Source organism: Eptesicus fuscus, chromosome 22 (genome assembly GCF_027574615.1).
Source record: "Eptesicus fuscus isolate TK198812 chromosome 22, DD_ASM_mEF_20220401, whole genome shotgun sequence".
Taxonomy (NCBI): Eukaryota; Metazoa; Chordata; class Mammalia; order Chiroptera; family Vespertilionidae; genus Eptesicus; species Eptesicus fuscus.
Genome location: NC_072494.1, coordinates 20180742 through 20324920, shown reverse-complemented (window position 1 = coordinate 20324920; position 144179 = coordinate 20180742). Strand labels below are relative to the sequence as shown.

Sequence of the window (144179 nt, the reverse complement as noted above, 5' to 3'; positions counted from 1 at the left end):
CAGCAGGGCCTCCAGGGCTGCACTCTGGGATGCTCAGATCCATGGATCCTGCCTGGGCCGGGCCATCAGGGGCAGGGACCCCATGTGAAAAAGTCCAAGCCCAGCCTTTTGGGGTCCTGAACACTCAAGCAGTAGAAGAGGGATCAACATTGGATGAGGAAAGAAAATATGCTCATTTTGGGGACACATTTCGTAGGGAAACTTTTTTCCCCAGTGATGAGCTATTACAAGTTGACCCCAGAAAATGGAATGAAAACGAGGTTGGGCACTTAGCAGGGAAGTGCAGATGAGTGAGTGGGTAGAGAGAATGGGCAGAGAGAGCTTGTCAGTTTGCTGAGGTTGCCAGGGAGCCAAGTCAACATGCTCCTTAATCCTGTGTATGTGCGTACATCTCTTGTGGTTCCATGTCCCCTCTCCCTCCTTCCACCCCCGGAAGTGTGCAGGTTAAAAGGATTTGGGAGCATGCGTTCTGCATTTGATATTTATCTCTGCTGCTGATTCTGGAACTTGGTGCCCACACTTGCATACTTGCCCACACTGTGACACAGCCGCATCAATTTTTGTTATAATAATTCTTCTCCTTGTCACCGTTTATATGAAAATCTACTCCAAGAAAAGGCCTTTGTGTGGTATCTGTTCAGGGCTGTGTGGCTCAGGTGCAATGGATCTGTTAGTGAGGTGCCGCAGGTTGCATCACAAGGACCAGCATGTGAGGTGCATGACCTCAGGAAGCTCGGCACACACTTGCTCGAATTCAATGTGGCCATTGTGCAGCCCACAGTTTGAATCCTGATTTTTAAAGCTGATGAAATGGAAAAGCACCCAGGACTGGAACACAGGAGCCCTGCACTCCAGCTCTAATTCTCTAAATGACTGTGTTTGGTGCATGCTTCCCTCGGTGACTTCATCCTGTTATGGCTGCCACTCCCTCATCCCTCTCCCTCGTGGGCAGGGCTCCTTGAGGGCGGAGGCTGAGTCTTCTTGTATGCCCAGTGCCTGGTGCAGGCCTGTGCACTCAGAAGGCTCTTAATAAATGGTTGCTCCCAATGACCAAAAACCTGATTGCACTACTCATACACACATATGTATGCATGTGATTGTATGAGCGTGAGGGAAAGTACAAAAGTCTCCATTCTTTGCTGTCCACATGGCGGGGAGGGTGATGTGGACAGGGAAGGAGGGAGAGGAGGTGGAGAGAGGCAAGCAACAGAGAAGAAAATATGGAGACTGCACTAAAAAAGGCTGGATGCATAATTTGGTCTTTGTTTAAATAAAGTATGGGTATGTATGCATAAATAAATTAGGGGGAAATGATGATGTACATATGTTAAGTCAAAACAAGTTACAGAGTATTTCAGTTAAAAACTATAAATAAAACACCCCGTATATCTTTATATCTATGCATAATTAGGTTTAAATGAGCAGAAGGGAGGGTGGATGTGCTGGGTGCTGTGGGGCACCCCCTAACTGAGACTATCAACCCACAGCTACTGGGAGTGTTGGCCTCTGTCAGCTCACAGCCAAGTTCCTGTTCAAGAGTTGCTCTCGGCCAAAGGGAGCTACTTTGCAGGAGGTTGTGCCTGGCCCCTCTTCTGGGGGTTGCTCAGACCCAAAGACTGGTGGGGGGTCAAAGGCCTTTCCCTTTTCAATGCAGAACAGCTCCTGAGCTCTTCTGGTCAGTTCCACTCCATGTACCCGCCTCCCTCCCCCAGGAGAGGAAGTAGTGGGTGGAAGTAAACCTTTCATGCACATACACTGTGCCGGTCTCTTTCTTGGGAACTTGACTTATGACTGTGGCAGGATATGTACTTGTCTATGAATACGTTACCTCAAGGGCTGAGATTGGAAAGAAAGGATTAACTTTTCCTCTATCCATCTACATATGAATTCACTTATTACAATGAGCACTTATTGCTTTTATAATTTTAAGAACATCATAGAAAGAAATTTAAAGTGCAGTAATATATGCGACTTGAATGAATGAATGGCCATGCTTATATGTAGTTGGAGAAATAAGGATAAAATAGCGCGTCAAAGGTATCAATGTTTGATGAACAAAAATAAAGGGGATTTTGCCAACGCTTTTGATGACTTTTGACTTAGTTGTTTCAAAAGAGATAGGACCAGCTTTCTAAGAGTGAGGGTACCACCTCACAGATAAAATGAGAGGAAAAGGGATCAGTGGCTAGAAGCAATAAAGGAGAAAGAGGTGTAATTTCATGGGAAAAGAGACTTTGTAATATCAGAGCTATCTGCCCGAAAAAAGAGGCTGCAAATGACACTGTCCAAAGGACCTGTAACTCTTCCATTTCACGAGCAGCCAGATTAGAATTGGAGAAGGAAAATACCTGGCATTTTCCTGCAGCACCTCCCTGCTCTGGGCCTGGCACACCATTGATGGCCAGTCTCCCTCCTGGCAGCGATGCGGCCTTGGGATCTCACCCAGCCCCACTCTTGAGGCAGCCACTGCGGATGTGCTGGAGCATTCACCAGCGATAAAATCTATTCACCCCTCCAGAACTAAGTGATTTTTCCGCTTCCTCTAATTCCAAGGTTCCATCAGGTCCTCTGGGGAAGATTGATTTATTCAGGAATAACTTAGATCAGCAAGCCTATACCTTAGCCAAAGGCTTACGCCTTCAACCATTCAGTGCTACTTGATTTTTTGCAAATACATCCTCTTTAGGCACTTCTAAATGAGATTCCTGAGGCTCATTGTGTTCTTTGGAGAGGGCTCAGAGGATTTGTGGGAAGCATGCCCTCGGCAGCAGAACCATTCTGCTGGGGACGGTGTCGATGGTCCCTGGGAATCGTGTAGGGGTACCTGGTCCACGTTCTGCATAGGAGCCCTGCTTAAAGAGACGAACAAGTTGCTGGCATGGAAACTACCCCCTACAATCAATGTCACTGCTTCCTTGAGCTGTTGTGTGCTGGCACTGTGCTTGGGACAAGAGCTAAGAAGCAGCGAGCAGGACAGAGAGTCTGCCCTGAGGGGTTAAGAGTCCAGAGTGAGAACAGCTCCAATGAAGAGCTGTAAAGTAAGTGGTGACTTTCTTAACATAGGAAGCTTCGGAGGTTAAGGACTTAAGAGGGCCCCAGGTTTAGCTTCCAGGGACGAGTGGCTTCCCAGAGGAAGTATCAAGCATTGGTCATAATCAGATCATCTAAGCAGGTGACTACAGCCACCTTCAAAGATCTCAGAATCGATTTGCTACATACAACACATTTCTGGATTTAGAATCATTCTGCAGAATTTTTGTCTTAAATATTTACCACTTTATTGCAAAGCTGTTAGGATTCATAAAAGAAGATAATTGAAACAAATAGAACTCTCTGGAGAGGGTAAAGTAACTTAATAAATAATGGTTTGCTTTGCTTTAGAAATCCGCATGCTGTACCTCCCAGTGTATTGAAAAGAAGACGTGGCACTGGGATGGGAAGGGAAACCGAGGTTCCTTGTTTTGAAACCATAATATATTTCTTCCTATTCCTGTTTCAGGTGGCCGTGTCATCACAGCTGCACAGAGGCAGGCTCTCCAGGTGTTAGGGTTAAAGACCTGCGGGAAGAGAGAGCATCGAAGACACCATCACTAAAGGTACCCTTTCCTGTGACTCTTTTACTACCCATCATTGCAATAGCCAGTGTGAGGCTTTCACTAGGGCCCGCACATTCCCAGGGATCTGGGACTGTGTCTGCAACAATAGCCTGGGGACAGTCCCCTGCAAGGAGGGGGTCAGGAGCATTAGCTCCCCCGGCTTGAGGCCATCGTGGAAAAAGCTAGAGAAAACCACCATTTGGGCTTCTCATAAAATATTTCTGAAATGTGTTTCATGATGTGGTTGGTAATAAAAGTGTGTTACTGTGCTCACCCCCACCAGGAGGCTAAACTTGATTCCCACCCAACCGCGCCCGCCTGGGCTGCATGAATCAGTCACTAAATTATTCACCAGCCTGACTTGAACATTTCTGGAGTTCCAAACCTCTTATAAACCATTATGAAAAAATATCCATCCCGTTATCTCTATCCATAACTATTTATATGGCTAGGGGAAAAACCTGTCGTTTTATTTCTCTTAATTTAAAGGCTTTCCTAATTCCTTTTTCACACCACATATATATGTCTAAAGAATTTTTAGGTTGAAATAATAACCTCTAAAAAATGGTCTGTGGGAGAAGGCTCTCAGATTCACAGAGCTGACAGGCATGGTGAATATTTTGCTCCCTTAATAACTCTCCCTGGCACTCAAACTTGATATGCTGAATTGGGAACTTTTCAAACTGGCGAGGCACTTTTTTTATTGTACAGAACAATGATAATATACCCACAGCCTTCTCTCTCAATTTGTTGATATGGTTGCTAAAGTTTGTTCTGGAAAAAACACATTTCCTTTCTCAGATGTACCATGAGCTCATTATCCATCCCTGTATAGCGATAAGAAATCCCATGTTAAAATCAACACAGAGTATCCTAGTGATATCCTGCCTCACTTGGGGACACTTGACTACAGAGGACCCCAGGCCATTTAAAACACCTTTGAATGTACAAACTCACCAGAGATATCATTGCATTAAGCTGACTATCAGTCATTCACACTTGAGAGCGAATTACTTATTTTGGTGCTTCTAGGCTATGAGCTGGTTGAGATTAAGTTCTCTGCAACCAAACAGAGTTGACATGGGGTGGACCCCATGACAACTAGCGGTGGTTGTCACAAGAGCATCATTGGAAATGCATTAAGATGGAGACCTTGTTACTTATTAGCCCTCTGCTCAGACAAAGTACTTGTGTAGGTAAAATAATATTTGACAAACCACTTGCATTGAAAGATTAAGGTCCTCTCCCCTCCAAGAGAAAGTTGGTCAAGTGAAAATAGTGCTTTCTAACCTGACTTCCAAATAAGGTGGGTTCAGTGGGAGTACGAGATATAGGGTGCTGTCATCCTCCTCTACATCAATGTTGAATAAATATTTCAAGAATTTTGGTGTAAAGGTGAGACAAGTTATTAGCTTGGAGCACCCACATATTTTCATCCAGCCCTGGTATCTGAAGGTTTGGATGGAGGGGTTGGAAGGATAAAGGAGGGAGCCCGGACCCCACCAGGGGATCTGAGAAGCCGGTGTGCAGGGGGCAGGCAGTAGGAAGAGAACCACTGTGTCCTTTCTGGAGCGAGCCTTACCTGCCCAGTCCTTCCCAGGGCACCAATCCGCAGGCTGGATCAGAGAATGTTCTCGAAAGGCAAGGATGAGTCTGATGTTTAAAGAAGGGCCTATGACATTGTGATGTATAATAAGAAATATATATTTGTCTTCATCCCATTTCTGGCACAGAGCTCCTAAAACCTTGGCATTTCCTAAGTGTGATAAGAAAGATAAAGGTGTCTTGATATTTCAGCACTTTTCACTATCAGCGGTGGGGAACCTTTTTTCTCCCAAGGGTCATTTGGATATTTATAACATCATTCGTGGGCCATACAAAATTATAACTTAAAAATTAGCCTGCTATACTTGGTCAAACATTTAATTAACTCACTCCTTAATGCCTTGGCAGGGCCAGACCAAATGATTTCACAAGCCTTATATGGCCCTCAGGCCCCACATTCCCCACCCCTGCCTTATGTTAATGAGATGATTTTTAGAAATCCCCTAAAGATGGGGGCTGGTTGCCAAGGGACCCAAACATGCAATTGAAGGATTGACATTTTCACTTCCACCCCTGATCTATGGGGAGGGGAGAGGGGCTGGAGATTGAGTTCAATCACCAATGGCCAATGATTTAATCAATCATGCCTATGCAATAAAGCCTTCATAAAAACCGAAAGGTTGGGGTCCAAAGAGCTCCCATGAGAACAGAGAGGCTCCTTTGATTGGGACCTCACCTTATGGGCCTCTTCATCTGGCTGTTGATTTGTATCCTTTAATATCCTTTGTAATAAACCAGTAATCTAGTGAGCAAATGGGTTTCCTGAATTCTTTGAGCTGCTCTAGCTAATTAATGGAAACCAGGGAGGGAGTTGTGGGAACCTCCAATCTGTATCCAGTCGGTCAGAAGCAGAGGTGACAACCTGGACTTGTGATTGGCATCTACAGTGGAGGACAGTCTGGTGGGTCTGAGCCCTCGACCTGTGGAATCTGATGTTCTCTCTGGGTAGATGGTATCGGAATTGAGTGTTGCAGAGAATTGTTTAGTGTTGGGGGGTGAGGGGAACCCACCTCAGAATTGGTGTCAGAATCAGAGTGGTCATCCCAAAGCACATAAGAGCCATAAATACCCCAGAGTTAAGTTCCATTTCAGTTTAGGACTAACAGTAGTCTTGTCAGACCCACGCTAGATGTGCGAGGCTTCCCTTGAAGCCAATTAACAACTGCCAATGGATCCGGGCAGGGGTGGTGGGTCCTGCTGCCTCCTGAGGGCGGGACTTCACAGAAATCTACAGGATGCAGTGTTAGAGGTCATCCCCACACTAAGCAATTCTCTACAACACTCAACAGCTGCTCTGTTGATGAAATCTCAAAGCCACCTCCTGGCATGGAGGTCAGTCATCTTTCTCTGCTAACCCTTGTTACATGTGTACACTGGACATTACAGGAGAGCATGGATTGTCCAGAGGAGCCCTCTCCCCCTGTACTCACAGATGGCTGTTCACCAGCTTGGTCTGGTGTTGGAATAGCAGAGGTCACCCAGTAAGAAAGTGTTGGTTGCTTGCCGACTCTTTAACAATTCAAACCAAGATGCACTTCCCAGGCTGCCTCCCTCAGCCTACTGCTCCCCTACCTTCACTCCCCATGCATTTGAAAGCAGCTTACTTTAAAAGCTGATTAGATGAGCCCTTAATAACATTAGAATTTAAATGGCCCCAGATAGGCTTTTAGCTTCTTGCCAAATTGAGATAAATGTGATATTTGGGGAGCTGAGCTCCCAGCTTCAAGGCTGCTCTGGACCGCAGATGGGTTTTGAAGCAGTGTGTGTTACGTGCCCTTGAGTCAGCTCTGACTCCTGGTGACCCTACGAATGAGTGATGTCCATAATGTCCCATGCTCAACAGCCCTGCTTACCTCCTGTAGATTCATGCCTATGGTTTCTTTTATGGAGTCAATCTATCTCATATTTGGTCTTCCTCTTTTGTTGCTGCCTTCTGTTTTTCCCAGCATTATTGTCTTTTCCAAAGAACCCTGCCTTCTCATGATGTGCCCAAAGTAGGACAGCTTCAGTTCTGTCATTTTTTGCCTCCAGCGATGTTTCAAGCTTAATTTCCTCTAGAACCCCTTGTTTGTCTTTCTGGCGGTCCAGGGCAGTGGTCGGCAAACTGTGGCTCATGAGCCACATGCGGCTCGCGAGCCGCGGTTTGCTGCTCTATTGACTAATGAGTTTGCCGACCACTGGTCCAGGGAATCCATCGAGCTCTTCTCCAACACCATATTTTAGATGAATCAAGTTTTTTCCTTATCAACCTTCTTCACTGTCTAACTTTCACATCTGTACATAGTAGCTGGGAATACGAGGATATGAATGATCTTAGCCCTGGTTTCTGTTGACACATCTTTGCCATTGGGGATCGTTCCTAATTCTTCAATTGCTGCCCTTCTGAATCTCAGCCTTCTCTTGATTTTTGGCTGCAAGTCTTTATTTGAATTGATGATTGAACTGAAAGTAAGCAAAATCTTAACGATTTCATTGTCTTTGTGCTAAAGTTGTATATTTCATTTGTAGTCATAATTTTGTCTTCTTGCTGTTCAAATTCAGTCCTGCTTTGGCACTTCTTTCACTTTCATGAGAAGTCATTTCAAATCATGACTACTCTCTGTCAGTAAGATGGGGTCATCTGCATATCTTAAGTTGTTGATGTTTCTTCCAACAGTTTTCAGTACTCCTTCCTCTGTGTGTAGCCCAGTTTCTATATGCTACAGTCTGCATACAGACTGAACAACCAGGAAGATAAAATGAACTCTTGTCTGACCCTGTTGTCTGTAGGAAACTACCTTCTCCCATGTTGTTCTGTAGCCTGAAATGGAGGGTGTATGCATCTACAAAGTGTCTTTCATCTCTAAGGATCTGGGATTCTGTGTGTAGATGTGTCTTCATGATCGAAATTTTCAAGAAAAGGTAAGTTGAGGCCAAGGGACACAGGCCAGCATTAAAATCTGGGGGACAATCTATGGGAAAACTTCTCTCTGTACTCCCACACTCTCTGATAACTTTTAGTTCCAGGCAATAAGCCTTTACGGAGCAACTACTGTTTAGGCATTGAATTTAATATTAATGTTGTGATTACCTGACTGTGGCTGAGAATAATACAGAATGATCAGAAGGATGAGTGTTTCATCTTGGTGAATATGCTCAGTCCCTCTGTAACTCTTACAGGTAGGTTCAGTGCTGGGAGGGGAAACCCACTCATCAAGCCATTGAGCTATGACCGCCTTCCAAGTTAATACTCTTCTGGAAGTTTTAGTAAATGTGAAAAAACAGAATGGAAAGAGGTACCGTGGGAAAGGGACCAAAAGTGAACATGAATGGATTGTTAAATGCTGAGGTGAATGGATTCTTCAAAATAAGTAAACAAAAACCCAGTTGTCTTTTCTTTCCCACCATTTCCCAACCAAACCAAATAACTGGTGTTTTTAGATTTAAATCTTGAGGTTCTTAAAAACATGGTTTGCCCTTTTGATGGGTTGGTCATTGCAGAAATGCCCCTGAATTTAAGCTTCCTTTTAGAAGGTTCACCAAATAATCACCGCTCTTAGGGCCTTTCAGAAGCAGCCAACCTTGAGCTTCAACCTTGCATTTGCATTCTGGTGAGAAAAGCCCATCTGCCATGTTTCCCTGAAGTAACACTGAGTTCTTTTTTTTTTTTTTTCTCTTCCTTTTTTATTAAACTCATTGGGATGACATTGGTTAATAAGGTCATATAAGTTTCAAGTATACAGTTCTACAGTACATCATCTGTATATTGCATTGTGTGCCCACCACCCACAGTCAAATAGTCTTTCGTCACCATAGATTTAGCCCCATTTACCCTTTACTATCCTCCCACCCCCTTCCCTCTGGTAACCACCATACTGTTGTCTGTGTCTATGAGTTTCAGTTTTATATCCCACGTATGAGTGAAATCATATGGTTCTTAGGTCTTTCTGACTGACTTATTTCACTTAGCATAATATCCTCAAGGTCCACCCATGTTGTTGCAAATGGCAATGTTTCATCTTTTCTTATGGCTGAGTGTATTTCATCTTTCCTTAGGGCTAAGAATTGTGCCACACAGGAGAGGAGGGAGGAACCTGGGCCTGGGTTAACCTGTTCCTCCTGCTCTGGTCCTAAGAGTCCAAAACTTACTAGCCTTCAGGGACCCTTGAGGAGGAAAATACTTGTATCCATTTAGACTGTGGCTCCAGTGGATTCAAACAGAAACTGTAGTTTGAATGTGAATGGCCATGAGAAAGGTTGTCTCATGAAAAGGGTTCAGGAAGATCAGAGAAGTAGGGCTCCCAAAGCTCTGACCAGCCTTGGAGGGGCAGAGCTTACTTGGGTCCAGTGCCGCTCTTCAGAGAGGGCAGAAGGCAGTGTTGTGGCGTCTCTGCAGAGCTCCCATGCTCTGTCTTCCTTAGCAGAGGAAGCACCCATTCAATGGTGATAAACTTTTGCCAAAGGCATCGCATTTAAGAGGCTGTTGCTCTGAAAGTTAAAGTACTTTCTGAATATCCACTTGTATTTTCTCTCAACATCTGGCACTTTTGTGGGAAAAATGTACGGGTGTTGGGTGTGTGGGATGGCAGGTTACAGGTAGGGTCATCGCTCCCTTTGCTCAGCATGGGGCCACGCAGAAACGGATCTGCTTAGTCCTGCTCCTCTCCTCACGATGCCTCTGCACGCTGCTGCTTCTGACTGGCTTTGTCCTGTCGGTCTAAGGACAATGTGTCCCTGCTTCTTGCAAGGCAAACTCTCCCACTGAGTTAATTCTCAGCCTCTTTCCTGCCACCTGCTGTGGAGCCTTCCTCCATTCAGTGGTTCCACTCATATCCTCTCACTTCCTATACGTTCTTCCCTTGGTCGGCAGTCAAACAGCTTTTGCATGATTGTGTGACTCTCTAATGCCTTCTTTTACCCAAATTCTATGAAAGAATATTCTACACTCATTTCCCATCATGTATATTTAACCCTTAATCCCGTGGAAAATGGTGTATCTACCTACCCACACAACCAATTGGATTTAATTTGGCAACAGGCGGAGATCACCTGTTCTGTGCCGTGCCCAGTCTGGGTTCTGACCACAAGGAGGACACACTGTAATAAGGTAGCCGAGCATGCCAACCCCCCGCCCCAAATTATAAGGTATGGGGGAAGTGGGATGAGGGGGTCGTGTACTATAAAGAGGCAGGGACAATCAGCCCTGTCTTGGGGCAGAGGACCGTAAGCAACATGCCCTAGGAGCTCTCCAGACAAATGGGAAACCCAGGAAGGGAGAAAAGGAGAGAAGGAGATGGCCAGTCCAGGTAGAAGGAGCAGCGTGGGCAAGGTCATTGAAGCCACTTAGGCAGCAAGACATGTAGCGGGCACTGTGTACACGGTGGGGAGAGAAGGATGTTAAGACGTCATCGTCAGAGGATGACAGACTGTTCCTCTTCAAGTGTGAGAGCCTGAGAGACTTGAACGCTTTCTTGCAGACATTGGGGACAGTGGAGGTTCAAAGCTGAGCCGGGACACAACCAGATTGCCTTTTAAGAAAATGGCTCAGGAAGTAGCGCTTAGAGGGGGAAATCAGGTAGGAAGCTGCTCTAATCATCCAGATAAGAGGTGATGGGGCCTGAACCAAGAGTGGATCCAGAGCTGGGAAAGAGGGTCTCCTCCATCTTCCATGAATCCCCTTTGGACCCGGCCAATCAGATGTTTGCTCTTCCTGCACTATTGCCTCTATTGTGCTCTTCTTATTGTACTTACTCAGCTGGTATTACAGTCATTTGTGTATTTCTCTGATTTCCTTTAGCAGATTGTATCTTTGTCTTCCTTTCCTCAAATTACAATACTTTGCTCATAACAAGGGCTGAAGAAAAGGTTATTTAGTTGAATTGAATTTTCAGGCACTTCACACCATGAATAATTGAGGAATCGGCCATGTGTAAGTGCTCATCATTTACATAATTGTGTGAACAAGCTGATAAATTTATTTTTAATTTTTCCTGTTATTTTCATGATCCCAGGATGCCTTGCTCTCTTCTCAGTGCTCCAGATTTTAGGGGACTAGGAACCAGTGGCAGAGGCTCTGTGTGGCTCTCACCTCCCCCTACGAGGGAGGCGGTTGGAAGGAGGGAACAGATGATTGCGTTGATTGAATATGAAAGCCATGTGCAAATATTGAGAAATATGCTGTCTGAAGAGACAGCATCGCGGAACGCATTGCATGCTGGGACCCGTGCAGAGTCCCGAAGGTCAGTGTGCAGATACAGATTGATTAAGCTAAGTACTTACTGAAATTGCTTTACAACATACTGATGAGAATTGATCACAAGCAGGACCCGTATTTGTTGTGAACATGCTTATGTAAACACGCCCTTTGGTATGCTGTCAGAGCAAATTAAACCATCTAGACTTTCCCCCAAATAAACGTAGCTACGGTACCTCTAACAAATAGGTGGTAGGAAGTTAACCAGCACTTAGGTTTTGTGATTGGCTTTTTCTACCCGTGGACCCAATTCACCCAGAACAGCTTTTATTGTGGCACCTTGTCATAACCCTGAGGTTAGCTCCTCTCTCTTTCCAGTGCCAAGCCAAGGGATTCTAATTGGCCAGAAGTCACTCCTGTTCAGGGCGACACTCAGCTTTCTCTTAAGCCCCATCCCTAGCTCCTAGGAAACTAGGAGCCAGCATTCTCCTCACCCTGGACTACATCCAACAGGCTGAAGCAGGGGCTGTGAGTGCACCAGCCTGGGCACTTCAGCAGAGAAGACAAAGGCAAGTGGAATGGGGCAGATAAAAGGCAGGGCGGGGCAGATAAAGATAAAAGGGTTTAGTCCCAGGCAATTCTAAACCCAGAGAACAAATAAAATACTAACGCACAACAATATAATGAAGTACTGCACCCTGGCACTGGCTGTGTCTATTGCCGCAATAGAATTGAAGTGAAATGAGTGTCACAGGGCTCAGGGGAGTGGAGATGACCATGGAAGACCTCATGGGAGAGGGCATGGGCATGGAGCTGAGCCTTGGACAGAGAGGTGGCACAAAGCCAGGAAGGCAAAAGGACACCTCAGAGGAGGGAAGAGGAAGACTTAAGAGAGAGGAAGAAAGAGAAAAGGAAAAGGAAAAAGTTGCCCATGACGGTGATGGTCGAGCAGCCCCCACAGCTGCCTCACACCCTCAGGTTCCTGTGCCAACCCTTAGATTGCCTTGGCCAGAGACCAGCAATCTAGAGGCAGAAAATATGTCTGTGGTCTCTTTGGTCTCTGCAGAGTTGGCCTAGTGCCAGCCAATTTCTGTTGTCTGTAATCACAAAGTGAAGCATCTTTTTCTCGTGTTTGCTTGAGTAGAATGCTGTTTACAGGGAAAGTCTCACACACTTCAGACTGCTCTTTGACAACCGAGTTCTCATATTAGTAACAATGGGGTGTGGAGAACTCACAGAAACTTCACACAGATGAGGCAGCTGAGACGGCTTCATTAGCTGACGGCCCCATAGCCTCTGAGCAATGGAGAGTCTGGTAAATTAAGGATAATTTATTAGGTGTACTTCAAGTGGGTTTTATACAGAAAGCAGGACATTGCCTGCAAAGTATACTTTGGTTGGCATTGTGAAATCTGCCTGCCCTGAAGATTATTACCCCACCCCACCCTCACCTCCTCTCAAATGTTAATAAAATAAAACACTTGGTTCTGCCATTTTCTCAAATCCTACCATTTGAGAGACATTCTTGGGAAGGCCTGGCCCCTCCCAGATGTCCCTTCTGAAAGGCAGGTATTCCCAGAGAGACCTACTTATCCAACCTAGAATGCTCATTATTTTATTAGATAATTTTTTATTTATTTTTTTGTCTAAAGGCCACTGGAGGAGGAGAATGAAGAGAAGGGGATGAGAAATGATGGAGGGAGAAGAGGGGAAAATGATTTCAGAACATGGGCTCTGGTAGGAAAGGCAGTCTTGAAGAGGGTGTCCAGTGAAGTGGTCTGGATAGCTAATGAGCAGGAGGGAGGGAAGGAGGGAAGGAGGGAGGGAGGGAGGGAAGGAGGGAGGGAGGGAGGGAGGGAGGGAAGGAGGGATGGAGGGAGGGAGGGAGGGAGGGAGGGAGGGAGGGAGGGAGGGAGGGAGGGAGGGAGGGAGAGGAGAGAGAGAGAGAGAGAGCGTGCCACATGATGAAACAAGGCTAGAATCAAACCCTGTCTCCTTTGAAGTGTGTCTGGAGCAGCACTGACTGATTGGATAGCTCCCACATCAAAGTTGGGCATGTCCTGGTCCCACCTGAGAACTGTCAGCATTGCTTAAGGGAACAAAAAGGTGGAGGAACAGGACAGGCCTAGCAGGAGAGGGCCACTTGTCAGCCCCACACTTTGCCAGTGCAGGCTGAATGGGCGTGTACACAGCTAAGTCAAGTTCAAACACAGCAAAACCACCCGAGTCTTTCCTTAGGCGCAGAGAAGAAAATGCCCAGCGATCACACCCAGGGCAGCACAGTCATGACCATGGGCCAGCAGATTCCCAGCTGAGCCCACAGGGTACAGCGAAGCTGGGAAATGATTTAAGAACTACGATGATGAAACTTGGTGAGAACTCTGATAATCCACTACCAGAAACACAGACCCAGTGAATGTTTAATCTAAGATGAGAGATTATTCATGTCCAACCCTCATCTTCTAGCTAAAGGGAAATGGAGCCCTGGGAGAGTTAAGACTTGTTGAGTGCTTTCTATCTGCTAAGTGCTATTTTGATCACTTTCTTTGTATTAACCCATTCACTCCTCCAAGTAACCAATAATAATAGGTATTATTATTATTGTACAGAAAGGCTAAATAATTTACCCAAGATCAAACTCAGTCAGTGGCAGAGCGCGGATTTGAACTGAGATAGTTCGAGTCCAGAGCTCCTCCACATAAGCCCACCCTGAAAGATCCATTTGAGATCACGCAGCCAGACACCAGGAAGGAAAAGCCGCCTTAGTCATTTGGACCCTGGCACGTGCAGGTTAGCCTGTAACCGTCACTCGTGCAATGACGAATGCCTGTTGGGGAGAGGCCACAACAGGTCTGGTAATTCCTCACGGGTCTGAAAGGGAAGCTGAGCGTCGTGGTGGAATCACCCATCCCTCCACACTCAAGGGAAGGTGATGGGGGTGTCATGGAGCCACCGCCATCAAAGCCATGAGAATTATTGAGAGAGTGGTCCAGAAATGAAAGAGGAGATAGATCTCTTGGTAAAGAGGAGGAGCTTGGGGTAACACAGTCATAAAGACTACATTGATGAGGTTTTGATAGTGACCGATGCCACAGCAATGGAGGCAGAGTGTGAGGACAAAGAGGGCGAGGCATTGAGTCACTCAGCGAACCACACTTTCTGGATGCTCACTTTGTCCAGCTGCTCAGTGTTCTGGAAAGGAAACGAGGTTGGTCTGGTCCACCATGAGCTTACGACCTGATGGATCCAACAGGGCAGTGCGGAACACTTTTCTCCCTGTGCACACACTGGAGTATCAAACATGCAGGGGTGCATCCCCATTATGTTAGCATGGACTGCCTTGAAGAAGAAATTGGTAGCTGGGATTCGTGGGGTCAGAGAGGCAACCATAACAGAGGGCTGGCAGATGGGATGCTGGTGTTTTTAGATGAGGGTTACCATGATTTGGCTGCGAAATGAGAAATGAGCAGTGAGCTGTAAATCAGAATGACAATGGCAATAGTGAAATTGCCATTGACAGTGGCGGATCTTTTGTGGTTAACCTTGTCGTGGCTGATTCAATGAAGGAAAAGAAGGGGCTTCTAACATTAATGGGGAGTGTGGAGCACCTGTCTAGTGTGTAATAGGGACTCCTGTAGCTTTATCAAAGGGGTCCAGGGTCTGGTATTGTAGAGGGGTGGATAGACATTGAAACTGTTATGGGAACAATTATGATTGTAACCGAGGTAATAATAAAGATAATGGAGCTGTAATTGAAAAGCTGGTGGCTGGAAAGAAGAAGGTGAGGGCAGCCGAAATGGAGAGGGGGCGATAAGGGAGGTAATGGTGGTGTCGGGAATGTAATGGAGTTCTAATGTGGTGATGACTGCAAGGGGGGGAGATGATCATCTTAATGGAAGCAGGAGGGACTGTGATGCAGGTGAGAACTGTATGCAGAGCATCCATCGTAACAGCCACGTTATGAACAGCGACACCCAAAGTTCTCATTACGGCGGGAGTCCTAATGGACCCTGGACAAAGATAATGCCATTAATGGAAAAGATAATGACTGCCATGAAAGTCAGGAGCCCACTGATGGTATTTAGAACCAGCTATGGGGTGCGGGGGTGGAGAGCTGAGGAGAGGAATGGCTGTGGCACTGAGGGGGACCGGTGTGGACATACCTGTAGGTTCTAGGACTGAGGTTCCTGAGCACTGTCACTAGGCCCGTCCCTGGGAGTTACTGGACTCTGATGCAGCTGCTCCTGCTTGTACAAGGCATTCATGGTATGTGAGGGAGACGGGATGAACAGACGTGGCTGCAGCAACAATTTGAGCTTACAGTCTACATTTTGGTTTTAAATTAGGCCTGATGACACCCTAGCTCAGAGATATTATTTCTGTGAGCAGATGTGTAAACAAAATGTCTGGGCAATACACAACTTTGCAGCAGAAGTGACTGTGTACCGAGGATGATTTGTTTTTGATATATTAATTGAACCACGAGAGAGAAGTGGGAACCATCCTCCTGTGCTCCCTTTTAACTTCGGAGGCTTGAGCCAGGGAGAGGCGGTGGCGGCTGGTGCTGGTGGTCTGGCTGGAGGCTCTGATGTGGGCTCTGCAAAGGCACCTGGGGAATGGCCTCCACAAGCCCCCAGTGCTGCTGGGATTTCTGCATCGAGCAGCCTAGAGATGTACACAGAGTGGAGGCCGTCTGCCTGAACACAAACAGATGGTCCCAGACCCACACCAGGCATCCAGGAGATGTGGGCAAGATGGAGAGCCTGTGCGGGGAGCAGAGACAGCACGTCGGCTCGTCAGTTGCACAAGGAGGTTTGCAGGGAGCACAGGTGTCCTCTGCCTCTGCTCCCTAAATGCCACCTCTCAGACCACCTGCTCCCAAAGCACCCGAAACCTTGTACAAAGGACAGATTCCCGGGTCCCACCTCATGGAGAGGCTGATTCTGTTGGTGGGGGTAGGGCCTGTGAATCCGTATTTTACAAACTCCCCTGGAAATATTCCCATGTAGTCTAGTGCGCGAGCCACTGTCTAAGCGTTTGCCTGGGGCCCTTGTAGGGAGAACGTTGGGCAAGAAGTAATGGGAGCAGATTTCGCAAGTGACAGCCAAACCCACCTTTAGAGTAGATTTACCCTAATAATGGGATTTAAGCAGCACTCAGGAGCCTCTGCTACTCAACCTGCCTGCCCCTGCCCCTGTGCCTGGGGCAGACTTTTCCCTCAATGAAGAGCCACACAATTGACATAAGCAGGTTGCCAGTCGGGACTCCTAGAATGGCTGGGAAAGAGGCAGCGTGGGGCTGCTGGGCCTATTTCAGCTAGAATAGAAGGGAGGAAGCCATACAAGGACTGCAGCATGTGGGGAGACAAGGAAATGTCCAGAAAAGATGTTTCAAGGACCCCCCGATTGGGGGAATGACTATGGGTATAAAGATGAGGGAGGCACCACCATGCTGTCCTTGAAAGGTTTCTCCCACCCACTCTCAGACGTATTATTTTGTTCGTCAGGATTCTCAGAGATTAACAGGGGTCAATATCATAAAAGTATTCAACTTACGATTTGGGAAGTACAAATTATTTCTGTCCTTACATGGCATATACATTGTGTGCCTGTACATAAGTCTACACCTAAATCAACAAAATGAGGAAACGGGTATAATAACTAAACAATGCATTACAAAGAAAATGTGTTCTTTTTCAATTGCTGAACAAAATGATAGAATGTTTCTCCATAGCCTGAGTCCCACTTTTCCCTGTTCCCTTCGATGTGAACTTTTTTAGAGACCAGGAAATTACTGGAAGAGTCCAGTACAAAGCCACCATCACTTCAGATGGGAAACGCAGTTCCTGTTGGGACCACTTGCCCAGACCTGTCCCAGAGAAACAGGAACTCAGAGTATTATTCCAGGATCCCTTGCCGGGTAGTGGGGCTCACCCCTGCTTCATCTGCTTGGAAATGATTCAGGCGATCAGATGGAGGCCATGGTGGAGAGCAAGTTCACAAGCACAGTGTGGGCCAGCTCCTCAGCAGGTCTCTCCTCTCTCTCGCTGGTCACCACGCTTATCAGGACGCGGACTAGAACAGTGCGTCACTGTCCCTGGGATGGTGACCCACCTCTGAGAAGTGCCGCCTTCCTCCAGAGCCATGTTGTCATTTGTCAGCTGCTAATCGTTCGTTAACCTCCCAGGCACCCTGTGGAAGCCAGGGCCTCGCCTTCACTTATGGAGGTAGTTCACTGGGGTCCCCCTTGAATAAAATGACAACTTCAGGAAACAAATCATTTAGATCAAATACAACCCGGTGGCTTCCTCGTACAGTAATCATTTCGGGCAGGTGCTATTAGGTAATTCAATCACCGGGTTACAGAAATCCGCCACGGAATTAATGAGGAATGAACTCAAATTCTGAATATGAGAGTTTCGGAATAAATGGCTCTGAATGAAAAACCAGGAGCCAAGCCTGTAATCACAGCAGATGACAACAATGCACAATGGCATATTAAGCACAGTCCTCGCTTCCGTCTATTCTCAGTCCACAGCCTCATGTGCAACCACGTTGTGCCTTCCACATCTCTGTTTCCTAACATTGCCTTCACTCTTTCTCGGGTGAACTGAATAAATTCTGAAGCTCTCATTCAGTTTTAGAACAAGCCTTTGTTAATCCCCAAGGCTTTTTTTTTTTTTTCTCCTTAAAAGAGCACCTCTGGGCATAGCCCATTCAGGCTCATTCCAGTCCACCTGCATCCAACCTCCCTCCCCTCCAGGATACTTGCCTCACGGTGACCAGGGTGATCTTCCCAAAACTCACATCACACACACCGCAGCCCTGCTAACACCTCCATTCCTTGCCTCTGTCATCATCATCTGAGCATCCAGCCCCTGCTTGTCTTCCCAGCCTCTCCCCTCTTGGTCCCCCTACTACAGGCACGAGTCCTGAACTCCAGCCACATCCGGTTCTCAACTTTTCTGAATGTTCTGTGCTCTTTCATAGCACCACGCTGTTTCTCCCACTAGAGTGCCTGTTCCAACCTTATTCTCATCTTTAAAAATTCACCTTGAACAGTGCCTCTTCCTCCAACCCTCTCTGATCCCCTTCTTACCTCCATTCCTAGCCTGTGATGGATGCCCTTCCTCCATGCCCCTGGAGGCAGAGCTCGGCTATTGAACATAGTGCCCAACACTGTCCTGGTTGGAGCAGTCTTTCTCTGCACCTCGACTGGCATCTCCGCGAGAGAAATACTGCATAGCGCTTAGCCCTGTCTCTCCAGTGCTGGGCCTCTGGTTGATACATAACAAATATTTGATGAGTGAATGAACCAGTGATAGAATAAATGGAATCATGGTTGCAGAAACGGATGAACCCAACAGCATAAGTTATGCCAATTCTAGCAGCCACGCTTCCATTCCCAACACTGTGGAGAAGCATTTGAAAAGATTACTTTTGTAATCTGAAATTCAGTCCATGAGGACCTGGCCCAGAATGAGAGCATTTCCCTGCAGCTGGTGATGTCATCGCGACATCATCTTCCTCCCACTCTGTAGCAAATACCTGAGAAACCAGGCTCTGCGGCAGGGGGAGGATGCTTCCCTGGGACAGGAAACCGGTTAGTCCGAACCACGTGGGGACCCGCGTTGCCTTCTCTGGGCTCAGGCGGCCAGCCCTGCAGGAAGTCTCCCTACGCTGTGCACAGGTGCTGGTTTCCACAGAGCCTGGTCGCCTGGCGTGTTTCATGCTGTGCTCCATCAGGGAGTTAATCAGGCCTGAGTTTTTAACACCGTATTTGTCATGCTCACTTACCTTAAAATCAAGTCTGTTCAGGCATTAGTGGGTTCTGCTTACTCTGTCTGGTAATTTTGGTGTTTAAAATTTTAGGATTTTTCTTAGAGGAACACTAGACGTATTCTACCAAACATGCCTTATGCATAAACCTCTCAGGCTGCTTCCCAGGGTGAACTACTCCAGCCTCAGAGATTGAGCTGCTATGAAGGAAGTGTCTATGTATTCATTTTCTAGTGATGCCACAAAAAGTACCACAAACTTAGAAGCTAAGAACAACCTACATTTATTAATTCACAGTTCTGTAGGCCAGAACAACCCACATTTATTTATTTATGGTTCTGTAAGTCTGGCATGCATCTCACTGGGCTAAAATCAAGGTGTCTAAAGGGTGTTTCTTTCCAAAGGCATTGGGGGAGAACCCATTTTCTTGCCTTTCCCACCATAGAGGGTGCCCACATTCCCTGGTTTGTCCCCTTCCTCCATCTTCAGAGCCAGTGATGGCTGGTGGGGTCCTGCCCATATCACATCACTCCAGCCTCCTCTTCTGCCTCCCTCTTTCAGTATGAAGGACCCTTGTGATGACTTTGGGCCCAGCTCGTTAATCCGCAATAATCTCCCAATTTTAAGGTCAGCTGATTAGCAGCCTTAATTATATCTGCTACCTTGATTTTCCTTTGACACATGAAGTGACATAATCACAGGCTCCGGGGATTAAGACATGGCCATCTTTGGGAAGGCCATTTGACCACACCTGCGTGGCTCTGGACCTCTGGAAGGTGTCCTTTGTATAACCTTGTGGGTGCAGTGTAGACTGCCCACCAATAGCGTGGTGTCACCTGCAAGCTCATTAGAAATGCAGACTCGCAGGCCCCACCCCAGACATTGAGAATTGAGCTCTACATTTTCATCCACTGCCAGGGCATTTGGTGTGTGCATAGTGAGTTTGAGAAGCACCACTCCAGAGGTTCCCCGAGGGGCAGCCGAGGACGTTAAACTTGGCATCGGCCAGAGAATGGTCTTATCTGGAAATGTATCTGTAATAATAAGAGGGTCTTGAGGAACCTAATCAAGGGCCTCCCTCCTCCCTGTCAGAACAATCAGAGATATAAGACAAGGAAGTGGGCCAGGTAGAACCAAGGTCTCCCCTTTGCAAGCTGAGATCTGGTAATGCAGCCTTACCTGCGGGTATAACCCTGAACCTCACCATGAGAACTTGCCACACTGTCACACTGCACTGGACTGGGGAGGGTCTCCCCGACCACAGCCCTGCCAGCAGAGGTGGGGCCTGGGTAGGAGGATCTCCAGCAGGAGTGGTGGGTCTGAGAGCACACGCTCTCTGCAGGCAGACCAGCTCCCAAGAGGGAGGAAGAGGCTGGGCTACATGTCTGGTTTCGCCTTCCAAACTCAGCAACCAGACAGATGACTGATGAGTGAGGGGACAAAGACAGAGTGTTACAGCTAGCAGAGCTGCTTCTGTATGGAAGGAAACATCTGGAGGGAGATCCGAATTTCCCCTGATAAGTGACGTCTCCATCACAGGGTCACTGTGAGGAGAGTGACAGAGTATGTATGCCAGCCCTTGGTCCATCATAGTTCAATTACAAGGATTATGGCATTATCCAGCAGTTCTAAAACCTGCAACCCCACAGGAATATCCTAATGACTAGTTACAAAACGTGGGTCGCCGCCCCCCCCCCTCCCCCCACGCGGAGGAATCAAATTCATATGGTTAAAGGCAGGGCTTGGGAAACATCTGATGTCATGGGCCCTTCATCCATTTAGGCAGGACTTTACCTAAACCAGACAGGCAGAGTATTAGACAAGACTCTTTTGGTTACAAGTTACAGAAGCCAACTTGAGCTGACTTACCCAAAGAGGGAATGTGTGCCGGACCTATGGGTGTCCTACAGAACACGGGCAAAGAGTCCATGTTGGGCCGGGACTGGCCCAGGAACTAGACGCTTTCTGGAATCCAGTGTTACTCTCTCTCCATCTTCATTTCTGCTTCTCTCTGTGGCCAGTGCCATGTTCTCTGAATTTTCATGTATGTGGTGAGCAGAAGACGAACTCCACACAGCTCCCGGAGGTGCATTGTCCCTGGACATTCTAGACAGATTAGCCTCTTTTAGTCCCAATTCTCAGTTCGCAGGCCAGAGAACTGATGGTCAGGTCAGCTGTGCCCCCAGGTTCAGGAACTTGGGGTTCTAGGACCTGTTCCTCCATCTTTGTGAGGAGACATTGGATGAGGGCAATTTTCAGAGAAAAGTCTTTTTTCAAGTTTGATGGATACCCAAAAGAAGCTACCAAAAGCTTGTATCTATCCGATGTTTATATTTTTAAAAATTGCTTTCCCTCAGTAGCCAAAAAAGAAAGAAAAAAAAAAGGAAAACCTGTGACTTAGGATGTCTAATAAAAAAAACCTTAAAACATTTCCAATTTATACTTAGAATCCGCCTCATGGAAATATCAGATCGAGCGAAACCACCAAGGTTGTGCCTCCCCTGCAGACTCGGAATGTCAGAGATTTCATCTCCTTTGGAGAGGAGGCTTCTATTTCTATTTGGAAGTGAGTTCATTTCCCCGGGTAATTCGGGGCCTTCCCGCATGCTTTCTTCCGGTAGGAAGAGGGTTCTTTTTCAAGGAGACATTTTCTCGGTGTGGCTTCCAAATCCACTTCTGTCGTAATTAGTTTTTACAAATGTGCCCACCTACCAGACCCCACGTTCTTCCAGAGTACAGGTTCTGGCTCACTCCCCGTATGCCTGCAGCACCCGTGATGGTGCCTGGCTCAGAGCGGCTACTCCGAGCGTGTTTTTCACCCTGTGAATGAGTGAGAGTCATTGTTCCTCAAAAGTGACACAATACTGTGCTTAGTGAGACATCAATGTATGAGGAAAGAGGGCCAGGTTTGCTGTGCCTTTCTGGGAGGCGAGGCCATGGTCACCTGGCCGGGGGGTCTGTGTGAGGAAAGGGGAACTCTCAGAGACCTGCTGAGAGAGAAAAAGGCACAGGGTCAGGCACGGTGGCCCCACAACTCACACATTAAATTCTTCTCCAGGCCTCCCTTTTCCCTTGGGAACAGGGAAAGCACCCGTTTCCCCCCCAAAGACACACAGCCTCTACGTCAATCTGCTCAAATCCCTACACCTCTCTGAGGGAGGTGCGAGAGTTGTGAGAACCAGGATGTTACTGCTCACAGGTGCCAACTGGCAGCTGTCATAGGGTCCTCCTAGGGAGAGGGGGTGGAGAGACCCTTTACGAATATTTAATTGCAATAAAAAAAAACATTTAGACTTTATAATCCATCATTCCCCTACAAAATCAATGTGATGGGGCTCAAATATCTTTATTATAACAGTCGTTTATTTTAAAAATGTATTTTCTTCTAAAAATGTGCATTCTAACTTCTAAAGTAAAAAAAAAAAAATAGCTTTGGCATGATAGCTGCCTGACATAAATGAAAACACAATTTAATGAAATGGCATTTTAGGAATTTAAACTGAAGCAAATATTTGACATGCTTTATTTAAATCAATTTGCTGTGCCTGCTGTGCTGTTTCGGCCGCAGGCGCGTTGATGTGTCCCACGTGTGATGCTCTGGGCTCTGAGACTCGCTGGGGAAGAAGCAGAGGATGGGGTGTCCAAAGGGGCCAATTCTGTGGGTCCCACAGGCCCAGGCTCTGGTTCCATTGCCAGTAAAAATTGGCTGGATTTTCAGGAAGTTGTTTAAAAACAACTACCTCTACTCTTGCTAAGCAAGAGGGAAGTATTCAGCTCCATGTTGGTGGCTTTTTTGCCATATAAACATTAAGTTGCTTTTAGGAATCTTAAACCAGTCCTAATGTGTAGCCTACATAAGTTCTAAGCTAAACAGTGTGTGTGTGCGTGTGTGTGTGTGTGTGTGTGTGTGTGTGTGTGCGCGCGCGCACGCGCATGTGTGCATTGTAAATACCATCTCTTTCTACACTCTCTAGAAAGACAATCCGCAGGTCCAGGATGCTAATACTATCACTCCAGTGGGAACACTGGGGCACAGATATGCTCATTCAGTGACCATATGGCCCTTTAAGAAAAAGTGTGCCATCCATAGAGTAAACTTGATTTGGAACAACCGAGTAATGCTGGTTTGGATTTGGAATCCCAGATATTAACCTAATTCCCTCTTTGTGCAGCTTCCTGGATCAATAATTTGTAGATTTGATTTAAGAGGTTCCCAATAGTGTATAATTATAGGAACTGTATTTGACTACAGTTATTGTTTGCTTTCCATGACCACTCACTTGGCATAATGGCCTCTATCCGAGAAGGGGGTTCTGAAATCACATTGATGGTGCAGGTGTCCACAATCATCACAGGATAGAGTTGTGAGCTGGCAATGGGTCATGGTCTAAAATAATATGTAACGTTCACACATATGGGTGGGAACTTGTGGTGTCATGTTTGCTTTTGGGCAAAGGTCTTTCAGCTCTTGGGATCAAATATACTTTGAAGACGAGGATATAACTTATAGACCAAATAAAAAACCTGGATGCGGGGGTATCTCAATACCCTTTAAAGGGAGATTACACACACACACACACACACACACACACACACACACACACCATAGAGCTTATCTCCACCATTCGTGAAACTTCATTTCTAGTTACAGAAAAGGAAGAAATTTTTTTAAATGCAGGGTCAGATGGCCCCATATCCAGAGACCTCTGCATTTCACAAAGTGTCTGTGCCTCCTTAGTTAGAAGGTGTTTAGACAGCCCTTTGAAGCCAACATCTGACGGGATAAATTCTGAGCTCTGCAGGATCACTGTTAGACCGTCATTGGATTGATGGAAAGGATCCCTTTCTGAAAGCCTGTACTCTGTGCCCACACTGTCTCTCTCCCAGAGTCAGTCACCAGAGGTGAGCCAGCTTGGAGGTGCCATGAGCAAACCCTTGCAACCGGAGTTAAGAGGGAAGAAGTTCCTTAGTGTGCAGGCAACTGTGAAATAATGAAATGGAGATAAGAGCCAGCAGAAGCAAGAGGCAGGAGAAAACTGGAAGCCAAAGAATACAGTGGGTTATATTTTTCTCAAAGATAACCTGGGAACAGGCTCTATCCCCCCAAGACAATGTTATCTCCAATCTAGAAATTAAAATAAAAAGGATGAAAAAGATCAGTTTTATAGTGAAGTTCAGCTTAAGTAACCTTACCAGGTAATTGAAAAAAACCTTTCAGGTATTTGGTTCTTTTTTTTTTTGTTTGTTTTTTTTTTTTACTGTTATAACCCGCATTAGTCAGCTGGGGCTAGTGGAACACAACACCGTGGGCTGGGTGACAGAAACAACAGGGATTTATGTTCTCATCGTTCTGGACATCTGAGATCAAGATGTCAGCAGGGTGATTTCTTTGAGGCCTATGGAGGGAGGGTCTGGTCCAGGCCTCTTTCCTTGGTTTACAGATGGGCATCTTCTCCCTTCATTTCTCCACATGGTCTTCCCTCTGCGTGTGTCTGTGACCTAATCTCCATTCTTATAAGGACACCCTGCACACCGGGGCCTTCCCAGTGACCTCATTTAATTTCAACACCTCTTAAAGGACCTTAACTCCCAGTACAATCATGTTCTGAGGTGCTGGGGTTTAAGCTTCAACACATGATCCCACATCTCTGAAGCCTGAAAAACTTTCCTGACAAAACCTCCTTTCTCAGGGCAGGGGCCCCATTGCTTGGCATGGGAACAGCACAGCTCACTGCCCCCGGTGTGAGGAGGAGGGACTGACCCCTCAGGGCCTGGGGTGTCAGCTATTGGGGCAGGATGTACATTCCAGACATTGAACAGAGAGGAGCCCAGCAGCCCAGGCAGATCCCCTGCTCAGACTCCAGAATGAGGGTGACTGAGAAGCTGGGTCATGGCAGAGGCAGGTCAGCAGGACAGAGGATGCCTGGTAGTGGCCGCCACACAAAGTGCCAATTCCCAGGGCTGTTTCCACTGCTGACCTGCCTCCACCCTTGGGTGGTCGAGTTATCCACCTTCTTGAAGCCTCAGTGTCTACGTCTATAAAACAGATGGTAATAGTACCTCCCTTGTAGAAGCGTGAGGATAGAGAGGTAATGCATATAAAATGCCTAGCACCAGGCTTGTAAAAGGCAGCCATCCTTCAACGCTGGTTGAACAAAAAGTGACAACCATAATCACAACAGCATGAAATATTAAAGACGCCAGCTGAACCACCCAACCCAAGGGAGATTTTTCACCCTGGGAAATGAAACTCCCTTCAAAAACCAGTTTCCTCTGAGACCAGCTTCACCAGGGCTGAAGCAAGTGTGAATGTTTGAAGAGTTGCTGGGCATCAACCCTCTGAGCATGCCCCACCATCTAGCCCATCCCAGCATCTACTTTTAGGGCTACACCCGGGATTTGCTACATGAGACAAGAATTCTTGTCAGCACGGAACCCTGGCATCTCATCCAGAAAGCCATTCCGCATGGGCACTTCTGCCTCGTTTTGATGCCCAGACTAAAGATTTCTAACCACTAAATACTTCTGCCTGCCTCCTTCTCCTTCTCTGTCCTCGTCTCCTCCCACCTCTCAAGATCTGTTACAGGATTTTATCCCCCTAATTTACTCTGCAAATTGATCAGCTTGATTGCTGTTGTTCCATGGCTCCGTGAATGGAGGCCGTGAGGTTTCAGCCCACTCGATCGGCATGCGGAGCTCTGTCTACTGGGAGAGCAAAATGGAAGCAGGACCCGCCTCCCCCGGGCCTAAGGTACCGTGGGAAGTGCCTAATCACACAGCTTCTCATTTGTACAGGGATTTATAGTCTCCAGGACACAGTCTTCCCCATCGGCTCATTTACATAAAGACCGTAAAAGACATAATACCTTTCATCTGTACAGCTCTTTCGCCATTTCCCAAGTACTCTCATATATTTAACCTAATTTAAAGATAATATACAATCACATGATACTCCAAAAATATGTTTATTCCTTCCATATGAATAGGGCTATTACAATCCATTACTGGAAAAGAACACGGGTCGGCCAGTTCCCTGGACGCTGAGTGCAGAGACGTAAGTCCTGAGCTTGGTTGCGATCCATCCTCAAGGCTTATACTGTCGAAACACAGCCTTTCAGATGCCTCCTGCACTGCGCCTTCTTAGAGAGACTTCCACTCCTTCAGCCATGGGCCCAGCATTCTTTCCAGGGCCTGGGTCTCCCATTCATCCTGAGTAATGCCACTGAGCCTGCTCATAAGGACCTGTGTCCACTCATGCACAGCTGTGCTGGGGCACCCTGCTCCCCCTAACTCTCCCATGTGGCCACCTGGGGGAGCTGGAGTGGGATGCCCATATGCTGGCTATATTTCAAGAGTCTGTGACTGGTGTTAAAGCCATGGTCTAATATTTAGGGAATATTTGTAGAACTCTTCAAAAACCTCAAGTATATCTTTGATTCATCCAGGAGGTCCCACCCATCCTGTAGCCATGGTCATCTTTAAAGGGCATATTTGATCATGTCTCCGATGCCCATCTTTTACTCTGTGCCATTCTGAAGGCAGTGTCTTCACCAGAACTTGCTGTCTCTTGTCTGTGTGATAAGCTGGCATCTCATTGTGGCTTTGATTTGCGTTTCCCTGATCATTAGTGATGATGAGCGCCTCTCTTGCTAACTCAGGTTTATCGCTTTAGACTGGATTTCCTAGAAACAGACTCTGAGCCACAGTTGCATGCAGAGTGTTTCCTGGGGGGACTCTTAGGAGATAGATCTGGAAGGAGGTGAGGAAGGCAGGACTGAGCAGAGGGAGGAGGTGACTCACAATGTGGTTTTAACTGAGGCCTCAGTCCACCCTGCAGCAGCTCTAGAGCTGAGAAGAGCCATCAGAGTTGTCCCAAATTGAGGCAAGGGGCCAGGCCTTTGTATCCCTGCAACAGCCTGGGAAAGGGAACCTTGAATGGGGAGGGTCCCTGTGTCCCAGGGCAATGCTCAGTGAGGGACACAGCTGTGAGCCTTCAGCCGCCAGTATTCCCAGCAAGGGGCGTCAATGTGTCTGCCCAAAGAGGGGATCGGAACAGAGCACCCCCAGCATTCACTATACCAGTAGTTCCCAAACTTCGCTGCGCCAGGCCAGGAATGTTGGAGGCCCTCTTGGAACTCTACCTAGCACTGGAACACAAGCCTGTTGCCATTCTGCCCGGCCCTGCTTTTCTTCCTCACCCTTCAGCACTGGGGGACTGTATCTTTGCCAGGACCTCATTTAGGTGGAAGCACAGTTGCTAGAAGAGAAAAGTCAGGCAAAGGCTTTGCCAGCCTTCTGCTCCAGCCCTGCCCATCCAGCCCCTTTGACCAGGGTCTGGGCCATGGTCTCAATCCGGCTTTTCTAGGGCGTGCTGCATTCCTTGCCCTGCTGCCTCCCTGCATGGGGCCCTCCTTTTCTAATTTATTTTCAGCCCTGAAGCTGATCTCAGAGGCAGCATCTGGTTGTGCTTCTAAAACGAAGCTCTGGCTGACTCCGGCTGAGAAGCACAGAAGTCAGAGGCATTCTTGTCCCCAAGGTCGCCTAGAAACAACACAGCCTCATCCTTCCCTGCCAGCACCGCCTCCTCCCAGCATCCTTTGTTGTCAATACACAACTTCTATTCACCTGGGCCCATCACAGACAGGGTCCTGGGTTACAGAGTCTGCAGCTAGGTTGGAGCACCAGGCTTCGGAGCCCTCCCAAACCCACATCCACTCAGAAATTCCACATCCATACAAGTCAAGGAGAAAATGAGGGAAATGCAACTTGTGAGACCCAAGTTCCACACTTTAGCTTTTCCTGTAGCAGATGTAGAGCCCACCTGCCACTCTCTGGGCTCCACATTCAGTATTCAGAAACCCAGGTGACAGGTGTGTCACAGAAGCTAACTTAGCCCTGAAATCCTACTTCCAGACAAGGAGAAGGCAGCCTTTGAGCTCCACCAGGGCTGTGGCTCTGACTTTGCTCCTGTTCCCATTTTGGTTCGAGTCTCAGTAAGGTTGAGGCTCTCATGGAACCCGCATCCTCACCCTGTTGGGGGCGGGAGGGATACGCACAAGTCATCTGTGCAATTGAAACTCTCTTTAGAGGGGGTATGTTGGCATATGCATGCTGACCGTAACCATAGCTATGCATTTTCTGGGGTGCTTTTACTTCCAACTACTCTGTCGTATGGCACCATAATTTGTGTTTGTCAAACCAGCTCAAACTTAGTTCTAAAAATATGGTCATAGTAGCTATGTAGCCAATTAACTGGGAGTAGAGGAGGGGGAAAGTAAGAGGTGGGCAGGCTGAGATGACAGGTATACTTCCTGCTAAGAGACACCATAATAAATGTAGGTTCTTCCTTTAACTCAAGCCCGCATCTATCTGACCCCATCCAAAAGGACTTGGAGAGCACATTGACCAGGACACTGGGGGCATCTGATGGCTGTAAGGGAGAGCCCTTGATTAACTAATGATGGGAGGTAATTTATTTGGTTAGCTCACTTCCCCCCAGCAAAGAGGAAGACCCTGAGAGCGTGGGCACAGGGATGTGAATGAAGACTGTCTTGCTGCTGGGACTATGGCATTGAGCACAGAGTCCGGGGGCTCCCAGAAAAGAGGGTGTGAAGGCAGAAGAACACAGGCAGCAAATAAAAATCATTCCCAAGTCTGAACTTCAGCTGAGGGTCCAGGGGAAACAAGGACGTCAGGCCAAGGATCAGGGAGAAGTTAGGTCGGCGTTACCCCCCAGCTCTGGCTCCCTGCGGGGAGAGCCTGGCTCTACCTCTTGACCACTGTAGCACTTGGAGTTATGCCAGCCCCATATTAAATACTCCAAAATGTCAGTTATTGTTCCCATAATTATTATTAGTCATGAAGCAGCCTTTCCCTTGTTATTTTTAATTGGGGGGTGGGAGGGAGGATAGTGCCATTCCTAACTTCTACTCTGACGAAATACTAGTATTTTTCTGCCTCTTCTGTAAATATTTGAAAGGGAAAACAACCAGCACAAACCCAGAAACTAAACATGTGACTGGAGGGATCCTGTATAGCTTCAACCTCAAAGGAGCCAGAATCTGAGGTGCAGTGCCTGGTAGAATGGTGGCTTTTGTAGGTTTTGCTTCTGGTTTACATTTCCTCTGTTGTTGTTTTTCTTTTTAATTATGATCAATGTCCTTGTTACACAAAGTGTGGCTCGATATGAGCAGCAGGAGGTTGATCAACAGAGTTTAATGCTGTCATCAGATGTGACCTATGACCATGTTCTTAAGCACCTGTTATTGATAGATGATGGTACTATAGTCCTCTGTGCAGCATGGCAGTCGGCCACACCAGGTAGGCAGTCCTCTGCAGTGCCCACGGGAGTACGGCGGCTTTTCTCTCGTCTCCTCCCCACGCTCTGCCAGCTCGCCAGCACCTGTACTCACCCTCTGACACCACTTCCCGTCTCTGCTTAGAGTCAGGCAAGGGCTTGGAGCTTCCCTGCCTTGAGAAAAACACAAGAATGGAAGGATTGAAGAGCTGGGGTGATGCGAGGTGCTGAAACAAGTAGACATCCCCAACAGAAGCCTATCTCGTGCACTCATAGCTGCCCAGTGCGGGGTGTTACTCATCAGCCCCACAGTTTTTCTCCTCTTGGTGACTGACTGAGGGTCTCCAGCTCCCCCATCTGTGGCTCCCCCACCCCTGGTTCTTGTAGTCCTCTGCACCCAAGTGGCAGATGGAGACGAGAGGAGGGAAGACACACCTCCATCCCATCCTGGGCCTGGAAGTGACACCCATCACTCAGGCTCATATTCCATCGGCGACAACTTGCCCCAGACACAAGGGGAATGGAAAATGTGGCCCCATTGAGGCAGACATTCCTCAGTTGCATAGCATGGCTGGGGTAGCTCAAGTTTCGGTGGGTGGTCAGCCATCTCTGCCATAGGCATTTTGTAGTACCTGTCTAGTTTAAATACTAGTGATTGTCACCTAACAAGCCCCGAGGATTCCCAGGGACCGGTTAATGGTACTGTTGAAGGGCTAGGGCAGAGAACATGTGTGAGCCACAGGAGTGCAGTAGCGTGGATTCCTACCCAAGCAGAATCCTGTTTCTCCCACAGGACCCCCGCCAGCAGCTGCCTCAGGCATCAGGATCCAGGCTGGGAACTCTGAGATACACAGATGTCTGTGTGATCACCCTTTACAGCCAAACCTTGTTAAGCAGATATTGGCTTATCCAAAGGAAGCGATTGTTGTTCCCCAGCTAACTGGATACCTCGTCATGCTCCAGTAAAAATATCAGATTGTCTGAACTGGTTAATTCAAAATCCATTCTTCCTGGTCCCTTGCCTTTCAAATTAATGATAGTTGCTGACAGTGGCACTGAGAGAGAGGGTGAGGGGGCCGGCAGAGCAGCACGTGAGTCGTGGGAGTTAGTGCCTTCCGCTCCCACGGGCCTAAAACCGAAGCCAAGTGGAGGCAAGAAGGGGGTGGTGGCTGCAAAGTGTGTGTACTGTACATTAGATTTAAAATACTATTTTCCCCTGAAGGACTCTTAAAAGGAACCACGAAGGAAGAGAAGAATGCCTAGGCAGCTGTACAATTAGGGTCACAAGAAGTTTAGAGAAGGGCGGGAGGGGGCGCCTTCTAATGGGCTTTGTTCTTTTGGCATTGCCCCCTAAAACCCTTGTCCTGGGTGAGCAGGACTGGAAGTCCAGGGGCTCTGACAGGCGGCACAGGACTGTGGCTCCACCACCCACCAGCTGAGTAACTGCACAAGTTATGTAACTCCTCTGTGCCTCAGTTTCCTTACCTCAGACTGTACCTACCTTGAAGTGTGGCTGTAAGGATTAATTGTGTTAATATTTGTAAATGTGTAGAGTGGCACCGAGACCACAGTCAAACCTATACAGACGTGCATAAAATTGTAAAAGCCAGTTTAAAACTCCCATTTCCCCTTAATCCAGCTCATTTAAACTCTGAGCCTCAGTTTCTTGTTTGTAAAATGAGGCTCACAGGTGGTGAGATTAGCTGAGCCTTGAACATGGATGTGCTTGCCCGGTGCCTGGCACAGAACTGGAAGTTAATAAATGCTAAGTGCTACCTCGAGCCGAATATTTAAAGTATTCCCAGATCCCAGCAAGACAGAAAATGAGAGACGTCGGTAGACGGTGCCAGGGAAGCTTCTGCGTATGGCAGCCCCAGTCGCCGCGCAGAGGATGCGCCAGCTCGCTCTTGAGTTTTTACGGTTTTCACAGAACGAGCAGCCATGTGTGTGCGGCGCTCCCACCCAGGTTATTAGAGAGACATATGGAGCACATCCACACAGATTGGCGGGGTGGGAAACAAGGAGGAGTTGGGGAATACCTGCTGAAAGGTAAATAAGCGAGATGGATTTGGCTCCCGCAGCCTTTGGTGGCGTGTATGCTGGAGTATGAAAATAGCACGGAGATACAAGCATCCCTGTGAATCGGGCGCTCAAAAAATAAGAGCGGTGAGCCTTCCTATTTTAATAACAGGAAACCATATGAGGACACGAACTTCTCTGTATAGGTGGACAATGCAAAGACTTCCTGAAGTCAGTTCCAAAATGCCTTGAGGGAAGGTGGGTGGTCAGCATCGGCCAACAGGGATCAGCCCCATGAAGAATAATCCAGTGTCTCTGTGGCACAGTGACAGGATACAGAGAATGACAAAAGGTAACGCTCAGGGACTGAAGCAAGATGTCTTAATTCTCTTCTTCCTGGATGAGTTAAAAAAAAAAAAAAGGCCCAGTTTGGTTATGTGAGGATTAATGTGACTGCTTGTGTCCCCAACAGCATCAATGGCACCTATGATGTCATGATTATCGTGTGGTCCCTGTATATGACTTCTGTCAGCTATCAGTGATCTTAACAATATTTTGTTCCCCAATACATTCAAGCTCCTGGAGGGCAAGATCATCTTTTATATCTTTGTGTCCTGAGAACACCTTCATTCATTCACTCAGTAAACATTCAATCAGCACTTACTCCGTATGACCAGGCAGAGGGCATGCACTAGAGTTAAAGACAGAGGTGCAACAGGATCCTTGCCTTTGAGGAGCTCCTCGTCTAGCCAGAGAGGCAGATGATAAACATTTAGTAATGTTTTGTGGGTGCTGAGACATTTCTGATGGGGTGCAGTGGGGGAGGGTATATGGAAGCTCAGACAACCTCAGCAAGGAGGTTACCTTGACTTGCATAAAAAATGATGAGTGGATGTTTGCCTGTATGATTGTTTACTTAAAATTAAATATGTTTACATGTGTGAGAAAGAGGAAGAGAGGGAAAGAGAGAGAAAGGAGGAGGAGGAGGAAGAGGAGGAGGAGGAGGAGGGGCGGAGAGACTGGATAAGTAGGGAAGTCTCAGGTCATTTAGGAGCTTGCTTGCCTTTGCTTCATCAATCTAGAGCTTTTCTTCAACTGAGGAGGCAGGTAATGGGCCTGGGTCCTCTAGGGATGTTATGGATAAATGTTTGTTTCCCCCCCAAATTCATATGTTGAAGCCCTCACCCCCAATGTAATGGTTTGAGGCAGGGTCTTTGGTAGTAATTAGGGTTAGATGAGGTCATGAGGGTGGGGTCCTCATGGTGAGATTAATCCCCTTATAAGAAGAGATAGCAGAGATGACTCATCTGCCCCCTGGCCTGGCCCATTGTGAGTCATGACCAGGCAATTTATAAATGGTCATTGAATAAATGAATGAGCATGTGCAAGGATGAGGAAGGGAGGAATGAATGTTTGCTGTGTTTGCAGAAGTGAATGCTGAAAACAGTGTGTGAGCTAAGGGGTCAAGGAGATTTCACCTAAGGCACCATGTTTGACTGGTTTTCAGCTCCTCTGAAGTGTGAGGGGTTCGATTCACTATATGCAAGAACCTCCTGATGCCTTAAATGTTTTAGACTCTGAGATCAGTGTGTCTCCTTCCTCCATCCATCCTTAGAAAGAAGCTAGACGTTGCTCTGTCTGATATCATGGAGGCTCTGTCCAGGCTCCATCAGGATTCCTAGGTACCAGTAGCAAAGATGCAACAGATACATGGCATGTAATCCTTAACAACAGAGAGCAAATGGATCACCGGTGGGGCTTTAAAGAGCCACAGGACTTTTTAGTATTCAGTACATAGCCAAACGCCTAAGTACAAAGGTGATAAACAGGCTGCCGGGAGTCCAGCATCAGATACCTGCTTGTTCTACAGGTCAGCCCAGGCCCAGCAGCCAGCAGATGCCCTACATAAACCATCCTCCTGGGCAGACAGGTAGTCTCTGTGCCCGGAAAGCTCCACGTGTCTTCCGCCACAAAGCAAATGCGAAATCAATGCTTTTCCACTCAGGCCGACCTTTCCTGGCCACTCTTCTACAGAAGTTACAGCGGCACTGTCTCCGCCAGGGCTGGGGGATCAGCTCCCACCCAGATCAGCATTCAGGCAGAGGCCCTGGTGATGAATCTTTCAATATCATGTTTAGTGTTTACCCACACGAATGGAGAGAACTTGCATCTGCCAGTGCCACCTGTGCCCATAGAACTACAGCCCAGATAGCGGCATCCCCAGAGAGCCCAGCTGTGCACAGGAGCCTGGAGAGGAGGGGTTGGGGGAGGCCCGGGAGAAATTGGGGAGGGCAGGTGTAGACCCAGATGTGGGAAGGGACACAAGACAGAATGGGAATAAGGGAGGAAGAAGCAGGGAGAGCAGCTGATAACAATGCAAAACTGAGGTTAGCAGGGCGAGCCTCGGAGAAGAGATTATAGGGCCCCTCCACTAGGAGTGCCTTTGACTCCAGCACACACAGCTGGGTTCAGGGCATGTCCTTCAAGTTGGTGTGGCTCTTTGTGGCCACACAGCCATATGGACTCCCTGGAGGACAGTGAGTGCACCCACCTCCTGCCCAGGCACTGGCTCCCTTGGCCTGACTCAGTGCGACCACCTGCACTAAGGCTTCAACCCCAAGCATATCTTCTCGAACAGGAAAGGAGGTGGGGAGCCGTGGGACTGACTGGGAGCTGGGAATGGAAAGGCTCATTCACAAGCTTAGTTCAGAGTCTTCATGGTTTTAGAAGGGTCCAGGAGGGGGCCTGGCAGAGGCTGGCCTGGCTGGAAGGTTGACATCACTTCTCCCATTAAGGCTGTAAAAATGCGGTGATGGTCTTTGCCTGGTGTGTGAAGGCACAGCCAGCTGCTCCTGGGGGTCATCTGCCAGAGAGGGCCAGGCCTCTTCTGATGGCCTGAGTCACCAGGCTCACCTCTTCTGGGCACCTGCCAACTCTGTGAGCATGTCGGCGGCCCAGGGAAGTCTCTCCCCTGAAGGATGCATCTTCTGAAATAGCCTTGGTTTTGTGTTTGCTTTGCCCCCTTTCCCTTCCCTTTCCTCTTGCTCTCTTTCTTGGGTTACACCTTAGATTAGGGTTGATCTCTGACAGGATGTGGTTTTCATGAACACTTGATTTCTCCCAGCTCCTTCTCTGGTCGGTTCTTTAGGCTGCATGGGAGGAACCCCAAGGTGCGTTCCTTGGAGAGATTGCTAAGTGTTTTGGGGGGAGGAGGAGGAGAAAGGGGCACCTGCTTTCTCATGGATATGGCAGAAAATCTTGTGTCAAAGGCACTGTGCCAAGTCCATTCTCTTTCCCTTCCCTTTTCCTTCTCTCACCCTTGAGCTGTAGGGTGGCCATCACTGTCAGCCATTCCTGCCTCGACAGCCATCCACTACCCAGAATCAATAACAGGTTTAATAATATTCATTGTACTTCTGGGAGCCCATATGTAGGAACAGATTTTGTTTTTAACTTTTTATAACAGAAAACAATTTTAATTCATAAAAATAGAGCTGAGTTGTCAATGAACGCCATGTACCAACCACTTGGCTATAAAAGTCATCAGCCCCGCACCTCTCTTGTTCCATCCATCACCCGCATTCCCCACACCCCCTATGGGTGGGGAAATGCCCACATGGAGTGCTAACCCTCCCCACTATCTCAAGCCCCAGAAGCAAGCTCAGGCCTTGGCACACGCCTGCCTTGGGGGATGGAAATGCATTGACCCCTCATTGTTTGAGCCTGTGCATCTCATCATCTTGCCCAAACTGTCCATCTCAGAAACCCATTGTTAGAAAAAATCAGTGCCCCAGCTCATGAACCACTTTACCGAGGGCCTTAGGCTATTTCTCCTCTTTGTCCCCAAAAGAAATCATTCTGTGAGCAGTTGGCCTGCCACGATTCCCACCTGCATGCCAGATGTGCACAGCTGTATGCACATCTGCCTATCCATCTGCAGAGCTGTCTCAACAAGGGAGACATGTAGCTCAATGGTCAGATGACTCCTGTAACTGATGGCAGTCCATGCAGTATTCCAAAGCGGCAGACCAAACAAACTTGGGCTTTCTCCCAAGAGATAAACCGAGAAATAAATGCTCTTCTCACTCCCAAATTTGATGAAATCTGTTCATTGACCAGCGAAACAAATTTGTTCTAGGAGGCCTGAGTTTGGGCCCCTCCTCTGATTGCTATCAATGGCCCTTGGCCATAATGAGTGACCTTCCTTTATGCAACTTTTAAATAATTAAAGGAACTATCAAAAAGTTTATAGCTTAAAAATCTGGGCCAGAGTTATGCTGGTGCTTGTGTTATGATAGAAAGTACACTATTTAAACTCAGGAGGTTGGGAGCATGTGCTAACTTCTGAGATACTGAGGCAGTTACTTCACTGCTCTGGGATTCTGTTTTCTCATCTGAGAAAGGGTTAAATCACCATAGTTTCGTCTCCCTTGCTAGAAAGTTGATAAAGAAGTCAGGAGATGAAATGCTCTAAGGATTCTGTGAAAAGAATCTACCTAATAAAAGAGTAACATGCTAATTGACTGTACCTTTGCGACGCCTACCAGCCTATCAGGAATGAATATGCAAATTAAACCAACAAAGATGGCAGGTTAATTTGCATATGCAGGTGTTGGGAGGCTGAGGACTGGACACAGGCATTCCGCACCACCCCAGCCACTTGGGGCCTCTGGGCAGCATGAGAAGGCAGAAAGGCGGCTCTGGGCTGGAGCAGAAAGGCTGCTCTGGCCAGAGTGAAGGCAGTGCCCGCAGCCAGGGGAACAAAGGTCCATTCTTGCACGAATCTTCATTCGTGCATCGGGCCACTAGTATGAAATAATATTTGAATTCATTATGTTTGTGAGAAACCCACATATTATGGTTGAAAATGTATAGTTCTTTTGGTTGACAATAGAAAAAAAAGTATATATACCATTTCAACTTTTTGAAAACCACAAGTGACAATAGAAAGTTCTTAGAAAAATATTAGTCTGAATGGCGAATGTTATTAAAAATTAAACATGTTAAGCACAAAGGGCACTCAGCCAATATTAGCAGTTTCTTATGAATGTTCACAAAAATCAAATAATAAGTGTTCCTTGAGCTTCTGTGATTCGGGTGTTCTAGGGTGATGAGCCTATAGGGAGTGAGGTCACAGGGTCTCCAGATAGGACACCATGGTCCTATTAACCCTGAAATCCCATTGTTTCCATATTCCTGTTCCTTTACCCCAATTTTCCCATCTTTTTTGGACTTTCCTCAAATGCAGGCAGCTTTCCTTCCCACATCCCCATGATCCTTGTCCTATCAACCCTTTGGGGGACTGGCAAACATGTTCCCTTTTCATTCTCCATCCCTCATGTAACCTGCCAGCTGTTTGTGGTGGCAAGGGATTCTGGGAATTTGATCTTCTTGCATTTTTTTGAGTGACATGTGCACTGGCCCATGCTAGAACTTTTGTGGTGGCTGGGGATCAATAATCAGGGCCCTGACCCAAGTGACTTTCTCAGAGAGAGATACCTGGCAAACATTTGAAGCTACCCAACTTGCCACCAAGGACCGTGCAGAGTCTCTGAGGACCCTCTGCCCAGCTCCCCCTAAATCAATTTCCCAGCCCAGCAGAGAAACTGGGCAGGGTTGTATTGAATCTATTCCCCTTCATTGCCCCTCACTGCATTCCCAAATCACATCTGGCTTCTAGCGCTTTCTTCCAGCCAGCATTTAATCCTCAGTGGCGATCCTCTTAAGAAATTTAATTTCATTTTCCTCCCTTCTTTCCCCACCCATAAAAAAATTCTGACATCATCTGAAAACTTCTTTGTTCTACAAAGTACTTATTCTCAATGCCTAATGCATTGCCCAGCACCAGTCACAGTGATGCACTGCGTGTTACCGAGGTTTATAGATCTCTCATTTGCTGGCTGCTTCTTACAACAGCCAGGAAGTTCAGCCTTAGAGAAGCTTTGGTGAGTTTGGCTCCTATAATCGATCATCTTACTTTTCATCAGCATTATTCCAAGCCAGTTCATTCCTTCATATGTTCAACGAAAAAGTAAAAAGCACTCACCTTCTTCGTGTGTCCTCCTGGTATAGATTTGTTTTGTTATGCCTTCAGGTACAGAGTTCTACTGTTCTTTTCTGAGTAAACTTTAATCAGCCTTTTCCTCATTAGCCTATGGTAGCATATCAGCTTATGGTTCATGCAATTCATTCTATCTTTTTAAATTTAATAAGACATGAGTTGGATGGTCATTAAGGGTCTCCTGTTATGCGTGAAGAACCGAAAATAAACACGGATGAAATTAACTCTGGTTCATTATGTTCAGCAAGAAAAGTTTTATTCCTTCCAGTCATCATAGCAAGGGCCACAGAGGCAGCCAGGGAAGAGCTGTTGCCACTTCCTCTGATTTCCTGAATCCATGGGACATAAGTAACACAACATTTAAATAGTAGGTCCAGTTAGTTTGGTCATCTTGTAGCTGATTGAATCATCCCAGTGCAGTCTAGAGGGCTTTAACCACTCATTTCATCTAAAAATGAGAGAAAAGGAAAACTGTCTCTGCCCTTGAAGAATTGCTAGTGACATACCCAGAAAATGGCACACTGAGCACTTAATGTTGGCACGTAATGTGACACCTGGGGCAGAGCGTAGCTGGGGAGTCACAGTGTATCAAGGAGGCCTCACAGAGGAGGTGTCCGGCCCCTAGACACTATTCAGGTAGTTCTGTTACAGAGGAATGCCAACCAAAACAGATAGCACCCACACCCCCAACAGGACACATTGAGACAGTGCTTTGTGGGCCAGAGATTCCTGTCTGGGTCACCAGAGTAAAGGGTGGAACTGTGGCAATATCTGGAATACTGCCTTCTGGTAGTGCTCAGATAAAATAAAATAAAAACACCAAAAAGTAGAAGTCAACCTCAGCCACCACCCTCTTCCCCAGAGCAGCCCTCAGGGGCAGTGTTTGATAGGGCAGGTTTTGGCTCTGATAATTCTGTGGGGGCTGTGCCTCAGGTGGATGCCCCAACTGGCCATCCTAGACCTGCAGAGGGGTCCTGCCTTCTCTCCAAGCAGCAGAGAGAACAACTCCTTGTCTGTACCTGACCAGCCTCCCCCATGAAGAGCTCAGTGCAGGAAGGGAGCAAGTTGAAATTGATCTCAGAAACTTATCCCCAGAATCAACCTTTAGGATAACAGAATTCCCATGCCCTAGGCTCTCCCTTCACCGATTAGCTCCAGCATAGATGTTGAAAAATGTTAACAGTGGCCTCTACTGTCCAGACAGAGTATTACTATGTACTTAAATCTTGTCTAGATATTTTCATATTCATGCGTTTGTTTGTTCACGCATTCATTCAGTCATTTTTCATTAAACGTTTATTGGGCATTTTCTATATGTCAAGCTAGGAAGATAATGTGATTCAAAGGGAACACAGATGAAAGCCTCACTGCCCTTTCTCTAACCTAAAATTCTCTCTCTCTCTGTCTGGACATAAAACCTGAGATTTACAAATTTCTTTATCCTTAAGGCATAGTAGTCCACTGTGACAATGTAGAGAGTTTTCAGTTCAAAACAACATATTACTTCTTGGTAGTCATTAACACTTTAGCAGAAATTAGTTTATTCTATCAGAAAGCAGCCTTAGGGTGAATAAATAGAGAGCCAGGTAAGTGTGGATTAATAAAAGGATTAGAAGTGATCCATGATATGCCCCTAGAAAGGGTAGTGCAATGAGACTGTAAGGGCTAGAAAAGAGAATTGAGGACATTAGGCACCTGGGGAAAACAGAAAGATTAGAGAAAAGACAATAGAACTCGTGGCTTTGGAGAATGTACTCTGTTCAAATTTGGCCTCTTATATACTAGCCTTTGATTCTACACCTCCCTCCAAATTCCTCATATAGCACTGTGGGAATGAAGTTATATAATGTTGTGTGAAGTACTCAGCACAGTGCCAAGCATGGTGTAAGCACTGAGTCAGTACGAGTCATTAGACTAGAGGGGAGGAGAAGGAGGCTGTGGAGCAGTGGGGATAACCTGCTCACAGTGTGACCCAGTCCAGCCTTTCCCCTGCTCATCACCTCCTCTGGGCCAGCGGCCAGTGCCACTTTCTCAGTGTTAGGCAGATCTCCTTGAATGAGCACAGCCTTGGGCCCCCACCAAGCTCCTGGAAAATGAAGCCCAGGAGCAGTCCTGGGGTCACTATCAACCTGGGGCTGCTCTGAGGAGGCTGAGGGAAGGCCTTCAGGGAGACTCCACCAGAATTTCACACCTGTGTGCAGACGGGCCCTTGTGGCTATTCCTGGCCTTGCCTCCCTCTGCTCCTGCTTGGCTAGTGTCACCATCTGTCCTTGATCCTTTTGAGGAGCATGAAGACAGAAGCTACTTCCTGAGGCTCTAAAATGCCTTCGTATTTATCTAGAATCTCACTTGAATCCTATTCCTGGAGATTTGAAGTAGATTTGTCAATGGTTATATGTCTTCCAAAATTAGCATGCCTCATTAGCTTGGAAAATGTAGCTCCCTGTAGCAGCTGGGAGGGTTTTCAAAGGAGCCATGCAGCCACAAAGCATCTCAGAGGGAAGCTCTGAGCTCCTTAGAACCGCTCCTCTCAGTCCAGGCCCAGAGCTCAGGGAGTCGGTCATCAGTGTGTAGCCACGCTGTACTGCTATTTTAGCTTGGCAGTGAGAAGGCTACTTGGGCTGCCAAGTTGAGCCAGGAGACTCATGTGAGTGGAGCTGACAGGCCCCTGGAGAGCTGAGTTTGAGGTACCAGGTCACCAGGATTACAATTCTTAGGAAGAAGGAGAAGATAAAGACTGGTGTAGCCACTTTGAGGGTCCCCATGTGAGGAGCCTAATGGACTTAACATAGAAGAGGTTGAAGCAAGATGGCTCCACCTCAGATACTGACTTGGGGGGGACTTTTTCAAGGGGTGTCCCTGGGAGAGGCTTCTAACTGTAGTCCAATCCAGTGCTAGAAAAATAGTCATCCCAAATTCTTCAAGGAAACTGAAGAGCTATACCATTAGCAGAGAGAACGTTATTTCTCCAGCAAAGAGGGGCAGTTGGCAGCCTCTCGGGAAATCAGGGTATCAACCTGGGGTGAAATCTTGCCAGTGGTTGAGAACAAACTGTCTAGAGTTTGAGTCTCAGCTCTACTTTGTACACAATCTTATTTTCTTTTGTATGTAATCTTGAACAAGTGTTTTAACTCTTCTAAACCTTAATATTCTCCTTAATGTCAAATGGAGATAATAGTGTCAAGCTAATGAAATAATGTGCATAAAGGACTTGGCACAAAATAAATGCTCCAAGGACACAGGCTAATACAACCCATGTGTCCCAAGATTGACTAGCCGGCAATCCTATCTAATAAAGAGGGAATATGCTAATTGGCCCTCACACTATTGCAAAGATGGTGGTGCCCACAGCCAATAAGGAGGGAATATGCTAATTGACTGTCACGCCCACAGCCAATAAGGAGGGAATATGCTAATTGATGTCACACCCTTAAAGATGGCGGTGCCCACAGCCACAAGATGGCAGTGCCTAGGCCCCTCAGCCCTGCCGGGGTGGCAGGCACATGGCAAGGCCGGGCCCTCCCCCAGGCAGGCCCGGGCGCTCTGCATGCCTGCCTCCAGAGTCCCCCAGTCTTCTCAGCCCCCCAACCACCCATGGCTGCCCGAGGCTCAGGTAACCAGGGCTGGCCGAGGCTTGCGCTGCTGGCAGTGGCAGCAGCAGAGTTGTGATAGGGCATCGCTTTCCCCTGATCGCCGAGTCGCCTCCCACCCCTGAGGGCTCCTGGACTGTGAGAGGGGGCAGGTCTGGCTGAGGGACCCCCCCCTCCAGTGCATGAAATTTCATGCTCCAGGCCTCTAGTCATAATATAAAATCCTGCTTCCTTTTAATGTCCACATTTGTACAGTATGCACCCCAGTGGCCCGATGGTTAATGTTCATAAGTGGAATTTAACAAGAGCATGCTGATGGCTTGATCCCAAGTTCTGGAGAAACAAGAGCAGGGCCTACAAGGGAAGCAGACACATAGCCTTGTACCATCAAGGACCTTGCTGATTCTGCTCTGTGCCCCTTCTTTCTCTTCCCTTCCACTCAGACTACTGTCCCTCTGTGTGGACAATGTATGCACACGTATTAAAAGTTGGTACAAGTTTTCTCACCCGCATTTGTGCAGGGCTGTGTATAAATTAAATGGGGACTTTCCAATTATCCACTCAGAAGAGAATTGCCAGTGAAGTAAAAAATTGAAGAGAGCAATTGCACATAACCCTGAATGGTTTATTTTTAACGTGAGACTGGAATAGGTGCCTCCGTTGGCAGCACACTTAATTTCTCTATTATGCCTGCGATCACTAATACTCGAGTGAATTTGCATTCTTTGAGCATCCAGCAAGTGACAGCTTAGGCAGCCAGCCCCCCCAGAAGCATACTGGGTGGCAGAGGAAGCCACTGGAGATGAAACAGGAGCTCTGCAAAGATCGCATTTGAATGCCGCATCCTCCCATTGAAGAGGATCAAGGCTGGGGGACATTGTAGGAGGAGGGAGAGGAGCACTTGGGCAGATGGAGGGAACAGATAACTTCTAAAGGGTCCTTACAACCCTGTGTTTGCATAAGAACTGACAGGCATCACCTAATTTTCCTCCAAACACTTCCTTCTCTTTCCTCAGATCCTCTGTGTGCTGACTGGCCTTCCCCGATTCCCACGCCAGCAGCATCTTTCTGGGTCTGGTATTTGTATGGTTTCCGGAGTGCAGGCTTGTCTTATTTTCATTCGCTGGTGCTCTCCATGGACAGGGAGCCGCGTCCCCGTTAACCGGCCGAGCGCTGTGTATGTCCAGCGTTGTATAAACAATACAGACAAGAAATTGGCTAACGCCTGAGATAAGCAGTTGACACAGAGAGCCACATGTAGATGCCATTGCAATGAGAGGTAAAAGCACAGCCCTCCAGGTGGGGTTACAGGAAGCAGGCTATTCAAAGAAATAACAGTTACAACCCAGAAAATCTCACCCACAAAAATATTCCAAGCAGGTTCCTCGGAGTATGTGTGGAACATGCGAAAACAGCATATCTCCTTTCACACCGCAGCTAGAAGAGAAAATGTTATTAGTGGGAATGACATATGTGAGCTTCGCTGTGAATAAATACACAGTGTCTATGTATATAGAGTATATGCATAATAATAACACCTCAAGTCTATATGGTGCTTTCTTCCCAGGAACTAAAACTGATCCATGGTTATTACTATCTCATCTCTCCTTGCAGACTTTTTTCATTGATATTTTGCTAGTGCATTACCAAAATAGAGAGGCATTTAAGAGCCATTCTTTTGGTGTTTCCTCCAGTGCAGTCCTGCCTTTCCATTATGCTCTCCTTTAAATGTAGTTAGGGGAAAGAGCCCTATTATAGGGCCCTGCCGGGGAGTCACAGGCCTGGGTCCCAGATGCCTGCTGGGTGCTGTCATGGGTCCCTACAGTCCTGATTGGTTCCCCAACCCCCATTCTGAGCTTCCATGAAGAAGGTCACCATTTAGGGTTCGAGTCTTATGTCAGATAATATGTCTCTGTTACTTTCAGAAGAGGCGGCATGCCCAAAGCCCCATTACCTGCTAATGCTTTTTCAAAAGTCAGTTAGCAGGTGAGTTAATCTGCTTTCCAGCACATTGGGAAGGGACGTTTGAGTAGAGACTAGTGGTTCTGGGTGGGGAGGTGTGCTTTGGGAGGCTGGGCGGGAGTGTGGGATGTGGATTGTTTCAGAGGCCTCCAAGGAGGGTATGATTCAGAGGCAGGTCCCAGGAGGTCACTAACAAACAGCATGAGGACCCCGGGGACTGTGTTCAGAGGAGTCAAAGTGGGGAAGTGGCATGAAGAGGACTGAAGCCACAGGCAGAGCATTTAATCCCTGAAGCAAAACCTCATCTGTTCAGTGATCTGAGTTAGAGAAGCACCTTTGCCATTTATGGCTACTTAGTCCTCTGGGCAGTCTTATAAATCAGATCATTTTTCGGATGTGTAAACTGATGCTCAGAGACCTTGTGGTTTTTCCCGAGATCTTTCGGTGCCTCAATCATGGAACATACTTGCTTGCTTCTAGACTCTGGGAGACAGTTATATGGTCACCCAGTGCTCTCACCAGTTGTCCTGAACCAAAGATAGAATGGAGTGAGAACAAGACAGCAGGCTCCTAGCATAGGTGCATTGATGGATGTATGGCCCTTGGGCCAACAAGCAACATGACATTGCTCTGATTCTCCCACTTGGGCTGTATGTGGTCTTCTTGTCCAGGTCTCACTTCCTAGCACCAAGCTTCACTCCGTTGACCTTAATGTCCCTCTCTGGCTGCAGAGTTAGCTTGCTCCTTAGATATACTTTTATTACAGGGCTGTTGAAGTCTGGAGGGGCAACCAGATACACTGGGGAAAATGCCAGTTGTAGTCCTTAGATGGTTTCAGATTCCCAATTATACCTTGGACTCTTCTTCTTGTATGTATTTGATTGGACTCTTCTCCATGTATGTATTGATTGCTAGTAAACAAGGCAGCGGGATGGGAACAAGCTTTCCTTCCTCATCCAGGGTAAGAGCTGGATGATTTGGGAGCTCTGAGTTATACTGGGACATACTCGGGGAGACTTTCCAAGGGAGGACATCTGGACTTTAGGAGATGAGCATAAACTCACCAGATTAAAAAAGAGAAGGAAAAGATTATTCCTGGGCACAGAGTACACACACACGGGGACGAGCATGTGCAAAGGCACAGAGGCATCTACCCAGAACCACATATTCATAGAACAGAAAATAAAGCCAGAGAAGTATCTAAGGATCAGATTATAAAAGACTCTTTTTTGTGCCAAACAGCTTGATTTTATCCGTTTCAACCCCGCAAAGCTAGCATTATCCACAACACTTAGCATGCCATTTCATGCAACTCCTTAACCAACTCACTGACACCCCCCACCTCCTTCCCACACCCTTAGGAAATGGAGATAATACGCAGAAATGTGCCATGAGTTTAAAATTTTTGCTTTGGCAGAATGGGGGAAGAGAAGTGAGGGGAGAAGATGCAAGGACGATGCCCCGGGAACATAGATGTTGGGGGGTGGGGGGAGTCTAGATGAGAGTCAGTGAGAACCAAGAGGAAAGTAGCACCAGGGAACAGAGGAGGGAGGAGCTGGGGACATGGAGGCATAGATAGGATTGGGTGACTGGGATGGTAAGGGCTCGCTGCCCCTGGGGCATCCTGTTCTGTTATTGCAGGAGACTTCTTCACCTTGAGCTGAGCCATCACTCACTCAACAAGCACAGCATACTCTCCTTGTGCCCGGCATTGCTCTAAGCACGTAAGAAATAGTAACTAGTTTAGTCTTCACGGCAGCCCATGCAGTAGGAGCTAGTGTGACTCCCCACTTCACAGATGGAGAACTGAAGCTTGGAGAGGTCACACAGCCAGTGCGTGGTGGAGCGGGCTCTGGGCTCTAACAGCTGTGCTGTGCCACTCCAGTGTGTTCCCAGCATTCAGCTAACATGGGCTGAGCTCCTGTCTACCTACCTGCCCATGAAAACTCTTCACCTATTGTTATAAGCACAGTACCCTCATGCCGTGTGCTTTCTACCCAGTGGCAGCATTTCAGGCATTCAAAGACAGAGATGGCCACTGCTGCCAACACCCAGATGTTCCCCTGGACCTCACTCTAGGAAATACGTGGCTATGGACTGCCCTCTAGGGTCATTGGATCACTTTGTTCCAAAGCCCATTGCTCCAATCTCAAGCTTTGGGTCTTGTATGAGTTTGCTAGGGAAATCATAACGAACTACCACAGGCGGGGGGGGCTTAAACAAGAGAATCTTATGCCCTGGAGGCTGGATGCTCAAGGTCCAGGTTTCCTGAGTTCTCTCTCCCTGGCCAGCAGGTGGCCACCCTCTGGCTGCTACCTCTTCTCATGGTCTTTTCTCTGTGCGCTCAGAGCATGCACAGGGCATCTCTGTGTGTCCTGATCTCCTTGTAAGGACACCAGACAAATTGGATTTGGACTCAACCTAACAGGCTCATTTCAACGTAATCACCTCGTTGAAGAGCTTCTCTGAATGTGGTCACATTCTGAAGTGCTGGGGGTTAGGACTTCCATATATGACTTCTGGGGGACCCAGTTTAGCCCCTAACTGGACTCTTCTCCCCTCTCTCCACCTACCTGGCTCATAGCTCAGCTTTCTCCCAAAGACACATCATATTATGGCAATAGAGGGAATTAAATTGAAATATGCACCAGTAATGTGGATCTTTCCAGAAATGTAGAATTTTTACTCATGTGATTCCTAAAATGATACCCCCCTGCCTCCCTCCCACAGAGTGGCTTGTGCTCTGACAGCTCGAGGGGAGGCACTGTGATAAAAGCGCACAGGCTGGCCACAAATCTCCCCATTTTAATGCCCTTCATTAAAACCAGTGTTTTTATTACAAAGACCTGCCAACGTGAATATTAGACAGAAATGTGTGTTAAGCTGCCATTGATCTCTCCGGGTGGATTGTACATTAAAGAGGGCACTTTCTCACTCTGTTGGCCGCTCACACATAAAGGGAAAGCAGGAATCAAAGGTAAAGAGCCTCAGCCTCATCCCTCCCACCTCAGCCTTGTCCCTCCCCCATTACCATGGCAACCAGGCCTGGGATAGGAGCCACCCAAATTTCAAAGCTTCTTAGACATCCGGGTCTAGGCCATCTTCTCTAGTCCACCCAGCTGGCTCTTCCCCAGGCCTGGGAGGTCAAGGCCAGTTGGGAGGTCAAGGCTGGTTTACCAGGTTGCTCTTTCCAATATGGAGCTTCCATTCCCTGGAGAGGGTCTGCGTTGTCCCACTTCTGAGGAACGACAGTTCAGATAGAAGCATGTGCAGGATAATGTTCTCCCACGGCATTTCTTCATCAAGGGGGCAGTGCTAATTTAAGACAAGGGCCAGGGCCATCTCTGAGGGTCTGCTGGGGATTAACTGGTGCATGTATGACAAGGACAGAACCCAGACATTTAATGGAAAGAGGAGGAAAACTCATTTGGCAGGGAAAGAAGTTCAATGAAAAAAATCACACACAGAAAAAAGAAAAAGAAAAAAGTCATGTATCTGGGGTTCACTAGAGCCCGAGAGCAAGTCAGGGCTTGTCGCTAGGATTCCTGTCTGCTAAGTACAAGTCAAGAGGAGAGAGTGGAGCTTAAACTCGAAGGGCTGGTGTTGCTGGAATCCTTTCTTCCAGGGCCACCATTTACTTTAAAACAGTCATCTCTGCCATCACTGTCGTATTCTCCACTGCTGCTCAGACTCTTCTGTCCTTATACCCCATCCTAGTGTGCAACTCAGTGTAACCTTCAGAGCTAGCCGCCCTCCTCCTCAGTGGGGCTGTGACGTGGGCCCCAGCAGTGGCCCCTCTGTGCTGGTTTGGAGCAGAGGAGAGGCCTGACCCCTCGTCCGCTCGGCCAGTGGTGGTAAGTGTTAGAAATCAGAGATTCAAATACCCAGAAGGGACCCAGACAACCAGATTTCTGTTCCTTTAAGATTTCATCCCTTCCCCAGTGAATGCTACCACCCCCATCATTGCAAATCAACATACAGCACAAATTATTAATATTGCCACAGGTACAGACAGACATGACCACAGGTTCTGTCAAGGAACCCAAATAAAGTCGTTCCCACGCTGAGACGCAGCAAGTGCGGAGGCGGGAAGGGAAGGACATAAGTGAGTTTATTACTCAGAGCGATGTACTAACTTCAGTCTTGTCATGACTCATGAGGCCGTTCCTCTGTTTTACTTACTAATCACAGTGTGTGTGTTGCTTTTCTCTCCTGGCTGTCCAGTTCCGCTATGTCAGACAGGAACAGTGAGCGTCCTGTTCTCGACAGCGCTAGCTGGCTCCTTCCTTCCACCCCAGGGGTCCACCCGCCCCACCACCAGCACAATGAAACTGCTGACGTTACCTCTGTTTCTTCATTTTACCGGACTTTCTGCAGCACTGGGCAGCACTGAGCTCTTATTCACTTATATGGCGAACGTTCATTGCGTTCCCACCTTGTGCCCAGCCCTGTGCCACGGTGTCAGCCAACTGTGATGCAGGACTGGGCCACTGAGTCAGAGTCCAGAGGCTGCTGGAGAAGCAAGTGATCAGACAGCTACAAAGCACAGAGCTGCCCCTGTGTTACAGGGGTCCTGGGGGCCCGAAGGAGTGCAGCCGAGGCTCGCTGCTGCTCTCTGAGCCCTCCACCACTGGTCTGCTCTTTCTACAAATGGTCCTCTGCAGCCCTGTGCATGCTGACATTCCCTGCCTTGTCTTCTGCCTGCCCCTCGTCATGCTGTACATTTTCTCTAAATGCTCTAATCCATTTGCAAGGATTCTCTATCCCCTTTCTCCTGGGAACTCTCAGATCTGAACCTCTTTCCAGACCCACACACCCGCTGCTCATTCATTTCCTCTGTAGGTGCCTGCAATGCAACCCCAAACCTGGACTCATTTTCTGAACCCCACCTTTTCCCAATTCACTCCTTTTCACTGTTGCTCATACCACACATCATCCGAGTGAGAAACCTCCTGCTCCTGGCCCTGTGTTGTCACTCACAGGGTCCCTCCAGAGGGGTTATCATATGCAGCCTTCCCACAGTGCTCACTGCCCTGCAGCAGCCGGTGCCCCCGTCTCCACATGGACCACTGCAGTCATCTCTGGGCTCGGCTCCACGATCAGCCCCAGATCTCCTCACTGCGGGCTGTGCACCACATGGGTGCCAGAGGAATCTGCCCGATGCCCGGGTCTCCCACCTTTAAGACTGAGATGCACTTCCTCTAGAGCCATGCAGAGCTCCACAGCCCGATTGCTGAGCGCCCTCACAGTCTCACGCTACACGCCTTTACTCTGTCTTCTCCTGCTCCCCAGTCACCAGAGCAGCCCCCAGTCCAGCCACAAGGGGTCACGCAACCCTCCCCATACCCAGTGATCCCGCTGCTCTTGTCTTTATGTGTCTCTCCCACCTCAAAATGTCTCCAGTCTCTGCCCTCCTCTCCACCCCACTCCAATATTCTGACTGTCACAGACTGTCACCAGGACTCTAGGCCTCCCAGGCCACCTCTGCAATGCCAGACCCACTGTCACCTTCTTGACAAGGACCCTTCATTGGTTCCCTTTTTCTACCGAGCTCAGCATGAACCCTCCATGGTCTGAGGAGTGCTTGGCCTCACCTGCTCCTGCTCCTGCTCCTGCTCCTGCTCCTGCCCCAACTTCTCCTGTCCTTATCTCCGGCCACAGGGAACCCTAACACCCACAGACTCTCAGCTTCATGCCTTGGCTCCTGCCCACCCCTCTGCCAAGAATGCCCCTTCCCTTGGTGGCTCCTGCTCATACTTGAGTCTAAGCGTAAATGTTACCTCCTCCTGGCAACTTTCTCAGATTTCTCCCCATTCCTCAGATTGGATTAATTCCCCCTCCTCTGTGTTTCCATAGTCTCCTCCTGTCATAGTCACTGCACTCAGCACAATAGCCTACACTCCTTGGGGTCGGGAACCACGTTGTACATGATAGGAACTCAACAAGTGGGGCATAAATGAACATATTTTGTTAAAGGAATGTCTAAAGGTGAAGGGAATGAGCTAATATTATCACAGATGCTTTATATGCCCTCACTTAAGTCTCACATGAACTCTATATATGATTGAGGAAATCAAGACTCAGAGAGGGTAACTTACCCAGAGGTGACCAGGAGGGATTCAAACCCATATCTACACCTTTGTATCCATGCCCTTCTCTTTTCACTGTGCCGCCTTCTTTATTAGACTGCCAGTGGCAAGCTCTCCCACCCTCGGAAGGTCTCCAGGAAGAAGGTGGCCCAGTGTCCCCGAGATCAAGCCTCCCTGTCTCACCATGGTCACTCCCTACTCTGCCACCCTCCTCCTCCAGCTCTGCCCGTCTGCAGGCATGAGCTGAGCAGAGCTTTCTCTGCTGCCATATCATATTGCAAACTTCTATCTAATTTGCCATTGCCTCGCTCCCTGAGGGCACATTTACGTTAGTACTTTAAAGGCAAGCGTCTCTCCATGAAGCAGGCACGAATCCATTTTTCACCGGCATTCACATTATGGGCAATGCAGTGCTTTATATATTAACGAGTAATTTTCTTTGCCCAATGCAGTTCCAAATTCAATAAATGTCGTTTAAGCCCCATTTTCCCACTTGTAGGTCAGAGAGCAGCGGCGTGGGGTGGGGAGAAAATTCCCACGTATTTCCTGTCCTCCTCTCTGCCTTCACCCCAACTGCCCCCACAGATGTCAGTGTGCCCGGTGTGACTGTCACTAACACTCAGGGTGGGGAGGGTTAGGCCTCAGCTGCAGCCAGGCCCCAGCGCCCAGGGCCCTGGAGACTCGCCCATGTCTGTCTGAGGGGAAGCCCCTTGAGTCTCCCCAGTGGGCTGAAATCTACCCTTAGAAAGGCCATTGCTCTGAGTTAAGCTCAGCCTAATTCCTGTCTTTTCTTAGAATGGAAATGCTCCATTAAGTCCACTTACGTCTAACTTCATCATGTTCAATGTATCACTTTCGGGAACCAGCTCAACTTGTGGCTTGAACTTGAGTTTGAAGGGTTAAGGAAAATGATGGTGCAGAAGGCAAACTTCTCTGTCTTGTCCTTATTCCCAAGATTGCCCCTTGCTGGCAAGGAGGGGGTGCAGGGAGGGGGCAGGAAGAACAAGAGGCTGCCTCCCTCCCCCCTCAGAGGAAGAGAGTAGCATCACCCTTGGGTAGACCATAGTCACCCAGCTCTGAGCACAGGATGCATGGGACACTCAGGAATTTGGGTCTAGTTCTGCTCTCTGCATTGAATAATAATAAAGTAAAATCTCAATTAAAACCAAGTCATAAATCACATTTAATGTTGCCCTGATGGGTCGAACCTAATATGCCAGGACTATTAATCATCTGGCAGGTCGTAGAATCCCAACCTCCCTCTTCTGAGGACTCGGGGGTGAAGGGCTATATCTCCCACCTCTGCCACCATTTAATCAGACCGCAGAGAGCAGGGGCCAGGGAGGTGTGGGACTGTCACGTCCCGAAAGTGGGGCTGGGCAGCGTGCATACAGCAGGGGAGTGCAGTAGGGAAGGGGAGCCCAGGGTCCTAAACAGTCTGTGTGTCTGCTGGGTGTGGGCTGGGTGCAGCAGTGACATGTAGATGCAGTTGCCGGAGCCAGACCTACAATCTGTCAGGTGGAGGAGTTCCCCAAAGACCAGACAGTGCCTGGTGGGCATCAGGTACAGGGACAAGGACAGGGTTTCCTGACATAAACTCATGAGTGTTGGAGGCGGAGACCCAAAGAGAGAGATGAGGAAGGGCATGTGGCACGAGGAAAGAAAATGCAAAAGAATTGACAGAAATAAGGGAATTTCTGAATTAAGAATTCATGGCGGTAGAAGAAAAGGTCTCATTTGAAAAGAAAACTGAACATTGACAGAAAAAAATAATCTGAGCAGAAGCAGTAAACACTTGAAAATAAGGAGTAAGATTTCCCCAGAGAGGCTGCAGGAAGAAGTCAAAGTAAAAGATGGAATAAGAGGGGTGTGGGAGGGAGATATTAGAGGTAGAGAATTTGTTTCTGTTATTTCACAGAAAGTTCCTTGTAGGTTACTGGAGTGGAGAGTACAGAGTACAACCTTTGAGAAAAAACACAAGTCAGGTCTGACATTAACGTTATCTACTAGTAATCTTTGGGGAAGTGGATGTAATATTTAAAATTTTAGACACTCTCTCACCTCTCAGAATGAGTCTTTAAATCTAAAGGTGAGCAGGGGAGGGAAAACATTTTCTTGGGAGCAAGAGTTGTCCCTCCTGTGAGGTAAATTACAGCTTTCTGGACACTGAGTGCTATCAATCTTACTCCCCGCAAATTGTCGCCACCGATGGCTATGAACCCCAGCTGGAGGCCAGTGGCTAAAAGAGGCCATGGATCATGATTCTCCAGAGTCTCAGACCCCTGCTGGGTGAAAATAATTTCCCAGGGCTTCCGGGGGGCTCCACCCATCCATCTGGGGCCAGGAGGAGTGATTCTTGATGCTCTGAGTGATTTTTCTCTGAAGTGAAGGGAAACAAACTGATAGCCCAAATCATGTCCTACTGGGAATGCTTCTGTGGCTTCAGTTGTGCAAGCATGTGTGCATGGGGGGATGTGCACCTGCATGTGTGCATGTGTGCACTCACATATGTGTGTACCCGTGTATGTGTGAATACATCCATGTGAGCACATGTGCAGATACAGGTGCTGGTGTGTATATGCACCTGCATGTATGTGCACATACTTCTGTGTACGTGTTCACATACAAATGTGTATTGCGCACCTGCATGTATGTGCATGCATCCATGTGTCCATGTGTGCTGGTGCATGTGTGTATGTGCATGTGTGTATCTGTGTGTCCTGTGCATGTGTGCGTGAATTCAGGTGTGTATTGTGTGCGTGAGTATGTGCACACTTGTGCATATATGCGCCCACATGTGCACATACCCCACACACACAGACACAAATCAACGAAGTCTCTGCAGAAATGTCTCTAGAGAGGTAACTTCGAGTGGTAAAAGCACTGAACTGATAATCATAAAACCTAAGTTGGAGCATATTTTGAATGAATTCTCTCCCTTACTTGCTTTGCCACCATAGACAAGTTATTAACCTTTTCCTAACCTCAGTTTCCTTGTCTATAAATGGAGATAACAATCCCTGCCTCATTGTTGTGAGGCTCAAATGAGATAAGATGTGAGGACAGTTTGTAAGTCAAAACACATTGTAAAAACACATGAGTTTTCTCTTGATTAGGGACAAAATGGAAGGTGATATATGATGATCAAATTACTCATTTTTCAACTTGCATCCACTTTTCAACTGGTTTGTCTCCTTGAAATCCAAAGGCTGACAGAATCAGGAAGGTTTGCCAATACCCTGGTGCTGCTTCTTTCTCGGTAGGAGTGAGGGGCCTTCCACTGGCCTCTGGGGAAGCCCCGGGAAGGCTCTGGGGAAGCCCCGGGAAGGCTGGGGTAGCGTCGCTGCACTCTTTCAGCCCCGCGGGCCTCTTAGACTTGCGTTGGTGCTAGGGGAGAAGAAGCTAGCAGAAGGCAGCAGAGCCAGACTCTCAAGACACAGTCTCCCCGCTGCCGTCTCTTGTCTCTCCAACTTGGTGGCATGTGCCATCTTCTTGCCACCCATTCCTAGCAGCAGAGAGGACAGCAAATCCTCCATCTGTCTCCTGCCTTCTGCCCCACATCTCCACTGAAAGGCAAAGGTGCCCTGCCCCCAGCTCTGGAGAAAAGCCAGATTAACCTTCCTGACACGGCAGCAAGTGTTAACAGTCTGCCTTGCCTTTCATAATGCCATTCAGACACCAGTCCTTCACCGTCTGTTAGAAATACAGAGAGTATATGTCAGAGCTCACCCGCACATGCTGAATCGGAAAAGAGCAGTTATTATTGCAGACTCTATATACATTATTTATCAAATGAACTCTGCAGTAGGAATACAATTCATTTCCACTCTCTCCCTTGTTCTTTCATTTCAATAGGAGATGAAAGAAACTGTTTATAGGATCTTTCTTGACATTACTCATGCAACAGTATCCCTGGCTAGGGTTTAAAGTCAGAACTGTCTATTGACTGAAGGGAGTGGGCTGATTGAGTGGTAGAGAAACAGCCCCTGTCTGCCAGGTTTTCTCAGGCTCCTCTCTCCCTGGCCGACACCCCTCCCCCACCCCACCCTCCACCCCACCCCCAGGGTCTGTAAGCCACTGGATATCTCTTCAGCTCTCTAGCCATACTCGAAAGAGGTAGGGACCTTGACTCACAAGGCGAGTAACTTATAAGTGTAGTTTCTGTGCAACATCAGATTTAACAAATTATGGCAAGATGAGAAAGATGTTCCCAGTCAAGACTAGCTCCCAGTTGGCCTCCCATTAGAGAACAGAAGAAATAAAGCACTTACTCAGTTTAAACTGGGATAGCCCTTAAAGTGAAGTCCACTTATTTTCATAATTACTTTGGCTCAAAGTCAGGAGTGTTTCCTGGTGGGGATGGTGGTGGTAGTAGTAATGTCAGAGGCAATGACGATGGTGTGGAGGTGGTGGTTGTAATGCTGGTGGTGTTAGTGGTGAGAGTAGAGGTGTTGGTGGTTGTATTGATGGCAGAATGGGGATGGTGGTGAGGTTATGATTAATAAAGGTGATGATAGGGGTGATGATGATGATGGTGGTGGGATGGGTTGGTACTGCCATTGAAGTGGTGGTGATAGTGTTGGAGGTGACGATGGTGGTGCTGCTGGTGGTAGTAGAGATAATGATAGAGAGGAGATAGTGATGGGGTGATGATTTTGATGATGCTGATTGTGGTGGTGGTGGTGGTCTGTGTATTATGGTAGAGTGTGACTATAGAATCTTTGTAATTCAGGACAAATTTTCATTAAGGAATGGAACACTTCTTTTGAAAGAAGACACTTTGCTCCTTTTTCAAATCAGATCTTCATAAAACTTCTCTGAATCCTGTCCAATTTTGTGTTTCTCAGAGTAGAGGTTGCAGAATCAAAGTTCCATTTCTGAAGACTGGTGCCCAAAACACTTTCTCATCTCTGGGGCTAGGTGTCCTGACCATCTTCTCTCTTAAAGGTCAGAACCTGATTGTTTTAGAGCCCAGCTAATGCTCAGCTTCACACCTCTGGCCCGTGGTGACTCCCCTCCACAGACCTGACTTACCTGGCTCAGCACATGTGTCACCTTTATTATTTTATCTCATGCGTATGCTTGATCATCTCTACCAGACTGCACTTTTTTTGAAGACAAGGTGCATTTCTTATCTTCCTTAAATCTCCTACCCTTAAAATAAATATATCTTGAACAATGAATGAATGAGTTGATAAATGAATCTGTGATTATTATTTTGTCCCACAACTACAAGCATGATGGCGCGTGCAATAGTCAAAAATTAATTTGAGCATAAAGATCTCCTCTGCATTGTAAGAAAGAGGGAATTGAATGAATAATATTGCAGTAGTACTTGACATTTATTAGGCTCTGTGCTGAGCACTTCACACACATTACCGGCTTTCACCTTCACGATGAGTTTATGACATGGGGACTGTTTCCCCATCTTACAGGTGGAAAACTGAAAATCAGGGAGTTTCAAGAATTGGCATTAAAGTCTCATGGCTAAAAGTTCTAGCTTAGGACTCAGATGGATGTGGTTTCAAATAAGAACTCTGTCATTTACCAGTTGCCTGGCTTTTATTAAGTCAATTTTATCTCTGGACTTTGATTTCTTCATCTGAAAAGTGGGGAAATACCACTTCATTGTACAAGAGAGAATGGTAGAAGAAGTATATATTTATAAATATATAAATAGCTAATATAATTATATATATATATATATATATATATATATATATATATCTCCCTCTACCCCCCCCCTCTTTCTCTCTCTCTTTCTCTCTCACAAGTGCCCCCCCAAACTGTTCCATAATATCTGCTCTTTCTTTTCCTTTTCTGTTTTTCTGCTTAAGGTCTTACTGCCTTGAAGTGCTGAAAATAGAGCTTCAACTATATGTCTGGTTGTCAAGCCCATGCTCTCCCACACCACGTGTTTGCCTAAAAATGAGCTGCCTCCCTGGGCACTGAGGGTGAGTCACAGGGCATCTCCAGGAGTGATGATGCCACATGACTGAATGGGTGAAAACCCAGGCAGGCTGTTTTGTGTGGCTGGCTCAGTGGTCTACATGAGTCTACAAAGTCAAGTCCTGCTTAGCAATCCACCTGCACCTGGCCACCCACATAGCCTGGGGTCCTCTCCACGTGCAGTTGCTGCCAGGAGCGTGGCATTGCCTATGGAGATGGAGCTCCTCCCACACGTGCCAGGGGCACCGTGGGGCAGCTTCTGCAGGGAGCAGCTGGTACAGCCCCCCAGCCTCACGGCAGCCCAGGTGGGGCAGCTCTGGGGGCACACTTCTCTTCTGCTTCCCTCAAGTGTTAAAAATTAATTTTAACTCTGATCGCACTGACAGGGGAAAAGTTAACAAAAGTTTTATTTTTAATATATGAGGAACCTTAACAGGATTTAGTAAACCTAATGCCTTAGAAATGGGCAGGATTGCTGACAATTTATCTCCCAGAATCTGCAGAGTTCAGTGGGGAGCTAAGGAAATGGAAGAAGTATTATTTCAGCAGCTGGAGGCATGACTGAAATTCCCCCCACAGCCACTGGGAGAAATCCCAATCGCCTGCCTACCCAAGAAAATTGACTCATAAATTGCCCAAATCCTCAGTTTCCCCTTATTACCCTGACCTCCAGTTTTCTTTCCTATCCCAAAAAAATATAGATCATTTCAAAATTTTAAAGATATAGTAGAGCTTTTCACTTAGTAGAACCATAGAATTTTAGAACTGATTTCTTCCAGCTATAATAATTTATGGTACTGAGAGATGTGGAGGGAAAGTTTATGAGAAAATTGTGCTGAACATGGGCCATACATTTTGTTGCAGACATGGCTCTTGGCTATTTTCAAAAGCTACTAACTTTAAAAAAATCTTTCATGCAAAACGTTGCTCAGTTCCCTTATACCGAACTGCCTGAACTATTCGTTGTTAGACTATATTTCATGAAGGAGACCAGTCAACGACTTTTGCTTAGTTCTTTCACTGAGTGTTTATTGTGTGGCTACTAAGTGTCAGGGAGTTCTAGACAGTCAGGGGTGCAGCGGCAAATGAAACAGACAAAAATCCAAAAATGTTAACAGAAGGAATAGTAAGACAGATAGTATATCGGAAATGACGAGTGCTATGAAGAAAAAGAAATGGAGTCAATAATGTCAAGAAGGTCCCTTTTAAATAGAATAGGCAGGAAGGGCCTTGCAAAGAATGACATCTGAGCAAAGACTTGAAGGAAGTGAGGAACCAGCTGTGTGACCATCCAGGGAAAGAGCATCATAGATAGAGGCCAGGAGGTGCCACGAGGTGGAGGCAGGAATAGCCAGGAACATCAGGAAAGGTAGCGTGGCCAGCCTGTGTGAGCAAGGGTGACGAAGAAGGAGGAGGTGAGCTCAGGGGGCTGCAGGTGGTATATGGGGACAGGCCTTAGGAAGCCTATAAGTGTGGTGACCCATGCATTCCAGTTGCCTAGAGCAATCTTGAATTAACAGCTGTTGTCCTGACAGAATTATTAATAGTGGCCCCATTCGTTCCCACAATGCCTCAGTTTGGATGGTCAGCTTTTGTTAGAGGAGGTCATTGAGAGGATGTGGCCGCTGGTTTACCCTCAAGCTAGATCTGGGCAATAGGAGGCTCTTTACCCTTTCCCTGTCCTTGGAATGTGTGTTTTGCCCACAGTTCCCATACTAGGAGTCATTTCAAGGATGAAGCCTTGAGAGAGTAGTGTGTTTCTTAGACCATCTGATCACATACTAGTACCTGACTGAACCCTGGTAAAGCCTCTATAGAAAGTCTAAGATGCTGGTGGGCAGATGCAGAGATCTGCCTGTCTTGCCATCATCCTAGATAAGCCTCGTATATAAGTTCCTTTGCTTATCACACCTGCCACCTGCCAATCTGGGGTGATCTGCCTCTTTCTTTGGTCTCTCCTCCCACCATGTGTGGTGGACCTGTTTCAAACGTCACCCAGGGAACTCCCGAGGATGCAGACCAACAATTACATAGTCATTCCACTCGCGGGTTCCCCTTTGGACCATGGCTTCTACGCTGAGCTAAATAGATGCCAGGGGATTGGAACGGTGACTGGACCTGGCTTACACCATCAGGGACTCACTCACTGCTCTGTTTAGAGGAGCCTGATGCAGTGGAGATGGACGAAGGGAAACAACCTCAGGGGCCTTTGCTAAAGTCAGTGATTAGACACTGTATAACTTACTAAGTGATCCCCGGTAAATCTAGTGCCAATCTGACACCATACATAGTTATTAGCATGTTATTGACTGTATTCCCTATGCTGGACTTTACATCCTTGTCACTATTCTGTAACTACCAATTTGTACTTCTTAACCCTTTCACCTTTTTCACCCTCCCCCAACCCCTTCTCATCTGGCAGCTATCAGTCTGTTCTCTGTATCCATGAGAGTGTTTCTCTTCTGCTTATTTGTTGTTGTTGTTTTTTAAGATTCAAATGTTGATAGATTTCTCTCTTTCCCTCACACCTGAAATATGCATAATATAAAATTTACCATTTCAACCATTTTTAAGGGTACAATTCACTACATTAAGTACATTCACATTGTTGTGCAACCACCACCACCCTCCAAAGCCAGAACTTTTTCATCATCTCAAACTAAAGCTCTGATGCATTGAAGTTAGTACTCCCCATGCCCACCCTCCCGCCCCTGGCAGCCACCATCCTGCTTTCGATCTCTATGAATTTGAGCTCTCTAGATACCCTGTATAAGTGGAACCATACAGTAGTTGTCCTTTCTGGTTGGCTTATTTACCTCAGTACAATGTCTTCTAGGTTTTTCCAATTTGTAGCATGTGTCGGAATTTCCTTCCTTTCAATACTGCGTAAGATTCTCTTGCATGTCTAGACCACACTTTGTTTCTTCGTCCATCAGTTGGTGGACCTTTGGGTTGTTCCTACCTTTGGGCTATTGTGAATAATGCTGCCATGAACATTGTTGTACTGGGCCATCTTTTTAAAAATACAAGTCGGTTCTTGTCATTCTCCACTCTCTTTAAGCTCTCAAAGGCATCAGGCTGAGAATAAACTTCAGACTCCTTTCCCTGGTCCCCAAGTCCCTCCAGGTTTCCTCTCTGTGTCTTCCCTCTCTCCCGAACTTACCAGACTCCAGCCATATCAGCCTTCCGTCTGTTTCTCAAACACACCAAGCACGTCCTCATCAGGGCCTTTGCCCATGCTGTTCCCCCTGCCTGCAGTGCTTTTCCTCCAGACACGGGCGTGGCCAGCCCTGCCTCTTCATTCAGATCTGCTCAAATGCATCCTCCTTAGAGAGGCTTTCTCCATACCCCTGAGCTGCAGGGGCCCCGGCAACCATCCGGCCACAGGTCCTATCCCCAGGTTTGTTTGCTCCATAACAGCTGCTCGTGACATTAGCATCACTGTTGGGTGCTATCTTCTTCTCCCACTAGACTGCAGAGCAGGCTGCCTGGTGCATTGCTGAGTCCCAGAGCCCAGACAGTGCCCGGCTCACAGGGGCACTCGGTATCTGTGGAATGAACAAAGCCCGAGTGCAGCTGGATAGAGGAGTCACACGACCCCAGAAGGAGTTGATGGAGGGAGACACAGGGCACATGAGTTGGTTCCCATTATAGTCTGGCCTGTGCTGCTTTGGCCTCCTCTGCGAGGGAGCCTGGGGCAGACAGATGTATGGCATGTCAGGGGACACTCGGTACAGTAATAACCAAGGCACGTGTCCACTCCAAGCAGGTCAGGCTTTGTGTTTCCAGGCTGAGGGTCTGGCCAGAGCAATTCTTTATAGACGAGCCCCTAAGTCACTGCACCACATAATATATATCAGCAGAGAGCCCATTAGTCCACATTCCTCCAACATTCAAAATGCTAAGTCATTTTTCAGGCTTGGCTTGATTTCTCATTTATCAATAAGAGCTACAGCCCTGTCCAGCTGGGACCTGCCTCACCGGCCTCCGCGAGGGGCAGCTCCGTAACGGGACAGGCATGTCGGCGCTGTCCTGTGCTTGGTGGCAGAGTCCACACGTCCGCTCTTAGGGGCTGTTAGAGGCTCTCGTCTGTGGGGTCGGGGGCACAGCCAGTGGCCTGTCCTGCCACAGTGATGGAGTCCCCACTGGAGAGGCACAGCTGAGACTCCGCTGCTAGAAGCAGCGTGGCGCGTGGACACAGGAGCAGACTGGGATCTGGAGGCCTGGCTCCCAGAGGCAGCCTTACTAACTAGCTGGCACTGAGAATTCTGTTAACTCTGACCCTCAGTTTCCTCACATGTGAGTGCAAGGAATTGGGCTGCTGCTCCATAAGACCACTTCGAGCTTGAACAGTCTACTCTTCGATGCAGCGGGAGGGTCCAGAGAGAGGGGTGAGAGGAGCGAGGAGCCGGCCCTGCCCTGGTCCCCTGCCTCTCTGCCGGCACAGCTGTGGTCAGTGGTGCACTTCAGAGCTTTAAGCCAACGTGAATGTATCTTGATGGGGGAAGAGAACAGGGGAGGAAGTTTCTCTTCCTTTCTCCAGAATAAGCAGTTAACACTGCGAATGCTGGATGGGAACGCTTTCTCACTGTGCCCTGCATGCGTATGCCCGGGCACTGTGTGGGAGAGGGGAGGGGGCAGAGATCCCTGGGGAATGGAGGTTTTGCCCACCGGCTGTTTCTGTGGTGTTGGGCAGATATCGTTCCATCAGGCTGCTGGGGGCAGGCAGCAGTTTCCACAGTGTTCTATGACTCAGATCTCTTACCCTTCAGATAAAAAAACAGCCCAGGGTCTTTGCAGAAATTCCCATGCTCGGCTGTCACTTTAATATGTCCTCAGGTGGCCATACCAGCAGGCTGATCACTGAGTCAGATGACAGGACCCAACAGAAAAGTGATCCTCATAGATTGGGGCCAGCCCCAGGGGAAGAGCTGAAGTGTACCCAAGCAGGGTTAGCATTCTCTGGGCCCCCACCCCCATCCGCCAGGTGCAGTGACGACCCAAGCCACTCCTGGCATGGAGGAGAGCAGGGCAGACCTCTTCCCGGCTCCCCTGCCTGCCGTAGGGGCAGAAACAGCTCCTAGCTCAGTCCTGGACTTCTAGGGTCACCAAAGTGACCATGGAACCTTGAACCTGGAAGTGCCTGCTTACCTCCCTGGAGGGCATGTGGCTGCTCAGCCTCCTCCAGTGGCCTCTGCTGAGCCCGCATGTACCATGTGACCATCCACCTTGGCCTAGTCAGAGGTGGACAAGGGGAGCCCAGAGGGCCACCAGACTGAGAAGCCAGCAAAGCCCCCGACCCCTCCTGATAGCAGACGTGGACGGCAGAGCTTGAGTTATGGCGTCTGGACTCAGGAGACCTCCTTGGCGGGTGGCCGGCGAGGGGACAGCGGCACCCGTGCCTGTCGCCAGGACTCTGCTGTGGCTCCAAACCACCCATTCACTCCTGGGGGAAGTAAACCAGGCGTCTGATGTCTTTCCTGTGGAAAGCAATGAGCAGCAGGTAGTAACAGTAGTGACAATAGGTAACATTTATTGAGCCCTTATTATGCGAACAGCCAGCATGTTAGCAGTTTGCGTGGATTAGCTCATTAAATCGTCAGAATAGCCGTAAGAGATGTGTACATAATTGGTCTCACCTTACATGTGCCAGCATAAAATTTGATGATAGCAACAGAGATTTTCCCGCCACACACCTCCTTCCCCACGCGGAGCCATGCCCGTCATTGCCTCAGAAGCCATGCCTTGCCCACAAGTGGAGTGGATACAAAATTAAGAACAAAAGCCAACCAACAACACCACCGAAAAATATTTTTAAAAATCAGAGAAAACACAGAAACTGTGTCTCCAAATAGGCATTATAAAGTTACAGTGGAGACTGCAGTCATATATATATGTCTATATAAAATTAGTTTCAGAGAGGAAGGGAGAAGAAGAGAAAGATAGAAACATCAATGGTAAGAGAGAATCATTGATTAGCTGCCTCCTGCATGCCTGCCATTGGGGATTGAGCCTGCAACCCTGGCATGTGCCCTGACCAGGAATCAAACTGTGACCTCCTGGTTCATAGGTCAATGCCCAACCACTGAGCCTCACCGACTGGGCAAGACTACAGTCTTGAAGTAGGTACAAAGCCTTCTTGCAAGTGCCCAGAGTTGGGAACCCTTCTCTTGGGATCTGAGGAGCAGGAGGGCAAACTGGTGGGTAAAAAAGCGAGAGCCTGTTTGCCTGCACAAGCCTGCCATCCGCATCTCCAGCCACAGTCTTAGAGATGAGTATGAAATGACTGAAAAAGCCAGACACACAGGAACCGTGCGTTTCCCATAATGGTACAGATGAGATTATATTGTCCAGAACATTTTAAAAGCAGGAGCTTATTTCAAACAGGGGCATGCAGAGGCTGCGCCGTGAAAACTCAATAAAGGAGAACATCTAATGAAAACAGATATGACGTACAACCGCAATCACAGGTCCTGCATGAATTATTAACCCCGAGCAGTTTTCTGCCAGTTCTGGGGACCGTGGATGGCATCTCGGGTATACAATTTGGGAGATATTGGTTCTCCGTTTCATAACAGAGAGCCTGAAGCAGGAGATGCAGTTATTTCTTCTTTAAATATATACTGCAATTACCAGTCAGCAATGACTAAATGTTATTACCCATCCGCATCTCCATCCTGGCTCTGGGGGACCTGGAATGAGTAAACCTGAGCAGGTTCATACCATTTTCTGTGGCATAGTGGCTGGGGCATGTACACACCTGTAAAGTTTGGGGAATTTGTTATTGGAAATTTTTATAGACAGAGACCAAGAAATGAAAAAAGTCATTGAACGGGTTTATAACTTCCACTCAAAATCTTTCGCTGAATTCTCATTGCAATCAGAATACAATCTAAACTCCTTTGTTTCGTTTATGAGGCCTTCCATGGTCTTGTCCAACTCACATCGGACTCTGCATCATGCCTCTCCCTCCTGACTTGGTATCAGTCACCTTGGCCTGTATGGTTTTCAAAGGGGCCAGGTTCTCTCCCAACTCAGGGCCTTTGCACATGCTTCTCCCTCTCCCTGAGTCATTCCTGTCCGCCCCCACATGCTCTGCTTGATTCTCTTTCTCATTCTTCAGGTGAGAATAATAATCACCTCCTCACCGAGGTCTGCTCTGAACACCTTATCTTAGGTCCCTGCTGCCTGGGGGGCACTATTCTCCATCTCGGCATCCTGTCAGTTTCCTCCGAGTCACTGATTGCAATTTACAGTTGTTTAGTTGTGGTTTCACGTGGGAGGCCTGCCTCTCCCAGGGGATAGGATGGCAGAAACCGTGTCTGTATTATTTACCACTGTCATTCTAACAATAAGAATGCTACCTGCTATTTGTTGAATGAATAAATGGAGGAACCACGCTGTTTGTTTTTTCTTACATGTGGTGTGCGAAGAACAGATTTGAGTCAGAATGCATGACACATGCACAGGGATGGGGGCCCAGGACGCTCCACCCATGCACCTGCGGGAAAGGCACCAGTGGTGGGCCAGCCCACTTCGGGTCCCCCACAGTGCACCTGCGTGTGCCTCTCTTTCGGCATGCACCCAAATTTTCCTCGGCCGGTCCAGATCCTTAGATCTTCTCAGGCCTTCATTAAGTCTCACTTCCTCCTTCAAAAGGGTCTTAGATTACTTGGTCAGAAAGTGAAGAGATGCTTTAAAACTCTTCCTCATCTTACAGGGCTTATGCCTCTCCCTCTGGTCAACCGCAGCCCTAACTCCCAATTCTCCTCTTAAATACACGCTCTCTACCGGACACCTGGGTTTCATGTGCTGATTATGATTTTTCTATCGGGCTGTAAATATTTTGATTAGGGTCTCTGATTCTGGTGCCTCCTTATTCCTGAGAGGTCTAGATTTAAGGATGCAGACCCACAAGTCCATGGCCACATGAAGCCAAGAGCTCCCCTGTGGGCTTTAGGTCTCATGAACCCCTCTGCCTCAAGCTCACGTCAACTAGAAATTCAGTTCTCTGTTAGGTTACTTTCAAGAGCCCCCTCCCACCCCCCCCCCCCCACCCCCCCGCAACTCAACCCCCAAACAGAACACTCATAGGGAAAGTAAAACTTCCTGAAGGTTTTAGAAGCTGCAGAGAAGGAAATTACATCTCGAGTCATGGAGAAGTCAATCTCAGAGTCCACCATTTCACCTTCCTTTCTCCCCGAGCCTTTCCTAGCTCCATCCAGACGCTAGCATCCTTTCTCACGGTCTTCCCGGATTTTTGTTTCCGTCTCTCCTTTTCCCCTTTTTCTTGAGGCCAGTTGTCCTTGGTTCTGAGAGATATGTAATGATCGTGTAGGGAACCTAAAAGGTCCTGGGTGTATCTCACACTCCATCCCAGGTTCAATGTGGCAAAGCATTGTTTAAATTTCTTACTCCAGGTTATTGTCTTGCTTCAATACCTGTCACAGTCCCTACCACAGAGCCAAGCACATAGTAGGTGATCAGTCAACACTTGCTAAGCATTGACTGAAGGACCTGGTTGACTCAGGTGTGTAGTTTAGTATCATGAGCACAGGGTAGGGATAGGACATTCGTGTCCCCAGTCTTCCTGGTGTGTGAAATCTGAGTCGCCTTCTCCAACACCATAAGGAAACACTACCATCAGAGAAAGGAACTCCGTAGTTCAAATTGAAATAAGGTGGCAATAAAGTGACATGCAAATATCTACTTGTAAACGCTGAAGGGACTTAATCAACAAGCAAAGGGCACAGCTTTTGTATTGCAGCATAATGTAAAAGCATTTTATTACTTTAGCAATTGGCAAAAAAGTCAAATGACTTTATGGGGCTTTTTCTAAATTACCTTTATTAATGCACGTAATATTGTTGAAAAATTACACCACAGAATAAATGTTTCATTGAGCTACAAGTTGCCTGCAGGGCTGTGTTGTAAATATACATGGGCGACTATGTTACTATCTTTACAACTCATTCTGCACTTATTACAGCCTTCCGAAACCCGACAAGCACTGAGTAATTGGAAAGGTATAGATATTTTACAACAAAGCATACAGCAGGGGTAAGTGTGCAGCGAGCGCCTGGGAATACACCAGTTGTCACTGAGTGTGGTAACCTATCTGGGAGCTGTTTCAAAGTTTCCTTTCCCAGTGCTTCGCATCTTTCTGATATGTTGACACTTGCTTTTAGAAACCTATTCTGTCTGATTTGAATAAACACAGTTTGAGGCTTGTGACAGGACTTTTCATATTCATTGTATTTTGATGTGTGGAAACGGAAGGGATAACCGCTGAGGTTGGCCAGGAATGAGGGTAAAAGCTTTCGCTGTTCCCTCCGGTCATTTTGTCTGCATCTGTCTTGAGAGACAATGCATCTAGTTCCAGTTCAGAGACTGCAAACGCAATGCCTCTCTCCTGTTCTGTCGGCTCTGCGACCACCCTCTCACTCCCAATGCTCTAATAATCCAGCAGATACCATTTCAGAGCCCAGGATTCAACATCAATGTTTCAATCCATCCTTCTCCCCACTACAGCCTCTCCTCAAGCGTGACCCCAGGGCCACTCTGTCTTCATTCACATCCTTCTTGTTTCTGCTTAAATCTCCTATTACTTGCTGGGCTCTAAGTCAAACTGATAGGTGGTGTCTTGTCCTAATTTAGGAGGCTCATTTACATGTCCTGCTGCCTGCAGTGAATTCCAGGGATTGGTTGAAGAAGGAGAAGGGGTGGAGAAATCCAGGAGAAAAATAAAATATAAAAACAGGGAGGTCAGAGAGGCAAACTAACATTTATTGCACTGCTCACCTCATAGAGCCCCCACTTCAGAGGACCAGCGGGCCCTCTGCAGACAGAAGCCATAGCAGTCCCCAAGAACGCACCGCGCAATCAGCAACAGATGCCAGGCTCTGCCCCCTTGTTCCCACGGCAGCTAGTTCCAGGCTGGGAAGACTTCCAAATGCAAAATATGTCACACTTAGACATAGCTTTTACATCCTCATTTTTAGTAATTCACATTCTCTGCTTTTCTAACCTCCATCTCCTTGGTTTTTTTTTTTAAAAAATTAAGCCTATCTTTATGTTTTTCTCTCAGGAACATGATGGAGTATTAGGAATATTTGGACCATGTCACTGGGAAGTGGCTGGAATCAGCAGTTAGGAAGGGAGAGCTGGGCTGGGTCATACCCAGGCCAGCATCAGGACCAGGTGGATGGGGTGTGGTGATGTCCCTAATGTAGCTCAGGGGGCTACTAGAAGCCGCCTCCCCCCACCACAGCTCCTCCTTTGGCCTCCATGGGCCTGACTTCCCACAGTCATGTGAACGTATTTCTCCAGCTGGCAGAATGTTGCCCATGTCTACAGCAGCCAAGAACAATGATCTAAGATGGGTTTATCTAATAGTGATTGTTAACATCTGTTTAAATTGGTTTAATATTTTTATTATATGTAACGTGTGTGTGCTCATATAAACTTAGATATAGTGTAGGAATATGCACACAGTTTTAATCCAAAAGCATTCTGTTTCCACTGTGGTATCCCATCTCCTCTGTACAAGTCCAGCAAGTGCTCTGAACACACAAATAGCACAAAACCAGACAATCAGAAGATACCAAGTCATTGGGTGGAGCTTCGGTGCACCCACCATGCATTAATGCCAACCGTGCGGCAGGCGCCTTGCTAATTTCTGGGGACACAGCAATGAATAAGACTTGGGCCCTCACCTTCATTCTCAGCCTGACTTCTTACTTCTCTGAGTCATGGAAACAATCAGAGGAGAAAGTCTACCCACTCCTACAGTCTCATCTACCAACCCACTTGCTCTTACTCTGACTTCCCTCCAGTGACTAGGCTCTTAGCTAAAGTCAACTCTCTCCATTCCCTCTTGCCTACTCAAGGGCATCACACCACCAAGTATTCTCTCTAATAGGTGTTCTGCATCACCTATTTCCCTCTGCTCTGAAGTCACTGATGACTTCCACGTGGCCCAACCCAGTGGTCACATCTCAGTCCGCATTTTACTGGGTTTTCTCACAACTGTGAAACCCTGTCGTCACTTGGTATTGAGGAGTCCACTCTCTCTGGGTCCCCTCCTGCCTCAGGAGGCACTCCTTCTCATTCATCTGTGCGGGTTCCTCACCATCAATGGAATCTCCTCATGTTGGTGTGCCCCCGGGATGAGTCCTGGGGATTTTTCTCTGTTCAACTCCTACACTCACTCCATTCACTTCGGTGAATATTCACTGACACCTTTCCAACTTATATCTCTAGTTCAAGTTCCTCCTTGAATTTCAGACCCATATACCCAATTTTCTTCTCAATATGACCTCTTAGGGTTCTAATGTCAAACTTGATACATCCCCAATCACATCTCTGATACTCCGTGCTCTGATCTTTACTGTTTGGTTTGCACAGACCAAAAATCTTGGTGCCATCCTTCATTTCTTTCTCTCACCCAATCAGTTCCTCCTCCAAAATGTCACATAAATCACATCGTGTCACTTCTGTGCTCCAATGTTTTCCCATCAACTCAGATAAAAATCCAGGTCTTTCCCACGGCTTCCAAGGCCGTATAGATAGCCAGCACTGCTCTCAGCAACCTCTCTGATGTTACCGTGTCTCTCTCCCCCTTATTTACTTGCCTTCTTACCATTCTTGGAATATCTGAAACGTAATCCACCGCGGGGCCTTTGCACTGGCTTATCCCTCTGACCAGAAGGCTTCTCCTCCAGATGTCAGCATGGCTTGCTCCCTCACTTCTTCAAGTCACTGCTGAATATTTTCTCATCCTCCTAGTACTGCTTTTCTATCCCTTTTTACTCTATTTGAACTTTTAAAATAACACTTATCACTACTTGACATATTATAGTTATATGTCTCTTTTCTCTCCACCACTATAGTGTGCGTTTCTTAGGAGCTATTTTGTTCATTGCAGGGCCTTGAGTATGCCCCAAACATACTAGATACTCAATAAATATGTATTATGAACAGAATTAACAGCTCAGTCCTTGCCCTAAGGAGCTCACAGTCAAGCAGAGAAGACAGAAATAGAAAAATATATCCACAAGGCAGTGTAGAAAGTTCAATGACAGAAAGATGTGGGAGTGAAAGAGAGACACAGGTATTCCTCCAACATGGGGAGATCACAGAAAGCTTCCTGGAAGCGGAGATCGATTAAGGAGGAGTTAACTTGCTAAGGTGCATTGGCGGGGAGAGAGAGGTAGGGAAGTAAGGGGTAGGGAAGACTTGTCTAGAGCATTTTAGGCAGAGGGACAGCAGGAATAAACGTAGAGAATTCGGAAAGCCCATGCTGCACCCTGGAACATGGCAGGAACCAGCATAGGTGGAAATTGTTTCTAAGCACAAACCAAGGGCCCGGAAGTGGTAAGAGGTGAGGTTGGAGGCCTAAATAGTCATGTCCTAGAGCACCTTCAACACCAAGATAATGAGCTTGGAGTGTAGCTGCAGGGAGACATTTCAAGGTTGTACGCAGAGGTATGATTCACTCAGAAACTCCTTTGAGTTAATAGAGGCAGTGGGCCAACTGTTGGCCAAATGGCCCTGCGGTCACAGTGTTACAGTCCAGCAGGGGATGCAGTGAGCAGCTGCAGTGCAGGGAGGGATGGAGGATGGTCCCGACCAGGTCACCTCCCTGGCTGTGTGGAGACACACAGGAAGCAGAGATAGGTCAGGTGGAGGATTCATAGTCCAATTCAGGCAAGAGCTGAGAAGTTGTCAGTCCCAGGGAAGGAACGGTGTTCCCAGAGACAGTCCATGCGCCATAGGTTGACATGGTAAAAGTTAGAGCTTCTCTGTGGTCTTCACCCCCCTTCCAGCGCTCCATCTCACACCTGCTCCCTCCCAGGCTGCCGGGACTTTCCTGGGAAACCCGCATGTGGATGAAGCTGGAAAATGCAATCTGGCTGCATCCTGAGAGTGTCACATGCTGGTTGTCTGGGACCACACACTGAGACACTTTGCAAGAAAATTTAACAGAAAGCAGATGGCAAGTGTCGGGGGGCCTCTCACAACTGAGAAGGCAAAGGAGTAAACCAAAAAAACAGTGTTAGGACCAGAGTTCTGTGAGCAGCAGAGAAGTGGTCCTCCCCTCCTCCTCCCCACTCTGCCCCTGGAATGGGAGGGCAGGAGGGGAACTGACCTCTTGCAGGAGCCACTCTGGTCTCTGTGGCCCAATGGATGGGGCGTGGTGCTTAGATTGATGGTGGATGGTCCCACCTCTCTTCATTCTGTTCCTTCACTCTGAATATTCTTTGAGCTTATTAAGGCAGCTCAGAATGAGCACTCTAAATTTAGATCCAAACTATGTCATGTTTCCAAGGGAACTGTAAATTACTTTGTGAATGTACATACAACACAGCTAGCAAACTCTGCTTGACGAAGCCCTCTTACACTCGGTGTCTGAAGGCACCACATAAATTGTTGCCTAGTCCAAGCCCCAGGACAGTGACAGCCTCGGATAGATTGCCTTTGCTCCCCTTCTGTAGGAGACTCTGCTGTGGTACAAGGGACTCAAGCCTTCAGCTGCTACAGCTCCAAACTCCCCAAAGCCCCATATATGAAGGGTTTGTTGGATGAAGAAGAGAGTCAAGATGTTCTGTGACTTATGATGAGCCACCCAACATGAGAGTGACCAGCTACTCCTCCAAGCATCCGGGTCCTACCTGATAGTGAATCCAGAAGAGTCACTGACCCAGGAGGGAAGGTAGAACATGAGAAGCAGTTTTTGTTATTGTTTTTATCCTCACCCAAGGAGTGAGGATATTTTTCCATTGATTTTTAGAGAGAGTGGAAGGGAGAGGGGAGAGAGACAGAGAGATCGGGAGAGGGAGAGGGGTAGAAAAGCTTCGATGTGACAGAGACACATCGATTGGTAGCCTCCCACATGTACCTGACCTGAGGGTGAGGATAAGGGCACATACCTGCAACCAAGGTATGTGTCCTTGACCAACAATTGAACCTGAGACCCTCCAGTATGGCAGGCCAGTGCTAACCACTGAGCAACACCGCCTAGGGCAAGAAACAGTTTTTGATGAGGGTAGGGAATCACTTAGAGTTCAGTTTTAGTAACAGAGACTGGAAATAACAATGGTTGGCACAACATAGAAATTTATTTCTCTCCCACAAATAAGGAGTCCAGAGACATCCAGTCCTGGGCTGGTAGAGTAGACACATGATGTCACCACAAACTCAGACACCTTCCTTCTTCTCTCTACCCTTCCTGCTGTGCAGTTTTCATCCTCGAGTTCACTGCATGGTCACGACAGCTCCCGGTGCTCCATCATCATGTCCATGCCCCGGGAGCAGGGAGGAGGAGGTGGACGGGCAAACAGTCTGCAGTTCAGCCGGTCAGCTTCCTACATGCAGCTTTCCCGGGCCCCACACAGTACTCCGCTTATACTTCATTAGCTCAACCTTGATTACCTGGCCACCAAGGCTTTTTTAAAAATTAAATTTATTGGGGTGACATTGGTTATTAAAATTATATAGGTTTTAAATGTATAATTCTATGATACATCATCTGTATATTTCATTGTTTGCTCACTATCTGTAGTCAAATCTTCTCTCACCATATATTTGGCCCTCTTTCCCCTTTGCTACCTCCTAACCCCCCTTCTCTCTGATAACATTCCCTCTGGTAACACTGTGTCTATGAGTTTTTTTGTTTTTTTCTTGTTTATTCATTCATTGCTTTCAGTGTTGTATCTCCCATATAAGTGAAATCATATGGTTCTTGACTTTTTCTGTCTGACTTATTTCACTTAGCATGATATTCTTAAGATCCATCCATATTGTCACAAATGGCAGTATTTTGTCTTTTCTTATGGCTGAGAAATGTTCCATTGTATATATGTATTACGTCTTCTTTATCCAATTAAAGGACACTGGTTGTTTCCATATATTGGCCACCATGAATAATGCTGTAATGAACATAGGGGTGCATATATCTTTGTGAATAAATGTTTTCAAAATTTTCAGGTAGATACCCAGACGAGGGGTTGCTGGGTCATATGGTAACTGTATTCTGAATTTTTTGAGGAACCTCCTTACTATTTTCCATAGTGGCTGTACCAGTTTACATTCCCACCAGCAGGGAATGAGGGTTCCTTTTTCTCTACGATCTCTCCAACATTTGTTGTTACCTGTCTTGTTGATAATAGCCTTTCAGGTGTGAGGTGGTATCTCATTGTAGTTTTGATTTGCATTTCCATAATAGCTATTGAAGTTGAACACCTTTTCATATATCTGTTGGCCATTTGTATGTCTTGAGAGAAGGGTCTGTTTGGGTTCTTTACCCATTTTTTAATTGGATTGTTTGTTTGGTATTGAGTTCTATGAGTTCTTTATATATTTTGGATATTAACCCCTTGTCAGAGCTGTTCTTTGCAAATATCTTCTTCCATTCGGTTGATTGCCTTTTTTGTTTTGTTGACGGTTTCTTTTGCTGTGCAGAAGCTGTGTACTTTGCTATCCGAAGGCCCTTTTTATAGCTAATCAGGACACTGCCTCAGGAACAAACATCAGAGGTTTGGATAACAACCACTTCTACTCCATGTTCCTGAATTACTCAGGATACTTATTTCAAAACTAGAGGCCCGGTGCACGAAATTCGTGCACGGAAGGGGGTTGTCCCTCAGCCCAGCCTGTACCCTCTCCAATCTGGGACCCCTCGAGGGATGTCCGACTGCCCGTTTAGGGTGGGATCGGGCCTAAACGGGCAGTCGGACATCCCTCTCACAATCCAGGACTGCTGGCTCCCAACTGCTTGCCTGCCTGCCTTCCTGATTGCCCCTAACCACTTCTGCCTGCCAGCCTGATCACCCCCTAACCACTCTGCTGCAAGCCAGTTTGCCCCCAACTTCCCTCCTCTGCTGGCCTGGTTACCCCTAACTGCCCTTTCCTGCAGGGTTGATCACCTCCAACTGCCCTCCCTTGCAGGCCGGGTGCTTCCCAACTGCCCTCTCCCGCTGGCCATCTTGTGGTGGCCATCTTGTGTCCACATGGGGGCAAGATCTTTGACCACATGGGGGCAGCTATATTGTGTGTTGCAGTGATGATCAATCTGCATAGTACTCTTTTATTACATAGGATAGAGGCCTGGTACAGGGGTGGGGGGCAGCTGGTTTGCCCTGAAGGGCGTCCCGGATCAGGTGGGGATTTCCTTGGGGCGTGGGGTGGCCTGAGCGAAGGGCCTGTGGTGGTTTGCAGGCCGGCCACGTTCCCTGGCAACGCAAGCGGAAGCCCTGGTATCTGGAATTTATTTTCCTTCTACAATTGAAACTTTGTAGCCTGAAGCGGAGCCAAGCCTGGGGCTTCCTCCTAGGCTGGTAGCCATTTGTGTTGGGGTTATAATTGAAACTTTGTTGCCTTAAGCAGGTGGGCCCAGCCAGGGTGTGCAGAAAGCTTTGCTTCCCCTGTTGCCAGCGGCAACCCTGGCCTGCTCTCTCAAGCTCCTTTCTGCCGCCATTTGTTTGAATTTGTTTACCTTCTATAATTGAAACTTTGTAGCTTGAGTGGAGGCTTAGGCCTGGCAAGGGCAGGTGGAAAGCTTGGCTTCCTCTGTTACCTAGGAAACCTTGCTCTCTGTGGCTGTAGCCATCTTGGTTTGGGTTAATTTGCATATTCGCTCTGATTGGATGGTGGGCGTGGCTTATGGGCGTGGCTTGTGGGTGTGTCGGAGATATGGTCAATTTGCATATTTGTCTATTATTAGATAGGATGCCTCGAGCCCGACACAGCACATCTGGAAACACTACCAGCTGGGCTAACGTGTTTTTTAGAGCACTTGCTTTAAATGTTTAATATATATAATTGCATATATATATAATAGGCCCTGTGTTAAATGTTTAATATATATAATATAATAAATGTTTTAAACAACCCTGGGGGATCTGCACATTATTACTTCCATTTTACAGATGAGAAAACAGAGGCTCAGAGGGAAAGAGTCACTTGCCCACAGTCACACAGATAGTGCCCGGCAGACTGGACTCCAGGCCTATGTGAGTCCCAAGCATCGTGCCTATGGCACCATCTTATCTCCCACTTCAAGTAGTCTCCATTTGAGATCTTAGGAAACTGCGCGAGTAACAGTAACATTACAGACTCGAGCCCAGGGGTGCTTGTCGTGCTTGGGGTGAGAATTACTCTGACTCTCTCTAGCGGGTGAGAATCCCAACCCACGAGGACTCTAGCAGAAGCATCACTTTTGGAGCGCTCAGGTGTGAGCCACTCTCGGGTCTTCACAGCAGTATTCCTTGGGGGTCTCCAGGTACCCCACACTCTTCCTGAGCACACCCTCTATCTCCACATCACTTGTCTCCACTCAGGCTTGGCCACTGGCCCTTCCTGACTCCCCTGATGGACTCTGACCATTGCAGGCTGACACGCGGGAACCGGAACACCCATCCCTGGGTCCATCCTGTCTCCTGCTCCATGCGCTCCCCCCCTCTGACACCTCTTCTTCATAGTTAGGTCCACCCGCGTGGGGCCGTGCTCTTTAGAAATCAGCCAGGAGGGCAGCAGACCCTTCTCTCCTACAGAGCTGTCTCCAACACTCAGTTCACGATTCTGATCAGACTGAAGCAGAATGTCCTCCAAACAGCTACACGTTCAGACACAGGTCTGCACACGTGTTCATGAGGACGGAGCCAAAGAAGCCAGTGCCCAGGCTCCCAACCCACAGAGAGATGTGCTCGGTGCCAGGGCGGAGGGAAAACACAGGAACTGCCCCCTGTTGGGACCTGCCCAGCCTCCTCCCCTGGCAGGCCAGGCCTGGCACCGGCCTCTCCTGTGTGACCCTGCGGCCTGGCCTGTGACGTGGACCCGGGTCGGCCTGAGACCTGTCCTCAGGCTGGGTCCCTGGGCAGTGCTTCCCCAAAGATAGCAAACCCAAGGAATTTGTGGGTTTAACGTGTCTATTCCAAATAGTGTGTACTCTCAACTGTAAATAACACAGGATAAAACCCCACCAAAATCACTAGTGACTTATGCTGTGTCGGGGTATTAGAAATATAACCTTTCTGTATGTTCTAGTTAGCGTATAATGAATATTGTTTTTCTAAGCAGAAAACAAAACAAAACAAAAAATACAGACATACTGGTTTAGCTTTAGGCCGTCGGTGTGGATATTCTAACTCGGGAGGCACGCACACCTCTGCACCCCGGGGACACATGGGGCTGGCATCCTGGTTCTGCTGATGTGTCTCCTCTCCTTTGGTGCTGAGCCTAGTGGCTTGAATCCAGCTCTGTGGCTCAGTTGACCCTGGTTGCACCCTGCATACAACACAGTATCCACCTCAGTCTTGCCCAGCTTCATGCTCCAGCCCTGCTCAGGGCAGCCTAGCCTTGGGCCCCGAAGCTGGTCTCCTCCGCCTCACATCCAGCTGCTATAGGTGAATAGCTTTGACCCCTGGTGCCCCTCCGGATTCTCAGAGTCTAGTTTTAAGGAGCAAACACAGCCTAACACAACCAAAAAATAATTTACATTGTAATCAGCCCACTCTGGAAAGCAGACTATCCTCTGATCATTATTGATCCTCTGCATGAAGTGATGGCCCTCTATACTGTGGGTCAAGAAGACACACCACAGATGTTGCCATGAACTGCACCCATCGCCACCTGAGCATCCTCAGTCCTGCTGAATTCAACTTAGTGCCCAGCAGTGGCTCGGCGTCCTGCTTTGCTGCTCTAAATACGGGCTGAGGGAGGATGGAGGGGGAAGGATTCCCATAACAGACCTCTGACCCATGCAGGGATGGAGACCATGTGCTGCTTTATTATTGATGTTAACCAGCCAATACCTTCCCATTGAGTACATGCTGCTTCATAATTTATACAGTATTTCCACAGAGACTTGCTTCTCACAATAAATAATTCCCATTTCCCAGAGAAGCACACTGAGAGAGCAGTCACCTGACTTGCTCCAGCTCGTGGAACCAGGAAATGGAAGTGACAGGAAACTCAAGGCAGGTGCCTGGCCCCACCAAAATTTCCCTGAGGTGGCCCCTGGAGGGGACCATCTGTGACCAGCACACAGCCAACAACCTCCATCAAGCCCAAGGGCAAAGAAGGCCACAGAGCATCCTTCATTTCGGAGAAAAATCAAGCAAATCCTTGAGAGGCTGACAGGGTCCGAGGAAACCGAGAAACCAGCTTTTCAGTGAAGATGGACGTGTGGCAGGTGAAGACAATTGGGGGGGGGGGGGCGGTGAACGGTCTGACAGGTACCAAGGTCAATAATAAAAAACAGTGTGACAGCAGCAGTAATCAAAGGAAAAGTGAGGGGGGACCTAGAGTCCTGACACTCGCAGTGAGGGAGCCTGGAAGGGGCAAGCAGGACATTCATTCCCTGGCAACACAGTGTGCTGATGGCCAGCCGGCCAGCATGTCCCAGTCCCCTCAGGGTCATTGCACACACCCCCAGCAGCCGTCTTCCTGGGCAGCTGCAGAGAGGAACACTTGAGAAACGTTGGAAGCAGGAAAAACCAATGTGTGTGACTATGCAGACACCTGAGTAGGTAAGGCAGGCTGGGATCACAGCACATGCATGCATACATGTGTGCATGTATGTAGAGAGAACCGATTAGACTTCGGGACCTGTGCTCTATGCTGGACCACAGACCTGCCCTCCAGGGACCTTCCACTGGAGGGGGCACCTCTGTAGATAACGTCTCTGATAAGTGTAGTAACAAGTTCTACTTGAGCTCAGAGAGGGAGCTGAGTGTCACAAATTCCTTCTCCAATGAAGCTTCACATCTCTTAGCATCAAAAAAGACCTTGGGGCCAGGCTGCTGAAGTCTGAATCCTGGCCCCTCCTTCGTGGTTTTAGACAAGTTACTTAACCTCTCTGTGGCGTAATATCCCCGTCTGTAAAACAGGGAGGATCATAGCAGCTTGTTTGGTTGCTGTGAGGATTAAATAAGTTAATGTGTAAAGCCTTTAGCAGAGTGCTGGCATGTACCTGGAATGCGTAGGTGTGGGTCCTGGCCTTCCTGGCGCAGGCCCTAGGCTGGGTGGTTCCATCTGGCCGGCTTCGCTGAGAGTGGTGGGATTTTCCTTCCTAATTGGTTTGGACAAACGCGCCACCGTCCCACCTCTGCAGTCTTCTAGGGAAAGCCCAGAGATCTTGTTATTTTGGAGAAAGGCGATACCTAGTCATTGTTGATTTAATACAGTGGACCCTGCTTGCAGATCAAACATTTGAATCATTCTGGACACATTCATGGGTCTAGACTAATGAAGGTGGAATATTCCACCACCGTAGAAGAACATGCTGCCTACCTCATAATTGCCTTCCAAAGCAGCCCCTGAGGGAGAAGGCATGAAAACTTCTCAGAGAAGTTCCTCTCCTTGGGCTTCCCAAGAATCTGCTGGTATCTTCTCAGCCAAGGGATGCTTTTACAACGAGTTCCCTGCTTGATAACAAACTAGGATCAAAGGGATACGTTTTCCTCTCCCAAACTCCAAAGAAAGGATTCCATTTCGAGTGGCTGCTAGAGAAAGCTGATAGTCTCAGGGTATCTTCCTCCAACCCTGCAGTAGGGCAGTTGTTGAGTAATTCCATGAAGAGAAGCAGAAAGTCTCCTCTGCCCTGTCCAGCTTAGGCTCCTCCTCCCCCTCGGCTGCCCCGCCCCCCACCACCACCTCCAGCCCTGCAGCTCAGAGTCAGGGTGGTGGGCCCCCCGGCCCCACTCTTAAGAGCACCTGTAAGTGGCTACAGAGTGAAAAAAGTAGAAGGCTGAAACTTTATGGCTTGGTATTTGCAAAAATGGGCCTCAGTTTACTCATCTATAGAGTGGGGCAACAAACCCGCCTTCCATACTTTACAAAACCTGGAGAAGGCTCAACCGAGACTGTGTTCAGGAAAACACCCCGAAAACTGTAATAAGTCTGCAAATGTCAGGAGTCTGTCACTCCGCCTCATTTTAGTGCTTTTCAAAAGGGGAAAGGTAGAAAGATCAATGCGGGAGAAAAACTGCTGAATCCTCTCAAGGCCATGAATCTTTCTCCGGCTCCGCGTGAAGTCGCGCTGAACCATGTCCACCGTTAGGTTAGTTGAAGGCTGCTGTTAAAATGAAAATGTCACTGTTATTTATGGTTTAAGGCCTCCCTGTTTCCAAATAGGTTTTCAGAAGGTGTTAATTTATTGCCAATACTGTATCTTGTGTTACTTTGGCATTTGACTGCTGAGGGATGAGGCACAGGAGACAGGGGAGTTTTAAGCAGAGTTGGGGATAGAAGGAAGGTCTGGAGAAACGGCCCTTCCCAGGAAGCTAGTTCCCTAACTAACTACAGGGACCAGCCCTGGACAGTCACAGCCAGTCAGTGAGCACACTGGACCCAGACCAGCAGAGCTCTTACGATCCCCACACCCAGAGGAGGTGAGGGGAGTGGCAGAGAGGTTACTGGAACCCTGAGAGTCAGGCAGAGAAGGTCACCTTGAGGGAAGCAGTGTCCTTCTATGGGGGACACAGCCAGCATGCGGCTCCTGGGAGGAAGCCAGGACTCGCTGGCCTCCAGGCGGAGCTACAGCTTCCCTGCTGGGCTCCACATGGCTACGTGGGAAGCTCCAGGGTAAGAGAGCCTCTGGGGATAGAGATCCCGGAGGAGAAGGGTCTGGGGGGCAGAAGGAAGATCTCCAGGAGTGTGTGTGCAGAGAGGGGAGGCTGGTGGAACAGTGCACAGGAGGCTGGGGAGGAAGGAGATTGCGCTGGGGGAAAACTTCCATCAGAGACCAGGGCGCCATGTACAGGGATTTCAGGTATAAACCCTAGCCCACCCGAGGCATTCTGCATCCTCCTGTGGGCTGATTCGTACCCGCTATGAACCACACCGGGACTTTGGGGACCCTCATAGCATGCTTGGCTTCCCAAAGCCTCAGGAACTGGCTACACTGAGAGCCTGTATTCTTAATTTGTCAGAAAGGCAGCTGCTTGTAGCTAGATAGTCAATTCTTGTCTTTATTCAGATTGAAAACATTTAAAGGTCCAATATTTTACAGTATATCTTCTGGATGCAGCAGTTAATAAAACCACATTTGAATTTCGCTGGAGCCCCCTTTAAACAATAATGAACAAAGATGATACTGTATAACTTAATGGAGAGCAAAATGCATTTTGTCAAGACAGAGAGGGAGAGGGAAGGAATTTAAGGAATTGTGTGCCCTGGAAAAATCACTCTCTAAAGTCATGAGGAAGATGAATCTGGGCCTTAGCAACCGCATCACTGCAAAATAAGATAAATGACAAGCAAAACAAACGTTTACATTTTTCAGATTGGGATTCATCTTTGGGGCCAGTTGCAACCACAGATGCCGAAGGGTTTCTTAATCATGATGTCATACTCTGCTTACAAAACACTGGTAGCACAACACGCCCATGGGATCCAGGTCCTGTTTCTGGAGATGCAAGTCACAGCTCTCTGACATCTTAGCACCTTCCATCTCTGAACACACAGATCCTCCCTCCCCCCATCCCAGGCCACCACCCAGGAGCCGGGCCCTTCCTCGGGCATGATTTTCACTTTGCTCCTCTCACTTCTGCTGCCTTTCCCCTGCCTCGTCCTTTCACAGTCTTCCTGATTCTCCAAGACCCAAGGCAAACGCCACCTTTCCCACTGAGCTTTCTCTAAAGAGTCTTCTGGTAGAAATGCTTCCATCTGCTGGGCTCCCAGAATTTCCCCACACCTCTGACAGGGCACTCATCCCAGTCAGCTGTTAATCCTAGTTATGCAGTTAGCTTCCTCCAGGTGACACCGGGAGTTACCTGAGAGTTCTCCATGAAATCCAGCCCGGTCTCTCGCATGCAATCAGTGTGGAACTGGATTTAATTAAGCAAGTTGTGCTCTATACCCCAGTGCTCTCAGAGGATCCTCAGATTTCAGTTATAAAATAATTATGGTGTTTCAGGCACTAGAAAATATAATTCACCTGTGTGTAGTCTTTGGGCCAGGGTAGTGCTATTTTATGCTCTAAAAAGTCATAATTCACCCAATGAAGTCAATGACTCCCTTAGAGCTCCTTTAGAGCCGAGTGTTCATAAGCTGTCACCTCCAACATACAAGCCATCCGAATGAATTAATGGATAGCCAATACGAAAGCAATTATTCTGTTCCTGCTGGAAGGATCAGCTCCAATAGAGTCATGTCATATAATTGAAAACAGCATGAATTTGATATTTGACTCTGTCATTAGGTATTTTTAGAGCAGATGAATTATCTGGTGTTCTGAATGTGGATAAGTATAATTTTTACAGGTGACTAGTCCTAAGATATGTTTGTTTCTAAAGGGTTTCAATGCCCTAGAAATCCAGCAATTTCTACATTTACAAGCATAATTAATTAGAGGTTCTGAGCCCACCTTTATAAATTGGATTTCCCCGAGTTGTCCTCCAGACCCCCACCGGTCCACGGACATCAAGCCCTAGGATCACTGCTAATACATGAGCACCTCCCTTGCCTCACAGGCAAACACCAGCATGCGTTATTTTCATAATCTAATTTTCATTGATGTTAAGCCTTTGCGAAGACGGAAGATGCTCCCTTCAGAGGCAGAACTTCCTTGCACTTGTCCTTGGGGTTCCAACTAACTCTGCTCATGCTGTACCCTTTGCCCGCTCTCCCCACCTGCACCCCATGACTCCATCCACCTTTCCGATACCACCCCTCTGTCTGGCCTGGGTCCATCCCTCTTCAGGAGCCACTACGGTCACTTCTCACCCTCATCTCTGCTCACTGCTAGGAGTGCCTCTTAAACTTAAATTGGGTGATCTTCAGTTTAATAATAAAAATGGACTGCCTTGCTTTCTCAAACTTCGCTTTTATGTGCAGGAGTTTAGTCTTCTCAACCAGAAGATAAGGCCCAGGAGGGCAGAGACCACATTTTATATTGTGAACTAATTTCTTCATCTGTTCTAAGGAGTATCTCAGGAAGGAGATAAGAGCCATTGATCCAGGCTGTAGTCTTATTGGCCATCTTTCATCCCAGGGAATTCTCTTTGCCGTTTTATTAAACGTAAAGAAGAGAAAGATGAGTAATATGATGACGCTTCAAGAATAATTGAACAGCAAATGGGTATGTGCTGTTCCCCCAGCTCAGGAAACATAGACAAAACAAAAACAAAAACAAAAAAACAGACATCAATGACAGCAAAAGTCAGACTCTTGGAAGAATTCTTGACCAAAATGGTGGACATTAATTAGGAATTCATTATTTATATCCTACCTACTTCCAAAGGATGGAAACCGCTGCTGAAGGGAGGCTATGGCGCCCGAGACAGAACTGAGTCTGGAAATATGGCTCAGGAGTCAGCTTGGCTCTAACGTACTGTGTGCAACTGGGCAAATCACTCCCATGCGTTGAGCCTCATCTGTAAAATGGGAGTAACCCATTGGTGGTTCTCAGCATTCAATGGTATATACTTTTAAATTATATATATTCTAATGCTCTACATATTTTAAGAATTATTTGGGGTCTATAAAAAGTGGATAAATGCTCACCTAAATGGGGTCTCTATTGACCAGAAATCCTGGGGCAACCTGGAAGGCAGACCATCAGCCTCCGCTGCCCAACAGGAAATGGTTCCCCCAGTGGGCAGAGCTGCCAGCCTCACCAGTTGTCTTGCAAAATGGGAATTCAAACCTGGCTGACCTCATGCTCACTCCCAGGCATGACAGCGTCCCTCTGTTGGTGTTATTCCCTGGGTCCATATCCAAGACCCTGTTTTTCAGATGAAGAAGGAATTGTCCTGAGAAATCAGGATGATTAGAGTTCTCACAGAGCACACACAATAGGGCCATTGAGGAGTCCAGAGCTGGATCCCCTCGGCCCAGCCCTGTGGTTTCTCTAATCCACTCCGACGCAAAGCCACAGACATCCTGGCTTTGCACGCGCCCGCACTTACACGCGCCCCACCTGGTTCTGCACCGAAGGCCCTCCCTGCGGATCCGATGGGGCGCATCAGGTGACCGCAGTTGGGGAGCGTGGGGCAGCCGTCCTCCCACGCCACCGCGGGCCGCTGACAGCTCCGGGCCAGCCGTGCGGTCCAGTCTGCAGGGAGTTTCCTGCCCTCGGGTTCTTTACAGAAACCTGACAGGCCCAATAAAGGCCCAGTGCTGATGGAGAGAGCGGCCCGCGTCCTCCCAGCAGCCCGCTGCCTCCGCTGACACAATGGGGCCGCAGTAATCCCATTACACCCTCGTCTTTCATAATTACTCTCTTTCTCCAAGTGACAGAGCATCCCAACGGCAGGGAAGGGAACTATTTTTAAACTATTTCTACCTAAAAAAAAGACTCGTTTTTTCACAGATACAGTTCTGTTCTATAAATCACACTAGGGACAGAGTGGGTACTAAGGTTGGCAGAAGCGAGAAATCCCGAACACTGGCCGCCCCCACCCCCCAAAGAGCTCGCCTCACCCAACGTGCCCAACAACCGACACACGCTTTTCTTTTCTCCTCCTTTTTGTTTCTGAGGTCCCTCTGCCAGTGTTCGTCACCTCCAGCCCCTCCCTGACTCTAGCGGGGGAAAAAAGAAAGATTACAAAGGCATAGCTTCCTGTGAGGGACTTGCGGCCTTCCTCTTCCCCCCTCCCACCCACCCCTCACCTACCTTCTTGAGACCAGCTCTCCTCGCCCTTCTCCTCCGGTCTGGGAAAATTCGTCTGCAGGATGTATTTCTAGAACAGTAGCATCTCAATGAGAGGACATGAAGCGGGGGGAGGGCAGTGGAGGGGAAAAGCAAAATAAAGCCACTGAGGAGCCACGTTAGCTGGGGCAGGAGCTTCAGCCGGGCCGGGGTGACCTCCCAGAGGGGACGGCACCTTCAGAAACCGGGCACTACCCCAGTCCCCAAGACCATCCTGCCATCTGCCTGCCTCTTACAAATTCCTCGAAGACACCCAGTGCCGCCACATAGTTATATTGATAAGGAAGCTGGAGCGTTGGAAATGAATCAATGGCACCACCAGGATTTCTTGAGTATCAATCTATCGAATTACTGCGCCTCCCTTGCACTCGCATTTCTGGGGTCAATAGCTATCAGTCTCACTCACCACGGTTAGTGTATCATTGAAGCCTGCGTATATTATCCATCCCTCAGGGTTATATTTTCTCACTCTACCTACAGAACTCTTCGGCTGCTCCTCTGGCCAGCCTGGCGCCCTGCCATTTCCCCCCTCATCTTTCCTGTTTTCACTTCCTTTCCCCTCCTCCCACCATCTCTGATGGGCCCGTCTTGCTTCTAGGCCTGGAGTCTAACTAGCTGTGGTTGGGGCGGTGGGGGGGCAGGGAGGGGTGCACCTGAGAGACAGGAAGACAGTGAGAGGAGAGGAGGCGGCTCTGCGGGTCCCCTCCAGTCTCCCAAGTAGTTTTTGGTGACAGATTTGCATTTAGCTTAGAGATGCAGACACCGCCCCCCCCCCCCACCCCCGACACACACACACACACCCCAAAGCCGGATCATGGGTCTCAGAGCAGGTGGGACCCCTCTAAAGGAGACAGTGGAGCAAATGCAGCACGAGGGTAAGCCATGGGATTAGACCAGGCCCTCGGCAGGGGACGTTGCAAAGAGCTGCCCACAGCATTGCTGAAAAGTGCCACAGAAAGGCCTGCAGAGCAGTGAGCATCCTTAGCCACACAAGGAACAAGAGGCGGAGGCAGGGGAGGAAGCCAGGGACACAAGAAAGAAAAGCCACTTCGAAACAGTTATTAAGTGACATGAGCTCAGTAGAACCAAGGGCACGTTTATTACGGGCATGAATAAGCATTGGTTTCATTCGACCTTCAGCAGGCGTCAGAAGTAGTGAGGAAAATGACACCCCTCATCCCATTCATCCCACCTTCTCTGTCTGTGCAGAAAAGCAACCTAAACGAAACGTGGAGAGACAAGAGAGAAGTAGAGAGTCTGTGGTGTGATTAACAATGGCTGTTGACTGGGCCTGGTGGGAACACACCAGAGGGAGCTCAGAGAAGTGAATGAAGCCGGAGGTTGCTGGTGCCAGCCCCGGTTTTCTGTAACTGCTGGCTCGGTGGGGAAGGGCACGTTTAAAGAATGTCTCCCAACTCCTCAAGGATCAAGGTTTGCTGGTGTAGAATTGCTTTTGACTCCCAGGACACAGGAGGCCAGACATCATCAGACCAGCCTTCCCGCCAGGAGGTGGGAGACAGGATTGGTAGAGAAAGCATTAAGCTAAAAGTCATCACTGTCAGGAAGTCCTAAATCTGATCCTGAGAGAGGAGCATGTTGATTTGTAAGCGTGTTGATTTGTAAGTCTTTTCATGAGAATGGCATGTGGCCACTAAGGCCGGCGGGGAAACAGCAGTGCAGAGCACAGGCTACACGCAGGTACACCGGCCTCGGTCTTGGCTCCTCTGCTTCAGTAGCTGCCAGTCTTGGTCAAATACCTTGTTTTTCCTGAAGCTCATTTTCCTCCTCTCAAACAATGGAAATTAAAAGAGGAGATACCATCATAGTGACATCACCATGGAGCCCTGCTAGTTGTTTACAGCCAGTCTGATTAGTTGATGCCTCTTCCGATTGGGTGTTGCCTGAGCCACACCAGTTACTAAATCTCTTGACTCCTGAATATCACTCCTCTCTCTCTTATAAGTTGGTTGTCAGGAATGAATGAAATTATAAGGGAAATGCTTAGCTCAGTGTCTGGTAAAAATGCCCAATGGTATTTGTTATGGATTGAATCATATCCCACAAAGAAGATATGCTGACAGTCTAACCCTGGCACCGCAGAAAATAACCTAATTTGGAAATAGGGTCATTGCAGATGTGATTAGTTACGATGAGGTCATACTGAGTGATGGGCCCCTAATCTAGTATGACTGATGTCCTTGAAAGAAGACGGCCATGTGACGACATGGAGACACAGGGAAGGGCCATGCGGAAATGAAGGCACAGATGGGAGTGATGCATCTCTAAGCCCAGGAGCGCCTCGGGGTCTCGCCCATCACCAGAAGCTAGGAGACAGGCATGGGACAGACCTTCCCTCAGAGCCCTCAGCAGGAACTAACCCTGATGACATCTCGGCTTTGAACTTCTAGTGCCCAGAACCGTCCCTGTGTGAGAAAGCTGTGTAGTTTTAAGCTACCCAGTTTGTGGTAACTTGTTATGGCGGCCCTTGAACACAGTATTATACTGGGCACACTCCTCAAAGGCATGAACTCGAAAAGTATCCGGGAGAAGACCTTAACATTCTTGTTGGTCCAATCTCGCATGTGGTGCTTGAAAGGCCATCTTCAGCATTCTCAAGAAGTAGTCCAACTGCTTGTGCTTGGATACCTCCAGTGACCGGAACTCACTACCTATCATGACAATCCAGTAGCTCTGACGATTAGAAAAACTATTCTTTATATGGAGCCAAAAAATACGTTTCCCATAGATTCCCCTTATTCGGTGGAAACTACCTCCCTTGAACCTTTTATCATAGAAATGTCCGATCCCTTAGCATTTAACATTCCTTCAAATACTTGCATTCATTGAACAAATCATGTTATGTTGCTATGTTAATGTTATCTTACGTTCTAGCACATATCAGAGGTTATCACATGCAATTTCTTTTGTGTATAATGAACTCTGTCTTCTCAATCTAAAGAGAAATCTATTAAAATCCAGTTCTCTATTATACATCTCCTGGTAGACTAGGTTGTGCTGTGGGAAACACCAAAAACAAAACCTGTGCTTCAAACACCGGAGAATTACTTCTCTCTCACGCGCTGTCACCTACTGTGGCGCAGCAGGGGCTCTCAGTTTGTTGTAGTAGCTCCGGGACCCAGACTGAGAAAGCAGCCAGCAGCTGGGACACTCCTCTGTGGCAGGGATAAAGCTTCGGAGCGTCAGCCATCGGCAATAATGCCCCCACCCAGAATTGACACTCCTCACATCCCTTCACAACTCATTGGCCAGTGCTAGTGGCATGGCCTCACCCAACCAGCAGGAGGCCCGAAAATACAGCCCTAGACAATATAGTCCTTCCGCGTGTCCGGAAGCCAGGCCCAGGAACACTGAGCCCGCAGCACTGGTGGTCACCATCCCCTGAGTGGATTTCCTGCTGTTCCACCCTCCTGCTTATTAGTCAAGGTCATGAGAACATTACATTGTCATTATACTACTTGTGTTTCCATTTCCTCCGTGAGACGGAGAGTTTCTCAAGGGCAGGGATTAGGTACATTTGGTGTGCAGATGTATTTGTGACCAGTGACCATGCATCCACAGTGAGAGCCAAAGTCCTGACCATGGTGCCCAGGCCATATCTGATCCGGATAGGGCAAGAACCAGACAGCTATTCTGTCTGTCCACAAACCATACCTATTCATTTCGCTGAATGCCAGGAACTAGCTAAGTATTATACGGATATTGACTCGATCATTACTACAATTCCATAAGGAGGGTGCTCTTACGATCCCCACCTTATAGGTGGGGAAACTGAGGCATGAAGAGCTACATGATCTACCACTCACAGGTAGAAAGCAAAGCAAAGGAGTGGGGTTTGAACCCAGGCAGTGTGACTCCAGAGCCAGCTCTTAACCTTTGCTCCTTAATCTCGACCTCTCTGGGCAGAATCTCCTCCATCCTAAAATGGGAATAACCCTAATAACCATAGGGGTGTTCTGAGGGTCAAGTAGGTCAGGTGTGAGGTGCACAGCACACATTCAGTGCATGTTCCGTTTGCCGCCTCGTCCTTGGACTCACAGTTACTCTCCCTTCGTCAGCCCTTAGTCCTTAATCTTCTTAGTAGCTTTAAAGCCACCTTTAGAACCCAACTTTGTGGGCCTCTTTTCTCCTCTGTGTGGGGAATAAAAAAGCAATATAATTTCCCTAAACCTGATTTGCATGACAGTAAATATATTGTTCTGTGTAGTTCTTTGTGACTGAGTAACCAGCAGAGGAGCTAATTTATTAGTTTAGCAATTTAAGCAGGACCTCGGAAGAAAGGAGCCCCGATCACGCAGCGCTGGGACTGTGCTAATGAGAAGATTAGAGGCGTGTTCAGCCCGCACAGTCCCAGATAATCACACGTGTACCCGAGGATTATTAACAACCACAATTACTGGGAACTGTATTATCTGCCTGGCTGGTTATTCTCAAGTCAACTTGTATTGAAGAGACGAGCTTGGGGGAGTTAATAAGTTATTTTGAAGTGGCTGGTGGGGGCCCTTCATAATAACGATCTGTCGAAATGCAAGGGTGCACCCGAGGCTCCACGGTGCCTTCACCCTAATTCTCACCCAGGAGTGGAAGGAAGCGCTGAGTTTTCTTTGGAGAAAGCGGCTCTCCACAGAGCCCGGGCCCCGCCTCGCAGGCTCTCTTTGCTGGAACCACTTGCCACCCCGGGGGCCGGTCTCCTGTGTTCCAGATAATCTTTGGAAGCAGTGTCCATTTCAGGGGACAAAGCTCTGGGCTTTTATGACCCTGGTAGTTCCTGTCTCTTCCCAGCCTCCCTCCTCCTTGAAAGTCTTCAGCTGCCTGTCCTTGGGCTTTCCAGGACTCTGCACAGCATGGCACCCGGCGCAGGCCTCAGAGATAACTTCAGTCCTGCTTTCTCTTGCAGATTCTGACAACTCCATGCTGGGAGCTGCTGGCTGGTCTTGAACCCAGAGCTCTGCACGGAGGATGGGGGCAGACGGGGAAACTGTGGTCCTGAAGAACATGCTCCTTGGCGTCAACCTGATCCTTCTGGGCTCCATGCTCCAGCCCACAGAGTGTCAGCTGGAGGGCCCCACGGAGAGGGGCCAGAGACCGGCGGTGGAGGAGGAGGGAGGCATTGCCAGCTACAACACATCCGACAAAGAGCCGCCCGTGGTCTTCAACCACGTGTACAACATCAACGTGCCCCTGGACAGCCTCTGCTCCTCCTCGGGGCTGGAGGCCTCGGCCGAGCAGGAGGTGAGTGCGGAAGACGAGGCGCCGGCCGAGTATCTGGGCCAGACCTCCGACCCGGAGAGCCAGGTCACCGTCACCCACAGGATCAACCTCCCCAAAAAGGCCTGCCCGTGCGCCACCGGCTCGGCCCAGGTGCTGCGGGAGCTGCTGAGCCGCATCGAGATGCTGGAGAGGGAGGTGTCGGTGCTTCGGGACCAGTGCGGCAGCAGCTGCTGCCAAGAAAGTGCGGCCACAGGTAGGGCTGGGCCCCTGCAGGGGCCTCGGGTGGGAAGAGGAGGGGAATCCGGCCCCTCTTCACGCAGAAGGAAAGGAGCCCCAGTCTGTAGCTCTGTGATAAAGCAGCTCTGAGATCTGCATGCAGTCCTCCCCGGAGGACTCGGCACCCGCATTCTCCACACCCACACGCTCGCCTCGCCGGTGTGAGACGTTACTTGCTTCTGGGGGATGAGTCAGGGAATGGCACTTGGGTTCAGCACAGCAGCGAGCAGGGAGTTTGATGTCTGTCTTCATTCATCTTGGGTTTTTACAGGCTGTTGAATTGATATCTCTCCGTGTTAACCTGAGGGACTAGAGAATGCAGGCGCGTGTTCACTCAGTCGCAGCCTTTCTCCCATCTGAGTAAATGATAGTCATCAAGGTCTCCCAGGACCCATCCCCGTCTTCTCCAGCAAGATGGAAGTTTTGGCCCCTGCCCCCTCCACCAGCACACACGTGTGCACACACCTGCTCACACATGCACACGCATTGCTTATTCTCCACCCCTTCCAAAGGCTGAAAGTCCGGGAGAGGTACCTCCAGCCTCACCCACCCCCGGCAAGTAACACTTAGGAGTTACTGTCTGTGCCTCTCTGATAGGTCATTAGGTTTTCAGAGCCTGCCTCCCTGAGTTCAAATCCGGACTCTGCTATTTACTAGCTTAATCCTTAAGCAAGTGCCATGGCCTGTGCCTTTCTTTCCCTGTCGACAAATGGGGACAGAGCAGAACGGCAAGGAGTTATTAAGATACAAGCATCCACTCGGGTGAAAGCCTGGCTCCTCGTGAGCCCACCGGAGCACGAGCTATTGCCCGCTGACCCGCCCGAGCAGAAGCTGTCTGCACCTGTGTGCACATCTCCTCTCACCCCAAAGCCCCATAGAGTCCTGCCATCCTGCCATTCACCCTTTGGTGAGAACAGGAATCTGTCTCACTAGCTTGGGTTCCAGCTTTCACTTCGAATATCTCCAGGCTCTCGCAGGGATGAAGGCAGGAGTGGCCCGGGTGGCCTGCGTGTCTTGAGGCACACGGACATGAGTGTGGGCAGTCTTTGAGTAGTGAAGTGTCATGGTTTTCTCACCGCCTCCTCTCCCCAACCAAAACCGTAAATAAAACAGTCTGAAGAAGAGAAGAAAGTCCAGTTGCCCAGTCTCCCATTCCTCAGTGAGAACTGTCAGGTCGGTTATCCGTGGAACCAGAACGCGGGGAAATCATAGGTGTCCATGAACACGGGCTCTTGGCTGCCTGGGAAGCTGGGCGGCTTTCTGAGTGGCTTTTCCCCAGCCTCCCACCAGGCTCCCTGGCAGATGTGGGGAAATCTACAAGCGAGCGCTGTGTTCAGCACTGTCAGTGTGCAGGCCGTGGGGGTGACTGAAGTGACAGGATTAAACAGGATATAACTTACTGCACTTCAGATCCCCAAGGCCAAGTGCAGAGAAGGATGCCACGCAAGTGCTGGGCTTGTGTTTGTTTAATACGTTTGTGTGATTCATGTTAGCCAGATAAATTAGCCACTGTGCTTATAGCGTGGTAAGGGCTAGGACAGAGATGCGCACAGAATCCTAAGAGGATCATAGCAAACAGTGACTGCAGGAGACTGAGGTTGAGGGAGGCCTTTGAACTGACCTTGGAGCTGAGGGCTGATGCATGAGCAGAGTGAGTGTGAGGGCAGGAAGCAGAGGGAGTAGGGCAAGTCTGTGTGGCACATACGACCTTGCCCTGCAATAGCAAGCCCAGTGCTCAGCCTACATGCCCTGGGAACCTCTTCTGTCCCCAGAGCACCTGGGCATCTTTGTCAGGGGCTGTCCTTGGGCTGTGGGACCCTCCTTGGCCTGCCCAGAGAGAGAATGGAGGAGCCTGAGCCACTTCACCCCGAGGACAGCCCTTAACCCACGGTGAGGGGTAACCTGCCCTGTGGCCTGAGAATCCTGCAAGACCAAACCCCAGTTACCTTCCCTGGACTTAGCCCACAATGTACCTGGCTGGGGCTCCTTCCCTCCCCAAACTTCCCCTTTCCCCAACCAGATTTTTGGGGACCACTTTCTAATAAGTCACTTTCACTTGAATCTTCATCTAAGGCCTCTTCCTCAGGAATGGAAGCTGAGACACCTCAAAACTGAGCTCCTGATGTGGAGGGACCAGATCTCACTCATCCTTATCCCAGCACCATGCTAGGCACAGACAACCCACTGGGGAATGTATTTATGAAATTGATTATATGGGTTGAAATGAACTCTCAGTGACATACATCGGTCAGAGAGGGAGAAGAGGTCTCTGCCCCCCCGCCCAGGCACCATTTTCAGGAGGCGCCACTGCCCCCCTTTGACCTTCTCCTTGACCTTTCCAGGACAACTGGACTACCTCCCTCACTGCAGCGGCCACGGCAACTTCAGCCTCGAGTCCTGCGGCTGCGTCTGCAATGAAGGCTGGTTTGGCAAGAACTGCTCGGAGCCCTCCTGCCCCCTGGGCTGCTCCAGCCGGGGCGTGTGCGTGGACGGCCAGTGCATCTGTGACAGCGAATACAGCGGCGAGGACTGCTCCGAACTCCGGTGCCGCACCGACTGCAGCTCCCGGGGGCTCTGTGTGGATGGGGAGTGTGTCTGTGAGGAGCCCTACGCTGGCGAGGACTGCAGCGAGCTGAGGTGCCCCGGGGACTGCTCCGGGAAGGGGAGCTGTGCCAACGGGACCTGTGTGTGCCAGGAAGGCTACGTGGGCGAGGACTGTAGCCAGCAGCGCTGTCTGAACTCCTGCAGTGGGCGAGGACACTGCCGGGAGGGACTCTGCTTCTGCGAAGAGGGCTACCAGGGCCCCGACTGCTCGGCAGGTAGGAAGGGGCGCTCCTGGGGCATTGGCATAGGTGGCCCAGCAGACTCACTGGAGAGGGGAAGAGAGATGGGAGGGAAGGTGGATTTTAGGCAAAATAATTCCCCACTGGGTTGTGCTCGTTTGCTTTCCGAGAGAGCTGGTTTCTTTGTCAGTTGCAACGGATGGGGCAGACTTAAGGGGGAGAAAGGGGAAACCTGAAAAGGTCAGGTTCCTGCTGAGAGTTGGATCTTATGCTGAGACTCAACAAAGGCAATGGCAACAGTGACAGCACCCCACTGTCCTTGAGGTGGAGGGAAGGGGAGAGACGGGCCAGGGGACCACCTGAGGCAAGGCCGCTCTGACTCCGAGGGCGTCCAGAGTATCCCCCTTGCTCGCCGCCCTGTACCAAGACAAGTCTCAACCACCACTCGAAATGGTGGTTAGCCTGTGATTTTGGAGCCTACATATTACAAAGTGTTAATTTATGGAATGGTCTAGTGTCCACATGGGAAAAAAAGTATTTGTAGGTAAGGAATGAAATGCAAACAGGAATAAAGCAGTCTAGGCATCAAGCAGAAGCTCACATTCTGACAATCAGTGCAGACTGTTAGAAGGCCGTGACTCGCGTTGTTCCAGATGACATGTGGGAGGTTGGAACCAAGCCCATCTGGTGTCTAAGGCATGGACACCATACAGAGGTGGTGTTCTAAAACCAGGAAGGAAATCCTGCAGTGGGAAAAATACCAGCATCTCACTGGAGATGACTCTTTAGTCTAAAATCAGATTATTTTTACCATCTCACTATTATTGCTCACCTGCTGACTAAATGTGTGTGTCTAAATAGTACAGATTAAGGGATTGACCTTGATCCGTTTCATCTGCACTTCCATTTGTAACAGTGGGCTGAGAGTGCCCGTGAGGGGATTTAAAATGCAATTTAAAAAAAACAACAACAACAAACAAACATTTTTAACCCTCCTGATGGGTTGATTCTGGGAATTTTCTGATCAGCCCTCTGGGGAAGGAATGCTGGAAGCCTTTACGTCTTCAGCATCCTCAGTGACTCCCGTTGAGAGAGCAGGCCAGCCAGACCAGGCTCCTGCACTGTGACTTCAATTTAAATTCTATCAAAGTTCATTGGCAGTAACAATAACAACAACAACAAAAACCACGAGTGAGCAAATAATAATGTACTGCTTAGGAAAAAATATTTTCATGTTCCTTCACTTTTTTCCATATTCAATGATTTCATTTAGCCTCCTGGTTTATTTTCTGAATTGAAATATCTTTTTAGAAGTATACTTAGTTTTACACCAGCTGTTGTGAAAGAAAATTTAAACAGAAGTTAAGCCTCGATGTTTCTAGATCTGAAATCACTAGGTGGTTGCTGGGGCAGGGAGGCTGACGCGTAGTCCCGATTCCCACCCACAGGTGAGGCTCCCTGGGCCCCATCTGAGGATGTGAAAGGTCAGCTGGGGTCACTTCTCCGTATGGCTACCCTCTAGTCCACGTGCTTCTGAATGGAATGGCTGTGTTGGACTGTACACCCTGTCATGTTCTACAGGGACAGGTCCCTTTGCAGACAGAATCTTAAATCTGATCCAAGATCCAAACTGAACTGGAGAGGAGCCCTCCCGGCCATTCAGGGAAGGCGCCACAGCTGTTAGCATAGCTCCTGCTCAACTGGGTGGAGTCCAAACCCTGAGCCCATGTGACCTCCAACACGTCCCCTCTGCGCTGTTGGAGGATCATTTCTGAAGGCCCAGATAAATTACTTCACAGGTTCCCAAAGCGTGTGAGGAGGGACAGTTACATCATCTCCATCTGTTTCTATAGCAACCCGAGCCATCGCTCGCTGTAGGATGGACTGCTCTCGATGCCTTTTAAACCAAACGCCCGGGTCTCTGCCAGAGACCATGAAGGGCATTGTCTAAAGTGCTGCTTTGCTTGCTCGTGTGTGAGAGGGGGTAGTTATCCTCTGTTGGTCATCTCTGGCCAGGTGCACACACTACAGCGTCACTGCCGCCCTCGCCGACAGGCACGAGGTGAAAACATGGAGAGCCACAAAACCGACGTCCTCGCAGGCCACTCTTCCCACTCTGCCGGGGCGCAGGAAGCCCACCCGCCTGTTGTGTGGGTTTCATTCTGAGGCCCCAGGCCGCTAGAGGCTGAATGCAATTGAGTGTTGGCGAGGACACCGTACTGGACTCTCAGCCTTGGTCCTTGCTCGTAGTGGGCCATGGAGCGAAATCACAACCGTCCTGCCTGTTCTCTGGCCACGTGAAGATAATGGCACAATAAATTCATGAATAGGAGCTCTTAAAACAGGCCTCAGAAAGAAGCTGCTCTGGGCTCCTCATTCCCCAGATTTAAAAAGCAGCAGTTCAGAGAGACAGATTCTTCCAGGGCCAGACAGCTAATGGATGGCAGGGCGAGAATGAGAACCCTGGTCGCCGACCACCTTCTAGCACTCTTTAATCCTCTCCGGATGCCGAGTAGAGAGGAATTGAAAAATAAAAATGTGAAAAGCCACATACACAAAGAAATAGTTTCTTGATATGAAAGCCAAGCTCTGTCAAATGATAAAAAGAAATCAGATGTTGGAACCAATTATTCACGCCTCCCCCAGTGCAGCAGGTTAATGCGGGAGCTGGCCAATGAGTGAACAGGATGAAAGAACCAGCAGAGCAGGGTCCCCGGACTTCGGACTTCCGTCAGACCCGTGGGGATCCATCAACATCAGCCTCTGCCTCTGCCTCTGCCAGCACCCCAGCCAGCCCTGCCTTTGGCACCTGAAATCACTCTTTGGAGCAAAACACTTCACGCAGCTAATCTAGGTGCAACACTGATGCAAATCTACAAGGGAAACAGCATGGCATCTTTGCAGATATGCAACTCCATTCCTCAAACCAGTTTTTTACCTTTTTTTGTTGTGTTAATCCTCACCCAGGGATATTTCCCCATTGTTATTTAAAGAGAGTAGAAGGGAGGGGGAGAGACATAGAATGGAACCCTGGGCCCTTCAGTCCACGGGCTGATGCTCTATCCAGTGAGCCAAACCAGCTAGGGCCCAATTTATTCCCTTTTAATCACCCTCTCTTCCCCAGGTTTCAAGGTTGGAATCCTAGAAAGTAAGACTCACACTGCTTTGCACCCACCCTAAATTCACAGCATCAAGGCACATGGCTCCTTTATAGTTTGCTTTATAGTTCAGTACCATTTCATTTCATAGGAATTACTGACACCCAGTGCACACAGCTCCTGCCAGTTTCAAGGCAAGTGGGGACCATCTCATCAGAAGGAGAAGCAGTGCCTTCCACGAGCCTCAGGTCCCAGGATAAAAACTTGCCAGGTTAAGTTGTCAAGATAAAAAATCCTTCTGCACCTCCTTTTTACTTTAAAATCCCCAAATGCTCGTCTGGGATCATCCTCTGTTGGCATCCTCTGTAGTTTTCTTTTCGGGAAGAAGGAACCAAAAAGGAATACTGACTTGTCCCAAAAGGCCCAAGAGCTGCTGGTGCCGGGAAATTGGGAAGGGCCATTCCTGTCACTGTGGCAGGGGATGTCCTGCAGAGGAAGTCTGGAATCAGTGTGAGTCACGGGACGTAGGCACTAGACCCATTTTTAAAAGAAGTTTCTACGATAAGCAGAGTCTGGGATTCACCTGCTAAAGAACAGTCTGAATTATTCTCCAACCTGGTTTTCCTTTGGAGGGCTGTATATACATGAAAGAAGACATCCGACACCACCGTGACCCGGTCTACAAACTGGCGGGGAAAGAACACTCGTAGACAATCTGGATTTGAGAATCAATTCTGCTGTAACCCACCTCCTGGGATTTTGGCAAGTCCCTTAACCTGGGCCTTAGTTTCTCCATCTGTAAGGCTGGGATCATTGTAGCTACACGATCTGCTTCACTTGGGCTGCTATGGGCAGATTTTTTAAAATTCTAGTTAGAATGTGTGTCTGAACATGTTTTATAGAGTCGGAAAGGTTTCCTTAAATGAGAGGTCGCCAACCAACCTTTCGGACCTCACGGACCACCAGTTGGCGAGCGCTGTTATAGACTGTGAAATGCTATGCTGCTGCAAAGGGGTGGTCTTGACTGGCTGAGAGCTTAGACCCATTCTGCCTGGTTCAAACCATAGCTTCTGTGTCTGCTGACAGTTTCATTTCTCATCTATAAAATAGGGGTAATAATGATGCATGTCCCACAGTGTTGGTGAGAGGATTTAGCATTGCTCCTGGTGCATAATAAATGCTTACTATAGTCATGCAAACTACTCAAAGGTTCTATAGATCAATTCCTTTATTCCCCCTTGGTCCAGGCGTTATTCTGTATGCACTATACACAATGTGCTTAGTGCAGTTTAAACTTCAATAATGTCAGAATTAGAAATAATATGAGCTTATTATCAATTATCATTTGAAAATCTATTTAAATTTCATTTACACTTAGTTTTATACATTTAAAGAATAAATTTTTAATGTTTTGTTTTGGTCAACATTTGCCATCTTCAGTTGGAGGAAGCTCTGTTGCTTAGACTGTTTCACACAATGAACAGTTTGGGGCAAAAGCAATCAAAGCAGATACTCAACATTGCAAATATATGGTCCTAATGTCCATCCTAAGGATTTGAGGGTGCACGTGTGAGCACAACAGAGGGGGGGAGGAAAGGCACGTTCCACACACAAATCCTGTGAACAATAGCCGGCTCAGTCCTACACTCGTGTAAAAAAGAAAAAGTGAGAATTCTTGGAGGAGAAATTCAAAACCAATGGCAACTTTTGAACTAACCGAAGCTTCCATTACATATAAATTTGTAAGTTAATTATGACTATTTAAATATTGGCCCGATCTTTGATTTCATCTATGAGCACCAACTGCAGGCACACTAGAATTATCCTTTTAATTGGTCTTAAAGGTTCAATTATTTAATACCACATTCCTGGTGAATCTTTACTTCCCAAGAGAACAATACATGAAAGGCTATTTCTAGGAGGTTTAATCTTTGGTGATTCTTTGATTAGCATTTGAACAAGAGAGTAAAGCAAAACCCTCAAGAATGCTTCTTTATCATCATCCCCAAGATCAAGGCTAATAAAAATTAGCTTAAGTTACATTTCTTTCAAAACTTAAAGTCTCTTTTTAGCAGAGAAAATGATACAATAAAGCATTGTATGTCTTTAGCTGTCCATGGTATCCAGGACTTACTGCTTGGGCTTCTTATTGTCTACAAAACAACCAGGAATAAGCCTTTATTTCCACTTGCAAAATCAAACATTGTCTTCCAGGGTAATTTGGTGACAACTTATTAAACTAACAAAAAATTTAGCCACTGGTATGCTGTTAAGTATCTAATAACTGAAAAAAAAAAAATGAAAATTCTTGCTTTATAGCATTTGCCAATTTCTTTGGTGTAAATACTCCCTCTGTGGCCAATTTCAAACTACCAACATGACATCACTACACATGGAGTTGGCAATAGCTGTGCAGTAGAACACAGTTATATAGCATTGCCACCAGAGAGACACAACACATGTACATTACCTCAAGGGCATAGAAAATAGTAAAATGTAGCGAAATCATTTGAAACTGATGAATTTTGAGTATTTATTATCTTTGTTTGTAATATAATTTACTTAATTCTGAGTTTATATTTAATCATTCACAATGGCTCTATTTAACAATTGTCTTGCAAAATTCCGGAGAATTTGACCAGCGACTTTCAGGAGTCAGTAGGAGCTGATTCCAGCACACCACTGACTCAGGGCCCCATGGAGGTGGGAAAAGTAAGCACAGAAAGAAAAGAACCTGCCCCAAAGGGCATTGGAAATCACCCAGCCATTGAGCTGAGCAGAACATTGAAAAAGGGCACCTGGGGTGAGATGTGAGGGAGAAAGGTGAGTCGAAGATGGGGAAGGCAGTCCTCTGAGCTCATGCTATCTATGTATTGCCTCCCGGTAGCTGCCCCTCCAGAGGACTTGCGAGTGGCTGGTATCAGCGACAGGTCCATTGAGCTGGAATGGGACGGGCCGATGGCAGTGACGGAATATGTGATCTCTTACCAGCCGACGGCCCTGGGGGGCCTCCAGCTCCAGCAGCGGGTGCCTGGAGATTGGCGTGGTGTCACCATCACCGAGCTGGAGCCAGGTCTCACCTACAACATCAGCGTCTATGCTGTCATTAGCAACATCCTCAGCCTTCCCATCACTGCCAAGGTGGCCACCCGTACGTACCATTTCCCCGTCCTGCTTCATTTTTCTTTTCTCCTCCATGAGATCATGGGCATTCATGATAGTACGCAGTGTCTTTTCTTAATTCTTCGGGGATGCCTGCAATAGTCATTGCTCTTGAGGGGACAGGCTTCCAACATGACCCCCTTGGGAAAGGGTATGCCATTACAAAGGCACTTCGATTAAGAGGGTTTCCAAACTCAGGCAGCTTCCATCAATTACAGAACCAAAGGACAAAAAGTACTTTATTGAGCTCTGTCTTGTTCTAAGCTAGATCTGAATAGAGGTCAAGGGAAGTTATGAGAATTCTACAGACTTTAATTCTAGTTAGAGATTAAAACCAAGAGATCTGAAATGGGATATATGATAAGCATTGCTAAATGGTGTGTTATAGATGGTAAGTATATAACATAGTGGGAAAAATCTTCTTTAAGACCTCATCTGGTAACACCCACCTCTCATAGAGAGGTGGCATAATTTCCTGGTGGTCTTTTGTTTAACAAAATATCCTGATAGTCCTTTGTTATTATAAAAGTTGAGGCTCTAGAACAGGGGTGGGGAACGTCCAGCCCAAGGACTGTATAAGGCCTGCAGAATCATTTGGTCTGGCCCTGCCAAGGCATTGGGGGTGAGTTAATTAAACATTTGACTGAATGCAGCAGGCTAATTTTTAGGTTGATAATTTTATATGGCCTGCACATGATGTTATAAATATCCAAATGGCTCTTGGCAGAAAAAAGGTTCCCCACCCCTGCTCTAGAACATAGTTTAGAAATTTCTATGGGGAGGAGAGAGAGAGAGAGAGAGAGAGAGAGAGAGAGAGAGCAAATAAACTGCTCTCCATAAGAAATGGACGTTTTCCTTTTTAATTTATAACAAGGAAAAACTCCTATAGGTGTGTCTCTATATTCTGTATGTTTAGTTCAACACAGACAAATTTTAGAAGATTGCATACCAACTATTAACATAGACTATATTAAGGAGGAGACTGGGAAGGAGTTAGGAAGTCGCTGTTATTTTTTTCTCTTTATACACCTCTGACCTCTTAAATCATCATTTCCAATGCCACTTCCCAACTCTTGGATACCAGCTCAATTCTGACACTACCTGGAGTTAGTGTCAGATCCCACAGGTTTAGACTCGGTCTCAGGGGATGGCCCCCACTTCAGGTCCCAGCTTGTCATCAGTACTTCTGACCCCCTGGCTATAAACTCAGGGGCCCTGTTCCTACAGCCCCTCCTTAGATTTGATAATTAATGATGACAACTCACAGAACTCAGGAAAGTGCTTTACTTACCAACTTACTATAAAAGACACAACTCAGGAGCAGCCAGATGAAGAGATGCGTAAGGCAAGGTATGTAGGGGAGGGGCATGGAGCTTCCATTGCCCCCTCGAGCACCCCACCCTTCCAGCACCTCCATGTGTGTACCCCCTGGAAGCTCTCTGAGCCCCCCATTTTGGGGTTTCTTATGGAGAGTTGATTATGGAGGCATGATTGATTAAGGCATGGAGGTTGGGAGTGTGGCTGAAGGTTCCAACCCTCCCATCATGCCTTGGTTTTTCCAGAGACGGGCTAGCTGGGGGCCTAGCCACCAGTTATCTCATAATCACACAAAAGATCTTATTAGTCCAGAGATTCCAAGTGTTTTAGGGGCAGTGTGCCAGGAACCAGCGACAAAGACCAAATATTTATTTATTTTTAATTTTTATTGTGGAAACTATTACATATGGCCCCTTTTCCCCCCATTGACCTCTTCCAGCCTGTCCCCGCCCCCAACCCTAGGCCCTCACCACCCCATTGTCTGTGTCCATGGGTTATGCATATATGCATAAAAGTTCGTTGGTTGATCTCTTCCCACCCACCCACCCTTCCCTGCCTGCCCTCTGAGGTTCGACAGTCTGTTCCATGCTTCTGTGTCTCTCGGTCTATTTTTGTTCATGATGTCACAGAGATGTTAGCAGTAGCACAGAACCAGAACAAGGGGTGACCATGAACCATAAGCCCTTGGGTCGTAAATGAGACTTATCACCAAATATGAGCTAAGAGATAGGGGCCCATTTTATGTTCGTCTCAAATAACAAGATGGTACTTGGGTAACAAATACTATGAAAGTTCAGAAAATGGGGTGGCCAAAGGAGAAAGAGTTGGGTTGGAGTTCTCAGGATTTGGACTGAGCTTTGAAGGATGCAAGGATAGAGACAGGCAGAGGGGACAGGATTTAAGAAGTCCTCTTGTCCCTTGCTTTTCAGTTGACAAATATCCTATTATCATGTTGGACTCTTGTGAATGATTGTTAATGTGCCTATAATTAGCTCTGTTTCTCTGTTTATATCTGACCTTTTTTTCCCCCCCAATTCCTCTGGTGCCTGAGAACTAGTCTTAAATATCCACAGTGATGGTGGAGAGGCAGGTCCTCAGCTGCGCTGTCCCCACCTTGCCCCGGGATGAGTCACCACAGCGAGCGCCTGGCCCGAGTCCCACGCACATGCCTCTGGTCCTCGTGCGCATGCAGTGATGAGCTTTCCATCTCCTGGGGCGTTTCTTATGCCAAGTCAGGGCATCCCCTCAGGCAAACTCCCAGGTGACAAGGACAAAATCATGTCAAGGCACCTGACGTGCCTTCAAGTGGGCTCAGAATCAGCCCTGCCTTTTAGCCAAGAGACCTGAGGGAGCTTCTACCCAGGAAGGAGGAGAATATCCTGGGAGGGGCAAAGCTGAAAGGGAAGCAGGCTCCCCGCAGAACTGAGAAAAGGCACGCGGGCATATTCCAGGGCTGGTGATGGGAACTGCACAGGGCGAGCATGCTGCCACCTCACTGACCTGTCCATGTGTGTGTCCGTGTGTGTGTCCGTGTGTGCATAGGAAAAGAGGGAGAGAAAGAGAAGAAAATAACGAGGTAAGGGAGGCCACGGTGATGAGGGAGAGAAGAGAGAAATGATAAAGGAACCACTGGAGAAAAGGAGCAGATAGTCAAATAAGAGCAAAAACCCCAGGATCTGCTCTTCTCCCTTGTGTGTGACTTTGCTTTGCTTATGAAATGGACAGTTCAGGCCATCCTGCACTGGGTGGTTTGAGCTAACAAAATATTCTTCCTGCCCATCAGAGGGTCAGGGAAAGCATCCTTGTCTTCGTTCTGCAGTGGGCATGGTCCACACCTCTAGTCAACTCACTGTGCCTCCCTCTTCCTGGGTGTGAAATGGGAACACTCAGCCATTCTATTGCCTCTCTGGAATCCTTAAAGCCGCCCAAGATAGTGTTCAGGTTCTCCAAGAAGGGCATTATGTTAAATGCCAAGACTTACCACATTAGTAAGGGAAGGAAAGTGTGACTTTTGTACGTCAATAATAACATGACTAGAAAGCATAAGCAAGTATTTATTAGATTGGGTTTGTTACGTTTTCATGTATTCCACCAAGACTTGGCACCAGCCCAACCCTGCACCTGGGACCCACTGTGTGTGTGTGATAAGACTGGCATGGGGGGAGCACACCCAGCAAGAGCCCCCGGAGATGCTCTGTGTCCCTGCCCAGGACCCTGTGACACGGTCCCCACATTGTTGTGTTCCAGATCTCTCCACTCCTCAAGGGCTGCGGTTCAAGACCATCACAGAGACCACCGTGGAGGTGCAGTGGGAGCCCTTCTCCTTCTCCTTCGATGGGTGGGAGATCAGCTTCATTCCAAAGGTAACCCCACCTGTCAGCCCGCTACATGGCCTTCTGTCCACACCCTCCATGTGGGATCTGGGACAGCAAGGAGAAGGCACTGGCCCATAGCTCTCTACACCACTGAGGACACAAAGGGATGTTCTGTGGGTGTCTGGGCTGTACGTGTGGTGAGGAAACAACCAGCAAGAATGACCCTGAGCCCAGCATGCTGGCTTGAGGTGACAGAGGATGGATGTGGGAAGCAGCCACCAGCCCCAGCTCTCTGCTCAGAAAGCTCTGGGGTTTCGCAGACTGTGATTAGTGAGTCTGAACACCTTACCTTCTGAGAGCTGGGGTTTCTCTTTAGGACTTAAAAAAGCCACCTGAGCCAGTCACGTGGTCAGCCCCACTTTATTCTGTGCACACAGATGCACCAGAGTCTGCTTGCAAGGCTTCCGTCTCTCACAGTTAAGAGGTGCAACACAAAAACACCTTTCATGACCTATTAATTGAGCAAAAGTTCCCTTAAACAAATTACATCATTCGTCTTTGAGTTAAAAGTATCCCAAGATGTGTTTCTGTTCAGTAAAGTAATATTTTATTTTCTTAATCCTAAAATGAACGTTTCCGCGTTGCCAGCGGTACCTGACTAGTTGTGGTTTTCCAGGGTTTGTTGACCCTACTGATGTTCTTCCTACTGTATCACTCATGGGGATATAATGTTTAATCAGACTCCTTCCCTCTGGCTTCATCTTTCAATGTCAAAGAGCAGTTTTTCTGTCATTCATCAGACTTAATGATACATGACACATTGTTGGCTAATAAGACTGTGATTTCACCATTCTTAGAGACATGAGCTGTTGGAGCTACAAAAGACCTTCAAGTTCACAGAGTAGACCCTTCATTTTACATCCAGTTCCCATAGTTTATAGAGACGGAGACTCTGTGAACTTAAACGTACACAGCTAGTTGGTGGCAGGCTTAATCCAGGAGCCCAGGTGTCCACGGCTCTGTCCACTAATCCAGGAGGCCCCCCCTCTGCCATGTGGATGTAGTCATGTCATAGTGACCTAAATACATCCAAACAGACATTCTGTACAAATATTTTATTATATGTCTTATTTGTGTTCAAATGACCAGTAAAGTATGACAGGTAGATGAGTTTATAATATGCAGAGAATATCACGCCACCTTACTGCTCAGGCAAGAAAAAAAACTGTGCCAGGCTTGCCTGTTTTACATCCAACATGTGACAAGAGGGGCTGGCTAGGGCATGCCAAGGTCAAACTCATGGCCACAGAGAATAACTGTGTGATCTGTGGGTTGGGTCCACTGAGTGGCATGTGTCACACTGATTTCCAAGAGTTTGGCTCTGAGGAACATACAGGGCACTCTGGTAGCATGAAAAGAGACCCAAGAATAGGAGAGAGGGGCAGTGCCACAGAAAAGTCCTCTTGTTCCCTCAATTTCCAGGGACACACATAGAAAATGTATAATAGATGGACAGGTAGGTAGGCAGATAATCAATCTGGGACCCAACGTCATCATGTTGATCTTCCTCATATTCCCTTCTACCATTTTGTCTCCTTCCTCTCTCCTTTGTATTATACTTTGTTCCACACTTCCTTTTTCTCTTCTCTGTACTTATAGTTGGTTGTGTCACTGACTCCTAACACATCTGGGTGAAGAGGAAACAAGACATTGACAAATTTGCACCCTGAGTAACACCATGAGAAACTCTAGACGCAGCAAAATATAACTCTGCCTCATTAAAAATATCTGCAAACATCTTAGTTTGGAAAGTGTGTGTGTGTGTGTGTGTGTGTGTGTGTGTGTACACAGAGCTGTTTACACTCGTACGCAACTCTTCTAAATAGCCAAGGACATGCTCATCAAGATGAATGCTAACTGTAACCATCAACCTTCTCCTCTTTGGCAAAAGCCAAGCTACATCACCACATGGCTAATTTGTATTGGCAAATTCAATAGACTCAGGAAAGGCCAAAGAAATGTTCTTGAAAATTTGCCAGAGCCTCCTAGAGTGGTAGCCTTCTCCCTGAGCCTGGTGAGACTCGTCCCTGGCCCCAGACACTCTGCTGTCCTCGTGGAGGGGAGAGGAGGAGTCCCCATTTTTAAATCACAATTCACAAACAATGGAACACTTTTCTCTCCCAGTGACTCTTGTTTTCTCTCCCTTCCCCGACCCAGAACAATGAAGGAGGAGTCATTGCCCAGCTCCCCAGCGATGTCACATCCTTCAACCAGACAGGACTAAAGCCTGGGGAGGAGTACATTGTCAACGTGGTGGCCCTGAAGGAGCAAGCCCGGAGCCCCCCCACCTCGGCCAGCGTGGCCACTGGTGAGTGCCTCCTGCCTTTTTCCCGAGGCTACCCCTGGGTCACTCATAAGGAAGAACTACACACTTGTCAGAGACGTAGAGACAAAGGGGGCGAGGACATCTCCCAGAGCTGAGAACAGCATTGGTCCTGGAGATGGAGATCCTCTGCCAGATGCTAAGCAGAACCTTTCCTTATTGCAGGCATAGGAATTGGAGAGTTTTCTGTGGGGAAATTCTTTTAAGATGTCCAGTGTGTTTCTCCCAGTCTTACTCATCAAGAGATCTCATTTGTCAGCTCCTAGTATCTGAGCTTTGGAACCTATATGAGATTTAGATAAAGTCATCCAACCCTTCTTAATTCACTTTACAACGATGAATAATAAGAACTCCGTCATTGACTTGACATGAGGATTAAATCAGATAACGCATGGAAAGTAATCTGCACTGTGTTGGTGAGAGTGAGTGCTCAATACCTGGTATATACACATGTACTCAGAGCACACACTTAGACGTGAGAGTGTAGAAAGCATCATTAAAGACCAGGAGTGTAGGTTGGGTCACTGTTCAAGGTGAACTTAAGTTTATTATTTTCTCCCCACAATTCATCTCAATGCAAGATCATTATTTCTAGGTTTGATTCATTCACTGCATCGTGTTTTCCCTTATCATTTCCTTGGCTAACAAAGGCTGTAAATTAGCAATTATAATGCATATGTGTGTGCCCTCACCAAGAACTTTTCAAAAGTTATAAATAGCATCTGGTATCATTTTTGTTCTGATTTTAGAGATGGGAGAATTGAGACTGGAAGGTTAAGCAACTTCCCCTGTGAGTAAATGAGATAGGCGAATATTGGTACAGCTTTATTTTTCATAAACAGAAATTGACACTGAAGAAAGCCAGTCAGGAGTCCAGGGCAAAGGCCAAGTTGGCCAGAACAGGGAGCCACAAGGCTATGTAATGAGACACGTTGCGTTAGTGATTCATGCTTTGTTCATTGGATCCACACTGAGCAGTATCAGGTGCTGAGGCTTATGCGCGATAGAGAAAACACTGGTGAAAAATGTTGTGGAATAGGTTATGTTCCATCAGAGCACTGGGGTTCCATGGCAGCATCCCGAGGCCAGGACCAGGGGACATCCAGGCCTCTGACCACTCTCTCTCCAGGCGCCCCATACCCGCCGACCATGGCAGCTTCACTGTCATCTCTTGTACATTTTGTACAGTCATTTAAGAGTTTGTGCTTTAAGAAGAGCATTCCCCCTCCCAAAAAGAGGCTTTTAAACCAGAGTTCTAGTCCAAATATGTTTTAGAAGAAACTGCACAGCCATGAAGCCTGCAAGTGCTCTGCAGGAATCTCTCCAGATGCCGGGCGGGCTCCACATCTTTGTTCCCTAAGGTTATCTGGAGCCTGAAGTTGACCTTTTCATCGCGTGTGTAGATTCTCCTTTCTGGTGTGGAATGTTCCTTCCTGTGATTGGATAGTAAGAAAGCGTTAGTAGGAAGCAAACGACTATGAGGAGGCAATGGTTCATCAGAGGGCCCAGGACATACAGTTGCAGAATGTTTTTCTTCCAAAGTATAGGGTGTCCCCCAAAAATGTATACCCCCACTTTGAATAATTATAAAGGCAGCATTTATTAAAATACATTTTATTTTCAACATTGAGCCATCAGCTGTTACAGTGTGTATACATTTTGGGGAAAACCCTGTGTTGACAGCACTTACAGAGGTAGTCCAACCCCACCTTAGTCTTCTCCTCAAGCCACATTTTTACATTTGCAGGATTTTTTGGTTTGAAAGTTTCTTAAGAGGAAAATGCAAAGTTCCAGACCTGAAAATGTGTGGTAAAGCTAGGGAGAATTGTTTTTCCAAAAGGAAAACATCCTAGTTAATATTTTGGCATTGTGTTCAGAGTCGTGAAGAACTGGAAAGAAAAATAATTATTCCAGTTTACTTCCTGAGTAGGACCTGTGTTTGTTTAGAATTGAGGGCCCAAGTTGAAAGCAAGCTGACCCCTCCTGGCTGGGATGGGATAGTTCAAGGAAGTGGCCAAGGAAGGGAAGAATCCTAGAGCAGAGCGGCTGCAGAAAGTATGGTTGCTCCCAACCCTGTCTGCTATTTTTAGAAAATGATTGTTTAATTATTTCCTTCTGCTAAGGTCTGACCTACACTAACCCCCTCCTGCGAGGCTCCAAGGCCTCATCAGGCTCTCAGACTGGCTTCTCGCAGGCAGGTCATTTTGGGAATGCAAATTACAAGACCTCCTACAGCTGGAGCACTCAGCTACACAGTCACACTCTCACAGGGACAATGCATTAAGCCTAGGGTTTGGGGGATGGAAAGAGTTGAAGGACAAAAGCCTTACATGGTTATTTGCGTTTCTGTGACATCTTTCTTCCCCAAGAAGGTCCAGTTCATTGAAACACTTCCCCTTCCTTCTCCTACATACAGGGGATCACCCATCCATTCCTCCCATTCATCCAACGCTCATTTCCTCAGTGACTACTATGTTTCAGGCATTATGCCTATACAGCAGCTAGGAGACCATTTTTAAATGGCCCAGCTTATCTAAAACCCCTAAATACAGCAAGCCTAAAACATCTGGATGTGTTCTGTTCAATCACATTGTTACCCCAGATATGAAAAACAAAACTGCATTTTAACTCCAAACAAGGTGGCACCAAAATAGTCTGCCGATTTTTATTTGGGCTGTTTGTTGCTAGACCCCAAATCCTAAGCTGCGTAATAGAGGACAGGACCGGGCTAGACCCAGATAGCGGGTGGGGCGACCAGGGAAAGGCCCAGCTTGGCAAGACTGGGAGGCTCAGGTCGGACTGAGACCATGCCAAGGGAGATGCTCCATCCCAGAGGCAGCAGGAGGTGGTCCAGCGTGGGCAGATGACAAACCAGTCTCAGGGCTCTGGTACTGAGGAGGAAAACTTTCTTAACTAGCTGAGGCAGGAAAGAGAACTTACCAGAAGGACAGTGTCTCATGGAACCCCCAGGGCCAGAAATGCATGGGGGCCTCATGAAAGACTTGAACCGGAAAATGGAAAATTGGGAATGGAGTTATTGTCTCTATCTAGTCGCTCCTCTCTGCTTCTCTCTGTACTTCTGCTCCTAAAACTCTGTCCCCAGTTCCCATGGGGATTCTCTGCAACACCAGCGGGGTGTCCGGTGTCCTGCAACTAAGCTCCATCCTCTCTGCCCAGGGTGAGTGTCGGCCGCCACAGGGCGAGGGCTCAGTCCGCAAGGCTGGCCTCCACTTTAGATGCCAATTGCTCTCATGGTCACACTCAGCTAAGCAGAGTCTCTGGTTCTAATTCCAAACCCTTGAACAGTATTAACAGCAATCAGCTCCAGGCACTGAGTAATTCAAAGCAGGCCTGGTGGCCTTGCAGACATACCATGGGGAGTGAAGACCATTTTCCATTCTCCTCACCAGTCCTTTCTCTCTCAATTTTCCTCCTGTATTCTCTCACCTTCCCCCACACCCATCGTCTAATTCAATGTGAACAGAATGAATGGTGGACCCCCTAGGAAAGCAGCCAGGTTTTTGAGGGTAACACCACCCCCTCAGCTGCTCAGTGCCAGAGTCCAGGGCTCATGAGGGGCTACATGTGACTGCAGTGCCCTTCTGGCTCAGGAATGTGCAAGAGCAGGTGGGGAAATAGCCCACAAGAGACTGGTCCAAAACCGAGGTCCTCTTTTGTCAGAAGAGCACGTTTCCCCAGAAGGCACGTTCCATGTCAACAATGCAAATGCCTGTTGGCTGTCGGTAGCATCTCAGCAGCTGTGTTGACTGCGTTGTTCGCATGGCTGAGCAGGGACATCTTTTGGATACTCGTGATGCCCGTTTGGCAACCGTGTTGGAAATCTCAGGTGTTTAGACGAGGCTGATAATTTCATAGATCTTTCCTCAGAGCTGGGCGCTGGGGCTCACGCCAGAAGCTCAGTTCTCTGTTCAGACAGAAGCAGCCCTGGCCCTCTCAAGCCAGCCAGGATAGAAAAAACTCAACCTGGTGACAGGAGATTCAGGAGAACTGAATTCCGGTGCCAGTTACCGTTTCCAAACTGCATCCTCCGAAAAGAGATGTCTCCTTATGTGCCTCCTTCTCCCCATCTGTGAAATGGGATCATAACACCCATCCCTTCCCTGACGGACCAGGCTGATGTAAGAAGGGAGAGAGCTCGTTTCTCAAACGTCCTTCTGTTTGATCCTTCTCCTGCAGTCATTGACGGGCCCACGCAGATCCTGGTGCGAGATGTCTCCGACACCGTGGCCTTCGTGGAGTGGACCCCCCCTCGAGCCAAAGTCGATTTCATCCTCCTGAAGTATGGCCTGGTGGGCGGGGAAGGCGGGAAGACCACCTTCCGGCTGCAGCCTCCCCTGAGCCAGTACTCAGTGCAGGCCCTGCGTCCCGGCTCCCGCTACCAGGTGAGCGTCAGTGCCGTCCGCGGGACCAACGAGAGCAAAGCCTCCACCACCCAGTTCACGACAGGTAAGGCTGCTGCGGGGCGGAGGTGGGGACAGGATGAGCCAGCGGTGGTACTGTCATGGCAAGAGCGGTATTCGGGGGTGAGAGGACGCGTGCTGGAGCACCCAGGTCACCATGGTCATTGCAAGAAGGAAGTGTGGGGTTTCGGGGCCCCTGGCGACGCTGCATCACAGTGGAGGGCCACGCCGTGCACCCATGGTGGGAGCGTGTGTTCTCATCCCGCCCGTTACCAGCCAGACCTGGGACCTGCTCTAAGTCTCGTCCCATGGCCTCAGCTTTCTTGTTTGTAAACTTTGTTTTGAAGATGGTTACACGTCCATATTACGAGCCCAAATGGCAGTTCGGGGAGAGCTTGGGGAAGGCGCCCCTTTATTGCTGCTTGTAGAGATTGTTGTAATACTTCTGTAAGTCCACCATGACTGCACGGCATGATGGCACCCCCTGGACTTGGGAGAAGCCCCACTGTCCCACTGGAAGGGCCCTTGCCTGAGATCCTGTGTCTGCCATTCGTTTGTCAGTGTGACCTCAAAGGCTAGGGGCAGGCTGGCTCCCTCCCACGGACATTAGGCAGAGTGAAGCGGGTCAGTGTCCCCATCTTGTGATGACCCCGTCCCCTCCACCCCCAAAACTGTCGGGACTCTTAAAGAGCTTCACCAACAGCCGGGAAAGGCCAGGCCTCTAGGGGACCTGCTCCCCGACTCTCTCGGAGCCCATGGCTGGACTCCACCCCACCCCACCCAGGTGCCGATCAGATTTGTTACTGAACACACCGCGGCAACCCAAAATCACTCAGGGCCTCGCGTGCAGAGCAACCTCCACAGGGGCCCTTCGGGTGAATTCAAGGTCAGCCCTTCCTGCCCACCCCACACACACAACACCGCCTGCTCAGGTGCTGGGCTCCCCTGGGCCTCAGTACTGCATTCCTTTCACAACTTAAAACAGGTTTTGTTTGAAACGTGGTTTATTTGTGCTTTGCTCGGATAAGGAGTTCAAAGAGGCAGAAAAGGGGATGAGAGCCCTTGAGCAGCAGATGAAAAGCAAACGCTTGATGTTTAGGTTGACAAGATGGAGGCAGGATTGGCTGGTGGCCCAGAAAAATTCCAATCAAGACGATTACATTCTGCTTCCGGGAAGCGGCCCTGAGTTTCGGTTCATTGCTGCACGATTCTCTGTTGCGGGTTGCCTGGCAGATTGGCAGATGTTAGGAGGCTGCCTTCGCAGTGCGGCCTCAGCCCGCACCTCCAGCCTGCCCCTCTCTGCTCCGGGTGCAGGAGCGTGGGGAGCATGGGGGTAGGGAGAGTGAGCAGCTTTGCCCATAAGCCCTCAGGGCCGGGGGTTGGCAGGTGCCAGTGGAATGATGAGAGTGCCCGGCCCCTCGCGGTATGGCCCTCCGTCATTTCAGAACTCCGCTTAAATTCACATTAGCCAAAGTGCTTTTCCAGGTGATGGCTTCGACACCAGGCGAGCACTAATTGCACAGACAATTAAAACAGCGATTTGCTTCCTGCGCGGTGAGTGGGATATTAGAGCTGCTCAGAAAAAGCAAAGCGCTCAGATGGAACCTCGCCGAGGCCATCGGCGAGAGAGCACCAGCCCGGGGACACTAGAGGCCCATCGCTGCACCTCCCTGCCCCACCGTGGCTCTGGTTCTAGTTTCAAGAAGTTCCTGGGACCCTTTCTGCCTGGGACCCCTCCCTCTGAGCACATCCCGCAAGGCACTGAACGCAGCCACCACGGCGTTTGGCCAACCAGCGGCTACTGCTTTAACTGAATGCACAAACCCCTGTTGAACGCTGTTGTGAGTTGAATTGTGTCCCCTACAAAGATGTGGAAGTCCTGACACTCAGTACCTGTGTATGTGACCTAATTTGGTTGATCGAATAGGAGGAGGTCATTAGGATGGGCCTTATGCCAATATGACTGTGTCCTTGGGAAAGGGGGGAATTTGGACCCAGATGGACACGCATACACGGAGAACGCCATGTGAAGATGAAGGCAGAGAACAAGTCAAAGGTTGCAGGCAAACCAGCAGAGAGAGGCATGGGACAGATTCTCCCTCGCAGCCCTCAGAAGGAAACGACCCTGCCAACGCCCCTCTCAGACCTCTAGTCCATGGGACAAGACACTTCTGTCGTTTCAGCCCCAGGAAACTAACGCAAAAGCCAAGCCCCCACATGGGAGCCACAGCCTGCTCAGCAGTACGAGCACCTGCCACCCTCCCCTCACCCCCAGGACCAGCTGCCTTTAGGCAAAGCTGTTCGATTCCCTGAACCTCCTCCTCCCAGGCATCCTTCAGAGCCCCGCAGCTGGAATATTTAACAAGGCTTTTCTAGCAGCTTTAAGGGAACAGACAAGCCAGAGAACTGCCAGTATTCATCCAGGCACCTCATATACATGCACTGAACACCTACTGGGTGCCAGGCACTGTCCCACGCACCGAGGCTACAGCATAGGCAAGCCAGACAAGGCCCAGGTTCTCGAGTTACATTCCAGTGGGAACACTGGACAAGGAAGAAGAGAAGACACACACGGGCCGTCTCAGCCATGAGTATTATGCTGAGAAGCGAAACGGACGACGGAGAGAAGTTCAGAAACGTCTGTCCAAGGATATAAAGATTTAATCAAGACCTACGTTACCTAAGCCAAGTGAGGCTCCAGGAAGAGCATTCCAGGCAAAAGTAGCAGCTGTGCAAAGGCCCTGAGGCGGGAAGAGCGTGACGTGTCTCAGGGGCAGGAACAGAGGCAGCGCAGCTGGAGCACAGTGAACGAGGGGAAGTGTCACAACGTGATGTCTTCGAGGCAGGGGGCTGATCACACAGGGCCTGCCGGCCACCCTCAGAGTTCCTAATAGGAAGCAAGAGGCAAGATTTCAGCCGGCAATCACTGGGTCTACTTTACGTTTTAGAGACTAGATGTGGCTGCTACCAGAGCCCCAAGCCCCAGGTTCCCCATGGGGCCCCACTGGACATCTGTCTTTGCCTTGCCCCTGGCTTGCTGACAAGTGGCTGGGACCAGCCCAGCACCCAGAGGTCAGGCTTCAAGACCATTTCACTCCACCAGGCTTGACCTCTTCTGACATCGTGGACATTGGAAATGTCTGGTCCCTAATCACAGGCACAGGCCTTAAGGCAAAGCAAACAAAAAGTTTCCAAGGTCTGGGATTTTTGAAGAGCAGGTACAGGACTCAGCCTGAGCCTAAGCCTAAGCTATTTTCACTGCAGTTCCATTCAGCCGGGTCCAGTCCTTCATCCCAGCCTCCCCTCGGGCATGGGACTGAGTGTTGTGGGGTGCAGGGAGGTCCTCCCACATGCCTCTCAGTCCAAGCTCCTCTCTCCACCCCAGTGCTGGAGGAGTAACACAGCATATCGAGAAGGCACAGTTTCTGATGCTAAAGCCACACTGAGCAAGGAAACATTTCTCAGAAAAAGTAGCTGCAAAGACATAAATCTGCCCAAAGTCTCACCGAGTTCCCCTCACGAAACGGAACACTCGTCACCCTGAAGCTGCTCGCAGACAGAGTCATGCACCCATCTTCCCCAGGAGCAGTTGGGGGACGCTGGCCTGGCGTTTGCCAATTGAAGCAGTCTATTCCAGACTTCCTCAAAACTAGCGGCTGGCCCACTGCACCATCCAGTCCACGTCTTGACGACAAGACCTGTTCAGAATGTTTTCAGTGGCTGTTTATCCTGCCAGCGCCTGTTACCCTGCAGTGTGTCAGTGTTCTTTTTGCCACAATAAGCCCGATATGACCAGTCCTGGGAGAGAGAACCAGTCCCCAGGATTGTGGGAGAGATCATAATGGCAATGGTCTCTTTACTGCGCTGGAATTATTGGACCCCAGAGAGCAAGCATAGAGGGTTCCCTGTTGTTGGAACTCAGAAAGCACTTTGGAGGCAACGGGAAGTCCGCCCAAGGGTTTGGACACCGGGTTTTCCACCAGGCCATGTACATCATCTGCATTGTCTAATCTGTACAACAACCTAAAATGCCAGTACTATTAGCCCATTTTACAGATGTGGCCATCAAGGCCCAGTGAGGTGACAAGTAATTGGCAGAGTTGGAGCTCAAACTGAGGCCTGACTCCAAAGCCCACGTTCTGTCCACCACATCACGCGGAACAGAGTTTATTCTTGTATTATTATTAAATCTTGCATATTTTTCCATATAAACAACTGTCAAGCTACTTTTGCCCACCCCTGTATATAGCATTTTCTAACCTGCAAACCTTCCAGCAGCATCTGTGCAGGTAAACCAGGGAGGGCAGCTTCAGAATCTTGCAGTCAACAAGCCTCCTTCCTGTTGGTAGTCAGATGTGATATTGCTCTAGTCCAGTGGTCAGCAAACTGTGGCTCGCGAGCCACATGCGGCTCGTGAGCCGCAGTTTGCCGCTCTGTTGACTAATGAGTTTGCCGACCACTGCTAGACTAACTGTTACCGTGTAGTTGGAAGCTGTGAGGATTAGGCAATTGTGGCATATTGTGTGCAAAGAGGTAAAGGGTAGTATATGACAGTGGTCGGCAAACTCATTAGTCAACAGAGTGGCAAACCGCAGCTCACGAGCCGCAGTTTGCCGACCACTGCTCTAGTCTCGTCCATCTCCCTCACCTGCACGCAGTTTCTCCTACCAGCACTTGTGACAGGTGTCTCTGGTTTTGTCCTGTCAGAGTTTTCCTTACTTCGTTTCAAGCTTATGATGCAAACTGGTTCAGTTTAAATGTCTAGAACGCCGCTGGAAATTCCGAGTGGAAATGGGGGAAAAATAAAGTGTGCTGATATCTAACTCCTAAGTAAACTCTCCAAACTCCCCGGAATGTGTGGTGGCCGCAGGGCAGCCTGGGGTCACTCACACAAGAGGCAGGGTCAGGAGGTGTGGGCTGTCACTGCAAAGCTTGTTCATGTTCAAGATGCATGACAAATGCACCTTATCCTGTGTGATCTGGGTCATGTCTGACTCTTTTTCAGAGATTGATGCCCCCAAGAACCTGCGGGTTGGCTCCCGCACAGCCACCAGCCTGGACCTCGAGTGGGACAACAGTGAGGCGGAGGTTCGGGAGTACAAGGTTGTGTACAGCACCCTGGCGGGCGAGCAGTACCATGAGCTGCTGGTCCCCAAGAGCGTTGGGCCAACCAGCAGAGCCACCCTCACCGGTGAGTGAGCTCGTGTTCACACTCGCACAGCTCTCTTCCCGCCCACCTACACCACAGCCAAATGCCATTGATTTAGTCTCTCACGTCCCTAGCATATCGCGTATGACTCCTGCTCGTCATTGCATGCCGTCGCCTGTCACATCCTGTCTTACATTTCAGGGACGTCCATTGCTCTTGGATAAACACCAAACCTTACAGTTGAGCCCACACGGCCTGCCTGGTTTTCCTGCCACCTTCTCCGGTCTCCCCGTCCTCCCTGGGCTCCAGGCCCCCAGGTGTGCTGCTTTCAGTCCCTCGAGCACCTTTTCCCTCCCCGGGAGCCTGCCTGGTCCCAGGCAGGTCAGGTCCCCTGTCTGCAGCCTCATCTCCCTGGTCACCACTCCCTCCCAGCACCCTGTTTGTCCTGTGCACCGTGCTGGGTGATGCAGTTGTCAGTGTCCACCCTCCACCTAACGCTCTGTGGAAGGTGGACCGTGTTTGCTTCTGCTCGTCATTGGCTCCCAATGTCCAGCACTTACTGAGTTCTAAATAAGCCGTGGATGGATGGATGGGTGGAACTGTAAATGTTCACTGTGGCTGAGAAATAGACAAGAGGCCCGTGATAAGGTGAGAGCCTGGGGGGCCTTATACACCCTGTATAGTGTGGGAGTCACAGAGGGATTTTAAGTAAGGTGATGTAAGGCCTAGATCTGTGCAGCTGCAGCGTGGAGCAGGGGCGAGGGGGGCAAGGGCAGAGGCAGACACTGGTCACGAGGCCGTGCTGGAGTCAATGGCAGGGATGATGGTAGTGTGGACTAGGACGACACCCAAGGTCACCATGATGCCTGGCTGGGCGCATTCCCTGTCCCCATGGAGACGGGGGCCCAGCCAGCGCTCCTCCCGGGCTTCAGACACACCCACCCAGAAGAGCCGACTGGTGGACTCCACTGACAGGTAGACGAAGGGAGCGCGGGGCGCGTTTTACATTCGACGTGCACAGCAGCCTCGGACGAGGGCTGCCACCGCGCCCGCACACAGACGGGAGGCGCAGCAAAGTGCGCACAGTAAACAAGGGCAGTGGAAGCAAAGCTGTTTCCTCCTGAGCTGAAATCCCAGCCGCCTTGCCCAACGAGGCTGGTTAAAGCAAATATAATAAATGCTCTTTCCAGGCAGACGCGCTTCTGAAAACACAGCCAGGAGACGCAAGGATATGCTGACCAAGCAGGTTAATGGGGGTGAATTAGATGTAGCGGGAACAGACCAGCTGGCGGAAGGGCTTTTACCGAGAGCTGGAGACATTCACAAAAACTAAGCTAAACCAAAAAGCTGAAATGATGCAGCAGGGAGCCGGGTCTAAGCACAGCCCATCCCTGCCTACGCCTCAGGCTGACTTGGCAATTAGCAACTTCCAAGGATGATGACTAGTTGTTAGGATGGCGGATACACCACAGAATCATGAGAGAGATAGAGGAGAGCCCAGTCACATCCCCGTCATCATTTCCCTCTACCAGGGGGAAAAAGACTCTGCTTTCATTGACCATCAGTGTTATTCCAGTCACCTTCGCGTAGGTACAGCTCATTTCATCTTCAGAACACCTCCTGAGGGATGTTAGCATCCCCATTTTATGGATGTGGAAACTGAGACTCGGGGCACTTGGAAACTTGCCCAAGTTCACAAAGCCAGCAAGGGGCACAGCTGTGACTCCAAGGCAGTTCCAAGTCCTCATCAAAAGCCTCCCGCTCCGTGCTGCTCCTACTAAAGTAGGATGGGAGGGACAGTCAGCACATCAGTGCTGCAGATTTATAAGGAAAGGAAAAATTATTAACAAGGAGAGGGCTTGCATAGTCGATGTTTTTATTAGAGTTGGGCTGATGAAATTAACCTACAAATATATATTACTCATAATTATCCCAGGGAGTTTGCAGCTGGGGAGATTTATAAAGGCAAATGGCTTTGTGTGACTTAAGAAGAGTTTATAGGCACATAAGGAAACTTATGTCTGTACTTGCTAAGATGCACGTTACAAGGACTATTGGCTCTCCAGCTGCCTTCTGGGGGAGCAGAAGGAAGGACCTTGGCGGAGGGGAGGCAAAATGAGGGAGAAGCCCGCCCCCTTTTTTCTGGTTCTAAACACAGTCATTTGCATTTATAAAAACAAGACCCTGGCCAGGGTGGGAAGGGCACTCCAGGTCACTGCAACAATCCCTCCCTAGGAACTTCAATTCTCCCCGTTCCCACCCTCCCTATCCCCTCATCAAAAAATAATCAGGGCTCCAGGCAGGAGATCCCACTCCCTTTGAGTGCTTTGCTCATCAGCAATGCCCTCCCAGCAGAGCTGCGGGGAATTCAAGGAGATGCCATGTGCGACTCTCTAACAAACTAGTTCATAATAGTGTTCTTGACCATTAGACACTGAAAAATTCCCCGTCAGTGTTTATCCCTCCTTCCGTCCCTCCCTTTCTCCTTATTTTTCTAGATCACCTATTGTTTGCAGCCCAGTGCTTGACATAGTATATGTGCTCAAGAAGTCATTGGTTTCCTTCTTCACCAGATTTTTAAAACCTCATGAAGGGCAAGGGTGTGTCCATTCAGCTCACCCTGGTGCCCCGTCCACAGCTGTGTGGCTGGCACACAAGAGCCTCTCTAACATCTGGCGAGTGAGTGCACTGTGTGCTGCTGGAGTTCAAAGCAGAACAGGTTCGGAGAAGAGTTGAGAACAGCTTCACCTTCCAAGCTGAACAAAGGAGGCTCTGAAAGAGATGGAGGCTGGCGGTTTCTTACAGGGCGAATTTTCTGAGCTATTGGTAAGAAAGGTAACAGAGCCACTGCTATGCTGCCACTTTCAGGAGTCGGATGGAGAGAGAAAGGGAGCATTGATAGAGATGCACTGGATGCGCCGCAGATAGACATTTCCTTCTCGGGCAGAACTGCACTTTACCTGCTGGCAAAGAGCAGCGCTCACTTCCACACAGGAAGAAAGCTGCCGAAAATGAAAGGAAAGCAGCAGGTGGGAACCTACCAAGCCAGCCCCGCTTCCCCGCTCCCCAGACGGGAGGCCAGGAAAGAGATCACTTGAAATTCTGCTCCACGGTTTTCTGGAAGAAGACGATTCCATTGTAAATTATTGAACATTTCATTTAAGCTTCATAAATAAGAAACTCGGATGAAAACATTGCATGTTAGATCTGCTTGGCAGCATGTAATTTCTGTCTTACTTCCTCGACCTGTCACCCTTCATCTGCGTCGGAGAATTTCTACTTCATTATAGGCAATTGAAGGTCTCAATCAGTTGCCTGGGAAAAGTAGTTTATGTCCCAAAGGTAATCTAATTTCTCCAACCAAGGTTGTGCCTGGGACGCGTGACAGAGATAAATGTGTGCTTCGAAGAGGTCTGGGGCATTGCAATCACCCCATCAATCTAGCCAGGGCCTCACTGCCGCCTGGGTTCCCCGAATCTCTGGTTTCATCAGCAAGCCAACAACAGGTGTGCTGAGGACCAGCCTGTACCTGCCTGGGGAACACACTGAAAGAAGAAAGGACCCAGATTCTGGGAATAGTTCTCCAAGCAAGGTAGCAAGAATGTTGGCTACTGTCACGATGAGCCACGCACTGCACTGCATCCACATCAGCTCAATTCATCCCCACAGTGACCCTCTGAGATAGATACTGTTATTCGTCTGCTTCTACAGAAACTGGTGCTCAAAGACATAAAATTATGGAACCAAAATGCCCAGGTGGAGAGTGGCAGACCCGAATATTGAAGGAACTTTGGCGACCTCAAACTCTGTCCGAGTTCACCACTACTAGTGTTGACACTTCCGAGAAAGAACTAAGGATTAGGAAATGGGTGGGGCTGGCTGAGGAAGGGAATAGACTAGGCCAGGCATTCCTGCCGGCGAGCCTGGTCAGCAAGGCCGGGTGGGCTCTGCCCCATCGAGCATGGGGGAGTTTACTGCTCAGCCTGCACTGAAGCCACATGGGGGTGGGTGCAGACCCTCTGACTGCCCCACAGCACTCCCCTTCCATAAACCAGGCCATTTGTTAAGGAAACATCGCCTCAAAATCATTCCTGACACGTCAGGGATCCTGAGGGAGTCAAGGACCGCTGGCCATCACCAGAGCTAGGAAGAAGCTGGGGAGGAGTCTCCGCGCAGAGCCTTTGGAAGGAGCGTGGCCCTGCAAACACCTTGATTTTGGCTCTCTAGCCTCCAGAACACAGAGTACATTTATGTTGTTTTAAGCCATCCAGTGTATGTCCATTTGTCATGGAAGCCCCTGGAAATGAATGCAGATGGGAAAGGCTTGTCATCCCACCATTATTGCAAGGTGGTAGTGAGGATCACACACATGCAAGTGTTCTGAAGAGAATGAATGTTCCATAAATGCAGAAGAGCATGGTCATCTGCCAGGGCTCTGGGGCCCCACACGGGGCCCACAAGGACTAAAACTGGCCAGGGGGTCCCACAGGTGATGATGTGATCTTGCTGCATTTTTTCTACAATCCCAGGCCTAATCAATGAGGGTGAGTTTGATGGCCCCCAAAGATGTCTACATTCTAATTCCTGGCACCTGTGACTATGTCACCTTACATGACAGGAGAGCATTTGTGGATGTGAAGCATTTGCAGGCAGCCTCTAGCAGCTGGAAAAGGCAAAGCCATGGACTCTCCCCTAGAGCCTCAGGCGGAAGAAATGCAGACGATGGAAGCATTTTAGACTGCAGACCTGTGAGCTGTAAAACAATGACTTGTATTGTTCTGGCCATTGGGCTGTTAGAGTAGCCGTAGGAAATTAATATGCCAGTCAAACCAGTTAGTCTGGAAATCAATGTGGGAGAGAATAGAGACCCCAGATGAGTCCAGGTGTCCTGGGAGGCTCCCCCATGATCCTTTGTATTGAACCCCCAAAGGATTTCCCCAGAGAGGTTTACACCCTTTAGTTAGGCAGTTTTTATAATTTTTTCTATCTTCTCAGGTCCCCAGGGATCATCCTAGAATTGGATCCATATTCTGGGGCCTGAATTATCAACCTTGGGAGGGAATCCACAGCAGCAGGGCTCCTGTGTGCCCCTGCATTAGAGGCCTGACAGCCCTGTGCTCAGAGAGAAAGACCCCCATTGTCACTCTCTAGAACAGACCAGAAGGCCCTGTGGCCTCAGTCACTATACAAACCTCATGTACAACAGCCAAGAAAAACTTTAAAGGGCTATGTCCACACAGTCCCTCTAGAGGACACACTCCCGCATTCCACAGTTTAAGCAAGAAAGCTCTTCACCAGTTGTCATCAACCTGAGACTCTAAGTACCACGGAGAGACCTTCCACAGGAGAGCACACTCCCACACTCACTGACGAGGGGAGCCTGCCTTCCAAGGAGACCAACAGCAAAAAGGAAGCTCTGCACTGACCAGTTAGTCCATCCTGTTGACTTGGCTTGGCTCTCCCAAGTGGTGAAATTGGGATTTCCTGATAGGTAAAATTAGGGCGGGTTCAGGAAGGACTAAGCACAAGATCTGAACATGAGTCTAAGATAATTGGCTTCCCTCTTTTTCATCCTTCCTCCCCACCCTTGACACACACACAGAATAACGTTTGTTTCTACATCTACCAATAGATCTGATACCCGGCACTGAGTACGGATTTGGAATATCTGCTGTCATGGACACACTGCAAAGCATACCAGCCACCATGAACGCCAGGACGGGTGAGTAGGAATTGGTACAGAATAAGACCAGGCCCCTGTAATCCCAAGGGGCCACGAGGTTTGTCCTGGCAAAGATTGGTGAGAGGCAATGCTCCCCCATGAGCAGGTCCCTGGGCAACAGCTGTCAGCCTAAAAACAATCACCTCCTGAAAGTCTCTGCCTCCCCCTGACATCTGACATCCAGGATGGAGTACAGGTCTGTGCATGGCCCTCCGTAGTCTAAGGAGCGGTCCAGAGCAGAGGTGGAAAATTTCAAATAAGTCGGTACCACAGCAGAAAGATCCATATTTCTTCTGGACCACCCCACAGCAGGCAGAATGTGGTATCCCTTAATGTACTACAGGAGACCTCAGAAAGACCTGAGAGGTGAAGGTCTAGACTTTGAAATAACCCATGAAATCTAAGGGCAATGGAAAAGTCCATACAAGATCCTGACTACTCTTGATCCACCACTTTTACTTCCAAGTCCCAGGTAAATTTCAGAGTCTCTCTAGTATCTTAGGTACAAACCGTGGGCTGAGCATAGACAACCTCTCTAGAGAACTACGTGGGTCACCAGGAGGCCTCAGATCTAATTGCCTGCACACCCATGGCCACATCAGTCAGAATGGCCTCAGGAACAGAGATGGCCACTGTTGCCAGGAATGGTACAGCCCTACCTGTGGCTCTTGTTTTGCCCTGATCAGCTTACTAAGAAAGACTGAGAGACAATGAATTTGCGGAGCTTGAAAATCAGCAGCCAGCTGACAATGCCCTTCTTCAATCCGTTTGCCAAGCCCCCAGCCATCTTTCAAAGGGAAGGTGTCTAACAAAATGTGAGCTAAGTGTCAGCAAGGACAAGCTATCCTCATGGCCAGCAGGGCTGCTGATAGTGTAGAAGTCCACAGTGGGGTCGGGGATGATTCCAACAAATACTGGCCCTCCTGTGTGAAATCGGCTCCTAATATTTATCCTCAGAACTTGACAGTCCGCGAGACCTCATGGTGACAGCCTCCTCTGAGACCTCCATCTCCCTCATCTGGACCAAGGCCAGTGGCCCCATTGACCACTACCGAATTACCTTTACCCCATCCTCCGGGATCGCCTCAGAAGTCACTGTGCCCAAGGACAGGACCTGGTACACACTGACTGATCTAGAGCCCGGGGCAGAGTACATCATTTCCATCACCGCTGAGAGGGGTCGGCAGCAGAGCTTGGAGTCCACCGTGGATGCCTTCACAGGTACCAGGGCAGCAGCAGCCCAGCTGCACTCAGGGATCCACGGGTCTTAGTGTGAGCAGGTCACCAGGCAACCCACTCTTCCAGAGCCTGATTTCATATAGAGGAAGGCAGAATGTGGGTAAAGAAAGAACAGGTAGAGGAGACACTAATAAATCATCAAGAGGGAATGGTTTGAAGTAAAGGAGAGAGGTGAGCAAAGCCACCTGCATGTCAGAAAATTTGTGTCTGATTTCATAGCCCAGACAGAGTGGCTGATTCTGTCTCTTTCCTCGCCTGCAGTAAATCAGTGGGTGATCAGAAGACCTATGGGATAATGTTAAATCCCTTCCAGGAGTTTAAATCGAGGTTTTAAATCCTGGATCTTATTATGGAATAACTCAGAGGTGTAATGCTGGTCTACCCTTCATTTTTCAGTCTAGGCTTGGAGAAAGGAGTGTGGACAGGACTGGAGCATGTGGAGGTGGAACCTCTGGCGCAGCAGGAAAAGGCGTGGAAATTAATAAGAAAATAAATTTTCTTATTAGCAAGGAAAGCAGATCCCTTCGGTCAGATAGCTCCTCTAGCCAGGTGGCCCCCCTACCTCACCTGTGTTTCAGAACCGCCCATCTCTCTGCTTTGCAGGCTTCCGCCCCATCTCGCATTTGCACTTCTCTCACGTGACCTCCTCCAGCGTGAACATCACCTGGAGTGACCCATCCCCTCCAGCAGACAGACTCATCCTGAACTACAGCCCCCGGGATGAAGAGGAAGAGATGACGGAGGTCTCCCTGGATGCCACCAAGAGGCACGCTGTCCTGATGGGCCTGCAGCCAGCCACCGAGTACATCGTGAACCTGGTGGCCGTCCACGGCACAGTGACCTCTGAGCCCATCGTGGGCTCCATCACCACAGGTGAGGCTGCAGGACTTGACAGAAGGTGGTGACAGTAGCTTTTGACAAGTTAACAAAATTTACCAAGTGAAACACCCAAGGATCAGGAGACTGCCTCATTCGGCTAAAGAGGGTCTGTGAGCTGTTGTGGAAAAGCCACTTCTTCGTTGTTGCATAAAATGCAAAAAGGGGAAACTCCCGTTTAGAAGGTAGGATGGGCCCAATGCCTTGCTGAGGCCAGGGCTTAAATGTGTTGGTCCAGAGGTCCTCCCGCTAGCAGCCTAGGAGAAAGCCCTAGAGAGAGCTAGTCTGCAAGAAGAAAACCTTCTGCAGTAAGGAGATGCCTGTTTCTATTCTGGAGAGCCATCTCTTAACTGCTCATTGATGCAAATGATGCTTCTTCAGAATCAGATGGGACTCGCATTCAAACATGTAGGGCCCTGGTACTCAGAGAATGGGGTTGATTTGCATGTTGTTTGGAAAACACGGGCACTCTGAGATGGATTGGATCATTCTCATCTCATCATTCCCAAATATGAGTGTGAACATGGGTGAGGACCTGTGTGTTGGGTAGTTTGCTACATGCTGACAAGAGCTCACAACTGGACAGGTGGATTCTACACACCTGGTTTCCATCTAGCAGTTAAAACATTGAAGTGCACAATAAAAATGAAATAGAGTTTAGGAAAGTGGATTTTCTCTGAAATCCCTCTCCAGTCAATAGGCATTTTTTTCCAAATTGAATCAAAATTGGCTGCTAAAAAAAAGGGATAGAGACTGACAGAGCTGGGTTTGCCCAAGAGAAAATAGCCATGTTACTTCTAGTTTAAAACAAAGCATACAAACTTAAAGGAAGCTTCCCAGTTGGCCTTCAAGTAGGTAATAGTTGCCGCACAGGCACAGACCTTGCCAGCTTGACTTTATGTTATTAAAACACCCTCCACGAATGTGGCTTGGGCCACGCCCAGGAGGCTGCAGGTGAGACTTCAGCCTGACCATGGTGTTAAGGGTGCCCAGCACTCAGTACAGTCTGGGACACCATTAGCTCTTGGTCTACATAAAACCAGGGAGAGGAACTCCTTTTTCACACTGTGCTTTCTGTCTTTTTCCCACAACTACCGGCTTCCTTGTAGGAATTGATCCCCCCAAAGACATCACAATTAGCAATGTGACCAAGGACTCAGTTGTGGTCTCCTGGAGCCCTCCTGTCGCATCTTTTGATTACTACCGAGTATCGTATCGGCCAACCCAAGGTAATAAAGCCATTCCATTTCTCAGAGACAAATGGGATTTGGTTCTGGGAGAAGTAGCGTGTCCCAGAGGCTGTCACCTGGCTTGCATTGTCCTCTCTGTGGCATCAGAACGAGAGTGGGTGGGTGAAGAGCAGCCCAGGACCCTGCACTCTCCAGCTCCCTTCCGAAAAGGCGGGATTGCATTCATCCAGAAAGCAGGCCCTTCACCAGCAGAGCAACTGCTCCCTATCCCCCGGGCAGTGCAGTGAGGCACAAAGAGCCCTGAGAGAATCTGCCAGGAGCCGGGTCATGTGCACTCCCGAGAGCGCTAAGTCTAAGATTAGAGGCCTGGGGGACGCGTGAAGACCCAGCAGAACCAGATGGGGGCTCGGAGGGAACCACAGTGACAGTGGCCCTATTTCTGCTACTCTGGCCAAGCTATGAGTCAGAGGAAGTTGGCCCAGACCTCGTTTGTATCATGCCAGTTCTTACTGGTGCACGTGGCATTGGCGGAGGACACACTCACTTCCCAGGAGGGGATGGGGTTGTGTTCCAGGTCTGCAGGAACCACCCTTTGCGGCCAGTCCCTCTATACTGCCTTTACAAAGACCAGCGTGCTAGAAAACCTCCTAATAAATAGTTCTTTTTCTTTTGCTCCGAGGAGCCTATAAAGTGAGGGGGTGGAGCCAGCATGCAGGGTCTCTAAGCTCCAACATTCCCAGTCCATGAACCTTGTCTCCCACTGAGTGCTGAGCCTTGCACCCATCGGTGCTTCCTGACCAAGTGCTGCTGAGAGCTCCTATGTAGACTGTACCGTGAACTGTGTTGATAAGTGACTTCTGCTCTTCCTTAGTGGGGCGGCTGGACAGCTCAGTGGTGCCCAACACTGTGACAGAATTCACCATCACCAAGTTGTACCCAGCTACCGAATACGAAATCAGCCTTAACAGCGTGCGGGGCAGGGAGGAGAGTGAGCGTGTCTGCACTCTCATGCACACAGGTAGGTGTGTCTGCACTCCTGTGTACACAGGTAGGCCTGTCTCCCTGGTGTGGGCCAAGTCAGAACCTGCCTGAGGACCTGCAGCAAACAGGAGAGGCAAAGCGTGAAGGTGTTCTGGCTGATTCAGAGGTTCCATTCCTGGGTGCCCCTCTGACTTCTGTGTCACACAAAGCAATTTGCAACTTCTCTCTCCCCTGAGAGTCCTTGCTCCACCTGACCCCCTGGAGGTCGTGCAGGTCTAGGTCAGGAACTTCCTATTTGAAATGTGACCTTGCAAAGAGCCACACTGGAAGTGAATTTCAGAACAGAGTTTGAATCATGTCATCTAATTTTTTAAACAACTCAAGAAAATTGCACCTCAGAGAAGGAAGGGGTTGTTATTCCAGTAACAACCCGTGGGGTCATGGAACCCCTCATCAAATATGGCCACAACCACCAAGGAGCTGACGTGGCTCTTGCTTTCTGCTCCAGGATGGAGGAGGAAGGTGGTGGCCTCCTCTGCCCCTCAGCCAGCCCACCTTGCAGATAGGACAGACTTGCTGTAGAAGTCACCAGTGGGGACAGCCAAAGCTTTCTGTCCCTAAGCCCAGATAACCTGACCCCCCAGTTAAGCTTTCGTTTCCCCAGCGCATGGGAAAGCATCCTTAGGGACATACCTGGGTTTCCCTCAGAGAACGGTATTTTCTGAGCGAGGGAATGTAACTTGAGTTCCTCACTGCTCCTATAGATACTCGAACAAGTACAGGAACAGCTCCTCTAAGGCCATGGCCAAAGTAACATCCCTTCAGAAACTCAGAATCGTTCTTCTAAAGGTATCCCAGAATATCCTAATCTCCCCTGGTCTCCTTCCAGGCCTGTGACTGCAGAAAACCCAGCCATGTTTTGGGTTCAGTCTTACCCCTTCCACTAAATTACCTGTGACAATATGCCTTTATCTCCAATAAAATATCAAGAAATATTGACCCGAAGTGATACCAATGGGTCAATAGAAGCCCCTTCACACCTTCCTGAAAGTCTTAGAAATTCATGATACAGAAAGTAGGCTTCTTCTCACTGAGGACATCTAAATGGATTTCAAGAGTCTCCAACCCCCAACATAAAAGAGAGCACAAACTTAAGTAAAAAACTCATTCCTCAGCAAGTATTTCTCAACTGTGTACCAACCCAAACCACCCTCCTTCAAGTTCAGGCAGCACTATTTTGCAAACTTCCAATACCAAGATTGCTCACAGAAATGTCTTATTTTGTTGTCATTTGTTGTTTTAACACGAGGTCTATGATTTTACAAGTTTTGGAAGTGAGTATTCCTTCAGGGTCTCGGGCTTTAGCTCAGAGAGATCAAACTGATCAGTGTCATAAGACTCTTCTTTTATTCGCATAAAGTTCCATTTGAAGAAGTCACTGAAGGCCCAGATTAGGGATACAATTCAGATGTTAAAATTATAAAAATATTTTCTTGCTATTGCTTTGAAACGAGGGACATAGGCGAGCAATAAAAACCTTCGATTAGAGTACAGGACATCATGGTCCTCAAAAGTAAATTACATGGCATTAAGTTTGAGCTGATACCTAAACTACTAGCATTGTAATAACATCCATTTCTAAAATATATCCTAAGTTTGGGGAAGGGAAACGTAGAGTATGGACAAGTTAGAATAGGAGCGTGGTCCTATAACAGCAGACCTGGTTCCCCGACAGGCACTCTTGGAAGAATCTCCTTGTCACTCTGTCACAAAAAGGATAGCAGGACCGAGTACAGAGTGAGTCTTGTGAGTAGAAAAGCAAGAATACCGTAGCCAGGACTTCAGAGGTAACCTCACTCCCACTCAGTCACTGCACAGTGTTTATTGAGACCCTTCCAAGTTTAGGAGCTGGAGATACTCTGCCTCCTTGGACCTCCCACCTCACTCGACAGGGATCACATCACAAGCCAAACCCTTACATCTTTGAAAGTGCAAATAGCCTGAGAAGCATATTCTCCCCTTCACTAAAGAGGGAGAACAATTTCTGTATGTTGTCAGTTTTGCCAGCTAGCTTGAAACGCCTAAGACACACAGCCATACCTTGGGACCCCCACAGCACCTGACAAGCACTCTGCACATAAGTCAATTATTTCAGAGGAAGATCTGGGGAGAATTGGGTACTTGGGAGAAAGGAAGATGGGGAGAAGAGGAAGGGGATAGAATTAACCAGGAAGGGGGAAAGGAGCATGGTCTCCACTCACGTCACTGTTTTGTAAGGCACAGCAGCAGAGGTGCATTGTGGGTGACAGTATGGGAGACCCTGTGGGTGGAACTACAGGGGACCATTCACGGGACCAGCCTGTAGTTGCACCTACTTTCCCTGCTGTTCTATTCTGTTGCAGCCATGGACCACCCTGTGGATCTGATTGCTACCAACATCACTCCGACGGGAGCCCTGCTGCAGTGGAAGGCGCCTGTGGGCGAAGTGGAGAGCTACGTCATTGTCCTCACATGCTTTGCAGGTGGGTGTCTGCAGGTCTGCACCTCAGACAGGTGGGCATTGGGGCAGAATATAGTATGAAAGTTAAAAAAGGCATATTGTCAATCTGAGGGACGAATTAGAGATTTTCCTGCACCCAAAATGTCCCCAAACTCGATCAACTATGGGAATTGAGAGAGTGGGATCTGAAAGGCGCAAGAAGGGCACATAACCAAGGGCAAATACAAAATTGGAGAAATCGCATTAGGAAGATAAACTCAGAATTTAGCTAAAAACTTGCCCCAAAATGCTATGAGCAAGAAAGCAGACTTTTCTAGATATTTAAAGAGCAAGAAAAACACTAGTTATAGGACCGTGCTCAGAGCAGATGATACATAACAGTGACAAAGGACCAAGAACTAATAAACTCTTCGGTTGCTTTGGTCTTCTCTACCCACGAGCAGCCCAAAATTGGAGTTTTAGTGTCTTCTTCACCATGCTTGTTCACCTTATGCTATTTGAATAGTGAAGCCCAAACCAAAATAGTGTTGAGTAGTCCTGGTCTCTAGGCCTACAGAAATTATTTCCCTGCCTATATTACACATGCGGTCACAGAATTATTGTGGGTTATCTTCAGAAATCCAGAGAACAAAGATATCAGAAGTCAGGCAGATGTCTTACTTTTCAAAATTAAGAGAAATTAAAAAAGAATAGACACAGACAACAGTATGATTATTGCCAGAGGGAAAGGGGTGTGGGGAGAGATAAATGGTCACAGAAGACTTGACTTTGGGTGGTGAACGCATGATGCAATATACAGATGACGTGTTACAGAATTGTACACTTGAAACCTATATTATTTTACTAACCAACGTCACTCCAATAAATGCAAGTAAAAATAAATAAGTTTTAAGAAAATTATGAGAAAGCCAAGTCTATAAGCTACAAAGAAATACTGGTAAACTGATTGTTAAAACTTGGGAAAGTAGAAACCAAAACAACTATTAAACAAAAGGGAAAAATAATTGATGATAACTTCCATACCAACACAGGTTCCCTAAGAATAAGTTTTTCCAAAACTACGTTATGTCCTTGTTTTTTTATTGACAAATCTTCTAGAACCTTCAGCAAAAGAAAAACCCACTTATCGCTTAGATGGACAATACACGATGGGTCATATATGGAGTTGCATAGAACTGTAGCTGATTGAATGCCCCCCCTCAGAGAATGAACAGCTTTCCTGTGGCTACATCCTGACCCCTCTGCACACACTCACAGTCCATTTCAAGTCCTCCCATGCCTCCTTGCCCTTCACGATCCTGCATTTCTTACCTCTCACCATGCCTTCTCAAGCCACCGTGCATTTGTACATGCTGCTTCCTCCATCAGGAAATTCTCTCCCAATTTGTTTGCCCAATAAACCCATCCTTCACCACCATCCCTTTGTCCATTATTCCCCTAAGAGAGTCAGATGCACCAACTCACAGGTACAAAAGTACACAACTCCATCGCAACAGTTAGCGTTCTTTCATTCAACAAATCTTTTTGATGCCATTCCATGTGCCATCCCCCTACTAGGCTATAAGGATTCAGAGATAAAACACACAGATTCACAGAACCCACACCTAGTGATGGTGAAGACAGGTGAGCAGTGTCACAACACAGGCAAGCACAAAACACCTTGGGCCACATCCATGGCCACTGACTGGGATCCCGGTGTTGAGGGGAAGAAAGGAGGCAGATCTTAGATAAAGAAAGAGAATAGGAGGAAAGAGGGAACTCCAAGAACAAGAGCAGCCTGTGCATTGGCGGAGATAGGAGAGACCACAGAGAGTCTGAGCTGCCAATTTGTGTGGCTGGGGCATGACCGATGGCAGGTGTTTGCTCTTCTAAAGCGTTCGTTTAGATTTTAACTTGTTTGCATGCCTTTAGACCACTGGAAACTTGCCACCTCAGGTCCCACTTATTTAGTGTGAACAAGTGCCTAGTGAACTTGGTTCGATGCTGAATGACTCAGGAGTATTCTAAAGGCACAGGAGGGGGCCTGGCCCTGGTCTAATGAACAGTTTTATCAACAGCTTGAATGGATACAGAGAAGGTATGCTTACCAAATTTGCATATAAAACAAAACTGTGATGGGTAGAATCCAAACTCAAATAGATTTTAATGAACTGAAACAGTGGTCCAAAACTCACGCAACAAGGCAAACGGCAATAGAAATCAATGCACAAAATCCACTACCCAAGGCTGTGTTGGAGGCTTTATAAATAAGGTCTTTGATTAGTAATACTCTTTGCTTGTGACAACCTTACGAGACTGTCTCAAAACCTAATGGATTCACAGAATTGGCACAAATAAAAGCTAGCATTGATCCTATTGGATAGTACAGCTCAATCATTTCTCTCCTGAGTTTTGCATTTTAGCAGGGACACCGGTAAACTGTTACCTGTCTAGAGAAAGGAAGCCAGCACTGTGGCAGTTTTAGAATTCTCATTCAAGTAATGAGGGCGGGGAAGATGGGGTCATGTAGACAAAGAGTTCGGCTTATTCTTTGTAACTCCAGAGTCCTGAGTAGCAGTTAAAAAAAAGACAATTCAGCTTCCAAATAAGGAATATTTTTCTCAATTAAGATGTAAAACGACATTAGAGGGGATGCTTATATGGAATAAAATGTCAAACTAAATAACCTCTGAATGATTTTTTTCCCCCAAAAAAATTCTCCAATATGGAATCCTGGCGAAATGCCTTTAGACTTGGGAAGTCATTCTTTATTCAATCCCTGTCCATGTCCATCTGGTTTCAGTTGCTGGAGAGACCATCCTGGTTGATGGAGACAGTGAGGAGTTCCAGCTCACCGACCTGCTCCCCCGCACCCACTACACCATCAGCATGCACGCTACCAGTGGGCCTCTCACCAGTGGCACCATCAGCACCAACTTCTCCACGCGTGAGTGCATGGTCAGCCACGTGGCCAGCGTCCCGGAGGCTCCTGTGGGTGCTGAGGGTGCTCAGTCTCCGTGTGGTGGGCTGGATTAGTCTACAGCTTTTAAAGCAGGAATGAGCCGTCCTTACTTTAGTTGACTGCAGCCCAAACGCCAGTGAAAGTCAGCGGAGTCAGCAGACACACCTCTACTTTCTGCTCTGACTTGGGTCTGGTGACAGCAGTAAAACCAGGCCCAGAGGGGCCAGTCCTGGAAATGCATCTGGCCAGAGAGTCTGCAGGACATTAAAGGGCTTGTGTTGGAGAGAGATTTGCTGGATATAGTCGTGGCCAGGGGAACAGTAGACAAAGGTATGAGTCTGAGAGTGTTATAAGTTCAAGAGTAAACCACAGACATGCAGGTGCAGCAAGGTCATGAATTCAGACAGAGGGTCAGATTGGAAGATGTCCCCCCGGGCCCAGAGGCCCGGGTGAGGGGAGTGGGGAATCGCTGTCAGAATGCTTATGACCCGAAAGGATCACCTTGTGACTGGCGGGCCCTTCCTGCTCCTGTCCAAGCGAGAACTGGGGTCAGCATGTGAGCAGCCCAGAGACCACACAGGTGGGCAAACAGATCCATGCGCCAGAATCAAATGGGCAGGCGCTCCTGGCATTTTCTCCTCTTTGCAGTGCTGGACCCTCCTGCAAACCTGACCGCCAGCGAGGTCACCAGACAGAGTGCCCGGATCTCCTGGCAGCCGCCCAGAGCCGAGGTCGAGAAGTACGTCCTGACCTACAAATCCACTGACGGAAGCCGCAAGGTGAGCGTCGACTGAGGGGGAAGGACCATTTCTATCCGGCAGTCCACAGGAGCAAACTGGGTGTTCCCTGACGGACGCACAGCCTGCTGCTGAGGAAGGAGCCGCAGTCTGCAAGTCAGAGATCTGGGCGCTAGTCCTGGCTCTGTACAAAGGCAAAACACTAACCCTCTCTGAGTGCCTGCTTCTTCCCTGGACAGTGGGGGTGTCTGCCTCTGCAACTCCGCTGGGCTGTGCGGGTGCTTCCAACATGATGAAGCACAGCGCGCTGGAAACTTCCAAGCCGCTATCAGTACGTGGAACTGGAAGGACCTTTCACTAGCAGGGCCGAGCACACACGAGCTGGATGCCAAACTCAGCAGCCTCTTATGCCTCCTGATCAGCACTAGAAAGGCTACATAGCCTACTGCAAAGAGATGACAATGTCATTGGTTGAAACAATCCATCTAAAGCGCAGGCTGTCAGACGTGGTTAGCAGTGGAGGGCTCTTTTAGAGTAAAATCCTATCGGGAAGCTTGAACATGCAGAACAGATTGAGCAGCGCTTGTCTGTTGCATGTGGAGCAGGGAGTCCCTAGGATTCCTCAGTTCAAGAGGCGGCCCAGTGCAATCCGAAAAGCACTGATTCAACCATCCAGGTGCCTACATTTACCCCAGCATGCCCCTGGGAGGCAGGAGCTGTCCTCTCTGCTTATTGGCTCTGTTTTCTGCTTATTGTGGGGTGGAGAGGATGACAGTGGCCACTGCAGTACTGACCTAGCTGGCCATGGGATCCGGACTTCCCTTCCCCACACCCCTCGTTGTGAGCCGGTCCCTCCCGCCCATCGCCCTTCCTCCGGCTCATTCTGCAGGAGCTGATCGTGGACGCAGAGGACACGTGGATCCGGTTGGAGGGCCTGTCCGAGAGCACAGACTACACGGTGCTCCTGCAGGCGGCCCAGGATGCCGAGAGGAGCAGCCTCACCTCCACCGCCTTCACCACAGGTGAGCGACCGGCTGCCACTTTCCTGCCTTCTTCTCCCCTGTGTGACCTCAGGCGGCCTCTGCCGAGGGGACTGGGCCAAGGAGGAGGCCATCCAAGAAACTCAGTTGCCTCCTCCCGCGAAGGACAGTAATTATTGCCTCCATTCCTGCCTTTCCCCCCTGATCCCTGCCAGGAAACCTCTCACTACCAATGCAACCAGAGGGACCACAGTGCATCTCCCTGGTCCACCTGGACCAACTAAATGCACCGAGTAAAGACATCAGGTTCCTGTTCAGATTTTGCGTAGGTGTTTTTCCAGCAGAGTTTGTTCTTCCCCCTTTGCCTGCCACCTGTAATCAGAGACCCGCCCATAAAGGAAGTGGTAGTGAACCCTCACTATTAAACCTGTTATTCTTCTCCACACACAAAGCACTTTGCATTCTTATGGTCACAACGTAGTCCTTACAACAACTGGGGAGGAGGGCCTTCTCGGCCCCATTTCACAGGTGCATGGACAACAGGTGACGTCCATGCTAGTAAGCAGCTGGGTCTGAACTTGAACCAAAAGTCTCCTCCTAAATTCAGCTGGTCCTCCTGCCTTCCCCATCCAAGCATCAGCAGATGATACTTGAAAATGTCCTTAAAGGATAGGAGTGTCCTAATGTGTGCAAGGAGCTGTGTGACAGGCACCGTTCTAACTGCATTACATGTGTGATCTAATGTAATTCTCAGGACAGCCTGTGAGGTGTGTTCTATCGACAGATGAGGAAATGGGGCCACAGAGAGAGGAGGTAACTCCCCCAAAAGCCCACAGCTCTTCCGTAGGACAGCTGGGATTCGACCCCAGTTGTTCTGGCTCTGGCATCTGTGCTGTTACCAATCCTTTCTGCTACTTCCCACGGTGCCCCTCTCTACTGTCTGTAACATGGGACCACCTAGTCTGGACTTTGAATTCTCTCCCTGCCCCACATTCTGGGGGGTGGCTGTGCCCCTGCTCCTTATCCCTGGGCGCATGTCTGCCTGCCATCTCGGAGCACCAGGGTGACGGATTCCTGCCCAGGCCCCAGAGCCCACTCCCTAACCCCAGAGAGGTGATGGAAAGTCCTCCATCCCCACCCAGGGACCTCCCCCCCCAGACTTGCTCTAAACGACAAAGCAGGACACTAGATCCAACACACCAACTGTCACCAGTGGCTCTTTAGGATAGTGAGTTGTGAATGAGTCCTCTTTTTCCTTCTTTTTTATACTTTTCAATCTTACAATGTGCCTACAATGAACATATTAATCAGAAAAACTTTTGATTAAAAAATAAAAATAAACCTTGGTTTCACAACCAAGACATGAATCCAAAAATGTGTCCTCACCAACTAGAAACTGGAAGACACCTCATCTCTTTTGTGGGGCTGAAGTCAACTATACTCCCTTGGGCCCCTTCAAGGCAGGTCTCAGAACCACAGTCTGTCTTGCTCCAACCTCCCCTGCTCATTGACAGGTGAAAGGGTCCTCCAAGCTCCTCTTTCCAAGCTGCCATCCAAAGGCCCTGGATTGGAACTTTTCACTGAATTAAGAATTTCTTTCCCGTAAAAAGGACACAGATGACAGAAACATAAACAGCGCCCCCAAATGCAAAGATCCCTGAATAAATTATGGTAAACCTGCACGGTCATTTGAATGTCACTATAAATGCGTCCTCACTGCCTTGCCACGCCACCCTATCAGAACCCTCACTTACTCCCCCACACACTGGAGGTCACATAGTGCACCCCGTAGGCTCTATATGTGGGCTCCTATTTCGAACGAAGGAGGGGGAGAAAGAAGGAGGAGGAGGAGGAGAAGGAGAAACAAAGATCAGGGCATTGCGCTTACTGGGAAGACTGGAGCGCTGCCAGTCTGAGCCCCATGAATTACTCCTGCTGAGGAACCCCAGAGCTTCCTCTATGATAGCAACCAGGGCTGATGGATTCAGAGGCTAATTTCAGTCTAGCGACCAGCATCCATTCTGACTTCATTGACAGTACCTGAACTTTCCACTTAGCATCACCCTATTCTTAGGACGCTGGTCTCAGCCGGTCATTCTAAATACTTTTTATGTCTTGTTTTATGGAATGAAAGAGCTTAAACTTGGGTCCCTAAGTGGCCTGCATCCACTGACAAACACACATCTTGTCCTTGGTGGGCCAAGAAAAGAGACTCATTTCAAACAGATGACTCCTTAGTGGGCTGGAAAAGAGTTGAGGTGTTAAAATAATGAAATAAAAATAGAGAGAGAAAAGATTGGCTTCTGCAAAGCCTCCTTTGACCAAGATGTCTTCCCTGGTTGCATGCCTGTCTTAGAACATAAACCCATCTCATTCTAACAATCACATTAATAGCTTCCTGTCCTCTTGTCCCTGGTGTTTGCACAAAACTCCAAGGAGAATTTAATAGAAGTAGAACAGAAGAGAAAAATATGGATGCATTATTTATAATTTACTGTCGCCTGAAATTTCATCCAAGGTCTACTTGTCTTTTGGAGACACGAATATAAATGAGAAAACAAAGACTCCCCGCAGAGCAACAGAGACTGGGCGACGTGATCTCCTGAGAAGCAGATCTCATTGTCTCTTTTAATCCTATAAGCGGCAAACAAGGCGCTCGCTGAAGCTGTCCTCACAGGCAGTGAACACTATAAAATAGGCTGTCTTAACCTTGAGGTTAAGCGGAGACAATCATTTGTGGAGGTTTCCAGAGATGGGGAATGAGAAGTTTTCTTTATTGCCTTTGCTCCAGTCCCTGGGATCCTACATCCAGGCTGAGCTGATCTCTGGGGCTTTTTAGGGAAACTCTCAGAGTCTATTCTAATACAAGCTTCCTTTCAGGAAGTTGTGAAAATTAATGAAGATTGGCCAACCCTGGGTTCTGGGACAGCAGATGGTGGGCCATGCAAATCCGCAGAGTTATCAGTTAATAGTACCCCTGAGGTTGTCTGTTTCATCTTGGGTGACTCTCAGTAGGTGATGATTTTCAAGGAATTGGTCCATGTCACTGAATTTATTTAGATAGAGTTGTCTGTACTACTCTACTGGACAGGGATGTGTGGTCCTTCTATAGGGAGAGCAGTGAGTTTTGTCAAGCAGTAATGCCACCTGCCATAGGGCCTTGAATGTCACTATATACAGAATTTGATCGGGCCCATTTTCAGCCATGCTGTCCCAAATGCTCTCAGAAAATCTCATTTCTATTTCCCTTTTCATAATCATAGGAAGGAAAATAGTGTCCACATGGTATCTTACATTTAACAGATATTGAATGATCCTTCACAGTGGGTTACACACTATACTAAACACTCCAAGGGCATGAGGCAGTGGGGAACAGACAAAAGGAGGAAATGGGGTAATTTCAAGTAGTGGTGAGACCATAAAAAATAAACAGAGTAATGGACTAGGGACCGATGTGGAGAGCTAATTTCCAGGACGGCTCCTGTACTAGAAAGGCTTTCCTCATGGTCACTTGCCACTTCCTTCCCCCAGCCCCAGCCCCTTCCCTCAGCTAGGATGTCAGGCCATTTGAGCCAGGACATGAAAGATGAGAGTGAATCGACAAGGCGGAGCATTCAGGCTGAGGGAAGAGCGATGACTACACCCAGCGGGAGGAATGAGTTTGGTATGTTCCGAAGCTTAACAGAAAGCCAGTGGTAAAGGGAAAGGAGTACCAGGCAGGTCCTTGTGGGTCATGGTGAGGACCTGGGGTTGTATTCTAATTGCAAGAAGCCATCCCGTTGAAGAAATCATTGGGAGGTTGTTGGCACGTGAGAGACAGAGATCACATTTATACTATAGAAATGTCACTCTGGTTCAGATATGGAGAATGGATGCAAGTAGGGACAGGAAGAGACCAGAGAGATGGCATTACCATGACCCAACCCTCCCCTTGCCATGCTGAAGCCAGGACACAGAGACAAGTCTGGCAGCTGCCAGTCTATGATCAACTAATCTGCCATGGAAGTGGGTCTCCTGATATAAGTGAGTCCCAGGAATAGTAAGGCAGATTATGTCAGAACGTTTCTCTACTGTTAGGGTGCCTTTAGTTGGTCTTCAAAGGGAAGACTTAGAAGCCTGATGGGTAGAAAGCGGGTGGTCTGCAAAGCTTGAGAACCTTCCTCAGCAACTCTGTGTATAAGGAAGACATCCAAGCTGGCCATGACTCAGTTGATTCTCCGTTCCCATCACCTCCTCAAAGTCTGTTGCCACCTCTCCTCTTCGATTCCCACTACTACTACCTCCTAAACGAGTCTTACCTCCAGTCTCACCCCCATCTCATTCATTCTCACCCCCATCTCACTCACAATGAGAACAAGCTTTCTAAAAACTTGAGCTTTGGGTCCATTGCTGGACTCTTCAGCCTATTGCCTTCAGAAGCTTTAGCTCTTTAAGTGGCATAATCCAGTCCCCATTTTCCTCCCCAAGGCTCTCCCTCACCCATCCAACCCGCCCTTGCTCTGTCTCCTGGCTGAACCTACAGTTTCCCAAAATAGGCTATGCACTTTCATTGGCCGGAAACACCTTCCCCACCAATTTGTGGCTTACTTCTATATCAATCAGTTCCTAAACTAAGAAGCCCTTTCTGATTAGCACCTGGTAATCCCTACCCCGTCCCAGGCCCCACCGCTCACCTTACCCTCACCAGCCCCGGGCTTCATGGCATGCTCACTCCCCAGTTTTGATGGCTCCCTGTGTTTATCTCTTTCCAAAGCACATAGAATTTGGGATTATGTTTCTCCCACCAGAGTGTGAGCAACCTGAAAGATGGGACTATATATTTTTCTCTTTTATATTTCCATCTCTTAGCCCGGTAATCAGAACTCAACAGACGCTTCCTATATGTTTTTTTGAACAAATGCATAAAAGGATAAACAGGTAAATGAGTTAGAAGATGCGCTCAAGGTGGCTAAGGTGGCAGGTTTGATGGCCTGTATGGGCTGACCAGGTAACTTTGCTCTTCCCACAAACCTGCCAACCACAAACCCACTTCTGGGGAAAAGACACCTCCTAGTAAGTTCCGGTGGCCATAGGCGGTCCCTGCGCTGCTGTAGAGCCGCACACCCTGCTCTGCTGGGTCTGTCCTCAGAGAGAAACGCCGACATCTCGCTTTGGTCCTGACGCTAAGGCCGTAAGGACAGGCAGTGGACAGACACTCTCCAAAGCCACTAACGCAGACCATTTTAGAGACTGTATCCAGGAACCCCCACACAGAAGGGACGGGGCAGGGACCGGAAAGGTCTCTTCCTTTACTCCCAGCTGCTGGAGCTGTCTGATTGCTCTGAGCGTCACGTAGCTCACCTCACTCCACTCGCAGTCAGCCTTCCGATGCCCAACACAAACCAATTTCTGAGCAATTCTTCCGGTAAGTGCCTGTCCTATCGATCTCACAATTACATCTAGAAACACTTAACCATGAGCCATTTCAGTGTCCCGATCACTTGGCATTGCGTCCCTCTTAACTTGGCAATCAACACAGCCTGTGCCTTAAAGACAGACAAAGCCTCTCTGCCAGGCGGGCCCAGCTACTGCACCGCAGGGAAGGAAGCCTCCCGCGCTGCTCTGGGTCCTGAGATGTCTGCCTTGAGAAAAATTACTGATGATCTGTGAGGCTAAAGGTGTGTTTCTGCTGATAGTAGATGGCAGGACATCGAGAGTGTCTCAGATGCATGAAATCTGTCCCAACAATTCCCTAAAAATGTCCGAATCAGCACATACGCAATGAACGCGGCGGAACAGTAATCAGTGTGGTCTTCATTATTAGCTAAGCCGAAGTCCAGTAACCCCAAAGCGCACCTAATGGTAACAACTGGAACCAAGGCTTAAACTCAAGTACAAATAGACTCTCTTCTTTCTTCTTCCCCATCCCCACCCCCCATCTAAATCTTGGGACCTGTCTACTCAAGACACACCTATGGGAAAGAGAGAGGGAAGGAAATGGAGAAAAGGAAATCGGGAGAGAGAGACTCTGAGTCTATCCAGGCAGCTATATGGATTGAGGCAGAGAAAGCCGACCACTGGAGACACAGTCCAGGTATCCAATTCCACTTCTTGGCTTCTCAGAGAAGAGGAGAATGTACAGAGGAAGAGTGGGGTTCCCAACCTGCTGGGCACCTGCCTCTGAGGAGCTCTAGTAAAACATGATCCACTAGGGAGCCCCCCCGTACCCCCCTGACACGCTAAGTCAGCAGACAGGAATCTGAACTTGAATCAAGGCCCTTCATTCCACTTGTGACACCACTGAGATCACATTTCATCCCAAGTTGACTGTATTCCCATTTTTTCACTTTAAAAAAAATGAATTCTTTTATATGACAGTCCTTCTGATATTTCAAAACGTCTCTTCTCCAGGGCAAGTCATCTCAGTTTATTACCTTAGTTTTTGGTAGATCTACCTTTAAAGCAACTAGTATGTTTGAGCCTTTTAAAAGTATCCACAACATACTAGTAAGTATTAAATAATCTGCGTGGTCAATGTGAAGTAGCCTGCGTAAGATTACTCACTTATTCTGAAGTCTGGTTTAGTTTTATATGCGTGCTGGTAGGAGGCTGTCATTTTAAGATTTGGGAGAAGATGATGGGGGACACACATGTTGGGTACTGGGTAGAAATGTGGGGTTCTGGCTCCTTTAAGAAGCTGAGTTGATTCAGGAGAAGGGGCTGTTAGAGCACAAGATAGGAGTGCACTGAAGACCAAAAACATTCTGTGCTGATCTTTCAAAGTGAGAAATCCAGGCCGTGAGAGAAGGCTGGCTGCTCCCGGGACCAGGTGGAGAAGGCCTGGAAGCTGGGAAACAATCGCGGGGTTCCCACAGCAACAGCCGGGGAGGGGCTCACTGGCAGCTGTCCCCCACTTCCAGGCACAGGTGGGATGGGGAGCACTCATGAGCCCCAGGACAAGCTGCCGATGAGAGAGAGCGAAGAGCATTCCTGCAGCTAGTCAGGACATGGGTTTCCGGTGCGGGTAAAGGCAGCTCATTTGAACATGGGGCCTTTTCCAGGTCACTGTAGCCTTCGGGGCTTTGTGTGTTCACGAGATAGATCCAGACATTAATTCATCCGTTGCCCACGGGTGGAGGTGGGTCCCGTAACCGGTCTTGTGTTCTAGTCCGGTTAGCAGAGAGCCCAGAGCACCTGACAAAGGTTGGAAACCCGAGTTCCGGTGACGGGAGGAAGTCATGCGATCTCTCCAAGTGCAGTCTCCTCTGTGAAATAAGTTTTTTGATTCACAATGATCTGCCTTCCTCTCACGTTTCTTGCAAGAACTAAGTGAAAATGAAAACTCACTTGGCAGAGCACAAGTTCTGTAGAAATCCGCTGTCATTCCCTGAAGTAGGTGGTGCCTTTGTTCCAAACCGCCGGCGAAGGGAGCCACCCTGGCCCGGGGTGTGGCAGAGCGAAAGGCAGCCTGTGCTGGGGGTTAACTCATCTCCAGAGGGGCTTGTTGTAAAGTCTATGGAACCCCCACAACCTCTCCCCAACGCAGGGTGCTTCCCTGATGATCCGTGACAGGTGTCTCAGATGACCTGGGCCTTCAACGAGGCTCTATGTCTCCTTCCTTGTGTGGCATTAGGCTGTCACTTGCTCTGATCCTCCAGCAGGCTTTCCAAGTGGCCTGGGGTCACACCCTGCAGTGCACAAGCACTGCCACTAGGGGGCACTGTGGTGTCTGGCCCATGAGGTCCTTACCCAGCCCCTTCATGACTGCTGCACAGTTCAAGGCTGCAGGATCACCTCTACCGCACCTTCTGTTTCCTGGGCCCCGTGCTCTCTCAGCTCCTGCAGTCCAGAGAGCCCTCCGCTGGTCTCTCCTCCTCAGCTTGCCTACTAAGCACTAAAATGTGCCCTAAAGCTAAGCTCTTCAAGACACATGATTTAAGCTTCTCTTTCAGCTAATTAGATATTGTTCTACAAATTGGGCTGCTCTCTCTGAAAGATGAGAGGCAGGGTGTTCCCCTGCCGCTTCTGTAAGCTTACACTGAACTGGAGAGCACAGCCACTGGGTCAAGTCCAATGGGGAGATGATTCTGCACAAAGAATAGATGCCGTCTTCTTGCTAACACTGAGCTTGTCGGGGCGATCCTAAGTGTCTGCTGTGAGGATGGCGGAAGGCTTTGTTTATCAGCAGTCGCCAACCCGTGGTCTGCAGACCACTGGTGCTCCCTGAGGTCCGAAAGGTTGGCGACTGCTGGCTTGGATGCCTCTCATCCTGTGACAGGAGGCCCTCCAGGGATGCCTGTGGCCCATGCACCTGTAACCATCGCCTTAGTAACCACTCACATCTTCACCTTTGGGGGGAGGGGTATTTTTATTATCCCCATTTCACTGATGAGAAAACTGATACCCAGGGAAGTCAGGCCATTTGCTTAAGCTAAACAACAGATAAGTGGAGGAGCCAGACCGTGAGCCCAGCTCTCTGGTCTACTGTCTGATTGCTCCATCCATTAAGTGAGATGCAGGGCGAGGCATGGTTCCCACACTGGGCGAGGCCAGAGTGGGTGTCCCACAGCTCTTGATGAGGTCCCACGGACCCTCTGAACCCTTCTCCGATTCAAGGGGCTCGCGCAGAGAGGGAGGAAGGATGCTTTCTGGAGGTCGCCTCTTTTCCTGTGCAGGGGGCCGGGTGTTCCCTCACCCTCAAGACTGTGCCCAGCACCTGATGAATGGCGACACTCTGAGTGGGGTCTACACCATCTTCCTCCACGGAGAGCCCAGCCAGAAGCTCCAGGTGTACTGCGACATGACCACGGACGGGGGTGGCTGGATTGTAAGTACACACGCTGCTCCCCGCGTGTGCAGACAGCCCGGTGTCCTCATCCACTGGGCACAGCACCCACGGACCCACCCCTCACATCCTCTGCCCGTCCCTTCAGCTACCCCCCTCCTGTCCCTCTTGGGGGCTCGTCACTGTCCTCAGGGCCCTTTTTCAGCAGCCCCGTCATAGGCTTGGCCAGGCTGAGAGAGGAACCACATATGGAGGCTGCAGTGGCCTGGCCCAGGGAGGGGTTCCTTCTGCAATGGCAGCGCAGGCCCGGGTCCTGCCCGCTGGGGTCTGGGCTGTAAGAGGAGTCGCGGAGGTGAGCCTCTGTGGGGAGCCCATTAGGACCTTTCTGTAGGACAACGGCACATGAGGGACAGAGCATGGACAGCCACCTCCAGTTACCAAGGCCACCGTGTCCCCATCCTTCCTTGGCCTCCCCAGTTCGTCTCCAGAGCTGTCCCAGCCTCAGGGAGCACAATGATTAGGAAAAGAGACACCATTTCCTGTGCCTACCCTCCTCCACGTCTGGTAGTTCAGGACAGAGAGAAGGGAAGGGTGGCCTCACTAACGTCCCTGCCCATCATGCAGCCCCATTGCAAATGGGAGGGTTCCCGCAGCCCGGCCCGCAGCAGCCCGTGCTAGCTGGGTGGGTGCGCATGGCAAGGAGTATTTAAATGGAGTGAAATGGGGACTGTGCTCATAATAGCTACACTTGGGAGACATTTCCTTTTCTCTTTCTGACATATTTGTGCCTCCTTCGTAAAGCATAATTGGAAATTGAAGCCGAGGCTGATGTATTGGAGGTTAGATGAAATGAGCACTTAAACAGCTCGCAAAGTGAATGATATGCAATTGCCTTGCCTGTGATGGGATGACGACAGTTACTGCTGATGTGAAGTTGGGCCTGTGCTTTCGGTGAGAAATGCTCTCTCTCTCTGCTGCACTCCCTGGTGCAAAGGACGGATCTGAGAGCCACCAACTCCCTCTGTTTGGGGGCTTTCTGTGTCCCTGAGTCCTTTGTACATTGCAGGGTGCAAATTAGTGTCCACATCACAGCCGGCCTCTCCACCAGGGCCTCTGCACTTGGAGAGAAGGCGCTGTGTTCTTCCAGGGAACGGACGGCCGTGCAAACGCCAGCCCTGCCCCGCAGTGCTCCTCGTCCGAGCTTGTCCTCGCAGATAGAAAACTCGCTCGCAGCCACTTTCCTCCGGCGAGCTTCCTCCCCTCTCTTCCCAGGTGTTCCAGAGGCGGCAGAATGGCCAGACCGACTTTTTCCGGAAGTGGGCGGAGTACCGCGCTGGCTTCGGGAACCTGGAGGACGAGTTTTGGCTGGGTAACGGCCCCGCTCTGCTTTCCCTCGGAGAGCTGCTCTGGCTCTGGGTCCAGCACTCTCCTTTCCGGGCCCATCTGGGGTTATCGGCACCCCCGTGTCTGTTGAGAAGTTGACAGCTTGTGAATTGCTTTCAGTTCCTCTGGCTCTGTTTGGCTGCTCTATTGATCTGTTTTTATCTCATTGTGGTGTTTTCCTCTCTGCCCCATCTCTTCCCATCCTCATTAATAGTCTCTTATGCTGATGGATCTTGACAGGAAGCAACTATGAAGCGTGGATCGGCCTGGTGTGCGAGGGGGCATGAGGGCCACGGGGCGGCGGGTCACCTCACAAGAACGAGTCAGGCGCCACGCTCGGTTCTGTGGGAGGATGTTACTCCCTACCTGGCCGTGAGGGAGGGAAGTGAGAATGGCATAGAGGTGACCGTCAGTGTCCCCGAGGTCTGACAGGAGCAGAGGTGAAGACTGAGAACTGAGCAGGTGTGAGAAGGGAAGCACACACCTGGCCTAGGCAGACGGCGGGACATCCTGATGGCCTGCCTCTCCCTCTGGGTGCGGTGTCCTGCCACGGGTACGGGGAAGCGGGGAGAGGAGATGAGCGTGTTCCCAACTGGCGGCCTCCTACACCTCCCGGTCACTATCTCATCCGGGCCTCACTCGCTTTCCCCCTCACTGGCCTCCCTGCCTCCAGGACCACTCAGCGTCCACACGACCACTGGGGTGATCTTCCTCACACCCAAAACCTGCACAGCAGCCAACCCCCGGTGCAAACCGTCTCCAGGACTCCGCCTCGCCGCCAGGTGACAGCCAAGCACCTGAGCTCCTGGCAGGGCCGCTCTCCTCTGCCTTGGAGCCTGCGCCCACCCCTGAGCACCTCTCCCCTCCCACACGGCCCCACCCACACCAACTGCGAACGTTCGGAGTCACTGATGTTCCCTCTGCAAAGAGCGCCGGTCCCTCCCTGCACACCATGGTGTCCTTCACGTCCATCACAGACCAGAGAGCCCGTCCTTCCCATTGGTCTCACCCTTTCCTGCGGGAGAATTGGCCCCTCCTTTCTTTGTGGCCAATTTCCTGTCTCAAATCAGTGTCCGTTTCCTGGTCCCCCTTGACTATATCACGTCAACTTGTGGGGCTGGGACCACATCATATTCATCTCTTAACCCCGTTACCTATTGCAGTGCCTGGGGATAGCAGGTAAAGCGTAGCTATCAGTCAGTGGTAAGAATTTATGGAGTGTCTATTAGTGTCTCTGTGTTTGCTGACGTAGGTAATAAACATATACGGTAAAAGTCTTGTAAGAAAAATTGAGAGAGAAGTCAATGACTAGGAAACATCCAGCCCTCTACGAGTTTGCAAACTGCTTGGGAGACAGCAGTGCCCGGAGCCAGTGCCCCCACCGCAGGCGGGGCTCCGTGCCCCGAACCCGTGCCCCGCCCCCACGACCTTCGTCCCATCTGTGAAACACCTGAGCTACATGCACTTACATTTTCTCCAGATCACTGTTTAGTTCATAAATCTGTTGTTTGGGGAAAGAAACGTGGAAGCATCGCCCCAAGTGGAGAGCTGGTTAGGTGCAGCCCTAAAAGGGAGCCTCAGAAATCCATGCAGGAAAGCCACACGCACGTCATTCAATGGCCGTTAAACCGGCCTCCCGGCCTGCTATGCTGCCGCTGCTGCTGCTAACAGTGAGCTTAGAGGTGCTGGGTGTTAAACCACAGAAGTACTAGCACCAAACCGAGACGCGAGTTAAGGTTAGCATCAGGCTTAAGGCTGCTCCTTAATCTGTTAGGAAAAGGATAGGATTTGGAAATACCTCCCTCCCTGATGTTCAAGGTTCTGTAGCCCTAAGGCCCCAGATATTTGTCCTCATCAGAGATGCCGTCCCACACCGGGAAACGCCGTACTAACCTGTGAGCTCCTGGCAAGGAGGCCACAGATCCTGAGACACGGCGGGGGCTCGGGGGAGGGGGGGGAGATATCCTGACACCCTCCCATCTCCCAGCAGCCTGTGACCACTGTTCCAGCCTCACGGGGAGGCAGTGAGGGGTGCGCGGGACCAGAGGAGAGGGAAGACAGGGATCCCTCTGATGTGGCCAGCGGGGCAGGGAGGAAACCAGAGGAGAGGCGCAGGCGGGGGGAGGAGAAAGGGGCGGGGTGGTTGGATGAAGGCCGTAGTATCTAAAGTGGGGAGGCGACGTCTGGACTTAATGTGGGCAACAGGGAGCCAGTGAGGGCTCCTGCACGAGGCCTGGCCCGGGGAGGTGCCGTATGGCAGCAGCACCCAGGTTGGAGTGACACTGTGACCCCTGGTTTGTCCTAAGTCAGGTTCCCTAGCAGCAGAGCCTGAGACAGGGATTCTTATTCGAGGGGTATATCTGGGGGTGCTCTCAGGAGAGGGGGAGCAGGGTAAGCAGGATAAAGCAGGGGAAAGTGCAAACGTGTGGTCAGTCTGATCCTCAGGGAAGCTCTGAGCATAAACTGCTCCTCAGGGTTGGGGTGGGAGGGCCACCCCCACATCAGGCCCTGATGGAGGTCGCCCTGTGGCGTGGGGGTGGAGAATGCAGCTTCTGGGCGCAGTGACTCCCGTTCAGGCGATTATCCAAGAGGGAGGCGGCTGTGAGTTATGTGGCGGCTGAGAGAGGGGGGGCGTGGAATGAATGGTAGACAGACCCCACCGCAGGCTGCTGGGAGGTGGATGTCGGGACATCCTGGGCCCGGGGTCCGCCCTCAACTCCTGTGACCCCTGTTCCTACCTCTTGCCCCCATCACTCACGCCAGAGCACTCAGGCCCCTGCACTGCTCCTGCCACCATTACTCACACCAGGTTGGAGGGAGGCGGCGGGGGCGGGGCCGGGGTGCTGAGGCTCAGGGCTCCTCAGACACCAGGCCAGGCCAGACGTCAGGCCCCGAGCTGACCTGGGCTGGGAGCGCCTCCGCAGACCTGGCTGGCCCTCCGCAGGGGCCGATTCGGAGTCCGGGCGGGTCTGTCTGACAACAGACCATCTGTCTGAGGGTCGGAGTCCCTGATAACCCGCCTCTACCCCGGGACGTATCTTAGAGGCCACAGTCCCATTTCCTCTCCCATTCCCCACGTCGCCGGGGCCAGGCTCCTGCATCCTCTGCTCGTCTCCGCAGGGCTGGACAACATACACAGGATCACGTCCCAGGGCCGCTACGAGCTGCGCGTGGACATGCGTGACGGCCAGGAGGCCGCCTTCGCCCACTACGACAAGTTCTCGGTCGAGGACAGCAGGAACCTGTACAAGCTCCGCGTCGGCGGCTTCAACGGCACTGCAGGTACCTGGGCCCCGAGCAGACCAGGCCTGAGCTGCCCGGGGATTCCCTGCCGGCCAGTGAGCTGGGCATGGGCTGCGAATCACTGGCCCGGGCCAGGCTGCCCCTCACCCCTCAGCGACCTGAGATCGGTTTCCCGGGACTTCCGTTTCCTCGTCTGGAGCATGGTCATAGGATCCCTGCCCTACTTCACAGAGCAGCCAGGAACATGCAGTTCCGTGCAGGGACGTGCTTTAGGTTGAAACACCCAAGTTCCATGGGAGGGTCAAGGACGAGTCTTCTTGTCTCGACTATTCAATGTGGGCTTCTCCAGAGAGAGCAGAACCCCGTGCTGTCTGGGCAGAAACCTCCCCCACAGTGACACGAGGAAACCACCGCTGAGCTAGGAAACTAAACCAGATCCTGCATGTCCTGAGATGTCCACCACCACCACCCCACCCCCCCCTGCCACACACACACACACACACACAAGTTGTCATCACAGCCATCAGGAGCAAGCCACAGCCCTTGATGTGCCCACATTTCCACTCATTCGTCCGCAAGAACCACGTACATCGTGCACATTGCCACATTGTCTGTGTAGACGCCGGTGACATTTACACTCAGAAGAATACCCGTTGCCTTAATAGTTTTATCGGAACCTAACGCTGGGCCGGTCCTGAGGCGCAGCCTGCCTGTTCCCTGGGGTCTACTACATAGAGCCTGTTTTTGCCAACTGTTCTATGTTTGGTGCAGGGAGTGACTGGTCCTGCATTAACTCAGTTTAGGGCCAAATGCTAGCGTATAATTTTAGCAGCATTTTTATGCCTCTTGGCACTGGGAGGACCACCGAGGTGTCGCCCTTCCAGTTCCGGCCTCTGTCCAATCAGTTCTCCTCCAGCCAGGTAGTTACTCCAAAGAGAAGGCCCCCTTTCCTTTGTTACGCTGCACATTTCAGACCATTCCCCGTGGCCACGAGCCCTGCCTGGGTGCCCCACGGAAGGTCCACGTGCCTGTCTGTGTCCCGTGCGGGCCTGGAGGAAACACACAGAGGTCGGGGTGCCGAGTGGACAGAGTTCTGAGCAGGTCGGGGAAGGAGATGAGCTGGAGAGAGCAGCATGGAAGCAGCTGGCCCCGGGGGAGGGAAGGAGGTTCAGTTCAGCCGGACTGACCAACAGGTGGAAGGAAAGGGGGGCTCCGTGGAAGGTCCCGTAAGGGGAGGCCAGGTTGGTTGGGAGCAGGTCAAACGTCCAGAAAATCCAGACGAAGGAGGGATGAACTGAACGGCCTCACGTGTGTTCCTTTTCCGCAGGGGACTCCCTCAGCTATCACCAGGGGCGCCCTTTCTCCACCAAGGACAGAGACAATGACATCGCCGTGACCAACTGCGCCCTGTCCTACAAGGGGGCGTGGTGGTATAAGAACTGCCACCGAACCAACCTCAACGGGAAGTACGGGGAGTCCAGGCACAGCCAGGTGGGTGGAGGTCAGCCGGCGGGGTGAGGGGGCTGTGGGTCCCTTAGCGCATGAGTTCCTTGCACAGGCGCGTCTCACTCAGTCTCAGGGAAGGAGTATCATGAGGAGGCAGGTGATGCAGACGCCGGGGGCAGGACAGGGTAGAAGCAGAGGAAGAAGGAAGCAGCCCTACGAAGTGTCCCGGGAACAGAGAATGAGGAATACTGCATTACCCGGCCTCTGTCCCCATTAGAGACCACATGCCCGTGGGCCGAGCAGGGTGACAGGTGACCCGCTGGGACGTGCCCAGCATTAGCCCTGAAAGCCAGCAGCCAGGGAACCCCGTGGTCCCGGCAAACCCACGGTGGGTCCCCGTCGGCGGAAACCACCTGGCCTCCCACCAGGAGTGAGCAGGCACTCGGTGACCCTCAAAAGGCTTCTGTGCTGCGGGGGTTTTGCACACAAACCCTGAAGGCCAAACACAGAGCCGGCCACGGAGCGGCCCGGCCACAGCACGCTCCAAAGGAGAAGGCTGGGGAGAGGCTGTGCTTTGGCCTCACCCCCGGGGACCTGACAAGCTCGTCTTTCTCCTTCCCAGGGCATCAACTGGTACCACTGGAAAGGCCACGAGTTCTCCATCCCCTTCGTGGAAATGAAGACGCGCCCCTACAACCACCGGCCCCCGGCGGGGAGGAAGCGGCGGTCCTCGCACTTCTGAGCCGTGGGCGGCCACCGGCCATGACCTTTGTCATTTGTTTGTCTTTTATAACACCAAGCAAGGGGCGGGGGTCACAGCACTGCGCATTGCAACATGAACTGAGCGTCTGAAGGAAGCAGGGGTGGCAGGAATCGGTTGGGAATTAGCTGCTTATGGTTTCTGCTGCCCTCGGGCCTGACCCTAGTCCCTTCTCCCTCCTCCCCAGCCACCTCAGCCGGCCCCTTCCCCCCGCCCCCCCACCCCCCCAGGAGGAGAAGGGAGATGTTTCCTTAAAAGACCAAATCAAAGGCCAGTGGTAGAGTCAGGTTGCTATGGTGACGGACACGTGCCTTCGCCCCTGGCCCTCCCTCGGAGACGCCCCCCCCTTCCCGGCATGTGTCCCTGTCACTGCCTCCCACGGAAGAAGCCTCCACAGAGAGTCTTGCGGACAACGCCCCTGAGAGGCAGCTCGACCTTGCCCACCCGCCAGCCCAAGCCTCGTTCACAGGCCAGAGGGTCTCACCTTCTGACCCTTACGCCGAGTGGCCCTG

The 144179-nt window shown here is 49.0% G+C and overlaps 1 protein-coding gene across 1 annotated transcript; it reads left to right on the top strand.

The window, feature by feature from the left end:
* Window positions 1-85749: 85749 nt before the first annotated feature.
* Window positions 85750-143810, top strand: TNR (tenascin R). Its single transcript, XM_054711611.1, has 21 exons — window positions 85750-86254; window positions 88620-89096; window positions 95046-95309; window positions 98885-99000; window positions 101170-101320; window positions 105533-105802; window positions 110762-110947; window positions 116538-116627; window positions 117585-117848; window positions 118470-118739; window positions 119852-119971; window positions 120804-120950; window positions 123316-123435; window positions 126196-126339; window positions 127003-127133; window positions 127981-128113; window positions 136726-136877; window positions 138108-138204; window positions 141339-141500; window positions 142789-142952; window positions 143530-143810. Exons 1-21 carry the CDS (start codon window positions 85750-85752, stop codon window positions 143647-143649), a joined length of 4083 nt encoding a protein of 1360 aa, XP_054567586.1. The 3' UTR covers window positions 143650-143810.
* Window positions 143811-144179: the final 369 nt, after the last annotated feature.

What these genes read in the sequence shown, in the direction of transcription:
- TNR (XM_054711611.1), top strand. Translation starts at nt 85,750, where the DNA reads ATGGGGGCAGACGGGGAAACTGTGGTCCTGAAGAACATGCTCCTTGGC. An exon ending in CACCGTGGATGCCTTCACAG is followed by an intron (nt 117,849 to 118,469) that starts GTACCAGGGCAG and finishes TCTGCTTTGCAG; the next exon opens with GCTTCCGCCCCATCTCGCAT. An exon ending in CCACTGACGGAAGCCGCAAG is followed by an intron (nt 127,134 to 127,980) that starts GTGAGCGTCGAC and finishes CTCATTCTGCAG; the next exon opens with GAGCTGATCGTGGACGCAGA.